This window comes from Oncorhynchus gorbuscha, linkage group LG21 (genome assembly GCF_021184085.1).
Source record: "Oncorhynchus gorbuscha isolate QuinsamMale2020 ecotype Even-year linkage group LG21, OgorEven_v1.0, whole genome shotgun sequence".
Classification (NCBI taxonomy): Eukaryota; Metazoa; Chordata; class Actinopteri; order Salmoniformes; family Salmonidae; genus Oncorhynchus; species Oncorhynchus gorbuscha.
Genome location: NC_060193.1, coordinates 26,518,584 through 26,628,799, shown reverse-complemented (window position 1 = coordinate 26,628,799; position 110,216 = coordinate 26,518,584). Strand labels below are relative to the sequence as shown.

Here is a 110,216-nt window from a genome sequence, read left to right as displayed (position 1 = left end):
CCCCCCCTAACTCCATAGGGATTGGAGCGGGAGGGCCAGGAGGTGGAACTAACAGGGCCCGTTCTGGACGCCTGTGGGCAGTCAGCAGGTTGCCCAGTCAGATCAACATGTCAATGAGTTCATCGAGGGGGAGGGTGGTGTCCCGACAAGCAAACTGCCTGCGGACATCCGCCCGGAGGCTACATCGATCGTGGTCCATCAGGGCCCTGTCGTTCCACCCCGCTCCAGCGGCCAAGGTCCGAAACTCCAGCGCGAAGTCCTGCGCACTCATAGTCTAAGGTGAAACAGCCGTTCACCCGCTTCTCGGCCCTCTGGTGGGTGGTCGAGCACGGCCCGGAACCGGCGGGTGAACGCTTGGTAGTGGTCCCTCGCAGAGTCTGGGCCATTCCACACTGCATTGGCCCACTCCAGGGCTCAACCCGTCAGACAGGAGACGAGGACGCTCACACTCTCCTCACCAGAGGGAGTCATACGAACGGTAACCAGGTACAGCTCAAGCTTTAGCAAGAACCACTGGCACCCAGCCGCCGTTCCATCGTACTCCCTGAGGAGCGCCAGACGAAGAGCACTGGTTCCGGACGCCGCCAGAGGAGTAGGTTGAGCAGGTGGAGGTGGAGCTGGGGGTGAGGTAGGGAGACCACTCCTCTCACATCTGTCCACTCTCTCCATCATTTGATCCATTGTTGACCCAATTCGGTGGAGAATGGTCGTATGATGGAGGACACGCATCCTCCATGGATGGGAGAGGGGGTGCAGCTGCTCCTGCTGAATCCATGGATATGGTGCGGGCTTCTGTCACACAGCCAGGAGTGGTGGGTGCGGAGTCAATCGCAGAGAGCAGAGGATAATGTGGAAACCGGAACGCAACCAACCTAGACTAACAGAGAACAGAAAAGGAGATCGGTGGCAGCTAGTAGACCTGTGACGATGACCGCAGAGCGCCGCCCGAACAGGCAGGGGAGCCACCGTCAGTGGAAGTCGTGACAATAACGTCAAAGTGGAATTATATTTTTAGACATTTTTGCAAATGAATTAAAAATGAAAAGCTGAAATGTCTTCAGTCAATAAGTATTGAACCCCTTTGTTATGGCAAGCCTAAATAAGTTCAGGAGTAACAATTTACTTAATAACAAGTCACAAATTGCATCGACACACTGTGTGCAATAATAGTGTTTAACATGATTTTTGAATGACCATCTCATCTCTGTACCCCACGCATTCAGAAAATTCTAAGGTCCCTCAGTTGCGCAGTGGATTTCAAACACAGATTCAACCATAACGATCAAGGAGGTTTTCCAATGCCTCACAAAGGGCACCTATTGGTAGATGGCTATAAATAAAAAAGCAGACATTTAATATCCCTTTGAGCATGGTGAAGTTATTAATTACACTTTGGATGGTGTATCAATACACCCACTCACGACAAAGATACAGTTGTCCTTCTTACTCAGAAGAGAAAGGAAAGCACTCAGGGATTTCACCATGAAGCCAATAGTGACTTTTAAACAGTTACAGAGTTTAATGGCTGTGATAGAAAACTGAGGATGGATCAACAGCATTGCAGTTACACCACAATACTAACCTAATTCCCTAGTGAAAAAAGGAAGCCTGTACAGAATACAAATATTCCAAAAGATGCATCCTGTTTGCAATAAGCCACTAAAGTAAAACTGCAAAAAAATGTGGGAAAGAAATGAACTTGAAGTCCTGAATACAAAGCAATATAACACATCACAGAGTACCACTCTTCATAATTTCAAGCATGGTAGTGGCTGCATCATGTTATGGGTATGCTTGTTATTTTTTAGGACAAAAATAAACAGAATAGAGCTAAGCAGAGGCAAAATCCTAGAGAAAAACCTGGTTCAGTCTGCTTTCCGACACTGGGAGACAAATTCACCTATCAGCACAAGGCCAAATATACACGGGAGTTGCTAAGCAAGACGACATTGAATGTTCCTGATTGGCCTAGTTACAGTTTTGATTTAAATAGACTTGAAAATCTATGGTAAGACTTGAAAATGTCAGTCTAGCAATGATCAACAACCAACTTCAGAGCTTGAAAGATTTTGAAGGATTGGACCCCTTTTTTCAATTTTCGCCTAAAATGACACACCCAAATCTAACTGCCTGTAGCTCAGGCCCTGAAGCATCTTCTTGGTACCATTTGAAAGGAAACACTTTGAAGTATGTGGAAATGTTAAAGGAATGTAGGAGAATATAACACATTAGATCTGGTAAAAATCTAATACAAAGAAAGAAAAAAAATGTTTTGCAAGAGCAAAGGCCATAATGTATTATTCCTCCACAATACTTATATCCACAATACTTATTCCTCCACAATTCTTATAGATCCAAGATGGCGTAGCAGTAAGACTTGTTTGTTTTTGCCCCTTGTAAATATTTTCTTGTTTTTTTGTATACATTTCAATATATTTCAATCTCTTTTTCCATTTTTTTATTAAATGTACCTTCCTGCAACCCGCCTCACCCAATGTGATACGGATTTGCTATTTTTTCGACCTTAGAACTGGAACCTCCATCAGAAGCTAGCCATCAGACGTTAGCCAGCTAATTAGCTACTAGCTATTTAGTCACTGTTAGCGGTCTTTACCTTTAGCTCAGACACCAGCCGCTTTAGCCCGGATAATACCTGCCAGTCTGCACAGCCCTGAGCATATCTGACTGCTTTTTTCAACTACATCACCAGATTCCTGCCGCAAGCTCTGTACCATTACACAGGATAATCACAGCTAGCTAGCTGCTACCGAGTGGCTATTGTGGCTAACGCCCTTATCCAGAAGCAAGCACCAGTTAGTGTCGAGCTAGCCTCGAGCTAGGCCCATCTCCCGGCTAGCAAACGAAGTACACCAACTACAATAACTCTTGCCAATTGGCCTGGACCTTTTATCGACACGGAGCCCCGCCAACCCATCTCGACTGGTCTGCTGACGTAATTCGGCCGATGTGCTCTCATCTGCTATCGCCGACCTGCTAGCTTTTCTGAATGCCGTGTCTCCCGCTCGCTTAGCATAGTAACGACTACCAAACGGCTGCCCATCTATTGCTGCTCATTGAACCCTATGATCACACGGCTACACAGCTGATGCCTGCTGGACTGTTCATTAACACAGTACTTCATTTTGTTTCTTGCGGCCCTAGCCTTGAACTCAGGCCCTATGTTCTGACCCTATCTGCCCATTCGTCGCCATTTACCCGTTGCTGTTGTATTAGCTGTTTACCCGTTGTTGCCTTACCTGTTGTTGTCTTAGTTCTCCCAATCAACACCTGTGATGGCTTTATGCCTCTCTCTAATGTCAATATGCCTTGTATACTGTTGTTTAGGGTAGCTCTCATTGTTTTATTTTACTGCGGAGCCCCTAGTCCCGCTCAACATGCCTCAGATAGTGCTTTTGTCCCACCCCCACACATGCAGAGACCGCACCTAGCTTAACTGGTGCCTCCAGAGATGCAACCTCTCTCATCATCACTCAATGCCTAGGTTTACCTCCACTGTACTCGCACCCTATCATACCCTTGTCTGTACATTATGCCCTGAATCTATCCTACCACGCCCAGACATTTGCTTCTTTTATTCTCTGTTCCCAACGCACGAGATGACCAGTTCTTATAGCCTTTAGCCGTACCCTCGTCCTACTCCTCCTCTGTTCCTCTGGAGTTGTAGAGGTTAACCCAGACCCTGTGTGTCCCCAGGCTCTCTCATTTGTTTACTTCACTGTAACCGTAAAAGCCTTGGGTTCATGCATGTTAACATTAGAAGCCTCCTCTAAGTTTGCTATATCCGCCAACCCTGAGGTCCTAGCCGTGTCTGAATCAAGGAATGGAAAGGCCACCATAAATTCTGAAATTTCTATCCCCAATTACAACATTTTCCGTCAAGATAAAACTGCTATAGGGGGCGGAGTTTCAATCTACTGTAGAGATAGCCTGCAGAGTTCTGTCATACTATCCAGGTCTATGCCCAAACAGTTTGAGCTTCTACTTCTAAGTCCTCACTGTTGCTGCTTGTTATAGACCCCCCTCAGCTCCCAGCTGTGCCCTGGACACCATATGTGAATTGATTGCCCCCCATCTATCGTCAGAGTTCGTACTGTTAGGTGACCTAAACTGGGATATGCTTAACACCCTGGCCATCCTACAATCTAAGCTAGATGCCCTCAATCTCACACAAATTATCAAGGAACCTACCAGGTACAACCCCAAATCCGTAAACATGGGCACCCTCATAGATATCATCCTGACCAACTTGCCCTCTAAATACACTTCTGCTGTTTTCAACCAGGATCTCAGCAATCACTGCCTCATTGCCTGCATCTGTTATGCCTTTCTAAATCGACCTGGCCCTGGTATCCTGAAAGGATATTGACCTCATCCCGTTAGTAGAAGATGCCTGGTTGTTCTTTAAAAGGGCTTTTCTCACCGTCTTAAATAAGCATGCCCCTTTCAAAACAATTTGAACTAAGAGCAGATGTAGCGCTTGGTTCGCTCCAGCCTTGACGGCCCTTGACCAGCACAAAAACATCCTGTGGCGTCCTGCACGAGCATCGAATAGTCAACGCGATATGCAACTTTTCAGTGAAGTCAGGAACCAATATACACAGTCAGTTAGGAAAGGTAAGGCTAGCTTTTTCAAACAGAAAGTTGCATCCTGCAGCACTAATTCCAAAACGTTTTGGGACACTGTAAAGTCCATGAAGAATAAAAGCACCTCCTCCCAGCTGCCCACTGCACTGAGGCTAGGAAACACTGTCACCAACGATAATCAAGAATTTCAATAAGCATTCCTCTATGGCTGGCCATGCTTTCCACTTGGCTACCAACTACGGCCAACAGCTCTGCACCCCCACAGCAACTGGCCCAAGACCCCCCTTCACCCCCTTCACCCTAATCCAGACAGCTGATGTTCTGAAAGAGCTGCAAAATCTGATCCCTACAAATCAGCTGGGCTAGACAATCTGGACCCTCTCTTCCTAAAATTATCTGCTGCCATTGTTGCAACCCCTATTACTAGTCTGTTCAACCTCTCTTTCGTATCGTCTGAGATTCCTAAAGATTGGAAAGCAGCTGCGGTCATCCCCCTCCTCAAAGGGGGAGACACTCTAGACCCAAACTGTTACAGACCTATATCCATTCTGCCCTGCCTTTCTAAAGTCTTCGAAAGCCAAGTGAACAAACTGATCACCGACCATTTTGAATCCCACCGTACCTTCTTCGCTATGCAATCCGGTTTCCGAGCTGGTCACGGGTACACCTCAGCCACGCTCAAGGTATCTATCATAACCACCATCGATAAGAGACAATACTGTGCAGCCATCTTCATCAACCTGGCCAAGGCTTTCGACTCTGTCAATCACAGTATTCTTATCGGCAGACTCAGCCTTGGTTCCTCTAATGACTGCCTCACCTGGTTCACTAACAGAATAATGTGCAAATATTGTGTAACGGGATTCTTCCTGGGAAGGAGAGGAGGACCAAAATGCAGCGTGGTTATGGTTGAACATCCTTAATAAAGATGATAACGTGAACAATATACATAAACAAAGCAAGAAAACGTGGAAAAACCGAAACAGTCCTAACTGGTTCAAAACACAGAGACAGGAAACAACCACCCACAAAATACCCCAAAGAATATGGCTGCCTAAATATGGTTCCCAATCAAAGACAACGATAAACACCTGCCTCTGATTGAGAACCACTCCAGGCAACCATAGACTTTCCTAGTCAACTCTACTAAACACAACCCCATAAATCTATTAAACCCCTAGACAAGACAAGACACATAAATCACCCATGTCACACCCTGGCCTAACCAAAATAATAAAGAAAACACAGAATACTAAGGCCAGGGCGTGACATATATCGTAAAATTAAATCAAATCAAATTGTATGTCACATGTGTCGAATACAACAGGTCTAGCTAGACCTTACAGTAAAATGCTTACTTACAAGCCCTAACCAACAATGCAGTTTAAAAAAATTACGAATAAGAAATAAAAGTAACAAATAATGAAAGAGAAGCAGTAAAATAACAATAGCGAGGCTATATACAGGTGGTACCGGTACAGAGTCAATGTGCGGGGGCACCGGTTAGTCGAGGTAATTGAGGTAATACTGTATGTACATGTAGGTAGACTATGCATAGATAATAACAGGAGTAGCAGAAGTGTAAAGGGGGGGGGGGGGCAATCCAAATAGTCTGAGTAGCATTTGATTAGATGTTCAGGAGTCTTATGGCTTGGGGGTAGAAGCTGTTTAGAAGCCTCTTGGACCGAGACTATTTTGTGTAGATTGTTGACAAAAATGACAAATAAATGCATTTTAATCCCACTTTGTAACACAACAAAGAGTGGAAAAAGTCAAGTGGTGTGAATTCATTCCTAAAACACGATCGAAGTGGTCTGGAATAAACATTCTCTCATTACAGTAGGCCTATTTGAGTTGAGAGGTATAATTTCTGTCTTGGCACTGTTCGTAACATGAGCCTGTGCTGGCTGGCTGTTCGTCAATGGGCCATGGCACCAGACTCTCCTAGACAGACCATTTCTCCCCAGGGCCAGTTTGAAACAGAACCAGCTGCACAGCTCACTAAGGCTAGCTGAGATCAGCCACAAGGCCCCCTAGTTTCTGCCAGATGGATGATAAGACTGATTCAGGGTCAGCTGTAGCCAGCTTTCAGGTGTGTCATTCAGACAGATGGAGAAGACAGTGAGATATAACGTGAGGCTAAAGGATCACTAGGTCCCTCAGGCAAGAATTCTGAATCCGTGTAAGCTAATTGTGTTTATTTTCTGGATATTACATTTTCATTTTGTTGTTAAGAAGTAGCTGCATTGGGGTGGATACTAAGCCTAACCTTGTGCCTATGTGGTCGATTGCACTTTAAAGTATAAAAGCTTTTCTAAATTCCAGATATGGGCGATGACATCACAAAGCCTAATACTATAAACCTGCACTTGATATGATAAATACAGTGAAAACAGGATATCCCAAACACGGGCAACGAGAAATGGGAGGAAGTCTAATTTTATGTATTTATGTATTGGTTCTTTGCTATGACTAGAAAGTGGAACAGGCTTGGGCTTATCCTCAACTGCCCTAGTATGGCAGATGACGTTAATGCAATGCATGGTAGTGGAACAACAGTTTAACTATATACTGTCGCCCTCTGGTGGACTACAGCATTAATTAGAAAGCAATTAGCAATACATGATTATCTGACCAGGCGCACAACCATCATTTGATTTTACACGGAAAGCAAAAACAATCATTAAAATAGATAACAGCTGATATCTTTTAGATATTAAAATGGTAAATGGTTGTTGGTTGTTATTTCACATCAGGTGGAGTGACCCTAGCAGACCAGTGTTTTGTTTTCAACATGAATTTACATTAACATTGTAGTCAGGGATTGAATTAGGATATCCTATAGGAACTGACCCCAGAACCACTAAGTCTGAGTGCCAGTCTGTTGATGCCATCAGGCCAACTCCCTGTCACACTCATTGTCATGCATACATGTTAGGCTTGACTGACAGCAATGGAGTAGGCACAAACAGATCTGGGACCAGGCTAAGAATCCCTAGCTTTTTCATCCTTAACTTAATTAGTTCATTAACCACTAACTCAAGGTGGAGGGGAACTCCGGTCCACTCCTCTAAGTAAACCCAAGGGAACATAGACCATAGGCTGCTGTGTCAGTTTGTCCTCTTTAAGGGTTCAAGGTTTTTAATTACACGACCATGATAACGTGACGGAAATGTTTTTCCTTTCAGATGTAGAGAGAGAGCGAGCAATAGTTTCTCTCTGCAGCAAAACAGTCAACTCATGCAAGTTGGACACGTTACCATGGTTCCCAAGGTGGAAGGGACAGGCTGATGCGCTTAGCAACCAGAACAGAAGAGCAGAGAGAAACTAACTGCGAGGCTTATACTAACCTCTCATATTGACTTGTGTACACATATCACAGTACATTTATCTGTTGACAGAGCTTTTAAGTAAAAGTCAGGGCTAGACGCGTTGTGTCCACCTGAGTGATGGCCTCTGTATACTTTGAAGTAATCCATCCTCGAAGCTGCAGGACTGGGTTCAAATAGAATTAGTTTTCTTTCAAATACTGTCAGCGATTGATTGAGCCTGCCTGGAGTGCTAAATGGACAGGGTTTGCACTTTGGGGACTATTCCATTGGTTCCATTGCACCAGACAAGCTCAATCAAGCGCAAGTAAAACAAAACAAAACAAATGCTGTTGGAGACGGTACTTAAAATAGTCCATGTTAAAAAAAATAGAATTCTAGCCATTTCTTAATTCCTTTGTTAGCTGTACAGATCTTCAAACAGCACAGCTGGATAAGGCTTCCTTTTAAATTGGGACATCAAAGTGTGTTGTTATTGCTCTAATATGGCTTTTGAGCACAGGTGAGAAAAGACTGCAATGAAATCACACAGCTAAACTGGTTGTCTTGTGACAACAATAAATAACTGTGGCGGATAATGTTGGTGATTATGATGGATGCCCTGCCCACCACAATCAACTGTTCATTCTGTTTTGACAGACTTACCCTCCCCAATAGAGATAGTGAATGACATACAGTTGACTCCAGATAAATGCAACAGCTTGGGACTGTTGTGGTAGAGTGTACTCAATCAAATTTGTAATTTAATTGAAAATTGTAAAACTGAACTTATCGGGAGTTAGTTGACTGCATTTGCAAACTTATCAGGCTCACCGTGACTATCAACCCGACTTACTACGTAGTGGAGAACTAGAAACTGACCAGTTGGTAAGGGGGTATGGACTAGGAAATCCATGTTCAGGACTGATACAGCTCTTCACTGCTCATAGAGAAAGAATTATGCATTAGCTGAGGTACATTAGTGAAAGCAATAAAAAGTCTAGTGTTGCAAAATTCCAGTAACATTCCCAAAATTCTCAGCTTTTCCAGAAATCCTGGTTGGAAGATTCCTGGAATCAGGAAGGAAGAAGCCAGAAAGCTGGGAGTCTTACAACTGGGAGTTCTGGAAAACCTAGGAATTATGGGAAAGTTACAGACATGATTCAATCCCTTAGAAAGACAGACTAAGACAAGAAAGTCAAAACAGGCAGAATTACACACAAACAGCACAAATGCTACCGAATGACCTCTCACACAGACACAACAATCAGAACTACACAAACAAGTCAGATTTACTGTGACACAGATGTCACAAGCTTCCCAGAAGCGCAGAGACAAAGCAGCTACCATGCAAGCACAGGTCGGGGAGGAGGTGGAAGACAAACTAAATGAAAGAGATGTATGTAGTGTTAGGGGAAGTTGGAGAAGAAGAGGCATGGAGTGGTAACTGAATTTGAGATCACAAACGTGTAAAAAGACAGATGATGTGATTCCAGGTCTAACATTTATTAGATCTAATCAAGCACAGATACAGAATTAATCGTCATGATCATCTACAACAAGCATCTACAGAGAGAGGATATTTCCAGACAGTGTGACACGCAATTCAACAATGATACCGTTAATTTCAAAAGGACCTCTATCATTACTGTTTTTTTCATCAAGGACTCTATAATTATCAACATATTGTGAAGAAATTGGTTCAGTTGTCCTTCTATGTATTACCAGGAAAAAATCTGAGCAAAATTGTTGAATTGCATTAGAGGATGGGATGAAAGTAAATACAGCTTTTCGGTTTAAAAAAGTACAGGCAGGTAAGAACAATCATGATCATCTTTAAAAAAAACAATAACGCTTTGCTTACGTTCTATCTTGTCTGTAGCTATGTACTGGGTTTAGGACCGTACTCCAATTATACATTCATAATGCCGGCATTGAGCATTTTATTGACATGAAAGGCTGTGACTCATTGAAATCTATTCCAGGTTCTCTATTTGAATCAATCAATCAAACAATTCACACTTGCATGGTAATTCTAGCTCACTACAATTGGTTGCTGTCAAATGATAGTATGTCTATTTTTCATGTATTGTAATGACAACTGTCATGTTGAGTATTACAGCATTACAATATGTAGGCATTATGAAACACGTTTTTATCCACCTGCATCCTCATATAACCTCTGTGGTACAACAATATGAAACATTCTAAGATTTACTTTCACCTCAAGTCTCAGTTAAGTTATAAAACCCATCAGTTCAGTGGTGTGTGAATATAAATGTCATTCATTTAAAATATATACATCACTATTTACAATTCAGCGGAACTTACTATTGAAAGTGACCACATAAACAACGCTATCTATGTTCATTCGAAAATATTCAAAGGGGTAAAAATGACTGGGGTACTACTGAGAGAGAATACATTTTCAGTTGTAAATAAAGTGCATTGAAGTCAGTATAAAAGGAGTTGTCGTTGGAGGTCAGGTCACCCTCAGACACACACACAATCACAAACTCTCACACACACACAAACACATACACGCACACACACACCAACACACTTATGCATAGTCACACTGGGGAAATACCTGAGCTTGACTGGCCATTCCCACCACCATCATGGAAGGAGTTGGCACATGGCGAAGGAGGGAGGAAGTTGCCCTCGTGGGACAGCAGCGCAGGGGCCAACAAGGTGCTGTTGGGGCTGGTGATGTCTCCCTCGCCCACCAGGGTCAGGTCAGCGTGGGTGTCTTCCTCCAGTGTCCTGAGGGCCGGGCCTCTAGACTCCGAGGGGCGGGGGATGGGTGAGAGGGCGGCGCTGAAGGGGGGGGACGGGGAGGCGGGGTGGGGGTAGAAGCGCCCGGCGCCCCGCAGCTGGATGGGGGTGTCCGTTTGTGCTGCTGAGGGAGGAGTCCAGGCTCTCAGAGCGCAGGCTGGCGTTGAGGGGGCCGCGGGCGGGGGCACCGCCAACCCCGTTCTCCCTGCCAGGCCCCTGGCCCTGTTTGATGGAGGTGGGTGTGGAGCAGGCCATGTCTAGGGAGGCAGTGGAGGGGGGGCCGGAGGTTAACCGCAGGAAGTCAGGTAACTCCAGGTCCTCTTTGTTCAGGAGGCCTCTCTGGTCATTTCTCCGGTTGCTCTGCGCCCGGCTCAGGAGCTCAAAGAATTCTAAAGAGAGAGAAAGCAGTAGAGTTACTTCATATTCCTTTAACTAGGGTTGTAGGCCGTGACGGGGAGAACCATGGGGCGGAGCACAATTGGCCCAGCGTCGTCCAGGTTAGGGGAGGGTTTGCCCGCCCGGGATATCCTTGTACCATTGCGCACTAGCGACTCCTGTGGCGGGCCGGGTGCAGTGCACGCTGACACGGTAGCCAGGTGTACGTGTTTTCTCCAACACATTGGTGCGGCTGGCTTCCGGGTTAAGTGGGCATTGTGTCAAGAAGCAGTGCGGCTTGGTTGGGTTGTGTTTCGGAGGAAGCACGGCTCTCGACCTTAGCCTCTCCCAATGGAGTTGCAGTGATGAGACACGACTGTAACTACCAATTGGACACCACAAAATTGGGGAGAAAAAAGGGGTATAAAAAAAGAGGGGAAAAAAATATATATATAATAATATGGTTGCAAAATTCAAGTAACTTTCCCCCCAAAAAAAATCCAGAAAGGAAAGTTACCATCATTTTGCAACCCTATCTAAAACCCTCACAAAGAACAAGAAAAAAGGTCAAATAAAAAGGGGATTAGATCATTTAACGTGCACAGTACACAGTCCCAAGCTACAGATAACCATGAAGGTTGAAGGATTCTTTTACAGCTGGTGTTAGTGACGCGGCGAAGCAAAGCTCAGAGAAGCAACAGAACGTTAGAAAAAGAGGGGGATTTACCTTCAGCTTCATCTATATTAATCTTTTTCGGCTTTCCCTTTTCCGCAGGGAGCGACGGATCTGGTCCGCTTGCCTTTCCTGACGACCTGTCATCTCCCTGCAGACGCAACAATAACAACGCACTCCATTAAGGGGGTGAGGGAGGAGGTTGTGCATGCCCTGTACTAACACCACTACAACACATCCTGGGCAGATTGACTTAAGTGTTCGCACCTGTGCCCTGTTATTAACTATAGGAAACACAAAAAACAACCATAAAACACGAGCGTGTGGTCTCTTTGATGCTTGTTGTTTCTTTTTACGCTTCTTTTATGCTTAGTAAATCCCTGAGACAAGGTCGGATCGCAACTACAAAGGTGACCTGGAGGCTGAACTATAAAGTGGGAGGTCAGCCAGGGTTCAAGTCAGCTACAGCCAGCATTTAAGGAAGAAACAACATGACAAAGAGCCAGGAACAAAGTAGAGTAGAGCACTTGAGCAATTATTATGTGACATTAAATTGTTAAGAAGCAGCATAGCAGGGGAGTTACAGCACATTTAGAAATTCAAGGATACTTGAGAAAGTGAAAACAGGAATAAAGGAGGAGGATGATGGTGGTCTCCTTACTGTTGCAGAAAGACTCTTGGTGGTCAATGATGGCGGATGTGCTTTCAAGGAACCTGACTTGGAGTCTATAGAGAAAAACAACAGTGAGGTAAATAGGAGCCAATGAATCATCCCACATGTCCTCCATCACTCTGATATCTTTGTTTATCACTGGAAGTCAGTGGGAACAAAACAGGACATTGATTACAAGAGCTGTTTGAATTCCTGGAAACAGACAGGCTGAAGCACCAGTCCAACATTGGAGGAATTGGATTGGATTTCTCAAGCCACTATCTTGGTGGCTGTTTGGGGGGGTTTGAGTGTTTGTGCTGTATAGCCAACTAATGTTTGTTCGTTTGTCATGCCAAATCAATGACCATAGGACTTGGCAAGACAAACACATCTGGGATCAGGCTAGGTCACTGTAGGCGTTATCTCTGAGATGGAATGTTGGCTTACTTCATTATCTGTCTATCATCTGCGTTTTAGTGCATGTTTTGGTGTTCGGTGTGATGGGCTGTCTTACCTTTCCCTGAGGCAACAGGGTCTGCTCTCTCCAATACCACACGCAGGCCGTCCAGACTGGATATGGGCGCCCCCAGGTCTAGGGGCTCCGTTTCTCCACTCTGTCAAAACACAACACAAAGTTTTAGCAGTCGTCATTCTCATAGGGGGCACATGGCCCCTCAGATTTGACCTGTTTATATACACGATATATACACAAAAGTATGTGGACACCTGTTCAAATGAGTAGATTCGGCTATTTCAGCCACACCCATTGCTGACAGGTATATAAAATCGAGTACACCGACATGCAATCTCCATAGATAAACATAGTCAGTAGAATGGCCTTACTGAAGAGCTCAGTGACTTTCAACTTGGCATCGTCATAGGGCACCACCTTTCCAACAAGTCAGTTCGTCAAATTTATGCCCTGCTAGAGCTGTCCTGGTCAACTGTACGGGCTGTTATTGGGAAGGAGCGACAACGGCTCAGTTGCGAAGTGGTGGCCACAAAACTTCACAGAACTGGACAGTCGAATGCTGAAGCGCGTAAAAATAATCTGTCCTCTATTGCAACACTCACTACCGAGTTCCAAACTGCCTCTGCAAGCAACGTCAGCACAATAACTGATCGTCAGGAGCTTCATGAAATGGGTTTCCATGGCCGACCAGCAGCAAACAAACCTAAGATCACCATGCGCAATGCCAAGCGTCAGCTGAAGTGGTGTAAATTTGGACTCTGGAGCAGTGGAAACGCGTTCTCTGAAGTGATGAATCACGCTTCACCATCTGACATTCCAACAGACTAATCTGGGTTTGGTGGATGCCAGGAGAATGATTACTTGCCCCAATGCATAGTGCCAACTTTAAAGTTGGAATAATGGTCTGGGGATGTTTTTCATGGTTTGGGCTAGGTCCCTTTGTTCCAGTGAAGGGAAATCTTAATGCTACAGCATACAATGAAGAATGACATTCTAGACAATTCTATGCTTTCAACTTTGTGGCAACAGTTTGTGGAATGCCCTTTCCTGTTTCAGCATGACAATGCCCCCATAACACAAAGCGAGGTCCATACAGAAATGGTTTGTCGAAATTGGTGTGGAAGAACGTGACTGGCCTGCACAGAGCCCTGACCTCAACCCCATCGGACACCTTTGGGATAAATTGGAATGGCCACTGCGAGCCAGGCCCAATCCCCCATATGCAGAGAAGCATATTTAGTTTCTTAAAAAAATAACCAACAGTCAGGATGATAGAGACAGCTGAAGAGGTATGCTTAGCTATGCAGAAAAATATACATATTTTTGACACAGAATTAAGCATAATGATTATGGCTCTAGATTGCAGCATAAATCTGACCATATCCGGACTACCCCCAGCCATCCTCACATACTAGGTGCACGATGTTCCTGTGTCACGTGACCATGATGCCTTATTGACATGTCAGACAAGCAAGTTGCCACTTTAGCGTATCGTCACAACTTCTGTGTACTATCATTAACTGTGTAAGATATGGACGCCTTCGCTCCATTTAGAATGTGGCTTTCAGCTTACTATGTAATCAGTAACAAATGTAGGTATAGGCGACATGGGCAGCCGCCCAGGGCGGCACGGGGCGCCCACAGAATTTCTTGGGGAATGATGACATTTGCGGTTTTCTATCGCTCATTTACACATCACGTCAATGATATCATGTCACCGTGTGGGACTGTGGGTCAATTAACCTTGTCGGAGTGGGCGCCCTGATTCTAGTTTGTGAGCTAGGCAGGTTACTGCCTGGGAAGGTCTCCCACTCAGAAGTACGAGATGGGGAGGGGGCAGGTTGACCTCAGGTCTCCCCACTGGAAGCCCGAGGTAGGGGAGCGGGGGAATCTATCAAATAGCACACCTCTAACGTTGTACAGTACTAATGCAATTAGTCAAATCCGTCACACTACGAAAAGCTACCAAATAAACCACAATTCCTTCATTAGACTGTGAATATAGTTTCACAGACATATTGTTGCATTTTTCTGGTTTGTGCAAAATCATTAAGAATAATATAAAACCAGTCTGCACACCACCAAGGTGAATTGGTTTAGTCTTGACTCTTAGTTGACAGTGTTGGGGGATGGGTAATGTAGTCTCGACTCTTGGTTAACAGTGTTGGGGGATGGGTAATGTATTGATGCTCGAGTGTCAAATCAACACAAATTTGTTTGTGTCTTTGTTACTTCTTTTTTATATTTATGAGTCTTATTTTTGTATATATATTTGTATATATTTTTATATTTATATAATTTGAAATGTTATGATTATTTGTGTATTTCCACAGTGCAGAATGGTGTTTTTTTGGGGGGGGGGGGCAAAGGGAGCCAAACAAGCTAGAACCGCCACTGTGTGTAATAGTAGGGTAATGCTTGGAAAACCACCTCAGGACAAAATAAACCACCTAACTGGCAAGGATTTGGAAGAGAAGGGAGTCCTTCTACTCCCCTTCACCCTGCATGTTTTAGGAGTGTCGTCATTCATAATTATAGACCTCTCTCTTTGTATCTTCAGAGGCCGTTTGAGTCAGAATGAGCCAACTACCCAGCAACATTTGAAGAGGATGCGGTTCCTTCCCTCTTCCAAGCCAATGAGACTCCACCCAGTGACATTGTCGTCTTTTACATGCTCTACAGAAGATTGGTTGGACACACAGCTGCAAACAGAAAATATTGAGGCGACCCAGCCAGTCACCGACATACTATTTTGGCCACCAGATCCTTGAGTTGGAGGCCGTATTTCGCCACGACGGGACGCAGGACTTCGGTGACGGGTTTGGTGGGTTTGGCCTTCAAACCTACGGAGCGATTAATGGGTACCAGGTCCAATCTAAAAATAGAGGGAAAATAAATATGCAGATACTTTCTGTAAAACGATCATGTGATTTTCTTCAGATTCTACTGGGAGGAATGCAGGTGCAAAGAGTTATTTTAAAGTTCACATTGTTGAATAAAAAGGGGGGAATGAGAGAGAGAAAGAGAGATGTGGAGACAAAGATGTAGAGGGGTAGATATGCATATTTTACCTGAATAGAGTGCGTTTTTCCATTCTGAGGTTCCGTGCACTGAGGGTCATGCAGTCTTGGTCCAGCACCAAAGGCTAAAAAGAATAAAAACAACATGAAAACCTACTTACAAAGCCATGAAGCGATGCCTTACTAAAACAATAATGTATGGCATTAAGCAGATGCTTTTATCCAAAGTGACTTACAATCATGTAAGTCACATGACGTATTAAGTGAAACTAACCACTTAATACATCAATGGATCTGCATTATTTCACTCTAAATCGGCTTTTCTTAAAGCATGGGTCGCGACCCACCTGTTAATGGTGGGTTGCGGTGTGTCAGAGAATGTATAATTATTTCATTAATTACTGGAATTGATTTGGCCAAGTGCATCTGCGCTCTCTGCTCAGTTTGGCAGCTGCGCAAGTTTACCGGTTTACCGGATATTTTTCTGCAGTTTCTTGAAGATCACTCAGTGACCCACAAGCTGCAGCGCTGTTGTTCAAGCCACTGACTTGATATTCCCACTCTCCATCATTCACCCCTGTCATGAAATGGACTCATGCTAGCCACAAGTTCTGACTCAGCACAATCGTCATGAAACGCATATACAGCTATGAGTTTCTCTGTCTTTCATACAAACTTATAACAAGGAGTCCCCACAATGTGTTTTGTGTGTGGAAGTACGTAGTAATGAGTCTCTCATAATGAACAAAATTAATAAAACGACACATCCTGACCAAACATCCATAGCAGGATGGTAAACCCAGGGAGTTCTTTCAGACCAGGGCTTAATGCTTCAGGAAACAGTGCTTCAATGTGGAAAAGTAAGTCAACTAGCAAGGCATTGTTGCCATTTTATAACCGGCAATGGTAAGCAGAAATAAGGGAGTACTCTCTCTCATGGTAGTAGATGTGAGTTTCTCTTTCAAACAATCCCCTGGCCTTGTAACGTTACACAGCTAATAGCTAACGTTAGCCAAAGCAAGCTAGCTACTGATAGTGCAACCCTAGTAACAATACAGATGAAGATGAAACATTATCAGGCCTACTGTACATTTTACTGTAGAAATGATTGTTGAAAACAAGTCTAGGCTGAAACTGTTGCTGTTAAAATACAATTAATCCTTTTTTATTCTGAACTGGAATAAACTGATTGAAGCAAGATGCCTTTTGAGGTAAACACTCACACATTTCTGGGTTGCTCATCAACAGCAGGAAGTGGTCAACTGCCTGACTGAGAAAGCAGTAGATGTTCTGGTCCAGTTTGGCACCACATACCTATGCGAGTCAGGTTTCTCAACTCTGACATACTTAAAAAACAAGTACAGAAAGAGTTTCAATGCTGAGCATGACCTCAGTGTTGTACTGTCAAAAACAGAGCCCAGAATAGACATGCTTGTTGAAAACTTCAACCAGCCACACACCTCTCATTAGGACTGTGTGCATGTGTGTGTTTTCTGGTCTACATCTGTGTGATGTGATCAATCAGTTTATTCCAGTTCAGATGAAAAAATATGTATTGTATTTTAACAGCAACAGTTCTAGCCTAGACTTTCTTTCAACAATAATTTCAACTGTAAGATGTACAGTAGGCCTGATCATTTTTCTTCGGTACTGTTACTTACGGCTGCACTATCAAAAAGCCTGTGTGTGTGTTCTGTTATTCATCTGTGTTATGTGATCAGTCAGTTTATTCCAGTTCAGAATTTAAATGATTTATTGTATTTTAACAGTAACAGTTTCAACCTAGAAAGATACGTAAGAGATTTTTTTAATGGGGGAAAATAAACATGAATATATTTTTAGATGGATATTTAATTTCATTGTTATTTGTTTTTGTCTATATTGCATTTGTTTTAGGCATAAGGGCAATGAAATGTACTGATATTTATATATAGTTGCATATTTTCCTAAGCTTGGGTCCCAAGAAAAACACAGAATTTCTCATTTGGGTCCCAGGCTGAAAAAGTTTCAGAACCCCTGCTCTACATCCACATTGAGATGCACAGTAAGGGAAACAGTAACTGTGCTGGGAACCATCGTGAGTTTGACTCACCTTCTCTCCTCCCACCAGGAAGAGGTCTACGGCAGCCATGTTGATGCGGAGGCTCTGACAGAGGTCCCGGAGAACCTCCCTGATGGTGGCCCCCGGCCGCAGGGTCACAGAGGAACACGAGCCGTCCGGCAGGGTCATGCTGCAGATCTTGGAGCACTCCCTTACCCTCTCCCACACCGGCACCGAGTGACGATTGTCCCCCTGCATGGGAATACCATGACAAACCATAGTCAGAGATGATAGAACTCAACGGAAGCAAGAGAAAATACCAAGAGCTAAAACTGCAACCGCAACAGTGTCTCTATGTTTTGTATGTAGTGTTTGATGTCCGACCAAATTTCCCTGTGGGATATTAAAAACAAAATTGAACGTCTGAACCTTGAAATGAAACCCCTTCAACTCATGTAACATACAGTATAACACCTGTAACCATCCAGACAAAAGTATACCCAAATCCCTTGTCAAGCAAAATTTCTGCAAACATGCCACAAAACTAACAGAGTCAGGACCTGTGTAACTGATGCTCCTACTACAGAACTATCTTGGTTCCGTGTTGCCATGGTGACCTGGCCTGGCCTTGCAGCAGGATCTTACCTCGGTTTTGCCCGTTGAACAGGAAGTGGCCAGTTCCAGACTAGCACCAGAGGACAAGGAACCCTGTGATTCCCTCCGACCGTTGCTGCCCCAGGAATCTATCCAACAGAAGAAGGACAGTGAGGCCACAGTTAGGATACAACTCATTCCACAATTAATATCCATGCATCATCACACCACAACTACACATAAAACTCACTGACTTCTAAACTTGAAATATTGTTCATCATCAGGTATCTGATGGAAGGGCCACAGGAGGAATGTATATGGTTGCGGTCACTGACAAGGGTGGAGAGCTTTAGATTAGTGAGGAATGGGGCCTGAGGTCGGGTCAGGTCACATTAAGGGAGAAGGAACAGTTTATTACCAACATCACTTAACTTCCTGCCTATCAATAACAAATGTAAAGCACACAATGCAGTGCTGTGTATTGCCCGACCAAAGACCTACCACCATAATGCATGACAGAAAGCTTTATGCCAATATTGAAATCCAACACAAGAAGTTTCCTCACGGGGGGGAAAGGTATTTGAATTGAATACATAGGATTAACTCCTTAAGACTTATTCTATGACTGAGAGTTGCTCACCAATGTTGATTTCTCCAATGTCCTTTTTCTTGGGTCCCTTCCCAAAGCTCCGGTTCCGGGACCAAGAGAAGAAGATGCCCCGTTTCTTATCATGCTCGTCTCCGGGTTCCTCAGTCAGTGACCTCCCTGACTTCTGATTCCTGGCCTCCTATTGTACAACAAAACAACCAGTTCAAACAACCTGTGTAACACCTGGGTTGATACATGAGTGCATACCGTAGAAAGCCATTTGCCATGGAAAATATCTAGCAGCAGAAAATGTTTTCCAATGGAAATAGAGTTTCTTATTGGACAAGTTCATGTAGTGCCTCCTTGTTTTGGTCCGTTTTCTCCCTTTTGGTACCTTGTGAATACGATCCTGATGTTTTGAAGACTACAAACTAACAAACACATATACTGGCTACAACACAAAATGTGCATCTCACAGGCGAGTTACACAATCACCTAAAGTGGTTACTAAGACAATACCAGATGCCCTTTTGGCTGTTATGGTTACTATGGTACAAGGCGGGTACCTTATTCGGTGTGGAGTGGCCGGAGCTGGCACTGTGCTTGGAGGGAGCGGGGCTACAGGGGATCTGGTAAGGGTCGGGTAATGGTCGTCCCTCCACCTCGGCCAGCATGCACTCCTGGTACAGGCCAGACTTGAGGAACCTGGAGTAGCTGTCAAACTTCATCAGGTTGAAGATCTACAGAAAACAATAGGGAGAGAAAATGATCTTGTCTTGTGAAGGGTCACAAATGTTTATGACAGGTGTTATGGCATATGTCATAACAGCTATGATTCGGTCACGTTTGTAACATTGTACAGACCTAAAACAACATTGTAAAGGCCTGAGAGTGTGTGTGGGGGGTGTATGCTAGTTTGTGTTTGGTCCTGAAGCACAATAGCCCTTTTGGAAACAGGCAGATGGTTGAAAAAAACGACACTGTGCAGAAAACATTTTGTACTGGAGTAAAGCAGTAAAAGAACATTCACACATAGCACTGAATCATAACAATGCTCAAGCAGCGCAGCCCTGCAGTTGACACTGTGCTGCTCCTAGCTGTGTGTGTGTTCTTGGTTTTACTATCTTTGTGGGGACCGTAAAACAAGGAAAATTCAGACAAGTGGGAACATTTTGCTGGCCCACTCAAGGAAATGGGCTATTTTAGGCTTGGGTTAGGGGTTAATGTTAGGGTATAACATATAGTAGGCAGTTGGTCCTCCCACCTGCAACTGCTGAGCCTTGAACATATTTGGACATGGGGAGGTGAGGACGTCATCAGCCAGTTGGGCCTGACTGTCGATGTTGACCGGCGTGGTAGCCTTACTGGACAGGAAGCTGTTGTAAATCTCCCCCGCCCTCTGGGATAACTGGGGAGAAGAGGAAGAGGTTTTATAAACACACACAACCATGACATAACCCAGTGATATAAAGGGGAATGGTTTTCAACTTTAAGCCATGATCAACCCTCACAACGGAGGGACTTTTCTATCCAGTCCATGACATCTAAAACCTATATGGACTTCTGAACTGGACTAGATAGGAAAGTATAGTTTGGTCTTGGTGTTGAGTAAGGGGAATAAGCTTACCTGCTTTTTGTCTGTTGCAGGTACCTGACTGAAGTATTCACAGGCCTGCCAGAACAAGATATTCTCCTCACTGAATTCCTTTTTGAGGAATTCCTGCGGGGACACAAGCCACAGCTTTATCACACTTGCAATAAGCCTGGAAAATGTTATGGTTGTGTTGATTGGCTATATAGTTAAATATTGCTTCTATTCCACAGAAGATAATGTTTTCATGTCTAATTAGCTTCGTATTGAGTTAATCCAACAGAATGGACAATCAGAGAGTTAACTGTAACATTTCATAACATGCAAACTAAAACTCAATTTCCCAGTTGTTGATTAGCTGTAAAGTGTACTGCTAATTCTATCCCACAGAACACGTTTAGATGCCTGAGGTAGACGAGTATTGATTTCAGCTAACAAATTGAGAATGAGAGAGATAATTAACTGTTAATTTCGTTAAATTTCAGATCACATAACTAAACTAAAACTCCCAGTGAACTAAAATGTGTTCTTTACTGTGCGTACTGAGAAGTAGCAGACGCCAATGGGGTCCTGGAGCAGGCGCTCGAAGCAGGCAGCCCAGCTGGCCACCCGGCGCTCTGACAGCCTCTTGTGGCTGCCGGCGCCGGGCAGACTGCTGTTGCTGTTCAGACTGCTCTGGCTGCAGCAGCCCTGGAGCTGCACACCACCACCATAGTCTGGAGTGTGAAAAGGGGTAGAAAAAATTGTTAGGATGTGTACCTAACTCACTAAAAGAGGCAATAATAAATCCTCTCCTGAAAAAGCCAAACCTTGACCCGGATCATTTAAAAACCTAAATCGGCCTAAATCAAATTTCCCATTCCTCTCGTAAAAAAAAAAGAAGCTGTTGCTCAGCAACTCACTGCCTTTCTGAAGACAAATTCCTCAAGGTTCTGTTTTAGGACCACTATTGTTTTCACTATATACACTACCTCTTGGTCATTCGGAAACACAATGTCAACTTCTATGCAGATGGCACACAGCCAGCTGTACATTTTAATGAAACACGGTGAAGCCCCGAAATTTCCTATCCTGGAAGCCTGTATCAGACATAAGGAAGTGGATAGCGGCAAATGTTTTGCTTTTAAACACGGACAAAACAGAGATGCTAGTTCTAGGTCCCAAGAAACAAAGAGACCTGCTGCTTTTGTCACTTTAAGAATAGACTACTGCAATGCTCTACTATCCGGCTATCCGGATATAGCACTAAATAAACTTCAGCTAGTGCTAAATACGGCTGCTAGAGTCTTGTCTAGAAGCAGAAAATTCAATCATATTACTACAGTGCTAGCCTCTGGCTTCCTGATTTCAAGGTTTTACTGCTAACCTACAAAGCATTACATGGACTTGCTACTGCCTATGTCTCTGATTTGGTCCTGCCGTACATATGCTACGGTCACAAGACATAGGCCTCCTTATTGTTCCTAGAATATTGAAGCAAACAGCTGGAGGAAGGGCCTTCTCCTATAGAGCTCCATTTTTAATGGAATGGTCTGTCAATCCATTTGAGTGATGCAATCTTTAGGTCTTTACTGCTAAGGTGAACGGCAAGGCACTGGAGTGACAAAACACACTTGCTGTCTCTGCCTGGCCCGACTCCTCTCTCTCTCTCTCCACCGGGATTCTCTGCCTCTGATTGTATTACAGGGGCTGAGTCATTGGCTTGCTAGTGCTCTCCCATGCCGTCCCTAGGAGGGGTGGCTCTCTCCGGGGATTTCGTCGGACGGGGCCACAGTACCCCCCCACCCCCCCCCCCCCAGCCACAATATCTATGCTGCAATAGTCTATGTGCGGGAGGGCTAGGGTCAGTTTGTCCTATCTGGTATAATTCTCCTGTCTTATCTGGTGTCCTGTGTGATCTTTAGTATGCTCCCTGTAATTCTCCTATCTCTCTCTTTCCCTTTCCGGAGGACCTGAGACCTAGGACCTGCCTGACGACTCTTGTATGTCCCCATCCCCAGTCCACCTGGTTGTGCTGCTGATCCAGTTTCTGCTGTTCAGCCTGCGACTATGGAACCCTGACCTGTTCAACAGACGTGCTACTTTCTCCCGGACCTGCTGTTTCGACCTTCTCCCTCCCTCTCACACCTGATGTCTCAACCTATGAATGCTCGGCTATGAAAAGCCAACTGACATTGACTCCTGAGGTGCTGACCTGTTGCACCCTCTATAACCACTGTGATAATTATTTGACCCTGCTGGTCATCTATGAACGTTTGAACAACTTGAAGAACAATCTGGACTTAATTGCTATTAACTCTTATAATCTCCCCCGGGCACAGCCAGAAGAGGACTGGCCACCCCTCTGAACCTGGCTCCTCTTTAGGTTTCCTCCTAGGTTCCTGCCTTTCTATGGAGTTATTCCTAGCCACCACGCTTCCACATCTGCATTGCTTGCTGTTTGGGGTTTTAGGCTGGGTTTCTGTATAAGCACTTTGTGACATCTGCTGATGTAAAAGAGCTTCATAAAAACATTTGATTGATTGATTGGTTAGGGGAAAAGGGGTTAGTGACAGTGACTGCTCTGATAACAACAGCCTTTATAGTGCTGCAACCCACCACCATTATATTGCACCCTGCCACCATCGTCTACAGCAGAGGTAATTCAGGGACACACACGGGGGGACATGATCACTATACTCTAAAAGACGGGAGACGAGGCTATTACTCTAGATCTTTACAAACACCCAAAAGAAGGGAATAGCTTCGGAGCTGTGGAATCTAGACAACTAGGCCGAGTACTTCTAAGGACTCACAGTTAGTACTTGGTATCATGGCACCAGATGGCAATTTCATGGCTGTAAGTCCCACCAATCAGAGAAAGCACAATAGCAAAAACACAAAAGGAAGACTGCAGGGTATGTTACCAAAATGCCTTTGAATGGTCAATGTCAGACAAGACAAGTGTTCACGATCTGCCAAGGCTAACAACATTGAGGAATTTGAATAGCCTCTGTTGGGAGTTCTCTGAAACAACAACACTGAGAATAATTGAAGATGAATCCATAGCCTCCAGCACCAAGGTATCTAAGCATGCAGAAGCACAGGAGGAATTACAAATAGATGTAGTTTCAATTGAGGTTTATCAAGCAACGTTTCTTAATGCTATTGCAAATATTACATTACATGTTGGACACCAAATTAGGACTGTTCGTGACTGACTACTTTACAATGCTGTGAGTAATGTCACGGCATGCAGTCTAACTATAGCATCTCATGCCTTTGTTAGCCAATTCACCCAGCTGAATCAGTACATGTGCCAACAGAGGCATAAAACAAGCTGATTTTGCAGATCATTACATCTAAAGACGCAAGAGTCGTATTCCATTTTCTATCGCGGCAATCAATTTGTCCCAGACACTTGTTTATATTTTTATTTCAACTCTGCCAATTGACCTCGGTGACATTATATTTGGTTTGGAGTTGACAAGATATTTTGTTTGGAGTTAGCTGTATTAGATTCGGGTGTTGGGAATATTGTGTTTGCCAGCAGAGAGAAAATATGGGGCCTGTGTTGCTTTGTTAATGAGATGGTTTTCAGGGTAAATAGCATAGGGTGTCTGAACCAAAACCTCCGAAAATACGGTAAGCAGCGGCAACGCCGAAGCTCCATTGACCGTGGCGTTCAGCAAACATTATTAAACGTCTGTGAAATGGGGAACAGACAGCAAACACCAAAGCCCAAAGCCCAAACCCTAAAACCCCTGCACAAGCGCCTTTTGTTAGTTGTAAATAAATAGGTTGACATCATATTCTGTGTGCCTGTTTTATTCAATAACTTCCGAATTCCGTGTGGTGGAAAGTGTAATAAAAAAGAAACCGGAAACCGAGAAAGTCGCATTCTAAACAAATGCACACAAAAGTGACCATTATTGTTCTACAAAAGGGTCTACACTCTTAGAAAAAAGGTGCTATCTAGAACCAAAATGGGTTCTTTGGCTGTCCTCAAAGGATAACCACTCTTAGTTCCAGGTAGAACCATTTTGGTCACAGGTAGAACCCTTTCCACATGGAACCCAAAAGAGTTCTACCTGGAACTAAGAGCCGCAGAACCCTTCTTGAAACCCTTTTTTGTAAGAGTGTATGGCGGGACAAAATGTCCCATTTGTTCCGGGGCTTGTTTAGGAACTCTTAGTTGAACTTAATTTAAAACTAATTTGGTCAGTTAGTTACAACTATTACATACAGCTGCAAGCAACAAATCTATTTGCTGTGTTTTGATATCACAGATAAAGTAGCTAAATGTCAGAATGGGTGTAATGAAAAGAAAAGATAAATGTACTCACCAGCATCTGAGGAAGCAGTCGACTGAAAGAGAACAGAGAGAGACATGAGTGAGAAGCTGCCCTCATGTCCTCCTCCTGCTCTGAGGCAAGGAACAACTGGAGCCTGAGAAACAGTGTCTCTCCAGACATCCCACCAGTGTGTGTGTGTGTGTGTGTGTGTGTGTGTGTGTGTGTGTGTGTGTGTGTGTGTGTGTGTGTGTGTGTGTGTGTGTGTGTGTGTGTGTGTGTGTGTGTGTGTGTGTGTGTGTGTGTGTGTGTGTGTGTGTGTGTGTGTGTGTGTGTGTGTTACTGCAAGGGGAGGGCCCCTGTTCTCTAATCAGGGGCCATTAATGTAGGGATGTGGGTGGACCAAGGGCCTCTGCACACACAGCTGTTCACACCCCAAGATCGTGGCCCGCCCCTCACCACACACATTCACCACCTACGACTCACAAGTCTTGAACACACGAGAACATACTCAGAGAAAGAACGAGAGACACACACAGACAAACACACACACACTCTATTTCACACACACAGACACAAAGACCAAGAAGTAGCACAATCCCTCTCGCTGGTGTCATGATCAGATCAGAAGTCATTATGAGGAGCCACAGAGGCCGTTGCTTGCAGTAATGGGCCACTTTTCTCATGCTAATTCAGGGGCTGAGTGGGCTATAAAGGTCTATACAAGGCTATAGGTCACAGAGTGAAGAGTCATTCCAACAAGCGTCTTCGGGAAAGACTCAACAATTGCATTTCACCAAAGTGTTGGTATTTGGCTGGCATATTTATTAGCGTGATGCTCTCACACAACCAATGCCTGACTTCATTTTATATATTCACATGGCAAACAGAATTAGAAGACATTGCTGGAAGGAGAATGTCAGAAAGCCAGCTATAGCTGTTAACATCAGTTTAGATAGAAAATAAAGATTTAGAGCAAAAAAATTACAATATTTTCACATGCCGCAAAGGAAATGAGTGGAGCATCATTCTTTCCAAGAACACTCTTTAAATCAGTGTGTTGGAGGATTCATTAAGAAAGAGAGACTGATGCCGGATGAGCATTCGAGAAGCCACTTCAAATTGTGAATGTGCTGGGATATATGTCTAGACAGGGCACTTCCAGCAAGGCAAATGCTTGAGATAATTCAAGCACTGATTTTGGATTTCAATGGATTTCAACAATATTGTGGAATATAAATAAGATCTAGAGACTTGAAAGTTGAAATTGAAGAGATTTGAAAGTTGTCATCAACATAACATAAGCATTTCGATACACTCGCAATAACATCTGCAAACCATGTGTATGTGACCAATGACATTTGATTTGAAATTAATTAAAAATATTTCTATGCATAGGCCTAATTAGCAATGTTTTAAGTTAAAGGAGTGCATAACAAGATATCCTTTCTTTGTGGATCTACTATTGGCCACAGCTGGGAGTCATTTATGCATCTAAAATAACATTAATCAATGACTTGAGGAATATGACCAGACATATTTTGTACCTGCCCATTCCCAGTCAGTCAGTGGCTGGCTAATGTTGTTTGACCATGTTGGGGTAAGGATCATCGTCATGTGCACCCATTGTGGTCCATTCCATTATGGGAGTGATGGTGACCACATGTAAATGTCGCATCAGTGTTTTCCCCCTCTCCCGGAGGTGAAGAGAGTGTAGTCCCAAGAACCACAACATCTAGTCTTCACTCAACAACCACAAGGCTGCTGAACCAACCCCATACTGTCACATGGAATGACACTGGAGAGACGAAGCAGGTACGGCGAGTCAAACATTTAATATAGAACGGACATGGAACAGGAACGGCGTCAGCAAACGAGTAATACATACAAAGAACAATCCATGCAGCAGCAGGGAACAGAGCAAGGGAACTGACAAATATAGGGGAGGAAATAAACAGGTGATGAAAGAGTCCAGGTAAGTGCAATATTGCGGATGCGCATGATGAGGGAAGGCAGGTGTGTGTAGTAGATGGCAGGAGTGCGTGATGCAGGGCAGCTTGGCGCCCTCAAACGCCGGGTGGGAGGGGAGGGAGCGGAAGCAGACGTGACACATACAGCCTGGGCCTCTTCTGTGGTGGCTAGACCACATATAGTCAGGAGTCAAAGAGAGAGAAGATGAAGAGGTCAATAGAAAATGGAGGACGAAAATGTAGAGAGCACCTGCTCAAAACGACTGTTGCTTCAGTAGTAGCAGCAGCTCTTGCACCTAAACCCCCACTCTAAATACACAGTAGTCTCCAGAAATCATGTTTCATTCTGAACTAGACCGCCATCATCTATGACATATGTCTTGGCATGTTTGAACTCATAAAAAGTCCCTACTGAAACCATGAAATTATACAGGGGAGTCACTAGAGTCACCTGTACAGACCTAGTAGTAGTTTGAGATTGGTGTTCAAAGAGTTGAGATGTCAGCCATATCCTGTTCTTGAGGATAATGAACTCCCTTCCCAAACAATCTTTCACTCATGACGACTCATAGGAGAGCATGTCACAGTAAATATCATCATGACACACTGCGGATGTTAGCCAACCTAATACATGCCCTTCTAAATTACTATGTGTCATATGAGAACTATTTCTGATGAATGAAAACATCAGGTCACGTGACAAGTCATGTCAGGTTGCCTTTAACATCATGAAGGCTAAAGTTTTCGCCACACCTATTAAAGTTGTTACAGCTCTGTTGATTAATGAAACGGTGTGTGTGTGTGTGTGTGTGTGTGTGTGTGTGTGTGTGTGTGTGTGTGTGTGTGTGTGTGTGTGTGTGTGTGTGTGTGTGTGTGTGTGTGTGTGTGTGTGTGTGTGTGTGTGTGTCTGTGAGTGTTTAGCAGCCTACAGGGGTTAATGAGACCACACATACACCTCGGTGTGTTTTCCAGCTCGCTATTGCTTCCACAGCAATACAGCCCTGTGAAGAGATCAAGTGAAGGCTGGCCACTTCTGATGTCTCAACTGCTCTGCTCTCTTCCTCTGTTCACACCTCCAGTGATGCCCCGCAGACAAGCTCTATCCATGGGTGGAACTAGGCAGGACAAGCCTTGAGCATAATATCATTAGGAGCCAACAAAGGTCTTACAAAATAGACAAAGCTATGTTTCTAGCTACAATCCAAGCTTTAGTGATCCAACCCCAGCGGGTCCTAATCCACTATTTGGAAAGACATGTTATGATGTTTTCATATAGCCTAGGTGCTGGTAGAGAGCTCCAGGGGGCATAGATTATACAGGGATTTCTCAAAAGTAATGTAGGCAATATCGGATAGTGCAATCCATTGAAGCATGACAAAGAAGATATAAAGACAAAGTGAAGAGCAAGACAGCCATGGGGGATGTAAAGAACATATCAGGTGCGACAACGTACAAGCCCAAACTACTTTTCCAATGTAAGTATTAACATACAGTATGGTGGGCACAAGCAATGCATACATTTCCAACACTGATGAGGCTTTGTCCTAAACACCACACATTCAAATCACATCACACTTCTTGACTTGTTTAGGCATGCTCGTGTCCCTAGAACCGTGTTAAGAGAGCTGAACTCTGTCGATCACACCAGTAGAGCCAGAGAGAGAAATGCCTTCACAGCCTTCACAGTTCCTCTCCCAAATCATAACTGTGGAAAGTAATGACTAAAGCAGCTGAGTCCTTCACCACCACCAGACAAAAGAGTGAAACTGTCCTATAAAGTTGTCAGAAGTTTACTTACAGTGTTGAAATACCAGGTTTTCTTGAAGGAGAGTCTCTTTTTGAGACTCATTATTCTCAGAGTCTGGTGTATGCTAACAGGCAGACAGATGTGTGTCTGAGCGCATACCTGAACACTCCCCACCCAAACGCTGCCACCATGTCTGTACAAGTCAGAGCGAGCCGGGGAAATGTGACGAGGTACCAGACAGGGGAAGCTCTGTTCCCCTATACTCCTGTGCTTTTTGTTACCGTGGCAATCCACACGAGCAATACAGTACAGCCTCTGCCACCATAGGGCGTTAGGGATTCAGATGAAATTACCCCCCCCCCCCCTTTGTTTCGAGACACAGTATTCTATATTCATTGCTTCGTGAAGGCTGGAGTCACTGCTAAATTGAAACCAGATGAAAGTTCAATCAGATTTAGTATTTATTAAAATCCTTACATTTCTGCTCCAGTTTATTTATCCTCATCAGGTTGCACCAGTCAGCTATAATTTGTCCCACCATAGCTATCAACTACAACTTCAAAATCAATGGACAATTGCTATAACCAAGAAAACAATGTATGATTTCATGAAAATAATCATGTCAACTATTTGACTGGTTCTACTAGAAGGAAAATACGTTTGCAAACCTTTGTCATTGGAGTCGGACTGAGTTGCATTTCTGCTGCTTTTTGGCAATCTCTGGGATCTGTCTGCAGATTGCTTTGGACCCACCTACTATCCTTAACATGGGTGGCCCATAGCTAATGGACAAGCCTGATTGCATTTAATTCCTCTCTAAACACCCGTTGCCTCATGACCTGAAAGTGCAGTGTAATCGTGCTTTCACATGCAGTACTTCTTAACATGCAAGATTTTAGGGTGGATTTTATCCTGTTCTAGTGCTTTCAAACATGATCTATTATGGTCTACGCATTTTACTTTTGTATTAGGATCCCCATTAGCTGCTGCAGCTACTCTTCCTGTGAGTCTATTCATGTTTATCTGTTTCAAAAGAGTGAGAGCGAGAGAAGAGGGAAGAGAGAGATGGTGTGTATAATAATAAATAACATCTGACAAGCTGTAATTAGAATCTGGTGAAAATAGACAAAATTAGTCAGACCCTGATGAATAATCAGAATAAAAACAGCCCTCCTGACCTCTTGACTCTTTCACATCTTGGGGTAGACAGTTCAGGGTTGGTGAGTTCATCTCAATTTAGCTCTGAGAATGTGTACAACTTCACACAACACAAACAGGCCAATCAATATGTTTTGGTTTCACGTAAAGCATCTCTTTAGATCTGCTCCTCATCCAACTGTCATGCTTACCAGTCTACCTTGCTGAATTAACTGGCTGTAAGAAGAAAGCCTTGCAGAAAATTGTCACACTTGATTACAGACATTTCCCAAAATGCCTTAGTCTGTCCCAACTATTGTCTTTTGGGTCCCAGGGCTTCTAATCATTAAACTGAAGGCATTTTATGATGAGACTCCAAAAGTGGACTTAATGACACTGAGCCAACATTCCCCACAACCAGAGCCAAATCAATTACTCAAATATTTCCTTTCCTCCCTATATCCTCCCTGTATTCCTATGCAAAAAACGAACACTCCAATGTCAACGAGACCCAGGCAGCACTGGTCGAGTTCTAAACAAAGCAATCTCAAATTGAAGAAGACAACTAATCTCTGCCTGCTATCTCATGGCAGACAACAAACTATGCCTCCAGAAAATAATTACAAGAGAAAGCCTTGGAAGCCACTTCCTTTTGAGGGAGGGCAAGGACGCAGCGACTGATAAGATGGAAGAGACATTTCTTCCCCAACCAAGTGAGGAGAAGAGAGAGAAGAGAGACTCCTCTGGCGATATGCAACCAACTGAAGAAACCCCCAGACAGAAAGACAGCCTTGTGTTGTGTTCTTTAGAGATTATGACTTATGTCCAAAAATGATATTGGCGCGACAAAGCCACTGTAGGTCTGATACACACTGTGTATCATCAGCTCAGATGTGATGATGAGCTCATGAACGATGGTTAAATGACTGGCACCACAATGGTGGAACCAGCTTTCCCGATGCTAGGACAGCAGAGTCCCTGCCCATCTTCCGAAAAACTTCTAAAACAACAACTCTTCAAAGAGTATCTTAAATAAGTCTGTCTTTAAAAAAAATACATAAAGAAAAAAATTGCAATTGTCCTTTCCTACTAGCACTGATTGTGATACGTGGTTGTCTCACCTAGCTATCTTAAGATGAATGCATGAAGGGCCTCTTACTGTCATTTAAGATCTTTCTAAATTCGCATGTAAACGGAAACCATTGTCCCCCTGAGCTGGTGTGTGTGTGTGTGTGTGTGTGTGTGTGTGTGTGTGTGTGTGTGTGTGTGTGTGTGTGTGTGTGTGTGTGTGTGTGTGTGTGTGTGTGTGTGTGTGTGTGTGTGTGTGTGTGTGTGTGTGTGTACAGTAGAGGGCGACAGATTAATTGGAATGGCCGATTAATTAGGGCCGATTTTAAGTTTTCATAACAATTGGAAATCGGTATTTTTGGACACCGATTTGGCCGTTTTTTTTTTTTACACCTTTATCTAACTAGGCAAGTCAGTTAAGAACACATTCCCATTTTCAATGATGGCCTAGGAACGGTGGGTTAACTGCCTTGTTCAGGGGCAGAACAACAGATTTTTACCTTGTCAGCTCGAGGATTCAATCTTGAAACCTTTACTAGGAATGCAGTAAGAAGCCAAGATAAGTTGCTAGCTAGCATTAAATGTATCTTATAAAAAACAATCAATCAATCATAATCACTAGTTAACTACACATGGTTGATGATATTACTAGTTTATCTAGCGTGTCCTGCGTTGCATATAATGCGGTGCGCATTCGCAAAAAAAGGACTATCGTTGCTCCAACGTGTACCTAACCATAAACGTCAATGCCTTTCTTAAAATCAGTACACAAGTATATATTTTTAAACCTGCATATTTAGTTAATATTGCCTGCTAACATGAATTTATTTTAACTAGGGAAAATGTGTCACTTCTCTTGCAACAGAGTCAGGGTATATGCAGCAGTTTGGGCCGCCTGGCTCGTTGCGAAATGTGTGAATACTATTTCTTCCTAACAAAGACAGCCAACTTCGCCAAACGGGGGATGATTTAACAAAAGCGCATTTGCGAAAAAAAACACAATCGTTGCACGACTGTACCTAACCATAAACATCAATGCCTTTCTTAAAATCAATACACAGAAGTATACATTTTTAAACCTGCATATTTAGCTAAAATAAATCCAGGTTAGCAGGCAATATTAACCAGGTGAAATTGTGTCAATTCTCTTGCATTCATTGCACGCAGAGTCAGGGTATATGCAACAGTTTGGGCCGCCTGGCTCGTTGTGAACTAATTTGCCAGAATTTTATGTAATTATGACATAACATTGAAGGTTGTGCAATGTAACAGAAATATTTAGACTTATGGATGTCACCCGTTAGATGAAATACGTATTTCATTTTTCACTGAAAGAATAAACGTTTTGTTTTCGAGATGATAGTTTCCAGATTCGACAATGATAGAGATTTGATTAATGACCTAAATGCTCGTATTTCTGTGTGTTATTATGTTATAATTAAGTCTATGATTTGATAGAGCAGTCTGACTGAACGATGGTAGGCACCAGCAGGCTCGTAAGCATTCATTCAAACAGCACTTTCGTGCGTTTTGCCAGCAGCTCTTCGCTGTTTATGACTTCAAGCCTATCAACTCCCGAGATTAGGCTGGTGTAACCAATGTGAAATGGCTAGCTAGTTAGCGGGGTGCGCACTAATAGCTTTTCAAATGTCACTCGCTCTGAGGCTTGGAGTAGTTGCTTCCCTTGCTCTGCAAGGGCCGTGGCTTTTGTGGAGTGATGGATAACGCTGCTTCGAGGGTGGCTGTTGTCGATGTGTTCCTGGTTCGAGCCCAGGTACTTTAACTTTCCTCTCCAAAACTTTGTTTAAACAAAATTGAATATGTTTCATTATTTATTTGAGGCTAAATTGATTTTATTGATGTGTTATATTAAGTTAAAATAAGTGTTCATTCAGTATTGTTGTAATTGTCATTATTACAAATAAAAAACATTTTTTAATCGGCTGATTAATCGGTATCGGATTTTTTGGGGCCTCCAATAATCAGTATCGGTATCGCCGTTAAAAAATCATAATCGGTCGACCTCTATATACAGTGCCTTCGGAAAGTATTCAGATCCCTTGACTTTTTTCATATTTTGTTATGTTACAGTCTTATTCTAAATAAAATAAAATAAATATCTCATCAATCTACACACAATGCCACAATGACTAAGCAAAAACTGAAATATCACATTTACATTTATTATCATACAGCCTTGAGTCTTCTTGTGTATGAGGCTACAAGCTTGGCACACCTGTATTTTGGGAGTTTCTCCCATTCTTCTCTGCAGATCCTCTCAAGCTCTGTCAGGTTGGATGGGGAGCGTTGCTGCACAGCTATTTTCAGATCTCTCCAAAGATGTTCGATTGGGTTCAAGTCCGGGCTCTGGAGCAGGTTTCAATCAAGGATCTCTCTGTACTTTTCTCTGTTCATCTTTCCCTCGATCCTGATAAGTCTCTCAGTCCCTGCCGCTAAAAAACATCCTCACAGCATGGATCTGCCACCACCACACTTCACCATAGGGATGGTGCCAGGTTTCTTCCAGGCATGACGCTTGGTATTCAGGCCAAAGAGCTCAATCTTGGTTTCATCAGACCAGCTATTTTTTTTTCTCATGGTCGGAGAGTCCTTTACGTGCCTTTTGGCAAACTCCAAGCACACTGTCATCTGCCTTTTACTGAGGAGTGGCGCCCACCTGGCCACTCTACCATAGAGGCCTGATTGGTGGAGTACTGCTGAGGTGGGTGTCCTTCTGGAAGATTCTCTCATCTCCACAGAGGAACTCTGGAGCGCCGCCTGAGTGACCATCCGGTTCTTGGTCAACCCCCTGACCAAGGCCCTTCTCCCCCGATTGCTCAGGTTGGCCAGGCGGCCAGCTCTAGGAAGAGTCTTGGTGGTTTCATTTAAGCATGCCACTGTGTTCTTGGGGAACTTAAATGCTGCGGAATTGTTTTGGTATTTTGGTACCCTTCCCCAGATCTGTGCCTCGACACAATCCTGTCTCGGAGCTCTACGGACAATTCCTTCAAACTCATGGCTTGGTTTTTTCTTTGACATGCGCTGACAACTGTGGGACCTTATATAGACAGGTGTGTGCCTTTCCAAATCAGGTCCAATCAATTGAATTTACCACAGGTGGACTCCAAGTTGTAGAAACATCTCAAGGATGATCAATGAAAACAGGATGCACCTGAGCTCAATTTCGAGTCTCATAGCAAAGGGTCTGAATACTTTTGTAAATAAGGTATTTTTTTATTTTGAATACATTTGCAAACATTTCTAAAAACGTGTTTTCGCTTTGTCATAATGGGGTATTGTGTGTAGACTGATGAGGAAAACTATATAAGGCTGTAACGTAACAAAATGTGGAAAAAGTCAAGGGGTATGAATACTTTCCGTATGCCCTGAAAAACTCCAAGCCCACAAATCACAAGGCTCGCTACAACAAAACCACCCAAATAAGATGACCCCAGATTTTCAAAACACTGCATGCAACCCTTCAAGATGTATCTCTCTGTAGTGGGACTATTTTGGTGGAGACTAAGGGGGAAGAATCTGGGATAATTACAAGTTTCAGGTTGGGAAACCCATTCATTTTGTAATTGTGTGGGAGTGAAAGGGGGGAGAAAGCTGGACGAGGGTGTGGTAGCATCTTATGTGGCAAACTCTTAACTCTGCACGCCCTCGAGGCTCATGGGAGGGGAGCCTCTCCTCCATCATAGTCAACTAGGATGCAAGGTCACCTGTGTCCTGTGTCTGAATATGTGTCTTGAATTGACCAGTTCAGTCTTCCTCAATGTTCCTCAACTGATTTAACCCAATGATTATGTTTGCAGCTTAACTTTGAACATCACACACTGTACAGTAGGCCTGTTATGAAAGTCTGAGATTCCAGCTATGTTATCCAATCTATTCTAAATTAAGTTACCCATTTTTGATGGTTCCACGACACTGACATATCTGCATTCAGAGTGACACTAGTAATTACTTAATGGAGCGAATGTTATGCCTCAGAAAAAAATAATGTGACTGTATATTTACGAAGGGTCAGGAAGGGTTCAATTGATATGGTCTCTAGAACAAGGAGGAAACACTCAGTTCTGACTGTTATGTAGCCTGGACTTGGTGTGTCTGACCCTGAGAAAAGTGGGGCATCGGGAATGAGTAAGGTAAACATCTCCAGCCAGAGGAATGTGAACACAGTAACTCCTTGCTAACATGGCATCACCATCACTGCTGCCCTAGTATGGCCTTGCTAACACTGATTATATATATATATATATATATATATTATTATTATTATTATTATTATATATATATATATATATATATATATATATATATATATATATATATATATATATATATATATTTCACACAGTATCAGTCAAACGTTTGGAGAACACCTACTCATTCCAGGGTTTTTCTTTATTTGTACTAATTTCTACAATTTAGAATAATAATGAAACATCAAAACTATGAAATAACACAAATGGAATCATATAGTAACCATAAAAGTGATAAACATTTTTTATATTTGAGATTCTTCAAAGTAGCCACCCTTTGCTTTGATGACAGCTTTGCACACTCTTGGCATTTTCTCAACCAGCTTCACCTGGAATGCTTTTCCAACAATCTTGAAGGAGTTCCCACATATGCTGAGAACTTGTTGGCTGCATTTCCTTCACTCTGCGGTCCAACTCATCCCAAACCATCTCAATTGGGTTGAGGTCTGGTGATTGTGGAGGCCAGGTCATCTTCTGCAGCACTATATCACTCTTCTTCTTGGTCAAATAGCCCTTACACAGCCTGGAGGTGTGTCGGGTCATTGTCCTGTTGAAAAACAAATTACACTTAAGCGCAAACCAGATGGGATGGCATATAGATGCAGAATGCTGTGGTAGCCATGCTGCTTAAGTGTTCCTTGAATTCGAAATAAATCATGACAGGGTCACCAGCAAAGCACCCCCACACCATCACACCTCCTCCTCAATGCTTCACGGTGGGAACTACACATGCAGAGATCCTCCGTTCACCTACTCTGCGTCTCACAAAGACACAGAGGTTGGAACCAAAAACCTCATATTTGGACTCATCAGATCAAATTACAGATTCCCACAGGTCTAATGTCCATCGTTTCTTAGCCCAAGCAATTCTCTTCTCCTTATTGGTGTCCTTTACTAGTGGTTTCTTTGCAGAAATTCGACCATGAAGACCTGATTTACGCAGTCTCGTCTGAACAGTTGATGTCGAGATGTGTCTGTTACTTAAACTCTGTGAAGCATTTATTTGCCCTGCAATTTCTGAGGCTGGTAACTCTTTTTTTATATGACTATTATTACATTTTTTTACCCATTTTTCTATTTCGTGGTATCCAATTGGTTGTTACAGTCCTGTCCCATCGCTGCAACTCCTGTACGGACTCGGGAGAGGCAAAGGTCGAGAGCCGTGCGTCCTCAGAAACACAACCCAGTCAAGTCGCGCTGCTTCTTGACACAACGTCCGCTTAACCCGGAAGCCAGCGGTACCAATGTGTCAGAGGAGGCACCATACACCTGGCGACCGTGTCAGTGTGCATTGCACCCGGCCCGATCCCTGCGTGATGGGACAGGAACAACCCTGCCGGTCAAACCCTCCCCTAACCCTGACGACGCTGGGTCAATTGTATGCCGCCCCATGGGTCTCCCGATCGTGAGCAGCTTTGACAGAGCCTAGACTCGAACCAGGATTTCTAGTGGCACATAGCCACTGCACAACTCGCGAGGCCTTGATGCTGGTAACTCTGATGAATTCATCCTCTGCGGCAGAGGTAACTCTGGGTCTTCCTTTCCTGTGGTGGTCCTCATGAGAGCCAGTTTCATTATATCGCTTGATGGTTTTTGCGACTGCACTTGAAGAAACATTTAACAAAGCAACCTGTTAATTGAAATACATTCCAGGTGACTACGTCATGAAGCTGGTTGAGAGAATGTCAAGTGTGCAAAGCTGTCATCAAGGCAAAGGGTGACTACTTTGAAGAATCTCAAATATAAAATATATTTTGATACTACATCATTCCATATGTGTTATTTCGTAGTTTTGATCTCTTCACTATTATTCTACAATGTAAACTTTTGACTGGTACTGTATCCTTCGGAAAGTATTCAGTTCCAATTTTGTTATGTTACAGCCTTAATCTAAAATTGATTAAATAAATAAAAAATACTCAGCAATCTACACACAATACACCATAATGACAAAGCGAAAACAGTTTTGTTAGAAATGTTTACAAATGTATTTCAAATTAAAAACAGAAATACCTTATTTACACAAGTATTCATAACCTTTGCTATGAGACTCAAAGTTGAGCTCAGGTGCATCCTGTTTCCATTGATCATCCCTGAGATGTTTCTACAACTTGATTGCAGTCCACCTGTGGTAAATTCAATTGATTGGACATGATTTGCAAAGGCACACGTCTATATAAGGTCCCACAGTTGAGAGCGCATGTCAGAGCAAAAACCAAACCATGAGGTCGAAGGAATTGTCTGTAGAGTTCCGAGACAAGTTTGTGTGGAGGCACAGATCTGGGTAAGGGTACCAAAAATGTCTGCAGCATTGAAGGTCTCCAAGAACAAAGTGGCCTCCATTCTTAAATGGAAGAAGTTTGGAACTACCAAGACTCTTCATAGAGCTGGCCGCCCGGCCAAACTGAGCAATCGGGGGAGTAGGGCCTTGGTCAGGGAGGTGATCAAGAACCCCATGGTCACTCTGACAGACCTCCTCTGTCGGGATGGGAGAACCTTCCAGAAGTACAACCATCTCTGCAGCACTCCACCAATCAGGCATTTATGGTAGACTGGACAGATGAAACCCACTCCTCAGTAAAAGGCACATAACAGTGCTCTTGGAGTTTGCCAAAAGGCACCTAAAGACTCACAGACCATAAGAAACAAGGTTCTCTGGTGTGATGAAACCAAGATTGAACTCTTTGGCATGAATGCCAAGCGTCACGCCTGGAGGAAAACTGGCACCATCCCTATAGTGAAGCATGACTGTGGCAGCATCATGCTGTGGGGATGTTTTTCAGCTAAATGGACTGAGAGACTAGTAAGGATCGAGGCAAAGAAGAACGGATTAAAGTACAGAGATCCTTGATGAAAACCTGCTCCAGAGCGCTCGGGACCTCAAACTGGGGCAAAGGTTCACCTTCCAACAAGACAATGACCCTAAGCACACAGCCAAGACGCAGGAGCAAGTCTCTGAATGTCAGAGTGGCCCACACAGAGCCCGGACTAGATCCATATCGAAAATCTCTGGAGAGACCTGAAAATAGCTGTGCAGCGACGCTCCCCATCCATACTGACAGAGCTTGAGAGGATCTGCAGAGAGGAATGAGAGAAACTCACAAAATACAGGTGTGCCAAGCTTGTCGCGTCATACCCAAGAAGACCATATTTAATCAATTTTAGAATGAGGCTGTACTGTAACAAAATGTGGAAAATGCACTGTAACAGGAATGGAGAAGCACTGGGCCTTGACATTGAGATAGTCCCATTCCCTGACTTCCTGACTTCCTGAGTGTAATATTCAATTTTCAATTCTGTGACCTTGTGATCTAGTGCACGGTTGGTTCTACTGGTCATACTGGGAACCTGAGCTGACTGGGGGACATTGGGAGAAGACAAGGGGGGACCGGAGTTCCGTTTAAGTCGGTCCCCTCAGGGGAAAGGCATGCAGTCTTCTAGTTTATCCTCATCTGTATTTGGCATGGGGACAAGTTCAGGGCAGCTCTGAGGGGCAAAAATAGACTTTTCTGAAGGGAACCAGAGACCGAGTGGAATAGAGGAGAGTTATGTGGATTGCTGTATAAAAATACACTGAAATATTACAATAAACTGGTGCCATCTAATCTACCTTAGATTCAGTAGTGTAAAGTACTACTTAAGTATTTTTTGTGGATATCTGTACTTCACTCTTTATTTTTTTGACAACTTTTACTGTCACGTGTGCTCCTTCTCCAGCCTCTAGGTCACCAGGCTGCTCGTTATGGCGCACACCTGTCACCATCGTTACGCACACATGCGCGTCGTCAGACTCACCTGGACTCCATCATTTCCTTGATTACCTGCCCTATATATGTCACTCCTTTGGTTCCTTACCCAGATGTCATTGTTTCTGTTTTATGTATGTATGGTCGAGGTTCTTGTTTTTGTTTTGTATTATGGTCTGTTAATTTTATTAAAACACTCACTCCCTGAACTTGCTTCCCGACTCTCAGCGCACATCGTTACATTTACTTCACTACATTCCTAAAGAAAATAATGTACTTTTTACTCTACATTTTCCCTGCCACACAAATGTACTTGTTATGTTTTGAATTATTAGCAGGACTGGAAAAAGTTCCAATTTATACACGTATCAAGAGAACATCCATGGTCATCCTACTGCCTCTGATCTGGCGGACTCAATAAACACATAGTTTGTTTGTAAGTTATGGCTGAGTGTTGGAGTATGCCTCTGGCTATCCATTTTTTTAAAACATGAAAATTGTGCCGTCTGGTTTGCTTAAAATTAACAATTTGAAATTATTTATATTTTTACTTCTGATACTTAAGTACATTTTTGCAATAACATGTACTTGTGATACTTAAGTATATTTAAAACCAAATACTTTTAGACTATTACTCAAGTAGTATTTTACTGAGGTGACTCACTTTTACTTGAGTAATTTTCTACTAAGGTATCTTTACTTTTACTCGTATGAATATTGGGTACTTTTTCCACCACTTCTTTTCCATCCACATGCAGAGCTATCCATCCTTTGAACCACCCACACATCTTCCTTCTAGAGAGTTGTGGCCCACTGTAAAAAAAAATGCAAAGAAATAAATCTAACATACTGGTGCTAAGTAATCCAAGCATTCATATTTATATACATCCTTTATCCACCCACATATCCTTACAATGTGTTCTGCTGTTGCCAGGTATAGAATGTTAGATCAGTGATGATCTCAGGCAGTTTTCGCTTAACCTCCTATGGGGTATAGGGAGAGTAAGCTGATCCCGTTTTAGGGGCAAAATTCACCTCCAGCACCTCTGGAAATACCATGACCACATTCCATGTGCTGCACGTTACAGCACAAACCACAGGTGTTGCTGCTTTGATCAACAGCAAGCGTGTAGCATGTTAAATTCTCCTGCCCTCGGTTGCAACACTCACTACCGAGTTCCAAACTGCCTCTGGAAACAACGTCAGCACAATAACTGTTTGTCAGGAGCTTCATGAAAACACAAGCCTAAGATCACCAAGCGCAATTCCAAGCGTCGGCTGCAGTGGTCGCCATTGGATGCTAGAGCAGTGGAAACATGTTCTCTGGAGTGAAGAATCCCACTTCACCATCTGGCAACCCGACTGAAGAATCTGGGTTTGGCGGATGCCAGGAGAACGCTACCTGTTCGAATGTATAATGCAAACTGTCAAGTTTGGTGGAGGAGGAATAATAGTGTGGGTCTGTTTTTTATGGTTTGGGCTAGGCCCCTTAGTTCCAATGAAGGGAAAACTTAACACTACAGCATACAATTACATTCTATACAATACTATGACTTCAACTTTGTGGATACAGTTTGGGGAAGGCCCTTTCCTGTTTTAGCATTACAATGCCCCTGTGCACAAAGCGAGGTCCATACTGAAATGGTTTGTCGGGATCGGTGTGGAAGAACTTGACTGGCCTGCACAGAGTCCTGACCTCAACCACATCGAACACCCTTGGAATTAATTGGAACACCGACTGCGAGTCAGGCCTAATCGCCCAACATCAGTGCCCGACCTCACTAATGCTCTTGTGGCTGAATGGAAGCAAGTCCCCGCAGCAATGTTCCAGCATCTAGTGGACAGCTTTCCTAGAAGAGTGGGCTGTGAGGGGACAAATTCCATTTTAATGCCCATGAGAGCACGGTGCTTGTAACAACAGGATCGTCGGTTTGAAGAAGTATGTATGCAGTACTGTAAGTCGCTTCAGCTAAAAGCATCTGCTAAAAGGCAAACATTATATACCCTACATACTAGATTTCAGTCCATTGATGTGGGTTGAAAAGTTTTTGAAATATCTCCCGAGAAGGAATGTTAGTGTTCAGCTTGCCAAAGCAAATCCATAGCAAATCTCTCACAATAGCATCGGAGAGAAACTGGTCTAACAACAATCTGTGTTAATTACATCCATGGTGTTAAGGAGACAGGACCTTGGCACCGTTTCTCAACGTTCTCTGCCAACACAAGGCCAAAGATACCAACAAACGCAGTAATTCCCTGCATTGTTGAACAACCACATTCTCTTTTCCCACACTACTTGAAACATGACACCACCTCTTACCCAATGTCAGGGATGTGCGGAAACATGCCCGTGCAATACAGTCACAGGTGTGAGTTTCATTTTGTATTTTATAAGAATAAAAGTGTACCAGTTTCTCTCTCGGGCATGTCTAAACTGTTTCCTTTGATGATAAACAGAGTTCTAGTTACATGGATTCCCTTCATTAAGTAACTTCCATATGCTTGGCAAGGGATGTACTGCAAACAAATCAGTATGAAGGAAAGTGTTAATAGTGAAAGGAAGCAAGGAAGGTAAATAGCGTAGATGACCTTAGAGCTGAATCACACTGCTTCACTCCCAGAGCCTTCCTGAATCCCTGATAGGAGATTGTCCAACACAGACAGATATATGGGACAACAGTGAGCTGACTGTCGCAAAGTAATTCAATAAATCTCAACAACAAACCTTGGTACTTGACAGCTAAGGGTTTCATCCCCTCTTCTATCACTCTTCTCGGTTTCCGGGTGAGGTTTTGGGTTGGGCAACAAGGGCAAGGGTGGGGTGCATTGTAGTTCACAGAAATAAAGATATATAGGATAGGATACAAACTCAATTTAGAGGAAATGTTTAAGGGAAGGGTTGGGGGATGGGGATGGGATACAGACCCGGTTTAGGGGAAGGCTTTTGGGTTGGGGGAGGGGATAAACAACTTTATTAAAATAGAAAGAAAAGGTATGGATCTGCTCTTCCAGATGCCGAGGGAGGGATTGCTTCGATACGTACTGAGACACTAGACACTGGGCCTGATTGGACAGAGCATCTGCTCTTTTTTGTCCATATAAACACATGGATGGGTGGGAGAAGCAAGGCAGACCAGGAGCAAGGAAGGAGGGTGTGGTCAAAGCAAGGCATCCACCCAGCCTAAATGGATTTAAAGGTTCTGTTGAGAAAACAATTGACTATATGTTCAACTATTGTTCTTTCCCAACATGATTTTATTTAAAACAAACTATATTAGGATAAAAGATAAAAGCACGTAACTACGAGGAGGGGGGGGGGTGTAGGATACGAACCCTTGTTAGGGTAAGGGATGGGGTTTGGGTGGGGGGTGGTAGAGGATATGCACCCGGATAAGGGTAAGGGTAGATGGAAGGGTTAGATATCAATAAATTGGATAGATTAAAAAAAAGGTAATAAATATTATTCATATTGTTTTTATTTTTTATAAAATAAAATATGGCAATGTATGATTGGAGTCAGTTGTGCATGGTTATGTCAGAGATAGAGGGATATGTTGGGTCAGTTTTCAGCCAGGCAGCATGTTGGACATGGGTGTGTCTGTGGTCCAGTCAGCCTCTTCCACAGCTTCCTTCAATGATGGGTTATTGATGGCTTTGTTAATTAGCTTCTGACCAATGACCAAATTATTGTCTTTGATTGTGTGTCCAGATATGCTGTGGGTGAAATTATTACTGGTTGGTAGTCTGTAGGCCATTTTTATAGCTATTTTTTTGGATTGTCTGTAGACAATTAATCTGCTGTGGTGAGGCTGTTATCCAGGCTGGTAGGGCATATTCAAAGAGAGATCGGATATAGCTGATATAAACTTTCAACATTGTCTGCGATGGGGCTCCATATTTTCTTCTGCACAGGGTTTAAGTGGTTGAGGCTTTTTCATCCCTCTCTCTCTATGTTCGCTCTATGTGTTGTCCAGTGCATGTTCTTCTGAAAAGTGATGCCATGGAATTTAGCCTCTTTTTCAACTTGTATTATTTTGCCATAGAGCTTGAGGTCTAAGAGGACACATTGGGTATTTTGTGGGTTCAACTTCACGCGTCACATGTTAAACCATGTCTCGATCTCTTCAATAGACTGCTGGAGCTGGACCAGTAGCAGAGGTCGTCGGCAAACTGTGACTTGACCTATGGTGGGTGGGGGGTTAATAGACTTGACCTATGGTGGGTGGGGGGTTAATAGATGTCTAACATGTATAAGAGGAAGAGTAGTGGGCTTAAGACTGCCCCCTGTGGGGCTAATTGCTTCATGGGTAAATGGTGGGTTATTGCTGTGGAGACCTTTAATTGTGTGGTTGTGGAGGAAGCTGGTGATTATGTTCCTGATGGAGGGTCATAGTTTAAGACTGGAGTCTGCAAGTTGAAATCACAGCCCATTATGCCACATAATGTCTTATGAAAGTCTTAGAATGTTATCTGTGGTTGATCTTGTTTTTCTGAAGCTAGCCTGATGGAATCCATGAAGGCCCATTTCCTCAGTGTGGCTGCTCAGTCTTTGGGTGAGTAATCTCTCAAACAGCTTTCCAACATGGTGATTTGTCTGTAGCTTGTGACGTTGTATGGGTCTTTACCAGGTTTGCGAATCATTATAACAACTGCAGATTTCCAAGGAAGGGGGAAATGGCCTTGGGTGAGACATGAGGGGAAGAGGTTGGAAAGGAGGGGCAGGTATTCATCGGGTGCTTGTTTGATGAGTGTGCTGTCAACGTTGTCTTCCCCAGATGCTTTGTTTTTCATTTTCTTCACATGGATTTTAGTTTCTTCAATAGTGAGGGACCGAGCCTCCCGGGTGGCGCAGTGGTCTAAGGCACTGAATCGCACTGCTAGCTGTGCCACCAGAGACTCTGGGTTCGAGCCCAGGCTCTATTGCAGCCGGCCGGGACCGGGAGGTCCATGGGGCGACGCACAATTGGCCTAGAGTTGTCCAGGTTAGGGAGGATTTGGCAGGTAAGGATATCCTTGTCTCATCGTGCACTAGCGACTCCTGTGGCGGGCCGGGCGCAGTGCACGCTGACCAGGTCGCCAGGTGCACAGTGTTTCCTCCGACACATTGATATGGCTGGCTTCCGGGTTGGATGCGTGATGTGTTAAGAAGCAGTGTGGCTTGGTTGGGTTGTTTTTCGGGGGACGCATGGCTTTCGACCTTCGTCTCTCCCGAGCCTGTACGGGAGTTGTAGCGATGAGACAAGATAGTAACTACTGACAATTGGATACCACGAAATTGGGTAGAAAAAGGGGGTAAAATTTTAAAATAAAAATAGTGAGGGATCGGGTGAGAGGAGGGTCTACTGGAGTCGGGAGAGAGGTTTGCTTTTCCATTCTTGGTCAAAGAGAGGGTCATCGAGGTAAGAGTGGACATGTTGTAGGTGGTTTCTGAATAGTATTGCTTTGTTAACTTCTATGAGTTGGTCTTGGGACTTCAACACAGGAATGATATTGTTGGTTTTGTTTCCGTTAATGCCTTAGATTTTTTTACCAGAAGGTCTGGGGTTTGGTGTCTGAATCTAGCTGGTGGTAAAAGGCAGTCCACTGTTTCTGTTTATGAAGGTTGAGTTGATGTACAATATGATTCTGTAGCCAGTTAACTTCTGTTTTCAAGTTTGGTGCTCTTGTTCTGATAAAATCACTCCAGACCTTTCTCTTCTGCTTGATAAGGCTGAGGATGTGTGGTGGGAGTTGTTGACTTGGTGGTAAGAGAAATAGTCTCTTTCGGGCCTGGATGAGGAATTTTTCCCATTTTGCATTCTTGTAGTTGTATCTTTGTTTTGCAGGTGCTTGTTGAAGTTGGAGGGAAAAGGAGGCAAGGACAGAAAGGGGGTCACTTCCCACGTCATGACTGACGGAGAAGCTGAGGAGTTTAGCAACCAGGTCAGGGGAGCAGAGGACAAGGTCAAGGATGTCTGCAGTAGAGGTGGAAGAGGAGTGGATGTGTGCGGGCTCATCAATGTTGAGCATGCTCAGGTTTGTGTTGTTGAGGATGTCCCTTAGTACTCTCCCGAGTGGTTTGTTGTGTTACAGTTATATTTGGTATGGCAGTTGTTGGCTGTGAAAGCAGTGACCAGATTTTGAGAGGGTGTTCTTGACATTGGACATTATATAGTGGCTATCAGGGGAGCTGTGTGTGCATTTAAAAATTACTTTTGCTGCAGTGTACACATTGTTGTTAAGTTCCTCTTTTGTGAGGTTAAAAACAGCTTCAGAGTACTCAATGCCTTCCTTTAAGAGTCATGGAGAGCATTTAAAAAAAACACAGCGACAGTCTTAACTCTTAAACACCTTTTATAGCCTAACTGGATTTCAAACCAGATAGCTACTCCAACAAATGTTTTACATGTTAACATCAGAAGCATAAGGAGAAACAAACAGGAGCTAATACAACTTCTTTCAGAAAAGCAAACCAGCATCGCCTCATCAACAAAACATTTTGAAGTACTAATACAAGATTCCTCATTCTTGGCTTTAACATTTTAATAAAGGATCAACCAGAGGGATGCAGAGGGGGTGTGGCACTGCTCTTAAGGATTACCTCCCCTTTTCCCATTTTCGCCTAAAATGACCTACCCAAATCTAACTGCATGTAGCTCAGGCCCTGAAGCAAGTATATGCATATTATTGGTACCATTTGAAAGGAAACACTTTGAAGTTTATGTAAATGTGAAAGGAATGTAGTAGAATATAACACAATAGATCTGGTAAAAGATTATACAAGGAAAAAAACAACTGTTCTTTTGTTTAAAAAAATATTTGAAATGCAAGAGAAAGGCCATAATGTATTATTCCAGCCCAGGTGCAATTTAGATTTTGGCCACTAGATGGCATCAGTGTATGTGCAACGTTTTAGACTGATCCAATGAACCATTGCATTTCTGTTCAAAATCAAGACTGCCCAAATGTGCCTAATTTGTTTATTAATAACTTTTCATGTTCAAAATGTTGAACTCTCGTCAAACAATAGCATGGTATTATTTTGCTGTAATAGCTACTGTAAATTGGACTGTGCAGTTAGATTAACAAGAATTTAAGCTTTCTGCCAATATCAGATATGTCTATGTCCCGGGAAATTTTCTTGTTATTTACAACCTCATGCTAATCACATTAGCCTACATTAGCTCAACCGTCCTGTGGAAGGGACACCGATCCCAAAGAAGTTTTAAACTATTTCTTCGTCTCTTCATTTCTTGGTGTCATGGGATGGCTGGTAGTGGCGGTGCTGGTGGGGTTGATGGTGTTAGCAGTGGCAGTAGTGGGCTTGGTCGTGGTGAGGGCTAGATAGGTATACATCTTTCCCACCAGGCAGTTAGCTAGATGTTGTTGACAAATTATATAATGGTTTTGGTATGACGGTGATGACATCATTAAGCTGTGAGCTGGATGTATAATAACAACCCAAACACTTGGTAAGTGTGGGAGTACACAGTACTGTATTTCTACCCTCGGTTGGTCAGATGTTACTTTCCTTCTATGGTCAGGAGGTGGTCGAACAGCGAAGCCAGCAACCACTTTCACATCTGGTTGTTTGGTCACTGAGTTTCCATCTTCTGAGTTCTGCAGCTATATTAATCCGGAGTTGTTGTCCATGTTAATGTAACAGTCCAAGGCAGCTAGCCATTTTTCAGGTCCGTGGGCAGAAAGGCGGCATATTTAATGCAATGAAACCTCTGCAGGAGGAGAAAAAAGTACACCACTGTGGAGAGATTTAGAAAATGTCAGGCCGTTTGCTCTTTACATCCCATAATACTGTGCCCGAGGACACATTTCGTTCCACCCACACTCCGACGCTGGTGCCCTGTGATGTCAGCGAGATAAAAGCGTGTCGTGCTTTTCATTCGACTGCTAAATCCCCCCAAGAACACACTATTTCTGCACCGCCTTTGAAGTCTCAACATCAGCATCATACACTGAAGAAAAATGGAACGAAACAATTTCAAAGATTTTACTGAGCTACAATTCATATAGGAAAATCAGTCAATTGAAAAAAAACATTTTTAGACCATAATCTATGGATTTCACATGACTGGGATTACAGAATACAGTATCTCTGTGCAATCAAATTTCCATGGATAAAATGCAATGGTGTTCATTGTCCATAGCTTATGCCTGCCCCTACCATAACCCTACCACCACCATGGGGCACTCTATTCACATCAGCAAACCGCTCGCCCACACAATGCCATCTGCCCAATACAGGTGAAATAGGGATTAATCCATGAAGATGAATCAGCGTGCCAGCGGCCATCGAAGGTGAGCATTTGCCCACTGAAAAAGTTGGTTACGACGCCAAACTGCAGTCAGGTCAAGACCCTGATGAGGACGACGAGCACGCAGATGAGCTTCCCTGAGATGGTTTCTGACAGTTGGTGTAGAAATTATTGGGTTGTGCTAACCGTTTCAACAGCTGTCCATGTGGCTGGTCTCCGACTATCCCGCAGATGAAGAAGTCAGATGTGGAGGTCCTGGGCTGGCATGGGTACACATGGTCTCCGGTTGTGAGGCCGGTTGGACGTACTGACCAATTTTCTAAAATGACGTTGAAGGCGGCTTATGGTAGAGAAATTAACATTTCATTCTCTGGCAAGAGCTCTGGTGGACATCCCTACAGTCAGCATGCCAGTTGCACTCTCCCTCAAAACTTGCGACATCTGTGGCATTGTGTTGTGTAACAAAACTACACATTTTATTGGCCTTTTATTGTCCCCCGCACAAGATGCACCTGAGTAATGATCATACTGTTCAATCAGCTTCTTGATATGTCACACCTGTCAGGTGGATGGATTATATTGGCAAACGAGAAATGCTCACCAACAGGGATGTAAACAAGCTAATAAGCTTTTTGTACGTATGGAACATTTCTGGGATCTTTTATTTCAGCTCATGAAACCAACACTTTAAATGTTCTGTTTATATTTTTGTTCAGTATGCCAAACCCAATCCAGTTGTATACTATACATACTAGGCATTTTCTATATATGGCTCGTATCCGATACATTTAGATTCGAATAGAACATCTAGCCCAACAACATAGCCTACATGTTCATAAAGGTTGCTTTAAAACAAAAATAGATCGAAGAGAACACGTGCCACCACTGGCAGTAGTACTAGTAACGTTAACAAAGGTTCCTTTAAGACAAAACGGACAGACTGTCTCAGAGCAGGGGGTGAATCACAGTAAAAATGTTATAGGAAACTGAGAGGGGCAGGGCAAAACCACATACAACCACATCAAGTTCAAACTCAACTCAAGTGGCTATAGGCAACCCTAAAAATTGTAATGTTCTCTACGTAGGTTGGGTCTGATTTCAGGTTGACAACGTCTACAAATCTAATTCCTCCACACCAAAACTCTGCTTTACTCCTCCAAACGACACTAATTCATTTGAAATGGGTCACTAGCCAAGGGACCCCAAACACAGCGCCGCTCAGTCAACAGTTCATAATGAACGCTTCATGAGAATCAACGACGAGAAAAATCGCTCATCACTTCACAAAACCCTTTTAGTTTGATGCCTGATTTAAATTCAGTTTGTGTCCCCGGTCCCAGGATTCAGGAAGCGGGACAGTATCTCTGTATACAACGAGACAGTGTGTCACATAGCCACACATGTGAGCTTCGTTGGAGGCTGGAGCTGATCAAAACATTCCTCTGAAGGAGCACACAAGCTAACCACTGTGAGCCACTTAAACACTCAAATATGAGAGAAAGAGCCCAAAGAAGGCATGAAAGCTGTCAGGGAGACACTGGAAGACACCACAGCACAGCACAGGCAGCATTCCTGTTCAATAAGCATGAGCTACTGTATGAAAGCAAAAGGATGAGAGAGAGAGCGATGGATAGAGAAGAGAGAGCGAACAATATATACACATGCTCAATGAGATAGAAGACTTACAGAGTTGAGAGTTAAAGTTTTCTCCATGTATGGGGCTGTGTGCAGCGTGTGTATTTGGCTTGTCTTCAGCGCTGCTGCAGCTCCACACGCCCGGTGTGTGTAAACAAGTCCATCCGCAGGCGCGCTCTGCGGTGTGTGTGTGTGTGTTTGCAGCCAGGGAGAGCTCAACTCAGGGGCAGTGCAGGAACGCCCAAGATCCTGACAGCTACTGAGAGTTCAAACGATCTCTCTCTCTGCTGCTGCTGTGGCTTGCTTCCTCTTTCCCTCCTTCCCTCTCTCTACCTCTCTATTTCTCTGTTACTCCCTCTCCCTCCTGTCTTCGTTCCTCCTCACCGTGCCTGCTACGCCCACAAAGTAGATGTCAGAACTACGCTATCCAGCCTATGATATGAGGGGAAACACAAAACCTTAGACTAACATATGGGAGCACCTTCAACTCTTTGCACACACATGTCATCGGTACACAAAATAGCATATACTGACAAGCATTCTTTCACACCATTAACAATGCATTCATACACAGACCACAGAAACTCACAGACACTACAAACAGAAACGCTCCATGTCATCTCAGAAGTTTGTGAACTGTGTTGTGCTTGCCTTCCATCGTCTACTTAGTGTGCAAAGTGTCTGATTTGAGTCAGAAATTAAAGCCTGCGATGAGGAAGGAATCGGCTCGGGTGCAAGGGGGGGTGTGCCGGCAGGTCTTTGACAAGTGTGCGGAAAAACAAATAGAAGAGATACAAAGCGCCACATTCTTTAACATGCCCAAACAAAAAGGGGGTTGGCAAAGCTCCAGTGTGCAGCGAGCCGCTCCTATCGCTCTAACCCCACACACACAAAATACAGTGCCTTCAGAAAGTATTCACACCCCTCGACTTTTTCCACATTTTGTTGCATTACAGCCTTAATTTAAAATTGATTAAATGTAGATGTTTGTGTCACTGGCCTACACACAATACAGCCCAAAATGTCAAAGTGGAATTATGTTTGTAGAAATGTTTACAAACTAATTTAAAATGAAAAGCTGAAATGTCTTGAGTCAATAAGTATTCAACTCGTTTGTTGTGGCAAGTATAAACACATTCAGGAGTAATTTGATTAACAAGTAACATAATAAGTTGCATGGACTCACTCTTTGTGGAATAATGGTGTTTAACATGATTTTTGAATGACTACCTCATCTCTGTACCCCATACATACAATTATGTGTAAAGTCCCTCAGTCATGAATTTAAAACACAGATTCAACCACAAAGACCAGAGGTTTTCCAATGCCTCACAAAGAAGAGCACCTACTGGTAGATGGGTAAAAATAAAATAAAAAGCAGACATTGAATATCCCTTTGAGCATATTAATTACACTTTTTATTTGGTTCATCGCTTTCTAGCAACCCCTTGTGGCGGGCCAGCCGTATGCAGATTGACTCAGTTGAACGGTGTTTCCTTCGACACATTTGTGCGGCTCGCTTCTCGGTTAAGCAGGCAGGTGTTAAGAAGTGCGGTTTGGTGGGTCATGTTCGGAGGACGCATGACACGACCTTCGCTTCTCCCGAGCCCGTTAGGGAGTTGAAGCGATGAGACAAGATCGTAAATGGATATCACGAAATTGGAGAGAAAAAGGGGGCAAAAAATAAAATAAACATAAATATTAAAATAAATAAACATTTAAAATTAAATCAATTGTCTTGAAAATCATTGTACCATCTAAACCGCTGTGAAATATATTTTCCAAAACCAAAACTATTGCTGTTTCTGCTGGTTTACAAAACCAAAAATAAACTTCTTAGTTTCTTAGACTTGCTTTCAAGTAAAATGATAGATCTATAACTCACATTTCTATGTGATTTTGATCAGGTCGCACAAAAAGTTCCATATTGCCCCTAAGAGAGCTTGGAGAATATTGTACAATTCAGGTGTGCAAAGCTCTTAAACCATGTTCACATTGGCAGTTTGAAGTGACTCAAATCCTATCTATTTGCATATCCGATTGAAAAATCTGTTATTTTTCCTGCAGTCTGAACAGCCACTGTTGAAGGTGGTTTGAAGTCAGATACAAATCTGTAGCTGGCTACATAACTAATACCTTAGCTCGCTACATTAGCACAAGCATCACCACCAAACTTTGCTAGGTATAGCTCCGCCTTATCTCAGCTCACTGGTCACCATAGCAATACCCAGCCGTAGCACGCACTCCAGCAGATATATTTCACTGGTCAACCCCAAAGCCAACACTTCCTTTCGCCGCCATTCCTTACAGTTCTCTGCTGCCAATGACTGGAACGAATTGCAAAAAAAATCACTGAAGTTGGAGACTTATATCGCCCTCACTAACTTTAAGCGTCAGCTGCCAGAGCAGCTCACCGATTGCTGCAGCTGTACACAGCCCATTTGTAAATAGCCCATCCAACCAACTACCTACCTCATCCCCATATTTGTTTTTGTTTTTCTGCTCTTTTACACACCAGTATTTCTACTTGCACATCCTCATCTGCACATATCACTCCAGTGTAAATTGCTAAATTGTAATTACTTCACCACTATGGCCTATTTATTGCCTTATCCCGTTACTTCATTTGCACACACAGTATATAGATTTTTCTATTGTGTTATCGACTGTACTTTTGTTTATCCCACGTGTAACTCTGTGTCGTTGTTTTTGTCGCACTGCTTTGCTTTATCTTGGCCAGGTTGCAGTTGTAAATGAGAACTTGTTCTCAACTGGCCTACCTGGTTAAATAAAGGTCAAATTAAATAATAAATCAGCCTACACCACCGCCCACACACCCGTCATTACTTTGACAACTAGTGTAGCCATGTCAGCAAATGACTGCTGTCTGAACACGCACAAATCCGATTTGGTCACTTGTAACTTGCTGTTTGGATTAGTCAGTAGTCCAAAATGTATTTCAAAAACTAAACTGACTTGAGCATTAAGGCTTGCAGCGTGAACAAGGCTTTAGAGACTTACCCAGAAAGACTCACAGCTGTTATCACTGCCTAATGTGATTCTAACATGTATTGACTCAGGGATGTGAATACCTACAGTGGGGCAAAAAAGTATTTAGTCAGTCACCAATTGTGCAATTTCTCCCACTTAAAAATATGAGAGAGGCCTGTAAATTCTCATCACATGTACACTTCAACTATGACAGACAAAATGAAAAAAAAAATCCAGAAAATCACATTGTAGGATTTTTCATGAATTTATTTGCAAATTATGGTGGAAAATAAGTATTTGGTCACCTACAAACAAGCAAGAATTCTGGCTCTCACAGACCTGTAACTTCTTCTTTAAGAGGCTCCTCTGTCCTCCACTTGTTATCTGTATTAATGGCACCTGTCCACAACCTCAAACAGTCACACTCCAAACTCGACTATGGCCAAGACCAAAGAGCTGTCAAGGACACCAGAAACAAAATTGTAGACCTGCACCAGGCTGGGAAGACTGAATCTGCAATAGGTAAGCAGCTTGGTTTGAATAAATCAACTGTGGGAGCAATTATTAGGAAATGGAAGACATACAAGACCACTGATAATCTCCCTCGATCTGGGGCTCCACGCAAGATCTCACCCCGTGGGGTCAAAATGATCACAAGAACGGTGAGCAACAATCCCAAAATCACACGGGGGGACCTAGTGAATGACCTGCAGAGAGCTGGGACCAAAGTAACATAGCCTACCATCAGTAACACACTACGCCGCCAAGGAGTATTGAGATAAACTTTCGTTATTGACCAAATACTTATTTTCTACCATAATTTGCAAATACATTCATTAAAAATCCCTACAATGTAATTTTCTGGATTTTTTTTCTAATTTTGTCTGTCATAGTTGAAGTGTACCTATGATGAAAATTACAGGCCTCTCTCAACTCTTTAAGTGGGAGAACTTGCACAATTGGTGGCAGACTAAATCATTTTTTGCCCCACTGTATGTAAATTAGATATTTCTGGACTTCTGTCATTTTGAATTCAGGCTGTAACACAACAAAATATGGAATACATCAAGGGTTATGAATACTTCAGAAAGGCTCTATACATCAACCACTGATCATCACAGTCCTCTGCTGAGACCAAACGGAAACCAGGAAAAACACCAGATTAGGCTAGCCGACAGGACAATCTGGGGTAGCTACGTGTCAGAGGCTCTGTGATGTGCGGAAAATATAACAGCGTTTACCGATTCCTGACTCCTATTGCCACTGCTCTGACGCACACTACTGACCACGGAAAAAGAAACAGGGCCCCGGCTTCCTGAGCATCAAACGGAGAGAGGTTATCCACAGGCAGGGGTCTCGCCACAACGCCGCTGGAAGGGTCTACCAGGGTCCCATGGTGTCCGCTCATGTCCAGATGTGTGCAGTGACCAATGGCGACTTATCACATTTTGGATTCGCACAGCGTGAGAAAAGGGCTCAACAACATCCTAAGGAGCTGAGGAAGGAACTTTAGGAGTCAGGAGGGTAGTCGTAGGAAAAGCTCCCCTCAAAAAACACCTTCCAATCCCTGTGTAATGGGATATTCCAATATGATGCAAACTACTTAATAAACATGTGTGTTCACCTTTGCTTCTGGAGAGGCTTAGATACGATGACACTTGCAATTTATACGGTGAGGACCAACTAACAACATAAGAAATCTTACAGTTTGGGTGCTTTGATGTAGCTTGTACTTCATGCCCCAGTTTGTCATTCCATATTTTTTCTTTACGGAATGCCTTTCCTTATCATAAAAGAGCAGATTACTTATCTATTGCTGTCATTTTTCATCTTCTCTTGCATTGAATACAGTAGCTGATCATGTTACGAGGCAGGATAATAGACATGGAGGTTCCATTACAGGGTGTGGTATTAGGGGGCTTATGACACTGAATCAATGGTTCACGGAATCCGACACAGTGTAAATACAGAGTAAAATAACTGTCTAACCTCTGCAAATAGATTACCTATTATCTCAGCATAGTTTATAATCATATCCCTTATGGCTGAGATCTGCTAGTGCAGAGCCTTTAGGAGTGACTCATTGATCTTTGACTGATAATCCTGTGAAGCTGCTATAGGCTGGTTAAACCAGACTGAATGGAACTATGGTGACTGCAGCATTCAGTCTAGTTTAGCCAGGCTGGTGACGCTGAGCCCTCGAGGAAATGAGCTCTTGACGTGGAAACCAGGGGTGGGTGATAGCCATAGATGAGGATCTAATCGTTTTTGGCCGCCATTAGAACAAAACCTCAAAAAGTAATTACCTGAAACTGACTTGCCTAGTTAAATAAAGGTTAAATAAAATAGATATTTTTTTAATTTATACCATCAGCATTGGTCAATTTCACTCATTGCACTTATTTCATCATGGTTCCAGGGTGGCTGAAACAGTGACTACACAAGGAAAATCCCAGAGGACCAGCAACTCCTAAGAAACCCTTAAGTTTGAACTCCACAGTTTCATAACATGTAAATGTACATCTTGGGGAAAACGCTATACTGTAAAGGCGAGGCTCTCTTGGCCGAACTGTGTTCAAATTCACTTAGCCCCACTTAGGTAAGTGGGCAGCCGGCCACTGACCAAAATGCAATTTAGCTCATTGAATACACACAAGTCTTAGTGTTCCAGGAAACACTTCAGGGAATTGTACTACTCTTACTTACTGTTCCCCATTTGAACTGGGGATTCCCATTCAGTCTGTGGCCACCCAAATAGAGCCTTTTTTGCTTCACAAGTAGCTAGGCCAAAGATATTTCTGATGTATGTACATTTTTTTTTACAGTTTGCGTCATATAGAGGATCAAATAGCAGGATTAGCCACTACCCTGAAAGTGTCACGTCCTGACCGTAGTTCCTTTTTTAAGTCTCTGTTTTAGTTTGGTCAGGGCGTGAGTTGGGGTGGGCATTCTATGTTTTGTGTTCTGTTTTATATCTCTATGTGTTTGGCCTGGTATGGTTACCAATCAGCGGCAGCTGGCAATCGTTGTCTCTGATTGAGAACCGTACTTAGGTAGCCTGTTTTCCTATTTTGAGTTGTGGGTGATTGTTTTCTGTTGTGTGTCTGCACCAGACAGAACTGTTTCGGTTTTGTTCATTCACGTTGTTATTTCTGTGTTCATTAAATAAATATGGACACATACCATGCTGCACCTTGGTCCTCTCCTTCCAACAGTCGTTACAGAAAGCCCAATTAAAAAAGGGATGTCAAAATGAGCCAGGCCTAGTTATTATTTAATTCAATACATGCTTACTTGGAAAACCTAGTCATATATGTCAAATGAAATTCTCTTGATGACAAAGTATTCCTAGTATTGCAATATTTTATTTATATCTATAAATGTCATTTGTGTGAAGCCCAAGGCAAATGTCCTCGTCGTGCAGACAACACCATGTTGTATCCATTTTATTATATTGTATTAGAGCTATAAGTGTAGGTAGCAGACTTTTAATGTAGGCCTATAACAGATCCTTTTCTATAGGTTCCTATTATAGTTGTATAATTAAGCAATAAGACACGAGGGGGTGTGGTATACTGCCAATATCCCACATCCAATTACTGTTCATATGCACGACACAATGCGGAGTGCCTGGATACAGCCCTTAGCCGTGGTACATTGGCCATATACCACAAACCTCAGAAGTGCCTTATTGCCATTATAAACTTGTTACCAATGTCATTAGTGTAGTAAAAATGTTGTCATATCCGTGGTATACGGTCTGATATACCACGGCTGTCAGCCAATTAGCATTTAGGGATCGAATCACCCAGTTTAGAATTATGTGTATCATACAGTTGCTTACATGCCAGCATGTACAGTTAGCATGTGAGGGTGGGCTCTGTAGACAGAGATCATAGCTAATGCTAACATATGAAAGTCTGTGTGTTCTCTTTATTGATGTCACGGACAGTTTCAACACTTAAAACACCCTGTCTTTCTCTCTAGCCGTCACAGTAGCTGTTGACCCTGAAGAGGCTGCAAGGTCCAAGTGTACTTTGCTCCTCGCAACCGGAAGAATTCCAGATTGTCTACACCAATGACATCATCGCTGTAGCATAAGCAAATAGTGAACTGGAGCAAATCTTTATATAGTTCCCAGTCCAGGGTTCACACACTGACTGACAATACCATTATCTTCTCTTCACTCCTCTGCAGCGCCAGTGACTCAGAAATCCCTCAGACAGAATGAGCAGAAACCGTTAGTCATGACATCTTAATGCTGTGTAGTAAAAAATGTGCAGCCGCGTTGAGATAAGAAAGTGAATCATGCGTTGTGCTGACAGACGGCTTTGAATCCGAGTCGTTCGATGACAAAAACGTGAGGAAAACTAATTGTCAAAACCTGTTAGGTTAGACATAAGAAATGTGCTTTATATTGTGTGATGCTGTTCGGAACAGGATTATCTTCCAGAGAGGCTTGTTGAAAACCCTATGGAACTTAAACAGAGAACAAGAGGCCGCAAGTTTCTGACACTACTGTTTAGTGTGGGGGTGAGTGACAGGGTGTGTGTTTATGCAGTGTGTGTGTATGTATGCAGTGTGTGTGCACGTGTATGCAGTAGGGTATGTGTGAAAGCAGGAGCTAGTAGAATCCCAAAGCAGCGCTAATAGGGGAGAAATGTGGGCACGTCATTCAGTCATTCAGCAGCGCTGCTCATTAGCAAGGCCAAACCAACAGGGCCCATGCTTCGGGCCCACACAAAGGCCACTTTGTGAGCCACCCTCACCACAAGTGTGGCACCAAACACGAGAATGAAACAGAAATGAAAGGTTAAGAAAGAGCTGAAACTGGAGCAGAACGGAAGGGGGAGGGACGTTCGGCTGAATGTCCAAATTAGACCATCTCCTCTGCATAGAGGTGAACGGCATGATGGAAAAATACCGTTCCCATAAAAGATGGGTACACAGCGTAACAGGGCCATTGTTCAATGCTGTAATATAAAGGCATTGGTACGATAAGCCGGAACAGAGTTGTATTGAATTAAGTCCATTGAATTGCACCAGATATTTTACTCTCATTCAAGTAATTATAATTCCAAAAACTCCAATGGGTTAATACCAGAGTAGGAGGAGCTAGGTTTAAATGTATATGACTGCAGTTTTAAATACTGTACTGGAACTGTATTGGGTCTACCTCCAGGTCATCCAGTGATCGTGCCAGGCTGAGCTTCTTGGGGTGTCCAAATGAGCGACGGCCCGAGAAGCGACGGCCCGAGGAGCGTCCCGCACCAATGCCCCAGAACTTGGAGCCCTGTCAAGGGCAGAAGAGAAATCATAAGAATGAATGGCTGTCTGCCAAAACATCACACTATTACATGGACACAATTGATCTTATTGTGGTTTTTGTCATACTTAGCTATGGATTATGAGCCTACATAACACCATCATAAACATGACAAAAACATGACATAACACCTTATTAGGTAAGCATTAGGGATTAGTAAATTTATCAATGATCAGTTTAACATGATCATTCTTCTGTCTGGAATACACTTCCGTGCATAATAGACAAGGCTTAAACAAGCTTGCAGTGTTGGGAGAAAATTAGAGAGGGTGATAAGGAACTATCCACCTGGGCAATTTAGATGATGTAAACCAAGATGATGTAAAGCAACCAAGATTACAAATGTTCTTCCTGCCTTGACCTTAAGGCCATATGTTGTGTCCTTATCTAACATGGGTCATGACACACAACTTTAGGGGTGGCAGGTAGCCTAGTGGTTAGAGTGTTGGGCCAGTAACTGAAAGGTTGCTAGATTGAATCCCCGAACTGAGAAGGTAAACATCTGTTGTTCTGCCCCTGAACAAGGAAGTTAACCCACTGTTCCTAGGCTGTCATTGTAAATAAGAATTAGTTCTTAACTGACTTGCCTGGTTAAATAACATTTTTTTTAAACTCCCTTCTGCCAGACAACATAACTCATCATGGCAAATGTGATTGGCTCACAGATGTTATAAAAATAACAGACTGGCCACCCAAGACTTACAGCGAGCCCCATGTGAAACAAGGTCAAGCCCATTAGTCTCAGTTTGGCACAATGCTGACGATTTCACAGACACCAGTTGGGCTGAGGAAGTGAAGAAATTGATTTTCAATTTATTTCAAAAGCCTCCATCAAATTCAACTCCTCCACTACTCATCTGTACCTTAATCTCACAGTTTAACTGCTATATGCTAAATGAGCATGAAAAACGCATTTTGCCAGCAGCCCTGCTATTATAATGATGGGTGAAAGCACAGCCTGTTTGAGCTGGAATAAAGAACTGCCGGTAATTACCATGGTATCACATGGGCTCTACCCTGTAATTTTCTTTTGCTTCCTGTGCAAAATTGTCTTCTTTTTCAGAACAGAGACAGACACGCGATTCATCCCGGAGTATGCACACAGAACAATAACTTTCACTTGGATAAACAACGAGAGACAAACACAATGATAAACAGTGCACACATTTTCCACTATCATCAAACTCTGGGAATCTGCTCTCTGCAATGGAAAGAAGAGCAGAAACAAAAACACATTAGAGGGTGGAGGAGGATTCTCTCCATTTCTTACCAGCTTCTGCTTAAATATGCCACTCTGTCAAAGCAAAGTTTCTGTTTTGACAAAGGCCTGCATTTCCATGGAACACGTCCATCTTTATCTACACTCATACCATCCAATAGTGCAGCCACAGGAGAAGAATATTATAAAAGGTCAACTTTCTGTATTGGCTATTACATTTTTTTTGTGGAGGGGGGGGGGGGGGGTCCAGAATATCACAAGTTTGGAATGCACATTTCCTTGTGTCAACAAAAAACATAAATAAGTAGCAAAGTACTTCTTCCATGGGGAAAAGCACTCCCACCCCAGCTAGATAGTGAAACAGGGACATCGTGTGGATAATGAGGAAAACAACAAAAAAGCCTGTTTGGAACTAAATCCTGGATGTGGATTTATGACAATGACATCATTGTGGTATAGATCAACAGGTGGCATTTTTTGCTCAATTCCCAGCCAAATGAGCGGTGAAATGGTGTATTATATTAGGTGTGAAAGTGAATGGACTGTTCACCCTATCAGTGCCTGGCAACTCGACTCCTGCAAACCATTTATTACTTCCGGTGGAATAAAGCTGAACAAAAAGCTAATAGAAACACAAAACCAGATGTTCACACTACACACACATGATTGCTGAATACTGCACAATTCCCCACAATATTGGACTATAAATTGTGACTTCCTGTATTATACTTACACTAAAATGTTTATTCTACTGAACAATTTACTTTATGTTCATATTCTCATCTACTGTTGTTGCATTGTCAAGAAGGAACCTGCAAGAAATAATTTTGCTGGACGGTGTATACCATGTGTATCCCATACATACAACTAATAAAACTTGAAACTCCCTGTAGAATAAAGTTGAACATAAAGCAAAAACAAACACAAAACTGGATGTTAAACAGAAGGGACATGCAAAGGTATTTTTGTTCAGCCTTTGCACAATCTCCTTTATTAACTTTGTGTAAGGGAAAACACAAACTCTGGCCTATACATTAAGTTAACACACACACGCACGCACACACATAGACACACCACAGAATCATCAACACAACAACAAATCTCTATCAACACAACAACATTCTCTCTTCTAATCTCACCTTGGTAATAGTATCTCTCCTGGGCTTTCGATTTAGCAGCTCTCCAGATTCTGCTCTCCAGAGTCGTTTTGCCCACTCCTCCCTGGCCTCTGCTGCCTGGTACCGGTCTGGTGGGATCTGGCTCCTGGGGGGTGGCAGGGCATTGGTGCAACCCACCGTGGCTGGTCCTGACCAGCTGTTAGTGGCCGGTGTTGCCTGGGGATCAGGCTCTCCACTGTGACCCCTAGGCCACCTCTGCTTGACGCTCATAGAGAACCAGCGTTGACTGCTTCTGAAGGGGCCTCCTCCTTCTGTTAGGTTCTGGATCTTACCCACAGGGTAAGGCGGTGGCGGGGGCTTGAACTGAAACTCCAACTTGGGAGGAGGGCCTCCGGATGGGCCGGTTAACGACGCTGGGCCCGGTAGAGATTCAGAAAGGGAATGGGTGCTTCCCGGATTAGGATGACCGTTTAAGTTTAGGCGGCCATTTTGGTGAGCTACTATTTGGGTGAGGTTTGCTTCAGCCTGGGGGTAATCCTCCCATGGACAGCTGGGGAGGTTGCTCCCGGCGTTGGTTCCGTGGGCAACTGGGAAATCCCTGTCCGGTCTCTCCTCAGGGGGGGAAGCGTTTCCGATCCCGCTGTCTCTGTTGCTGCTGGCACTGCCGTTCTTGCAGGCTCTGCTGCTGTTCTGTCGAGTGTGGAGGTGGTGGGCCGACTCTCTGTCCAGCCTGGTTCTAAGCCTCTCCACCGCCTCCCCCATGTCACAGTATAAGACAGACACAAACTGGAGGACAGAGGGTGGTGTGAGGGGGAACTCCTGGCAGCCCTGGGTGTCTGGGGTGCAGTCAAAGCCAAACCGCCCGGCGATGCCCAGGTGGTCACTGTGGTGGCACAGCTCGGGGTCGATGAAAAAGACATGGCAGGAGGATCTCAGGGGACCGTTCTTCCCCACATGGCCACCAGAGACGTGTGCAGTGGTGACCAGGCAAAAGAAGCGCCTGTCCTCGGAACACACAACTCCCACGACAAGGTTCTCAGAAGGGAAGGCCGCCAGGACAGCTCCAGCGTCATCACAGAGGCGGACACAGTCGAACATGACCTTTATCATCACCAGCGTGTGGGTCTCCTGCTCAATGCCCATACGTCTAATACACTTGCGGATCACCTGTAGGCAGTCATCCTCTGAGCTGGGGCTGGACAAGGCCAAGATCAGTTCAGTAGAGCCCAGGTAGCCCACCACCATGGCTGTGTTTAGCAAACTCCAGTCTGGATTCACATCGTTCTCTTGGTCATTGAAAACAGAGTTGATGTCTGCCACTTTGGCGGTTTCTTCCTCAGACAGGAAGCCAGGTTGGAATTTGGAGTTCCACAGTTGGGTCCAGTGGGACATGTCAGGTTCTGACAAAGGTCTCGGCTTAAATGGAGTGGCGTTTACTGAGTTACATGACGAGTTGCCACAGTGGTCCAAAACTGTTCGAAAAACTTGCCCCTTTTGAAAAAGCCCCATTCCCTCTGTTCTAGAAAGCCCTAACTCCTCTTTGCTGGAGGAAGGGTCCACCGTGGGCCCGGTCCCAACAAGCACCACCAACCGCAAGGGTCCTTTACAGGTGCCAATCAACTGCACCACAGCCTCGTGGGAAGCATTTGCGACATCGATTCCGTTTACACTCACTATACAATCCCCCTGCTTTAGTCCCAGCAGGTCTGCAGGGCTCCCCTCCAATATACCACTCAAGAGGCACGGGCCTTGTCCTGATAAGGTGAACCCGTATCCTACACGTCCTCGAACAACCTCGACCCCTCTGGCTTCCTGAGGGGCGGTCAAATTCAGACGCCTTCGTGCCCTGTCGTTCTGTCCCGGCATCCTCATCCTGAATGTGGACATTTTTCAAATGGAGAGCGTGGGACCTTTGAGTCACAATGGAATGTTATCTTTTAGTGCCAACACTGAAGTGTTTTAGTCATCCTGCATAAAGACTAAAAGTAGACAAGAGAGAGACAAAGAGAGACAGAGAGAGGACAAAGATAAGTGAGATACAGTGTATCAAATATTGATTAAGCATAGGCCTCCAGAATCAATATTCTTAACAAACAGCAACTGTAACACCTATCCTGTGATAATATTATGTTACAAAGTATTTGTTACACAATGTTACAAAAGAATAATGATTGCATCAAATGATTTTCCCCTTCAATTAAAAAATATGTTATTCCACTTCAATAGGCTAATGCTGCATATAATAACAATCTCCATATTTTGGGACAAAAATATATTGAGTTATTATAGTTTAACCATACAAGTGTGGGCGGTGCGCGTGAAAATAAACCGTCTGCAAGAGCAAACAGCGCCAGCTGGCCCCCTTCTCAAGAACAGTTCAATCAAAGCAAGAGCTTTCAAACCAGACAAACCTGTTCGAGAGCCTTGAATTGGTTTCGTTGGACATCACATCATTTTCTATTCTACCTCCCTTGGTTATTACATTTTTGCCCTGTCTGTCCAAACACAGCAACACCCAAAATATTTTCGAAAACATTTGCTAGAGTTATACATTTAAAGTAGCCCGGCCTATGCCGATGAAGTTTAGGCGCAGATACAATGTTGCCAGTGCCACTGAAATTAACGTTACCGTTTCAAAACTTTATGAAGTCAGTTCAAATATTGCATAATCCCAAACGTCCAAAAAAAGTGTTAGAAATCTACACGTACGTAGTTTCCGAAACGTAATAATTTATGTTTTCAAAAATTCCCTCGTATTCCGTATTCCATATGGCGGTGACAAACACTCATGTTGGGGACAAAGCGTCTTTCATAGTAACCATGACACTCTAACGTTTTCGGAGCACGTGATGTATTTAATTCGCCAATGAGGTGATTCGATTCATCTCGCCCGTGTAGGCGTGTTTTGCATCGGCTGAATATTGATTGCATTCGATTTGGAACCGGGCTGACTCCCGGGCTCGAGCCAGGTGCCCTGTTCCAACCCCACTGCGAAGTCGGCTCCAAACAAAAGTGACGCAAGTAAGCACTTGCATAAGGATTCTGTGTTATCCCATGTAAAAGTGATTGCATTTGATAAAAACGCTTTATCTGCCTTACCAATGATTTGTTTTTGAAAATTCAAATATTTATTGTATGTAAAGGAGATTTCTGGACGATGCACCATGTTGCCTTGTCAAAATGACCGAGCGGCACATATTTCTATTCGATATGAGAATGCCGCTCCTCCCTCCCCGTTTTTGCCCGCTGGCGTGGTAGCCTTTGTCGGTGGCCCAACATAATCGAATCCGCCCAATCTCTCGTGTTGAATATTCAAATATGTGCGGTATGATCCTATTGTTTCTGATCATCAAAATTGATAAGCTAAATATAAACATTGTTACCGATATTTAAGCTACAATTCACACATAGCATTACCTAAATTCAATTTTAAGCATTTCACATAGGCTAACTATGCGCGTTTAAATCAAAGCTATAATATGATAATGTGATGCAACATCCACTGCACAATTAAAAATGGATTTATTACAAGATAATTAACATAACATCGTAATTACCTTACATTAAATCTTAACTGGATGTATTAACCACACAGCTCGAGAAGTAATACTTTGTTGCATCCTGCACTCGCTACTTGTAAACAAACTGCATTGTGGTCAAAGTTCTGCAACGGTTGCAAGGGAGAGTCACGTGGTCCTATTACACATGTACTGTACACACCACAGTCTCTAGACAAATATACACTCAGCAGTGAGTCAATCAATGTAAACATAGAGCAAGCCCAAAAGCAGATGTTTACTCATGTTTAGGCCTACTAAAACCCTGGACATTTTTCTTAGGCCTAGTAGGCCAGTGAAGTGAAAGACAGTCATTTAATGAGAATAAGCAGACTATTATTATCTTTTTGCAGTAGGACCCACTTTCAGTATATTGATTAATTAAATTTTAAAAAGTGCTAAATGCTAAACCTACACCTGGCAAAGCTACATTCAACTCCCTTCTATTTAATCCCAAGGTTTCCCCTAATCCTCTCAGACAACAGTTAATTATTCAAGACAATGCTGTTTAAAGTGAGTTACTGTAACTGTCCTCTCACATTACCCACAACACTGAGAGTAAACCCCTTCCTGGATTTGCCTGTCTAGCACTTTCAATCGTTTAATGTGTTGATATCCTTTCTCTCTAAACCAGTCCAACCACTACCATGCAAGAGAAGCAGATACTGTGTTATTGTTACACATTATATCATTGCTGTCATATAATATTATGTGTTTTATTGTATAAAGATACTATTACATTACATACACACTAAGTGTGAATGCTAACATTATGTATGCATTTACACAGGCATCCCAATTCTGATAATTTTTCCACCTTTTCACATCAGATCTTTTTCAGAGCTATTCTGATTTGTAAAAAAAAATCTAATTAGTTAAAAAAAGATCAGAATTGTGCTATCTGTGTAAACACAGCATATGTAGGCTACATTGTAGCAATATCTATAATGAAAGGGAGACGTGATGGTACCAGGAATAGTTGAAAGACAAACCAAAAATGATAACAGAACATATGTTTTTATTTCAGTCATACATTTCAAACAAGTAGGCTATGCTAGTTGGGATATGCAAAAACCATAGCAGGACAGACATTAAAACATAATTGATACAACATCAAATGCCCATGCCTTTTGTCATCAAGATGTAGAATTTGTGGACATACATTGTCTTTTGTCGATCTGAAAACGTATTTTCCTAGCTTGTAGATATCTTTCAAATCTGAATGGTGGAACATGTCTAAGAACTAGCCTCAGCCGTACACCTCGGAACCCTCACCCCTGACCTCTCACTCTCTCACAGAAACTACAAGATGGTCATTCTAGAAAGGACGAAACCATCTATATTCTCTCAGTACTGTTGAGCAAGTTGATAAGCTTTTCCCTCTCTCTGGGGGTTAAGTGTCCAGGTTAGGGATAAGGGTGAGATTGAGATTGACAATTACAGTCAGTATTCACTATCAATCAGTTGTTACAAAGTGCCATATAACAGGTCCTTTCTAGCATAGCCATAGCGATCACCAAGCATAGCCTTATAGCATTTTGTCATGTATAGAATTTATTTTCTAGAATAGCCATATATTGACCACCCCACCCCCCTTGATCCCTCACCCTTGACCCTTCACCCCTGCCCTGGCTCTTTGACCCCTGGCTGGGCAGCAGAACCCCAGGTGGGTATGGGGGCAGCGGGTGGCTGAATCATCTTCTCCAGCAGGTTCATCATGCGCTCCTGGAGCTGTAGGCTCTGCACCTGGAGGAAGTTTTGCTGGTGCATGACGCGGCGCACCTCGCGGCACGTCTCCTCCACCGCCCGGCTCACCTTCCGCTGCTCCTGCAGCATTGCCTCCATCACCTTCAGCTTCCACCGCTTCAGGGTGAGGTGCTGGTGTACTTTTTTCCTCTTGGCCGGTGCCGGATGGGAACTGGACAGAAACTTTGTTAGTCAAAGTAATGGTAATGACACAGTATATAGAGAGTTTTATGCAAGTACTCAAGAGATTTCATGGATATGTTTTTCATTCCATATGTAGGAACCATTTTCAATCAAACGGTTTCTGGGATAAGCCAGGAACTAAAGAAGAGGTTGAAATTAAAGTAAACTCAAAGTACTCTCATGTGAACTAACTATCATCACAATTCATTGTTCATCTTTGTCACTTAGAGAGCCTTGTGGAGACTCTTTATCACACCCTACCAATGACAATGGAGGACCCCTCTTGGCAAGGGTGGGCAGTTTAGCTCAATAACACAGCTTGATACCACTCTCTTTCTCTCTCGCTCTCTGTCTGTTCCCTCATTTGAAGACCAATATGTAAACATGGCCTTACTCAGTACAGGGAAGCCCGGAATGCAGACTGCCAGAGCTCTCCGATCCACCCAGGTCCTCCCTAATTTCCATCTCATCAGAGGAGCCTGTGTACTCCGGAAGGACGCCCATGGGGAGGCCCTCCGCATGGGAGATCGAGGCCTCCGTGGAGGTGGAGGGGCCTGAAGACTGGAGCTCAAATGGGTTCATAGTCCCATTATCGGCAGTCTTGGTGAGGATCTTCTCTATGGCTTGGTAGTACGGCCAGTCGGGGGTACCTCCACTCCCTTTGGTCGTGCACTTAATTTTCCTGTCAAAGAAGGACAGAAGTTAAGGATATTGGTTTGGGTCCAGTAGTGGGCATCAGACGTATGGGTTTATAGGTATCATAGCAACCTGTATTGAGTTCTAGGTATGCAGGTTGCTCTTTTTTTATTTTACTAGGCAAGTCAGTTAAGAACAAATTCCTATTTTCAATGACGGCCTAGAACAGTGGGTTAACTGCCTGTTCAGGGGCAGAATGACAGATTTGTACCTTGTCAGCTCGGGGGTTTGAACTTGCAACCTTCCGGTTACTAGTCCAACGCTCTAACCACTAGGCTACCCTGCCACCTGTGGGGTTAAATTCCCAAGAAATAGCCCACGTTTGTCTACTCTCTCTGCGGATATTTAAGTAAGTTCATACAATATAATATTTTAATGGATTTATGTTGCCACCTCTTTCCATCCAAACAAATAAATTATGTATTTCTTACACTTGCCTGTACTGGAAAGACATATTGGTGATTTTCATCTTGATCTCCTCCCGGTGGCGCTGTTCTCCCGTGAGCTCGAAGAACCTCTGGGCCATTTTCTCATAGATCTTGGTATTCCTCTTGCATTTCTTCAGCTCGGCGACGTTCTGTTCCCAGACGTACAGGAGCCCCTTCATCTCCGCATCAGTCCAGTTTCGGGCCCTTCTGTGCTTCTCGCTGTGGTCCAAGAAGAGGTAACTGAAACTGTCCTCGGTGGCCATTTTGAAAGCCCACTCGAAAGTGCTCTATTCCTGTTTTGGTTTGGTAAACAAAATAGGCCCCCAAAACGGCTTAGTTTGAAAGCCCTTTTCTGCTCTAAGGTGTTTTTAGCAGTCTAGCAGTTGTCAGTGGAATGTGGTTGCAAACAGCCACACACCGCTCTGCTTTGCCTGTGCTTTCCCCCCCGAGTTTAGCTGAAAGAGGACTCAAAATGGGGCCTAGGGCAGGAGAGGGATCCGGTTAAAAGCTTTTAAATGGAGGAAATCGTCACTGTGATGTCAAGTTGCCCTGGCAACTAGGAGGACCCTCTTTCTTCCTCCCCCAGCTCTCTTAACCATTCCCTGTCTCTCATGTCCTCTCTGGCTCTCTGGCTCCAATGCCACAACAAAAAGCTTTTAGCTGAAACGCAACGAGTTAGGCCAGAGATTACAGGGAAAACAGATTTGAAATGTGAGCCTCGAGGGAGGGAGTAGAATGAGAGAGCGGGTTTCATTTGTTTCCTTGGCAACAAGGCTGCCAAGACATTGCTGCATTTAAAAGCTTTTAATAACATACAGTTGGGAGTGCAGGGACTGCAGGGACTGTGTGGATACTATTCTCAATGCAAGATGAAATGATATGCGAAGGGGAAAGACATTGGGGGGGGGGGGTCAGTGTATATTAAACCAAGACAATAGGAGTCCTGTCAGTAGGTCAGCTTGCGTGTGGACACTTGAACCCCTCCCCCACTCCTTACCATGATATGGCCCTTGGCGTGCAAGGGTGGGCTTAGCATGTTATCTCTCTCTCTTGCTCTCCACTAGCAACAGGTACAGGTTCACACAAGACAGAGTGCAACGATGGATACGAGCCATTATAGTCCATGTTAGATTTCAATACTAGAGGACATAAAGCACTCAGGAGACAACGTGAACATAACACTGTCTGTGTAAACTCCCCCAGCCAATCCCCAGATTTCCAAGAAGGGGCCACATTGAAGTCGGAAGAAATTATAATGCCAGTGCCACTAATAGCCAGACCCATCTGTGATTTACCATCACTTTGTCTTTATTAGTGACCCTTTGCTGTCACAGTCTTAACACAGTTTTGTCCTTATTAAATCTCGAGGTCCATCTGCTCCATAGAAACTGACAGACGTTCCACCATGCCATAACACTGGCTTTTTCTTTGCAACTCTGCCTAGAAGGCCAGCATCGCCTCTTCACTGCTGACGTTAAGACTGGTATTTTGCGGGTACTATTTAACGAAGCTGCCAGTTGAGGACTTGTGATGCGTCTGTTTCGCCAACTAGACACTAATGTACTTGTCCTCTTACTCAGTTGTGCACCGGTGCCTCCCACTCTTTCTATTCTGGTGAGGGCCAGTTTGCTCTGTTCTGTGAAGGGAGTTGTATGAGATCTTCAGTTTCTTGGCAATTTCTCACATGGAATAGCCTTCATTGAGGAGTTTCCGAAGAAAGTTATGTTTCTGGACATTTTGAGTCTGTAATCGAACCCACAAATGCTGATTTAATTTTTTTTTTTTACCTTTATTTAACCAGGCATGTCAGTTAAGAACACATTCTTATTTTCAATGACGGCCTGGGAACAGTGGGTTAACTGCCTGTTCAGTGGGGTGGGGTGGTCAACTCGGGGGGTTTGAACTCGCAACCTTCTGGTTCCTAGTCCAACCACTAGGCTACGCTGATGCTCCAGATACTCAACTAGTCTAAAGAAGGCCAGTTTTATTGCTTCTTTAATCAGTACAACAGTTTTCAGCTGTGCTAACATACTTACAAAAGGGTTTTCTAATGATCAATTAGCCTTTTACAATGATAAACATGGATTAGCTAACACAACGTGCTAGCTAACACAGGAGTGAGTGTTGCTGATAATGGGCCTCTGCGCGCCAATGTAGATATTCCATAAAAAAATCTGCCGTTTCCAGCTACAATAGTCATTTACAACATTAACAATGTGTACACTGTATTTCTGATCAATTTGATATTATTTTAATGGGCAAAAAAACGAAGGACATTTTTAAGTGACCCCAAACTTAATGTTAGTGTACCTCCTCCATTGAAGTGGACAGAGGTCTATAGGTTTATGTTAAGCCACAAATGGTTTTGGTTAAAGTTTCTAGTAAATTGAGTGCATACTTTTTTTGTAAGTGATCCCTGCAGGAATTGAACCCATGACCACAAAACACCACATATTGTTTTTAAATATCTGTCCTGAAGTGGCAGAAGATAGTGAAAGAGCAAACCTTGCAGTTCTATATAATTACATAAAATACATAGCACATATGTTAGTCTATTTATACATCTTGACCGTCTGCATGTCGGCAACTGTTTTCAAGCAGCTCGAGCCTGTCAAATAGATCAAAACCTATTGAGAAATTTGACTTAATTGGCCAGAACTGGCACTTTGAGGCACATAAGCCCCCTCATAACCACACACAGTGATATAGAAACTGGCTGGTAGTCTAGAGACTGCCCGATGCCAGTTAGTGTGTTGGCTACTGTGCTACACATTAGCCTAGTAACTAGAAGAAGAGCAGCAATTAAAGTCATTGTTTAATCTTATAGGCCATTCTTAAATAGTTATCTTACTACCTTTTCTCATTTGTTAAAGTGGACATAATCCAGACTACTAATCCAGAGCTCAGACTAATCTAGAGATAAACTGTCCTTCGTAGTTTCGCATGGTTAGACTGACCCTGTCATGTCCATAGAGTGAATGATCTGGGGACAAACCTTGGAATTACTGTATTTCCGAAAGGCACTTGCAAATCAAGTGTACATTTATGGTCACTTGCCCATATATATTTACATGCAGAAATGCCATAAATTGGCCGTATTTCACTTAAACGATGGGGAGGAACCAGAATGTTTAGGGTTAGGCTACTGGAATTCTTGCAGTTTGGTTGTTTGAGTAAGGAAAACTGCCCACCTTGCCCAACTGTTCAGTTTACTTGCCCCCGGCCAATAGGGTAACCCTTCATGTCAATCCCTGTATAATAGGTATATACATAAATACATACACTCACACGAAAAGACACCAACACCGTAATCATCATACTGCTATTTTAATTGTCCCACTGTTACTTTAAATGCAAGTCTTTTGTAGTTTTATACGTTACTACTTTCTCTGCCATCATAGTTCTCAACGTCATTCGTTCTCTCCATTACAACTTTTACAAAGGTTTTATTAACAGTTTTTTTTTTACAAAGTGGCCATGAGCCTTCAACCGTTGTTTTATTCCCATTGACGGACATGTAGTCAAACTGTGCCTGGGAAAGAAAATGACATGTGCCAAACTGAGCAGTGCAAGAACTGAATAGACATAAAACATGACTACATCAAGTCCTGCATAAGACATCCAAACCAGCTGCTGGTATCATTGGGGAGAGGGGGGATACAGGGTCACATAACATGTGCCAAATGCAGTACCCTTTCCCAGAAAGTACAATACAGCAGTCGTGTGATGGATATGTAGACATCATGTCGTCACACAGCTGTAAAATGTGGCTAAACAATACAAAGTAAAAAATAAATAAAAATGTGGTTTTGATATGCCACTTACAAAAAAAAAATATTTGATAAAAATTATAAAAAATAGAGCACAATAAATAAAATTCATTAAGTATAGAGTTGCGTTATAACCGTACCTTTACAAAATGTTTAATGTAAAGTTGTATACATAAACACACACATACATACAGAAAAAATATAAACTATAAATGTTGGCCTAACATTTGCATGTTAACACATACTCAAACATATTGTCAATAGTACCGCTTTATAAGCAGGTCCGTCATGGACCTAACACAAACCGACTGGACCGTTTGACCACAGGTTAGATCGACGACAGAGCAAATCTTTGTCCCTCCTTACAGCAAAAACAGCAAAAGGTTCGCTTGAAGCTGGTGTCTAAAAGAAAGAAAATGAAACCCAAAGTAGTTTTAACGGTTAGATATAACTTTTTAAGGTCATGCCTAACTTTCCATGTTTCCTTTTGACTAAAGGAATAAAGAAAGACGATGCTCTGTGCAGTGCAAATCTGACCTCACGTGGCAGGTCCAATCATAGCTTTATATCTGATTTAATTCCTTCTGGGGTGCATCTCAATAGTCTAGTGCCCTCCCCACCCCCCCATCCCTGTTCAATCATCTGCAATGACGTGAAAGAATTGGAGAGGAAGCTATGTAAGACTATTGAGATGCACACATGGTTAGAAAAGGACTCTCATTTTGTGCTTTTAGGCTCACCCACCCCACCGAGAGGGTTCCCAAAACACTAACACTGAAAGGGCCTGGCAACGGACGAGTCTTAAATCGTCCGAGGTAAAAACTCAGATATTAACACACAGACACCCACAGAGGCTTGTAATATTTAGGAGCCCTCTCGAGGAAGAGTCAAGCCTGACCCATGTCCTTACAATGTCACATATAGAAAACAATGCTGTAGCAATCAAACAGACAACATACAGCGGTTAAACCAGGTGAAAAGAAAATGGAATGTAAAAATGAAATGAAACTCAAACCGAGCCAATATATAACAACTATTTAAAATGTACAACAACGCATTTTCAAAAATGATACAGCAATTAATAAAACACAGAAGAAAACCTAGAGGCCAAGGGAATGTATTTTTCGACAAGTACCACTAGAGGGCATTACACATTCATGCTCACACATCCAGTCATAACATTAAATATTTTGAACGTTCTCGTTAACGGTTTCTGTAAATGAGAGACTTGTTACTCTGCTGCCGGTGGTCTAATACTTTTTTGCCCTCTACCATTCATTAGCCCATCTATCATAACCCCACTAATACCCATTTTTAGCGTTCATCCTACTACTTACAGCAGCTCTGGTGACTTGGTTCACCATTGAATTCAATTGGACCCATACAGATTCCGTACATTCTTGTCAAACTCTCACAGTGTAAACAACAGCTTCTGTCCAACACTGAATTGTATGTGCACTGTTGCCTCAAACGTCTCACTGAATGACATTTTGTGACGCCACCATTAATGTAGCAGAAATAAACTAAAACATTCCATCATACACCCGACCTATGCAGCTAAGCCACTGCCCACCTGTTCAGAGGGTGTATGATGTTGTACCTCAGTCAGTGTCGCTAGAAACTACAGTCAGACAGTCGATTTGTCTGTTTCTCTATTTGTTTAATGTGCCGTTGGTTCTTTTTCTTGGCTCATCTATTCACCCGTTCAGTCATTTCTTCTCGTATGCAGTCTTTCAGGCATTCGGTTTCTGTTGCTGTCACATTTGCGCTGTCTGTGTTAATTTCTGTATTTCTCTTTTTATTTATTTTTTACATATTCATTTGTCTATTTCTGCTCATCTCTGTTCCGTTGTGTCGCTCTGAGTCTGTATGTTCATTGTTTAAGCTCTGTCTCAAGTCTCCAGTGTCAGAACAAGTCTCTGTGTTGCTGTTTCCCCATTGGCCCGTCTTTAGCTCAGTCTCTGGGTAGGCACTCCTCCTCCGTGATCCCCTGGGCCTTAAGCTCCTCCAGAACGTTGTCCAGGTGGCCTGGGTCGGGGTAGCCATGGCCTGTTAGGTTGGAGCCAAACTCAGTCTTGTGGTGCACTTCGTTCCAGATGACCGTGTCCGACTCGCCCGTGGTGCTGGACGTGCCCACCGAGAAGATGAGCCGGCGGTCCCACGCCACCAGCAGCAGCTTCAGTACCTAGGGGGAAAAAAAGAATGAAAGTTAGCTACACAACCCAGTCATTTCATCTACAGCAAACCAGTACAAACTAGTAAACAGGAAGTTAGCTGGTGTTGACCTTGCGTCCCTTCTCGCTATCAGGGAGGTAGCAGTGTCGGGGGAATCCCCGGGCAGTGAATGGCTTGCCCGGGTTCGGGTGCTCAGGCCCCTGGGAAAAGGTGCAAGGGATTAGAATATAAATAATTGTGCACAGTCAATGGGTGAATTCACGAGAACGCCCATCATCTTGTATTTACAGTACATCAGATGCGTGTAGTATGTGGATGGGCAGTAAGGCTGTTACCTGGATGCCGGGGGGGATGTTGTAGATGATGCGGATGGTCTTGCAGTCAGGGTGGCCGGGCAGCGAGTGGGGGATGACGTGGTACTCCATCTTGCCGGGTGGCTGGTTCCCCGTCTTCACGCCGTAGATGGTCTTGCAGGTAGGGCACTGTAGGCTGCCGTCCTTGTTGCCGTTGTTGTACATGGCCACCAAGCACTGCAGGTGGTACTGGTGCCCACACTGAGCCAGGCGACCAACCGACTCTGCCCGCTGGATTCCCCCAACTCCGGGGCCCTTGTATCCCGAGGGCCCAGCCAGGGCCTCCATGCAGATAGTGCAGTCCTCCTCTGGGGGGTTGCGGACCTTCTGAAGGTACCTCTTCACTACTTCCTCAGGGGTCTTGCCTGAGAGAAAGGGATGAAAGAGACATTGTTAGTGAATTAATCACTGTGACCCACATTTCCTATGTTGGGGTGTGTGTGTGTGTTTGTGAGCGCTACACCCACCTTTGCGGGCCTGCTTCTTGGTGGTCTTGCGGCAGCAGTGGCCGAGGCCGGGGACGGGCTTTATGTCACTCTTGCTAACGGGCGGGGGGTGGAGCACCAGTTTGGGAGGGCGGGTCAGACAGACAGGAAGTCCTGCGGCGCTCATCAGGATCCCTGTAATACCTAGAGACAACCAGCAGTGGGAGCAATGAGACTCCTCCACCACTGTCTATTGAGCTTAACCCAGGTAGACACTGGTCCATCATAAGCTACACTCATTCTCTATTTATGGGTCACATTAACAAATTAAGCCGGATTCTCTGTAACACTGTCTATCATTATTAGGGAAAGTGACGTTGACCGCTAAATGACCAAAATAGGCAGAGGAAATGAAGACGGAAAATGGCTTTAGACACTGGTACAAAGTTCCCCAATAGCCTGACTAGGAAACATAGCTTCCCAGGCAGCTTCAAGCTTCCTGTTTTGATATTAAGACTTAATGGTTGTTCTTACCTGCCAATGCAGGGTGGACAGGGCTAGATCCATTGAGGTTCTTCACAGGAACCGTTGGGACACTGAAACATAAAACACACTTCAGAACACACACACCTAGCAGACACAAAGCATTTCCCTGTTGTATTCGGCGCATGTGACAAATAAAATTTAATTTGATTTTGAAACAATCACATCAGATGTGTGTCATAGGTAAACTTCAGGTGACCAATGACCACAGTTTCTGGTGTTTTCTGTGTCAAGGGTCATACCATGTCAGCAGGTCAAAGAGCTTTTGCTGAGCCACGTTGTTGACACGTTGACACGTCGCTACGCCATCCAGGACTCCCCTAGTTGTCTGCTCCATCACTGAAAACAACAACCCTCACCTGAGCCAACACTGACAAGAACAACCCTCACCTGAGCCAACACTGAAAACAACAACCCTCACCTGAGCAAACACTGAAAACAACAACCCTCACCTGAGCCAACACTGAAAACAATAACCCTCACCTGAGCCAACACTGAAAACAACAACCCTCACCTGAGCCAACACCAAAAACAACAGCCCTCACCTGAGCCAACACTGAAAACAACAGCCCTCACCTGAGCCAACACCGAAAACAACAGCCCTCACCTGAGCCAACACTGAAAACAACAACCCTCACCTGAACCAACACCGAAAACAACAGCCCTCACCTGAGCCAACACTGAAAACAACAGCCCTCACCTGAGCCAACACTGAAAACAACAACCCTCACCTGAGCCAACACCGAAAACAACAACCCTCACCTGAGCCAACACTGAAAACAACAACCCTCACCTGAGCCAACACTGCTTTGAGAAAACCATGAGTGCATAGATTGTTAAACTTCAGAATGTTTGTTGGCCAGTCGGTCAATTTCATCTTAACTCCGATCAACTCAGGAATGGAATACCACTCCTATAGAAAAATTCCATGCCCAATATAAATGACAGGAGTTGAAACAGAATCCAACAGCCAGGATTGAAATAACCCATCATTCCCTACAGCCTTCTCAACACTAGTTATTCACATCCAACATAGTCCCACTGTCAGACAACTGAAAGAAAGATTGCTGTATCATTGTAAGCATTTGTCATGAGCCTCCACATTCTTCACAATATGATCCATACAGAAACCGTACTGACTAGGTGTTCAATTTGATTATTGTCATCTTGACTCTGATTGTGGGTTTTATTTCCCAGCTGAAATCTGCAAACCCCTCAGGTACCAATTAAAATCGTATCCCAAAGACGATTTTCACTATCGCTTCTCCAAACTTGAATCTTTCTCAATCCTCTCTTCTGTCTCCTTTCCAAATCTCAATAATAAATCCTCCCCGGGTATGTATATCCTCAGATACGCTGCATCTCCCTGCTCCAGTCTCCCTCTCCTCTCTCAGTAGGTGTATGAATGTCTCATATTCCTCTGGCTTTTACAGTGTAGGGATTTTCCATCTGTTTACGTCACCACACTGAGATTACCTGCCAATTAGCATGTCACAGTGCACGGCTGCCAAACGGCAGACAGACACCAGCGCATACTGGAGTAACGGCATTAGCTGAGGTCACCCCCTCTAGCCTTACACGCTGTGAGGGAATGCTGTGCGTTTTCACTGAGGGATAGTCCTTGACATAAAAGCAGAGGCGTGGATTGGTAATGAGTGATTAACTGAAAGTACTTTAGGTAGAGAATATTACTTGTGACGTTTACCCCCCCCCCCCCTCCCCCGCACACATAAAACCTAAACGTGGGAATGTTATAAAGGCTACATTTAGTCCAATGATTCAGCCACATTGTCTGAAATAGGTACTGAAAAATACTGTTCGCCCATCACCAACTTGTGATGTTTCTACTGTTGAAGACAACACAGCACTGAACAACTGTGGCTCATTCGTTGTATGATCTCCAAGGTCTATTCCCCAACAGAGGTATTCCTCATCTGCACATTTCAAACCAGGTTACACTCTCACCAGTCCCTCTTTGAACATTTTGGTAACACTTTATTCGGAAAGCCCCTCACCCCGACAGATGATCTAGCGTAGATGTTCAGCAAGCACAATTGGTTTCGTTTATCGAGTGCGTCTGCTGCAACATATTACAACAAATTTGAACGCCTGAGTGGCTGAGGATAGTAAACCAACGATTACGTGTCAACAGTAGTAGTTCAATTCGAATTCATCCAATGACAATAGTTGTTTGATCATCTGAGCACCTGTCTGGCCACTATCCAAATAAAGCAGGACCGACGTGGTCTTTCAACCGGACACTTTCCAGACCCTCAGTTCAACTGTAGGCCATGTCCCAAGTCCCGCCGCACGACGTGGCTGGTGGCTGGTGGCATCCCCAACTTGGCTTACAGTTCGAGAAACACAGCGCAGTTCATTGGGTCACCGGCCTTTTGTGTGGTAAACGAGTGACTGTAGGGGTGCTCTTGCCCAGTGTTCTCTCACAAATACGAAGATGTGGGCGAATGAAAAGCACCTTGTGAACTGGAGCAGACGGCATAAACACATTGGAGAACACTCTCGTGCCAGGGAGCGGACGTGCAAGGTGTGAGATACGGAAGGAGGGAGGGTGGAGGAGAAGGGAAAGAGGGAGGAAAATAGTGAAGGAGAGAGGGAGAGCAAAAGGGAGAGCAAAAATGTGGAGAGGACTTGGAGTTAAAACTGTGCTTTAGTTTGATCTCTAGCTAATCTAAAACGTTAGTGCACTTTCTGGCTGATCCATTCAAGAGAACTGCTATGGTGTACAGGACACGAATAGTCACACACGGCCATAGGAAACATACAAAATCTACAAGCTCCAAAATCACATGTCGTGGGTCAGAACCTAAAACAACTGTCTGGTTCACAGATTCCTGGCAATACAAAGGTACCAGGACCACTGTGCCTGGACCACTGACGAGCACGTGACAGGGGAGAAGGGGGTTGACCCTGTAACGTCATTGGTTAATCTCTTGACGTGGTTGACCATGCCCAGGAAAATCAAATGAACTTGTTAACCATCGGTCATCGTCCCACCTACTCACTTTCAGGTCTTCCAAGGACAACTTTCCAAACAGACACGAACAGAGTTTACAACTATGTTACGATGTGCTGAGTGAGGCTGACATAACTAAATCAATTCAACGTGTTGGGCCGGTTGTCCTGGACAGAGAGGTTTCTCAACTCTATTTGTGAGGAAAGCCACAGCTGGTTTTACAAGTGAATCTTTTGGTCCATGGGGTGTTCAACGTTTTACAGGTGTTACACGGGTGTTTGTTTTTCCCCTTCACACGCCTGTTCTACCTCCCTTTTATCCCCCTCCGTGTGTCAGTGAACCTGGCATGGTAACCGTTACCGTGTGTGTGTGGGTCAGTGTACCAGTCTAACGTTGTTTGTCTGCTGTGCATTACTAGAAATGATTGGGTTTTGTTACTCTGGGTACGTTCGTCTGCAAAATGATTTATAACATGAATAGATTAAATTAAATGTGTATAAAATGTAAAATAACTCTAAACAATAACATGAATACTCAAATAATGTGGAAGAGAATGGCCCCGTGTTTTGAGGAGTATACACTGGCAATATACTAATTTAAACGGAACTGATGAGGCTTTTAGTTCTCCTCTGGGAAGCTAATACTAGGCAACTAAATACCAAATATGCACTTTAAAACCATCTCGTTTGGTTAACAACGGTTTAGGTAAGTGCAATATTTAATCAATTCAGATTTTTGGTGAACCATCCCCTTTATCTCCCAACAGTGGAGGTATAGTGTTTCACATTGACCTCTTATTCAACTGACAGGGAAGTTGATTCAATTTTCCTCCTCTCCAAAAGTCCTGGCCCTGGGAGTACATCTACAAGGTGTCTACCTACCTAGGAAGTTTTCCTTTCCACCGTCACCACGTCTTGCAATTTTACGGGTTAAGACTTTTTTGTTGAGCATTTTTGCCCAAATCCTAATGTAAGATCCCATGTAGTCTAGTTTTCATGTAAATCTTCCATTGAGGTTTCATGTATATCTTCTATTGACATCAATGCATGACTGGGTTAGAGCTTAGCACATGTAACTCAAGTTAGCATTCGGCCCTAAGTAATGAATGCGGGCTACTAGAAAAAAAAACATCTCAGCCTCCCGAGTGGTGCAGTGGTCTAAGGCACTGCATCTCAGTGCTAGCTGTGCCACTAGAGATTCTGGGTTCGCGACCGGAAGACCCATGGAGCGGCGCACAATTGGCCCAGCGTCTTCCGGGTTAGAGGAGGGTTTGGCCCGGCAGGGATGTCCTTGTCCCATTGACCACTAGCGACTCCTGTGGCGGACACGGTCACCAGGTGTACGGTGTTGTTTCCTCTGACACGTTGGTGAGGCTGGCTTCCGGATTAAGTGGGCATTGTGTCAAGAAGCAGTGCGGCTTGGTTGGGTTGTGTTTTGGGGGAAGCACGGCTCTCGACCTTCGCCTCTCCCAAGTCTGTACGGGAGTTGCAGCGATGAGACAAGACAGTTCCCACGAAATAGGGGAGAAAAGGGGTACTTTTTTTTTTTTTATACAAAAAAAAAAAAAAAAAGATCTTATTAAAACTTGATTTAACTTCTGAGACAAACGACACCGAGAAACAATTGAAGATAATTTCATCAAGTGAATTCTTCTGGAAGCCACAAAAAAAGACCTAAAAGCTGCCCTGTCATAAAACTGTATCAATTGACAAAAATTATCATTGAAAAGTAATAAAGAATTTATAAGCAAGTTATCAACAATTCCTGACAAACTTTCAAAACGCTGCTTTACCCACTCGTGTCCTGACTCTGGCCCAACCCATCGGTTTCTGGGACCAATCAGACGGTCTAGAATGTATTTCCATTCTAGAAATCACCGGGGAGGTACTCTGATTCATTGCGGAGAGGAAACTAACGTCCGTGGGCGTGGCTCTTGGCCGGAGCAAGGCGTTTGGGTAGCCAGGCAACAAGTTCTCAGCTTTTCACAGTGAGTTGGTAACGTGGCGAACAATGCCCTCTAGTGTTAAGAGGAGATCATTGCTTGACTCCCTCACTACTCTCACAATAACACATTATTCACACAGAGCCAGTAACTGTGTCAATATTGATACTCGCCCTGCAAGCATATGCTCAGGTGGCAACTCATCTATATGCATGTGTGGATTACCGAAGTAACTGCTAACTCGCTTTAAAAAAAACTCTATCTACCTCTGTTGTCCTTTGCCAGGACCCCATTCCACACAGTCTCTTGCTCCCAATCCCCCTATGCACAGATTTGAAAACCTTAGACAGGAGATATGGTGCTATTATCACATTGCTTAAATCTCTCTCTCCTATCCTTTTCCGATCTACACAAGTGCTCGCTTGGGTAGTGGCTCAGTATGGCATCACCCCAAGACCCTAACCCTAGACCCTTTTCATTGGCCCCTCTGAAAATATAGGGTTGGTGAAAGCAATATGGTAGTTGTCGAAACCAAGTCCCCCAGGCACTGGGCACACAAACTGAGACGCTGCCTTGTGTCTCCAAGACTGGAGCAGTCTGCCCCCAACAACCCCCCCCCCCCCCTTCCCAATCCCTCCTCAACCAAACTTCCCCTGTTAACAGGTCTCGTGTCTCCAAATCACCCCCCACTCCCACCCCTATATATCAACGTCACATTCATTCTCAGGGCCAACTCCCCAACAAATAGTCCCATAGGACATAGTGAAGCAGCTTTGCCTTCTCAGGGTAGCAATTGGGACAGCAGTCACTACAGATTTGAGTTCCCCTCGTACCCCCAGCCCTGAGAGTCCCCTGCCTCTGTCCGTGCCCCAGCATTGTTTTGGAAATAGGAACCAGGCCTCGGCTGTGCCCACAATGGTTGCCACGGAGACCGAACACATACACACCAGGGGGGGGGGGCAGGGGGCCTGTAGGATTGAGAATAGGCCTGGGAACTGGGTGTGTAGGGATGATGTCAGTATTACAACAGTAGCACTAAGCATGTCATGAGAGGACTGGAGAGGTTGTGTGTGGGTGTGTGTATGGGGTCAATCTATGCATGTTATCAAAAAACTATGCTTACCCCAAGCCTCCCCCCCCTCTCAAATTCTAACTGGGTGAATCAAATCTGAGTGACACAACGCGGCGTATTTGATATGAATGCGTTATGGAATTTCACATAGAAATGAACCAGCTAACAGAATGCGTCATAGGGATTAAAGGTTTATTAATGCTAATGGGGTGTTAATGTCAGATATGGGCAGTGATTGTGGAGGCATGTCTACGCCAGTGGAAACGCCTTGGATCAAAATGTTGAAATTCCTCGTCTATCCTCGTCTTTCATCCCTTGTGTTGTGTTTATCTGCGAGAGACAAGTCTACGTCGGGCTTAGTCCACCGTGTTTTCGGATTGGGGTTAACAATTGTATCGGCTACATAACATCACTAAGTCTCTTTCTCAACACTGAAATTCCCTTGTCTTCAGAAAGAATACTTTCTTTATGCTGTTTGGGCCGATATCCAGTACACAGATTGAGCCCAGTTCTGATATCGGTTCAAATGGAGACATAACTATGTATTAACAACAGGTTCTTGTCCATCTTGCAGGTTATGTTGATCAATGTTTGGGTCACAACTGACTTGTTTTGGGTTATGGCAAGAGACTGGACTGTCAAAGTAGACAGACAATTGTAGTCACTCGCAGCACAAAAACGTTTCAAAACCACTAGACGTGCGTGATATCGAGTGTTGCGTGATATTGAGTGTGCGTGATATTGAGTGTGCGTGATATTGAGTGTGCCTGATATTAAGTGTGCGTGATATTGAGTGTGCCTGATATTAAGTGTGCGTGATATTGAGTGTGCCTGATATTAAGTGTGCGTGATATTGAGTGTGCTTGCTTGTGGCATTAGATAGCACATCATATCAGATAGACAAGTGTAGAGAACTACGTCATAAAGGAGGTACACGGGTGGAGTATTTTTGTGAACTGTAGTGACATAACAGCTGGAGCAGTGACTCACCCGGAGGCGATGAGGGCTCTGGACTGGGCCATGGCGATGCGCTGCAGGGCGGGTCGGCTGAGCCCGGCAAGGCTGGCACGAGGTGGCAGGGGGGCTGCACAGGCCGCTGCTGCTGAAGACACGGGCCCCAGGACACGGGCGGAGGGTGAGGGGGTGCAGGAGGAGGTTGCCGTGGAGATGAGAAGAGGAGCCGGCGCGGGCATTGACGGAGGGCCGGAGGACGCCATGGAGAAGGAAGAGGAGGGAGGAAGAATGACACTGGACGCGATGGAGGAGGGCGGAGGCGGTGGAGGAGGCGGAAGGGGGGGTAGCGGCGGGGGAGGGGGCCGGGTAGAGGTGAGGGAGAGTGCGGCGGTGGCTGAACCCAGGAGGGAGAGCGAGTGGGCGAAGCCGCCGCCAACCCCTACACCACCGCTAGCCCCGCCTGCGGACGTCCTGTGTGGGGACAAGGACCTGGCCATGGAGGAGGGGGGGCGGGGGAGAGTCAACGAGTAAGACCCCCCCATGGCCGAGTAACCACCACCTAGTTTGGGGCTGGGCGGCTTGTTCTGAGGTGGCCTCCTGCCCAGGGTGTGAGCCGTCGCCATGGCGCCTGCCTTGACGCTCAAGACCAGCATGCATTGCTGACAGGCGCAGGGCTGGCCCAGCGATGTGATGGCAGAGGCCGGCAGGGCGCCGCTTGGGTAGGCGCTACCGTTCCCGTTCCCCATGCCCACTCCGGAAACCCCCACCCCCGGCAGTCCTGCAGGGCTGGGTCCCCAGGCGTGGTGTGTCTTGGGAAGGGGCCCCGACACCAGAGGGTAGGCCAAGTCCGAGCGGCGTTGGATGCGGCGGCAGCGCTGCGTCTGCCCATTGATCTGGGTCATGCTCTGAAAGTCGATGAGGTAGCAGAAGCCCAGTGGCGCCAAGTCCAGCCAGGGCTGCTGACGGTCGCGTGCTGCCTGGATGGCGATGCCCACCTCTGTGTCGTAGGCTGTCCACGAGCCTGTGTCGTTCTCCCACTCCCACAACCAGCCCTGGCCCGGCGCCGAAGTGGGGTCGTAGAAGCTGCGACGCACCGGTCGGAGGGTACCTGGGGTAACGGTAGAGAGACGAGGGTCACGCCACAGAACTACAGAGAGGGGAACACAAGAAGGACCTGTTCCAGAAGACCTTTCAACTAACCACATTCAGTCATAACACAACACCGATGACATTTGTAGCACAGTGCAGTAATAGACATACATTGACACAAAAGACTATTGATATGACCTGTTCAAGTGAAAGAAAAGCATGAATAAAACATTTATTTTTTAATTAGGCTTGATTGACTGCACCTTTTTTGTTGGTCTATCTAGACCCAAAAAGGGTTATTTTTTACCTGGAACCAAAAAGGGTTCTGTTATGGAGCCAGCCGCAGAACCCTTTTGGAACCCTTTTTTCTAAGAGTGCAGATGAGCTAAATGTTCTGTAGGCCTTGCAGTAATAATTGTTGTAGACAAGCAAATTACACTACCACCAAATTTGATCAATTGGTGTGTGCTCCCTAAGAATTTGGGCAAACAGGCTAACAGGTTGCCCCTGGTAACAGCACACCATGTTCTGGATTGTGATTGGTTGCTGGCCTTGGTTGGGCTCAGAGTTGCTCAGAGCTGGTCATGTTTGCTTTCCCAGTCCAGAGACTTAACTCCACGAATGTTGAAAAAACGTTCAGTCCATATCAACTGTCGTCCTATTACCTGGGATTCAAAGAACTCCTAATCCTGGGTTTAACTCATTTATACTCCCAAAGAGTCTTATTAAAGTGAGCATGACTGGCAGACAATGAATGACGGTTGCTTTTTTTTAACGAAGAACACGTTTTGAGAGAATAAATCCAGAGTGCTTGAGATGCCAAGCTGCAATAGAAAACTACATCTTCAAATAACAAGACATAAACCAATATAAATGTATCTATAAACCGTTTGCCGTTCAAAACAATAGGGTTTGAATGTAACGTATACATGAACATACTTATTGAATTATGTAATAGACATATAACAATGCCTGGAATGCAACAGAGTACATTTTTCATCGTATCTGAACTCAACCCAACTACCCCCTTTTCTCTCAATGACCTCAGACTTCTGCAATTCATCTCACCTCCCCCCTCCTTTCCCTCCCTCTGGTTTTGGGACTGGGGCACCCTACCCCCTCTCTCCCCACAGCTATCCCCGCCTGGGAAGCAGGAAAACCGCACAAAAGTGTTTGTCAGCCCCAGGTCGCTAGGTGCACAGCGTTTCCTCCGACACATTGGTGCGGTTGGATTCCGGGTTGGATGCGCGCTGTGTTAAGAAGCAGTGCGGCTTGGTTGGGTTGTGTATCGGAGGACACATGGCTCTCGACCTTAGTCTCTCCCGAGCCCATACGGGAGTTGCAGCGATGAGACAAGACAGTAACTACTAACAATTGGATACCACGAAATTGGGGAGAAAAAAGGGGTGTTTGTCAGCCAAAGTGTTGAGAAGGGCGGCAGAGTCGAAGTTAGACGTCTGACAATTCTTCCCTTTGTGTTTGTCGCCCACTTTCCTCACTTCATTGTGTGAAGACGTCTCTCTGTCTGGAGGGCTAGATACAATCAGCAATAACATTAACAGCCTTAATAAGAGGCACATAAGGGAGAGTTTTGGGGTGAAGTTCAGATAGCCAGTCATAGGTGAGAGTAAATAGAGTAGTTTTTACTTTGGATATTTGCTGCTCACGAGAAAGCATGCGAGACTTGCAGTTGCACTGTGAATGTGAACCCAATCCAGGATTGGAGGCATTTGTACACATGGTTTGGGAATGTGTCATGAAAGAGTGTGAGGAAAGTAGTGTGTAGGATACACACTCTTGATTTCAAGAACAATGTTCTTGAGATCAAAAGGGGAACAAGCTAAAAATGTATGCCAATTTTCCCTCCACATTCTCATCTTTATTCATGATCATGTTTTGAATAATAACGAGAACAGCTCATCCATAACTGTGCCCTACATATACTGTAGATGTCCACTCACGCACAACAACCACCCAGCCAGCACATTTGGTTCCTTGGGAGTTGGGAGCACATATATTTTTGGTTTCACATTGGTTGTGGGAACAAAGCCAGACGTTTCCTGACAGGAAAATGTAGAACCCTCTGTGGAAAGGGTTTCACATGGGACCAAAAAGGGTTCTACCTGGAACCAAAAAAGGTTCTCCTATGGGGACAGCCGAATAACTCTTTTGGAACACTTTTTTCTAAGATTGTGACATGACATCATGCACTACATTGGAGCATGCTGTTATCTAAAAATAAATAGATGGAAATATGTGTAAAGCAACTAAATTGTGCCTGGAAAACTGCACTTAAGTGTGCTCAAACAGTTGTCACTTATCAGGGGCCATATGTATCAAGCATCTCAGAGTACGAGTGCTGATCTAGGATCAGGTCCCCTTTGTCCAATCTTTTTTTATTGTGATCTAAAAGAACCGATCTTAAATCAGCACTCTTATACTGATACACTTGATACATACTGCCTCTGTAGTCTACCGTACGTACAGTAAGACTGGAACGTCTTCTGCGCTCACTACCTCAAGGACTGTGAGCGTACAGTGTGTCACTGCCCAGCTAGCACATAACGTTCTGAGAACCATATGTTTCTTAGTGTTTGGTGGTTGTCCTATGGTTATTTTGCATACAACTTTCCCGGAATGGTGGAGGATAGTTGCTTGGCCTTGGAACATTCTAAGCTCATTTAAGGAACTTGACAAAACAATTATTTTTCTTGGTACTTTTAGGTTCTAGATAGACAGACTGAGAAAAAAAAGGTGCCATCTATCTATCTATCTATCTATCTATCTATCTATCTATCTATCTATCTATCTATCTATCTAGGCTACTCTTCTGCCCCTACCCATGCTATGCAGATCCAAAATCAAAAAATGACAACAATGAGATGCTGAAAGACTCTTGTGAAAGAATGTTCAGTGAAATGCAAAACACATGATCATGAAAAAAACATAACATAACCTCTGTGTTTGGCATAATGGAGGCAGTTAACAAACAAGGCCTTGAAAAATAAATGTGAACTATACACACAACTATACATGCACACATAGGCTAGTCTGCATAAGATGCGGTTGCCTATCAAACAAGAACATAAAGGCTGTTATTAAACCATATTATTTTGTTTCTACGGGCTAACTGGATAGTGTAGGCTATTGCACTGATATGTTGTAGGCCTATGCTACATTATCGGTTTCACTGCGGTAATAACACTGTAATAGCATAGCGCCTATATTCACATTCCCTCAATACACAGTTCGTCAGTCACATTAGTCTTACCTGTATCTTGTCGGAACTGGTGCATGGAATGCAAGTCGATGATGTAGGGCGAGAGGCGAGAGTCCACCTGGCCTAAGACAACACTACCACCCCGTGGGTCGTTGCGGATGACTGCCTCGATGTGGTGAGAGACGGCCGGGCTGTAAGGCCGCCAGCGCCCGTGCTCGTTCAGCCATTCCCATACCACCACGGCCGACGCTAGTAACATCCTACGCCTGCGAAATAGAATAGCACAAAAGCATTTTTAGGTGGTTTTCTTTTGAATATATCCCATTTTAGGTACATATCCGTGCGCAGCTGCATCCATCTTGAGCCATTTGCAAGCTAGGATAGGCTATCGAGATATATTTAGCCTATAATAACAGCGTAACTATAGCTCTGTCAACCTGTAAGTGGCGCCTACCTTCCATGTTGATATTCTGTACAGGTGCAACAATATTTCGTTTCTTTGTTCAAGCGAATCAATAAATCATTAAAATCGTTGTTCATAGGCAGGGGGGTGGGGACAAGCAGGTTCCTTGCATTTTAGCCTGTATTCAGAAAAATGGCGTGTAAATAATTTCTGTGGCATAATCAGTTTTGGTGTGTGAAGATGCTGTGGTGGTGTGCTGAAGTGATGGGATGGATAGGCTACATCATACATCGACAAAAAGCGATTTACTGTAACAGGTGGTTTCATTTTGCGACAATGTAGCCTATATGATTTTCTCATGGTATTATTGTAATACAATGTAACAGATACGCAGTGAGCTTCAACTGGTCACTGTAAATACAAAAAATCCATTAACTATCAAGAGTTCCACGGCTTTATTCCACTGTATATCCTTCACATTTTAGGAATAATTATTTATTTGTAGGTAGGATATAGCCTTAAGTAAATCAATATAGACATATTTACCAATGCCGGATACGTTTAGTTCGCCTTCCGTAGGCTAACGTTACCTACCTCCAATCAAAGCCAGTCCAGTGTAGGCTAGGCTATTCTTGGTTTAGCTACTATCCATCTCGTTATGTTCGAAAGTATTGCCTATAGTAGTGCAAATCCAAGGCTGTTGTTGCGAGAAAATGTGTTTAGGCTATTTGTTTTGGATCTCCACGAAAGCCTGCATAGCCATGTCGTGCAGTTGGTCCATGATGTGTCTTGGTTTTATGAGTGGGGTTGCATTTAAACGCGAGGAACAACTAGAAATAATTCCGTGGGCCATCACCGGTCAAAAATGTATTTTTTACAAAATGTTGCCATGAGTGCGTGGACAAACATTTCACCCAGTGATTTCAACCAGTCCTATCTATCAGCAAGAGGTAATGTAGCCAATCAAATTCCAGAAACATGCCCAATACTCCGCCCATGACTGAGCGGACAAGGAGGGTCGTTTTGCAAGCAGCAGTAGATCTAATTTAAACATTATAAATAAATTACATTATTAAATGTTTTTATGTGGTAGGATGAGTTTAGCTCCGAATTATCACTTGGTGTTGTGATCAATAATTCATTGTAAAGACAATAGGCGTAAGGTTACATTTTCAGTTAAAAAAAAGAAAAGAGTGGAGATGCCGGGGATTGAACCCGGGGCCTCATACATGCGAAGCATGCGCTCTACCACTGAGCTACATCCCCATTTCCTGTAAAAACGATATTCAAAATTGAATATAAAAATGTCTTCGTTGTTTGAAATTGTATTTATGATTTAAAATGTGAAAGTATTATACACGAATTATTGTGTGATTAAAAAACTCAAGTAATAATTCGAATTAGGCCCTTTATTTCAATACAAACAGCTATTCCTAAAATATACAAAACACACATTTAATTTTTCGAAATTTTATTTAACCTTTAACCTAGGCAAATCTGTTAAGAACAAAATTCTTATTTACAATGAGGGCCTACAACGGATGACGTTAGGCCAATTGTGCGCCACCATATAGCACTTCTAATCACAGCTGGTTGTGTTACAGCAGGGGTGTCAAACATACGGCCCGCGGGCCGGAACCGGCCCCCAAGGAGGTTCGATCAGGCCCGCAGGATAATTTGAAAGTGGAAAAAATGCATAAAAGACATGGAATTAATATTTTTAATTCGCTGCAATTCATGGATTATCCGCTAAGGGGCGCACTCTTTCCATCAGAGTAGAAGACAAGCCGCATCACTGAGACAGACTGAAAACAGCAGACGGTATCAATGCGCCATCTGCTGCTTGTTACGACGTTGTTAATACCTTGGTCTCTACCTCTCCGCTACACCTTCATTAGCCAAAATGTCGTTATCCAAACGGAGAAAAGTAGATAAGGAGTGTAGAATTTTCAAAGAAAAATGGACCACGTCCTATTTATTTACAGAGATGCACGGAAAACCTTTGTGCTTGGTGTGTTTGCAACAAGTTTCGGTATTGAAGGAATATAATATTTGACTCCACTACGAGACTCATCACAGCGAAAAATATGACGGCTTGCAAGGACAACTGAGAAGAGATAAGATTAACGAATTGCTGGCGGGTCTGAGGAAACAGCAGTCAACTTTCATCCAGAGCCGAGAAGTCAGTGAAGCAGCGGTAAAAGCCAGCTACCTAATTGCTAGCGAAATAGCATTAGCATCGAAGCCGTATTCCGACGGTGACTTTGTTAAACGATGCATGATGAAGGCGGCTGAACTTGTATGTCCCGAGAAGCGACAAGCTTTTGCCAATATTAGCCTGACGAGGAATACTATAGCAGAGAGGATTTCGGAACTATCGGCAGATTTAGACAGTCAATTGAAACAGAGAGTCAAGTCATTTATTGCATTTTCCGTGGCAATTGACGAGAGCACTGACATCACAGACGTGGCCCAACTGGCCATATTTATTCGAGGAGTTGATGAGACATTGACTGTTACTGAAGAGTTTCTTGAGTTGGTGCCAATGATGGACACCACAACAGCCGAGGACATTTTCGGCTCTGTCGTTGCTGCATTGGACAGAGTTGGAGTGGACTGGTCCCGCGCTGTCAGCCTGGCTACAGACGGCGCGCCATCCATGGTCGGAAAGAAAGCAGGTGTCGCGACAAAGTTCAAAGACAAAGTACAAGCCCTTAATGGAGGAGATCGTTTCTGGACATTTCACTGTATTTTGCACCAGGAGGCATTGTGTTGCAAGTCGCTGAAAATGGACCACGTCATGGAGGTGGTTGTTCGCACTGTAAATTTCATCCGGTCCAGAGGTCTGAACCATCGTCAGTTTGACAAACTTCTCAGCGACAGCAACATTACCCACAGCCTGCCATACCACACTGAAGTGAGATGGTTAAGCCGAGGCGCTGTGCTGAGGCATTTCTTTGATCTACGAGAGGAAATCGGACAGTTCATGGAGAAAAAAGGAAAACCGGTGTTGGAATTACAATCTCAGGAATGGCTACGGGACCTTGCATTCTTGGTTGATATTACTGAACACTTGAACAATCTGAACAAAATGTTGCAAGGCTGCAAAAAAGTTGTCACACAGTTTTCTGACAACATACATGCATTTAAGTTGAAGCTGACTTTGTGGGAGATGCAACTGGCAAATGGCAACCCTGCTCATTTCCCCTGTCTGAGAGAGATGTGTGTGTGACCAGACCTGATGCGGACATGAAACGGTACAAAGACAAAATTGCAGGACTACTGCGGGAGTTTGAGAAACGTTTTCAGGTATTTGGTGAACTTGAGACAGAATTTTCAGTTTTTCGCTCACCTTTCACAGTTAAAGCTTCTGATCTGCCGGTCGAAATTCAGCTAGAGATAATTGATTTGCAGTGTGATGCAGATTTGAAGGGCAAATTTGCCTCTGTAGGTCTGGACAGATTTTATCAGTATCTACTACCAGGGTACCCCAAATTAACAGCCCTGGCTGCTAAAATTTTGTGCATGTTTGGGACAACCTACCTTTGTGACCAAATTTTCTCAGTGATGAATATCAATAAAACAAAAATGCGTTCAAGGCTCACAAACAAGCACTTAAATGACATTCTGAAAGTGACAGCTAGTCAGGACATGACACCTGGTGTTGATGCACTTGTACAGGCCAAAAGATGCCAAGTTTCAGGTACAAATACAAGTCCAGACTAGACTAACACCTTTAAAATGCTGCCTTAGATACTGTTTGCATTGAAAGAATACAGCTCTGTGAAGATGAATCCTTACTGTGGTGATTTAAAAAATGTGCACTTTAATGTTAGTCAGCAGCTTCAAAACAAAAGTTGTGTGATGGAATTCTACTGTTCATACAACTCCATAAATTTTCAGTATGTATTGTATGTGTATGTATGTTTCATGTATGAAGTTTACAGATTTACAGGACAGGCAACACTTTCTTCATTACACATTTAAAATCACTCTCCTTAGTTTGTAAGGTGTACGCAGGGATTTACATTTAGATTTTATATGCGTATGTGTAAGTGGTTTAAAAATTCCTTTCTTTAAAAGTCTCATTTAATCTTAAAGTGCATTACTATATTTTTCAGTACCAATTAAAGTTTTGTGCCTTTGTACAATCAGTGGGATCAGTTGCAATGCATATTTGTGAATGATAAAAGTAAATTGCACATTTGTCTAAGGAAATATGAGGTGTTTCATGAAATGTTTTGTAAAAGGATAGTTCATTAAATTTCAATATTTTCCTAATGTTCTTGTGCTTCTTTACACCAAAACAAAGGAAAGACATGATATTTTGGTTATTTATAGCAGAGTATGGTATAATTTTAATGGTCCGGCCCACTTGACATCTCCCTAGGCCGTATGTGGCCCACGATGCGAAATGAGTTTGACACCCCTGTGTTACAGCCTAGATTCGAAACAGAGAGTCTGTAATAAGGACTCTATCGCTGATATGCAGTGCTTTAGACCACAGCGCCACAAATGTTACAATAGTAATAAGACTAATGCAGAAAACAGTGCCACTCAAAACCTGAGCTTCATCATATGAAACTTTTAAAAAAGCTTTTAATATCTAAAAAATATTGTTTAATGTATTCATTCTGCAATTGTTGCTCTTGTCAGTCCCTTTATTAACTTTGATTTATTATTTCACACACTTTTGTCTCTGTTGCTCTTTGCTCGGATTGTTGTAATCTGGTTGTAACACTGGTTTGTCAGGTTTACAATTTACAATTATGATGATAATGACGACAAAACCTACAGTCAAGCGCTATTGCTGTACAAAGGTAAAATTAAAATTAAAAAAGATGAAATATGGAACTATTTTCCCTCGCTGATCCTTCCTTCACAATGCAGTCACATCATCCTTGTCTCTGCCCCCATCACTCCTATCTTCAGACCAGATGGCACTACCAGAGAACTGATGCAGGTCTATCAGCAAACCTCCTCCTCCACTTTTTTCTCCTCCCACTGCTCCCTCATCACTCTCTCCATCCTCTTTGCTTTCCCACTTTTCCTCCATATTCTCCTCTCTCTCCTCCTCACGCTCTCTTATCTCTTCCTTCTCACCCGTGAGCTTTGCTCTCTCCCTCAGGTCACAGCCCTCCATGCTGGAGTAGTCATCCGACGAGTCATCCCCTCTGTCTTCCCTCTCCTCGCCCTCCTCCTCCCCCTCATTTTCCCTTCCCTCGCTCCCTCTCTCCACATCCCTCTCTTCATTTTTGTGTTCCTCCTCTCTTATGGCCTCCTCATCCGCGCCAAGGGGCCACAGCCGGCGCCCAAGCCGCACTTCCAGGACTCTGACCCCAGCCATGATCCGGTCCCTGGCCCCATCCTGCCCATAGACCAGTTGGCGGACTGTGTACTGGCCATTAGTCTTGCGGTTCAGCCACATGTACAGGAAGACCAGGAGGCAAACAAGGAAGACCAGGAGGAAGAAGGCGATCAATACTTTTCTGGTGGATGTCGTTTTGTCATATACGTTGTTCATGCCTAGAAGTGAAGAGTAAAAATTGGAATGACTGTTTAGACTGACATTTGAAAGGGACATTTGGTTGGGATCTGAACGCCAACTGAATCTGGATCTAAGGGGTTTTACACTGTCTGTATGATTCAGATCCTGAAGTGTTTGTTTGGCCTGATCTGCACTGTAAACAATTATATTTCAATTGTCAAACCAAATTTAAATGGAATTGACCCCACCTTGATGGTCACAAAATACAAGTCTCTTAATCTAAAGCTGTTCAAGTCCAGTCATGCTTGGCCTTTTATTAGAACAAAATAAATCCTCTCAGAATATCAAAACCATAAACCCACCCTTATTGGGATGAACGGGTTCAGATTGATTTGATTTCGCAATGTACCTCTTCAAATAGTTCTCCGAAAAGTTGAAGAAATCCAAGGCCAAACTCTGCCGTGAAGGAGATCTAGTTTACTGGAAATTGAGGGTGCTCTTTTCTTTCAACTGCAGCTGATCCATACATAGATGTATTACTGGATCTGTAAATAAAGTATATGGACCATTAGTTACCTACTGCCCAAAACATGTCAATATCCATGCAGCAAAATCTTTACAGATAATTACACCTTAAAGAAATATATGTGGCAGAAACGTAGATTTTCCCACACTTTTTTCTAAAGGATAAAGTGAGGCTTGTTCTGAATGCAGCCTGAAACCTGCCTATGAATAATAATACAATGAATGTGTCACGACACCACCGAGGTGTATAGGCAGGTGTCACGGTGACTGATTATGAATGGTTCTGACAGGTGTCATTTCATGGTAGTTGACTTGCCGTGTCATTGTTGTATTGTTCTGTACAGTGTACTGTCACTATATATGCAGCATCCCACCCATTTAGACACAGGAAGTGTCTGTGAAGCCATGATTCTGCCTGAGTGACTCACTAACAGGAAGCCAGCGTACTCTCTCTCTCTCTCTCTCTCTCTCTCTCTCTCTCTCTCTCTCTCTCTCTCTCTCTCTCTCTCTCTCTCTCTCTCTCTCTCTCTCTCTCTCTCCCCTCTCTCTGTCTTGCTCACTTTTTTTTACAGAGAATCTACATTTCCGCCCCACATATTTCCATCTACCATAGCATCCTACGCTTTATTGCAGGTGACAGTTTTAATATGCATCACTGTATTCTGTATCAAAAGGTTGGCTGGTCCTCATTAAAGTCCCGTAGATCATTTAATTCCTCCCTTTTCATTTACAAAGCTCTACTACCCAAGCTTCTAACCTACCTCACTTCACTGTTAAAATGTTAAAATATGAGACACCAAACCCGTTCACAGGGATGGTTACCTCTCGAGGTTCCACTAGTACATAACGATCTAGGTAAATCCGCCTTCAGTTTTAGTGCCTCCCATTTTTGGAATAGCCTGCAGAACTCCCAACATCTAGACTCTGGTAACTCTATGGCAGTTTAGGACTTTAATGTTGAATGAATTTAATGTGGATTGCAACTGTTTGGATTCAATGTAAATAATTGTATTTGTGATGTTTTGAAGTTGTAGTGTTGATTCTGCAATTTGTAGTTAATTTTATTTTTATTTATCATTTTGAATTTGTTGTATTGTAAATGAGACCCTGGTCTCAATAAATAAAAGTTTAATTTTTTGTTGTTGTTTCAACTATTATATACATAGATATGGATGTCGACAAGTTATTTAAAAACGTATGTTTTGCAATAAGTGTACCTGTTCTCCCTCCCTGGCCTGTGTGGATAGCTGACACATTGAACACTAATTGAATATAATAAAGAAGACTAATAAATATTTCTAGTTCGTACATGAATGCAATGGGATTCATGTATGTGGACTTGTTGTTTCATATGATGTACAAATGTGACATTCTGCTCATCAGATGAAAGTTATTAACGAAGCACAGCTAATCTCAACTAGATTACCAATTAGACTATGCAAAAAAAAATAAAAAATTATTTAACCTTTATTTAACTGGGCAAGTCAGTTAAGAACTAATTCTTATTTATAATGATGGCCTACCGGGGAACAGTGGGTTAACTGCCTTGTTCAGGGGCAGAACAACAGATTATTACCTTGTCAGCTCGGGGATTCGATCCACCGAACCTTTCGGCTGGCTACCTGCCGCCCCAAAATATGATAGTCAATCTTTTCTCTCTCTTTCTACAATGCCTTTACATTTCTGCATATGACTTTACATGTTTTCACATGTAGTAGGCAGCCATGGTACAGTATTGGTGCGGAGCATAGATTAATAAAGATCCCACGGTGCAATGTGCTATTAACATACTCCATCTGTTTATATGTCTATTACATATGCACCATCATTTAGTACAGATAATCTAAATGTTTCAATCAAAAGCCCACTTGATATGGAAGTATTAACTACACTCTTTAGACCCGAATACAGATTCTTACATTTCTGAAAGTAAATAAAACAGGGACACAGACAAAGAGTTGGTGTGACAGAGAAAATCAAGACAACGTGGAAGGAGAGAAACAGTGGTGGTAGGGAAGTGAGGAGGAGATGTGGAAAGAGATTGGGAGGAGAGTGTGAAGCTGAAGGATGGACATGGAGAGAGTGGAAAGATGATACAATAAATGTCAAATAGAAAACGAGAAATTTGAATTATGGTCAGTAGATTTTTAAAAATCTATAAAACTCACCAATGTCTTGCTCTAAATGAACATGCTTTAGGATGGTTTTGAAAAAGATTAACAGACACCCAGAGAGGAAGCAAGAACTCACAGGCGTGTCAGTGGTGGAACTTTTTTTTACTAGATAAGGGGATGCATAAATTTAAAGAAGGGCATGTAAGAATTAGAGCAGGAGGGGGATATAATGTGGGTGGAGAGAGACAGAGAGAGAGAGAGAGAGAGAGACAGAGAGAGAGAGAGAGAGACACAGAGAGAGAGAGAGAGAGAGACAGAGAGAGAGAGCGAGAGAGAGAGACACACAGAGAGAGAGAGAGAGAGAGAGAGAGAGAGAGACAGAGAGTACAGCGCAGAGATTAGCAAATCCACACCCAAATATAGAAAGAGGAAGGTGTAGTGTGCTTTCATGTATGACAGAAGGTGTGACAGTTGGTGTACAGGGTAAGGTTGTGGTTTGGTTCCTTTCAAGTAAGTCTGATCTAATATGTCTCCAATATGCTATGGAATTTATTTGTACAGCCATAGGAAGTTAACAGCTGCAAAGGAACCCACCTACAGTATGAACATACTGCACCTGCAAAGTCCAAATATGCATAAAGTGGATTAACATAACTGGACCTACTGATTCTGCTAATAAACACCAACTCTCATCAATGCAGCCTAAGCAAGTGAGATGTATTTGAGTTGCACCAGGTCCCATTTTGTTCTATCCAGACTTGCACAAATAATATTTATACATATTTTATTATTTGTTTTAAACAGTCAATGCATGGTTAGAGTTGAGTTTGTTCGCTGAAGTGCAGAACTACTCAGCTGACACTGCAGAGCCCAGAAGCAGGAAGTGAATGATGGAGCACGGGCAGGTTCAAAAGAAATGCACAGAGCTGATGTGCTTTCAGCCTTGAACCACATCCTGTTATGTGCTCCACTGGCTAGTACAAACACAACACCAGAAACTACTGGGGAACCATAAAGATTCCGTATGTTTGAAGCCTACTAACAAATGCACTGTATGATCTCTTAATGGGGTTTTATTCAATTTCAGCAATAACGTTGTGGGAGGACTACACTTGATGGTCCATTTGTAATGCAGAATTTCATTGAGTTCTTTCCAAAGACTCTAATTTTCTTATTTCCAAAGAAGCCCCCTTCTCTGAGGAACCAATCAGAACAGCCTTAGTAACATGCTTGCTTTACCCTGTGTTATTGACTTGTTAATTGTTTACTCCATGTGTAACTCTGTGTTGTCTGTTCACACTGCTATGCTTTATCTTGGCCAGGTCGCAGTTGCAAATGAGAACTTGTTCTCAACTAGCCTACCTGGTTAAATAAAGGTGAAATAAAACATTTAAAAATTATAACACAAGATAACCACTGTGTTACACAGTGTATCATAAACATTCATGATCTGTGTTTAATATGAAACTAAATAATTGTACTACTGGTTGTAAACACTGAGTGTACAAAACATTAGGGTCACCTTCCTAATATTGAGTTGCACCCCTTTTGCCCTCAGAACAACCTCAATTCACTGGGACATGGACTCTACAAGGTGTCAAAAGCGTTCCACAGAGATGCTGGCCCATGTTGCCTCCAGTGCTTCCCACAGTTGTGTCAAGTTGGCTGGATGTCCTTTGGGTGATGGACCATTCTTGACACACAGGAAACTGTTGATAGTGAAAAACCCAGCAGCGTTGCAGTTCTTGACACAGTCGACCGGTGAGCCTGGCACTTCGTACCATACCCCATTCAAAGGGACTTATATCTTTTGTCTTGCCCATTCACCTTTTGAATTTCACACGTTCACAATCCATGTCTCAAGTCTTAAAAATCCTTCTTTAATCGGTCTCCTCCCCTTCATCTAAACTGATTGACGTGACAAGGAATCATAGTGTTCTCCTGGATTCACCTAATCAGTCTATGTAACGGAAAGAGCAGGTGTTCCTAATGTTTTGTGTACTCACTTTTCTATTTTTGGTGGGTCAATACACTGCCTTATGAAGTAATTTCAATGAGAGCTAAGACTTCCTGTCATGTGACCTGAGAGGGTTAATAAGGGGCCATTCTACAACCGCAAAAGAGGAAGGACTGTTTATTGGAAGAGTCGCACAGTGGAGTGTCATTTTCATCCCCTATTGGTTCACAACCATACAAAACATGTGTAGTATGACAGTGAATGAATAAATATTAATCTAGTAAATAAATTAATCATGTGATGAGCTTGATGTGAGCTAGCCTGGTCCCAGACCCATTTGTACCGTCTCGCCAACTCCTGTGGTCGTTGTCGACAATACAGCCAAAAGCAGATCTGGGATAAGGCTAGATATGAACTGTACCCGAGGGCTGCAAAACGGTGAAGTATAAACTGCTTACAAATGCAAAAAAATCTAAACGTAACACAGTGAATATTCTTTTTCAGTTCCGTCGAACAGTTGAGCATTGTATGCCCTTTCTTTCCTGTCTTCAAATACAAACCACAGCTGCTGCTATATTTGTCTAAGACAGTGGTATTCAAAATCAGTGTCAAATCAGTGTTCATTATTTGCCACATTTTTGGGGGTAAGAATATAGATTATTGTATGGGACAATATACAAACCTTTTTGAGAAAGATCATTTGAAAAATACAATTTTATTGGGTAAATGTATTGTGGATGGTTGTGCACGTAAACATCATAATGTACAGATTTTAAGGTTGTTATTAGTTTTCGGGGGAGGGTCGTGAGAAATACTTGCGGAAAAAATGGAGTCCCAGCTAAAAAAAGTTTGAATACCACTGGTCTAAAATGATTATACTTAGTTCTACTGACTTGGAAAACATCATTCACACAGTAAAAAAAAAAACTCCTCCTCAAATTGAATTGCAACTTTCTTTAGTTCTGTGCCTCATGACAGTCATAGAACTGCTATGATTTAAATTGTATGATATTAAGTTTGTTCTACTGAGAACACATTTTCTGAGGTAACACTTTACTTGAACTCTCTGTTATAAACTGTCATTGGAGTTTACAACACCTTGTGACAAATTATACTGCATGTTGCTAGTCAATCTGCTTTTGGCTTCACCAAAGGGGGGATCATTCACCTAAGACAACTTAAGTTGGAGAGCACAAATTTAGTGTTACCTTCTCTTCGAAGGCAAAAAAATTGAAATACAAATCACACAAGAGATTAACGACATACATGATAGCAATCATTTAAGGTACCTCCAACTCAAGTCCTTCACATCATTTGTAAGAAAAATCCCCATATCAAAATCAACAATATTTGCAAATTGACCAATGTTTTTTCTTTGTATGTCGACATAGGCGCCATACAACATAGTCTAATACAATTTAACCCAATCGCAATTAACCTGTGCAGTTTTGTAAACAGTATACATCCATTTTAGCATATAGATTTATAATGTTAATACCAATGGTCGGACTTCATCTCTTCAGCTAATCTAGGGTAAAAGATTCCTATGATGGAATGGAAAAACAATGTATAGATGCATACTTGTACAAACGTATAAGTAGGAATAATAAACTGGAGTATGACGTTTGATATGCATCTCGGTTAGCAGCTCTAACTACCCGATTAAACAATCCCTAACGGATTCACAATGTGAGTGCTTCAATGAGAGCAGCGACTGGAAATTACCTGCCTATCTACTTGACAACACTTGTTGAGGGTGTATTCATATTATACAAAATAATGTAGACAGATGTGCCATTTTCTAAATGTGCCAAATTAACATAGACCTTTGTGCCAGTTGTCATACTGTATGGCATAAGGATTCGTGAGTAGGCTACAATTGAATCCTCATGTCTTCAGTTTTGTAGTGATACACAATATTGGATACTTAAATGTATACACCTTCAAATAGTGTCACCATTAACACTCCTTAATAAAAACTGGTAACATGTCTTACTGCAGTATGGAAGTCCTATGCAGATTATCCCCCTTCATCCTATATCACCCACTATCCAACTGAATCAGCATCTAAAGAGTTGTAGGGTGCATCTAAATGGTGTTTCCTTCTTTTCTCGTGTCCTTCTCTCTACTCGCCTCCTCCTCAAAATGCATTGGAGAAGGTCCGAGGGTAGGAACCTCTGACCTTTTCCTCCAACGCGTTTTGAGGAGGCGAGGAGAGAGGAGGACACGAGGAAATACAATTGAGATTCACCCGCAGAACCCAATTGGTCTCTGTACACCTTCACTATAATAGTTCACCTTATTCTCGACCCCTCTGTGATTCCCACAGTTTAGTAACTCAGCTACACTTCACTACATCCTCCCACTCACACAGAGCTTAAGGTACTGTTGTTGATTCTAGTAAGGCTATGGTCTATGGAGTTTTAGTAAGAACGCCCTTTGGGTGTTGTGGTGACGCCCCTCTGCCAATCAGACGTCCCCGTCCTCGATGCGGGCCAGCTGCCTCTCCAGCAGCTCGATCCTTTGGCCCTGGGCCAAGACCACCGAACGTAGGGCCTTCACCTCCGCTAGCACCTCGCTCAGCACTTCCTCCTGGAGTGGGGAAGAGGGGTGGATGGATAGGGCGAGATGGAGGTTAAGAGGGAGAATGTAGTCACATACAGTAGCAGTCAAAAGTTTGGACAGACCTACTCATTCAAGGGTTTTTCATTATTTGTACTATTTTCTACATTTTAGAATAAAAGTAAAGACATCAAACTATGAAATCATGTAGTAATCAAAAAAAGTGTTAAACAAATCCATTTAAAAAAAAATATTATTCTAAGTAGCCACCATTTGCACACTCTTGCCATTCTCTAAATCAGCTTCATGAGGTAGTCACCTGGAACGCATTTCAATTAACACGTGTGCCTAGTTAAAAGTTAATGCGTTTGAGACAATCAGTTGTGTTGTGACCAGGTAGGTGTGGTATACAGAAGATAGCCCTATTTGGTAAAAGTCCATATTATGGCAAGAACAGCTCAAATAAGAAAAGAGAAACAACAGTCCATCATTACTTTAAGACATGAAGGTCAGTCAATCTGGAGAACTTTGAAAGTTTCTTCAAGTGCAGTCGCAAAAACCATGAAACGCTATGATGAAACTCGCTCTCATGAGGACCGCCACAGGAAAGTAAAACCCAGAGTTACCTCTGCTGCAGAGGATAAATTCATTTGAGTTAACTGCACCTCGATTGCAGCCCAAATAAATGCTTCACAGAGTTCAAGTAACATTCATCAACATTAACTGTTCAGAAGAGACTGTGTGAATCAGGCCTTCATGGTCGAATTGTTGCAAAGAAAACACTACTAAAGGACACCAATAAGAAGAGACTTGCTTGGGCCAAGAAACACAGGCAATGGACATCAGACCGGTGGAAATCTGTCCGTTGGTCTGATGAGTCCTAATTTGAGATTTTTGGTTCCAACCACCGTGTCTTTGTGAGATGCAGAGTAGGTGAACGGATGATCTCCGCATGTGTGGTTCCCACCGTGAAGCATGGAGGAGGTGGTGTGATGGTGCTTTGCTGGTGACACTGTCAGTGATTTATTTAGAATTCAAGGCACACTTAAGCAGCATGGCTACTACAGCATTCTGCGGCGATGTGCCATCCCATCTGGTTTGCGCTTAGTGGGACTATCATTTGTTTTTCAACAGGACAATGACCCAACACACGTACAAGCGGTGTAAGGGATATTTGACCAAGAAGGAGAGTGATGGAGTGCTGCAACAGATGACCTGGCCTCCACAATCACCTGACCTCAATCCAATGGAGATGGTTTGGGATGAGTTGGACCACAGAGTGAAGGAAAAGCAGCCAACAAGTGCTAAGCATATGTGGGAACTCCTTTAAGAATGTTGGAAAAGCACTCCTCATAAAGCTGGTTGAGAGAATGCCAAGAGTGTGCAAAGCTGTCATCAAGGCAAAGGGTGGCTACTTTGAAGAATATATAATATATTTGTTTAACACTTTTTGGTTACTACATGATTCCATATGTGTTATTTCATAGTTTTGATGTCTTCACTATAATTCTACAATGTAGAAAATAGAACTAATAAAGAAAAACACTTGAATGAGTAGGTGTGTCCAAACCTTTGACTGGTATTGAGCATGATAACATCCTAAATCCACAAGGCACTACACAAGTCTACTCAACACTTTTCTGGCACTTCTATGCCGTACTCATTCCTACATCTCTAACCTACATCTCTAACTTCTTCTTCCAAATCGGAAGACAACAGACCAAAACAGGGAGGGACTGCCTGAACTTGACCAAGAAACTCTTGCTTTTGTTGCAAAACGTTGTCGGTTACAAAACGCTTTGCTACAGTTTGCACTAGTGAATACACCCCTGCTATACCCACCTACACCCAAACTCCATTCTCACCTCTCTTTTCACCCTATCGGATGTGCCTTCTCCTTGAGTGACCCTCTGCTGCACCACCCCCACCCCCTCGCACTCCGGCTCCCTGGTTGTTGCGGTGGGCATGGCGGCCTGCTGGGGGACTGGGGGAGAGTCTGTCCCGGAGCCCTGTGACGACAGCTTGGGCTTGTTGCGGAGGGTGTCCCTGTTCTTGGAGGGGGCGCCCACGTAGCCACCGCTCAGAGAGACCAGTAGGGGCGGCACATCCTGCCCGGCAATCCAGTCCTCGGCCAGAAGGGAGGGCTCCACGCTGGCTGTGTCCGGGTATAGATCCCCCTGGAACAGGTCTGACTGAGGGGGGAAGAGAGGGAGGGGGTCAGAGGGAGAGCGTTTAAGGTCATTTTCAGTCGCTTGACTGGTTCCAATATCCACATTAGCATGCCACTTAGTGTAAAGCAATGTTTTGGGCATGCTAGTAATTGGGGTTCTAGTATGGCTATTTGAACATAGCCTTAGTCATAAATGAAGAAGGCCTTCTGTTTCAAATTGTGTGCATGGCAGCTTACCTTCCGTGGTACCGTCATAGAAATGGGCTCTACTTTCCTTTCGTGCAGTTTGTAGAACCTGCAATGAGAGAGAGAGAGAGAGAGAGAGAGAGAGAGAGAGAGAGAGAGAGAGAGAGAGAGAGAGAGAGAGAGAGAGAGACAGAGAGAGACAGAGAGAGACAGAGAGAGACAGAGAGAGACAGAGAGAGACAGAGAGAGACAGAGAGAGACAGAGAGACAGAGAGACAGGGAGACAGGGAGACAGAGAGAATGAAAGAAAGAATGAAAGAATGAGAGTGAGTGAATGAATGAATAAAATAAATTTACAATGGGAGGGCATGAAACTAATACAGTGGTACAGTGGGAGGAACATATGAGGTGGAAATGAGGTGTGAAAAAGAGTGCAAAATACACTGAGAAACAATTCAAGTAAAAACCATAAAGACATGCTGAAAAACCTGTTCACCTGGCAATCTCACACTTGTTGACATCCACGCCCCTCTTGCTGAGAAAGCCTGCTCCTCGCTGGGGCTCTTTACTGCTGTACAGGCTGAGGAAGTGGACATAGGGCGATTCGTCCGTCACCTCAAAGTACCGGATGGTGCAGTCCCCCTGAGAGTGATCAACAGATAAACAGAGCTAAACCAAACATCCGGTGGGGAGATCTGATCATATGACACCAGTTGAATTTGTTATTGAAAATGTGGTCGGAAACAGGTGTACTGTACCTTTCCACACAGGTAGACCATGTTGGTGTCAGGGTCATAGTAGGGGAGGAGAACGCCATTACTGGTGTCCATCTCCTGCACTGCCATTGGCTCAGACATATCGCTCTGCAACACACAGATACAATCATTAGAAGATCTGGTGTGTAGCGAACTCCTCAGTGCTGTGTGAGTTGAGTCAACTGAAAATAAACAGAGTTGACCTGACCTGTACTGGCATGATACCTTAGCTCAACCCTCTCCTCTACCATACAGTCAGAGCATCGTTTCTGAGGCGTCAACGTCCCATACACTCCCATAGGACTCTGCAAAGACCTGTTTACAACATGTGTCCATCTAGCCACCGTACCGTATCCCACAAGGCTAGCTGCCTCTCGCTCATACGGCTGAATCCGGTGGTCAGGATCTTCCCGTCGGAGAGGAACACGGCCCTCATGGGCCTGGTGCCGTCATGGACCTTCTCTTTCACCTGAGACACAGACAACATCACAGGTGTTATAAGGGAGGGTAAAGTCAATGTCAACAAGTCATTCTATGTACAGCCAGTAGACTGTAGTTAATGTAGATTATACATTGCATTCGGAAAGTATTCAGACCCCTTGACTTTTTCCACATTGTTACATTACAGCCTTATTCTAAAATGGATTCCATTTTTAAAAATCCTCAGCAATCTAAACACAATACCCAATAACGACATAGTGAAAACATGTTATAATTTTTTTTCTAATTAATAAAAAATTAAAAACAAATACTTATTTACATAAGTATTCAGACCCTTTGTTATGAGACTCCAAATTGAGCTCAGGTGCATCCTGATTCCATTGATCAGATGTTTCTACAACTTGTTTGGAGTCCACCTGTGGTAAAAATCAATTGATTGGACATGATTTGGAAAGGCACACACTTGTCTATATATATGGTCCCACAGTTGACCGTGCATGTCAGAGCAAAAACCAAGCCATGAGGTCGAAGGAAATGTCCGTAGACCTCCAAGACAGGATTGTGTTGAGGCACAGATCTGGGAAAGGGTACCAAAAATGTGTTTGCAGCATTGAAGGTCCCCAAGAACACAGTGGCCTCCATCAACCACCAAGACTCTTCCTAGAGCTGGCCGCCAGGCCAAACTGAGCAATCGAGGGAGAAGGGCCTTGGTCAGGGAGGTAACCAAGAACCCCATGGTCACTCTGACAGAGCTCAAGAGTTCCTCTGTGGTGATGGGAGAACCGTCCAGAAGGACAACCATCTCTGCAGCACTCCACCAATCAGGCCTTTATGGTAGAGTGGCCAGACGGAAGCCACTCCTCAGTAAAAGGCACATGACAGCCTGCTTGGAGTTTCCCAAAAGGCACCTAAAGACTCTCAGACCATGAGAAACAAAATTCTCTGGTCTGATGAAAGCAATATTTAGTTATTTGGCCTGAATGTCAAGCATTATGTCTGGAGGAAACCTGGCACCATCCCTACGGTGAAGCATGGTGGTGGCAGCATCATGCTGTGGGGGTGTTTTTCAGCGGCAGGGACAGGGAGACTCGTCAGGATTGAGGGAAAGATGAATGGAGCAAAGTACAAAGAGATACTTGATGAAAACCTGCTCCAGAGCTCTCAGGACCTCAGACTGGGACGAAGGTTCACCTTCCAACAGGACAATGACCCTAAGCTTTGGGACAAGTTTCTGAATGTCGTTGAGTGGCCCAGCCAGAGCCAGAGTCAGAGCCCAAACCCAATTTAATATCTCTGGAGAGCCTTGAAAATATCTGTGCAGCAACGCTCTCCATCCAACCTGACAGTGTTTGAGAGGATCTGCAGAGAAGAATGGGAGAAACTCCCCAAATATAGGTGTTCAAAGCTTGAAGCGTCATACCCAAGAAGACCCAAGCCTGTAATTGCTGCCAAAGGTGCTTCAACAAAGTACTGCGTAAAGGGTCTGAATACCTATGTAAATGTGATATTTCTGTTTTTGCTTTGTCATCATGGGGTATTGTGTTTAGATTGATGAGAAGAAAAAAAACATTTGAATCCATTTTAGAATAAGGCTGTAATACTTTCTGAAGGCACTGTATCAAGTATGCTGTATTTACAAGTGCTGATTAGTTGCAGCCAATTTAGCATGGCAAAGGTCACTTTCTTTCAAAGGAAGGACATTATGTGAACAAGGTGGTGCTTATTTGCTTTGGTCTCCTGTGTGTCATTGAATTTCTCCTTGAAGGATAATAAGGGAAGTTGTATGGTATTTGGTGCTATTAATTTGACTTATTTAAATTAATTTGCATGTGTGTCATTCGTGGGCTAGACAGGAAGCACCTTGAGGACAGTCCCCCGTCGCGGGTCGATGACACGCAGCGCCTTGTCCTTGCATACGGTGCAGATGGCACTGCCCTCCCGGTTCCAGCTCACACTGTAGATCAGGTCTGGGTGGGCATCGGCTATCTGGTACACCAGCTCCCCCGTGCCCACGTCCCACACGCACACCAGATTGTCACAGCCTGAGAATGAGTGAGTTGCATCAGTCAAAAACAGTTGTGAACACAGAATCTGGGACAGCACAGACAAAACTAGGTTCACAGAAGAGGGTTAAAACGAACACTACCAAGCTTATTTTAACAAAACGTTGATCTCAATAAAAGTGGTAAAATCGTGTGTTTTTTAAGAGTTCTCACAATAAATATGTACATGCAAAACATTCAAATAATCAAAAGGATACACAGAGACGTAACATCTAAAAATGCAGAGATAAACATACAATTACTGGCACAGACTAAACGTATAGACATACTGTTCTAAGTAACACAGACACGTACATAGACATATCAATTGCTTTTAACTTTTGAAACCTTCCGATGCCCTCTTGAAGGATACTCAGTTTCCCGTTGACCTCAACAACATTCTCCTTTAAACATGCAGCACATGCTGTTAATTGCAAGGCAGGGATACTCAATTCCTGGCTTGCATAATGCATTGGGAATTGAACGGTCTGTCATGGAACACCTCTCCAGTACGTTTAAAGCTGTCCTTCAACTCTCACTCTTTACCCTGACTGACTACTACATCTTCCCTTTCTCTGGGGGTCCAATGTTTAACACATGGGCGACAAGTACCACACGCTACCATGACTCGTGGCCAAGCTATGTCCCCACATTATCAGCATGTCTATTTGCAGTTGTGACTACATTCAAAACAAAAAATAATTTCCTCTATCTCAGACTACGGACCTATTATCCATAAAAATCAAAGTCCTAGCATTAGCGGTCTCACATTATCATGACTGGTGGTGACCGACGTGTGTCACAATACTATCAATATGTCTAGTCAACATTTCCTTGCAGCTTAAAGCACACACATTCACTGACATGGGAGGCGTTGCTTGTGAATAGTGACATGGATAGTCCAATCTGGCTGGCAGACATACACTGCTTGAGGTGAAGACATTGTCCTCTGCCATGTGTTGCCATGAACCATCAGTGCAGACGAAGTCGCTCTATCTGACGTACGACAATGAGGTGCAGATAGATTAAGTTACCTGCAGTTAGGAGGATATTGAAAGCTGTCGGGTGCCAGGCTAGGATTCCCACTCGTTTACTGTGGCCCTCCAGTGTCACCACGGGCTCTGTCATTGGTCCAGTTAGCCCTCCGTCAGGGATTTGCCACACCTTTAATAGACAACGCAACCAATAACAAGGCTTTGTTACAGGGGTAGAGCATACAGATGACCCTCCCTCCCATTGGCACACATCTGCTGATCTGCAGCATTTTCAACACAGATATGCCCTCTTTTGGAAATTTGGAAATTAACTGATAATCTATGGTAACTTTAGTAATTTATGTCCATGGGTTTCTAGTGGATAGACCATATGCTTCAAGAGAAAATAGCCTAATTAATGAAAAAAGTACCTAATTAACAATGGCATTATTTTCAATGAACTCTGCAACTCTTCCAACTAATGTATACATATATTTTTTTACAACTGCCACCAGTTTGGCACCAAAACATTTACAACAAAGACATAGTCAAATAAATAAAAGTATGTAATATAATATATTTATATAAAGGACGTGAAACACTCATATTTTTCGTGATAATTAAAGACACCAGAGAATCTGAAGTATTCAAAAAGGCCACTAGATATCACCTGATACAATTCCCCAAAACAATTTAAAGTTAACAAACATTCTGGTAGTTTACTAGTAAACTTCAAATGTTTCCAGTAATATACCTTCCCTTTGCAACCCTAGAACTGTTTATGTTTCCTTTTTAGAGGGCAGCGACCTTCATATCACCACCTACCTTTACAGTGCAGTCCTCCGAGGCACTGGCGATGACGTTGTCGTCATGGGGACACCACTGGACATCCAGCACTGGAGCTGCGTGTCCACACACTGTGGGTGTGGCCTGGTCAATTCTGCCACTCTGTGGAAAAGAAGCAGGTGGGCATGGTCATCATCATCTGATTAGCACAAAACCCCAGGTCAGTGGTTTTCAACTGGTGGTCTGTTATTTGAAACAAATATCAGTTGGGAGTATCAATGGTGATATAAGGAATTTTATGTTACTTTTCACAATGCAAATTGTTCATTATAATAATGGGCCTTTCATCTGTAACATTTGTCATAAAATTGCCAGGAATAGGTGGGCACTTTTAGGGTATTAATCCTTATCTTCCATTTGAGAGATTTGATGCCATGGTGTACTGGAGGGTATCTGCAGGCATATGCCAATTATATTTATTTAACTAGGCAAGTCAGTTAAGAACAAATTCTTATTTACAATGGCGGTCTACCCCGGCCAAACCCAGACGATGCAGGGCCAATTGTGCGTCGGCCTATGGGACTCCCAATCACGGCCAGATGCAATTCAGCCTGGATTCGAACCAGGGTCTGTAGTGTCGCCTCTTGCACTGAGATGCAGTGCCTTAGACCGCTGCGTCACTCGGAGCCCATATACCCACTTATTTTCAGTGGGCATTGCATATACTCACTTCTTAATCCCCACAATGTGTATCAAAATAGTGTAGTAGAGGTATACGCTGTATGAATTAAAAAGGCTTATGGAACAAATCAGAATGTTTTGCTTAAAATGTTTATAAACAATAATTTCTTCGCATTTTAGGAGCAACAATGTGCATAGGGCTATAGGCCTACACGCGAATGTTCCAAAATGTAATGTGCGGGATAACACAGTTCATGTTTCGCAGATGCGAGCGATTTCATGGACATAGATGGAAACATCCGTTAGAAATTAAAGTGGGGAGATCTAAAGATGCAATAACTATCATGGGTTGCCTATGTGACCAGGATGCTGCCTTTGGCTACTACACAATGAAAGAAAGTTTAAAGAAAACCAGTTAGTAGAGCATGTAGCTCAGTTAGTAGAGCATGGCGCTTGTAACGCCAGGGTAGTGGGTTCGATTCCCGGGACCACCCATACGTAGAATGTATGCACACATGACTGTAAGTCGCTCTGGATAAAAGCGTCTGCTAAATGGCATATATTATTATTATTATTATTATAACGCATATGAGGAAGTGCCGCCATGTTTCTATGATGGGATTTTGGCTATAGGCTCCTTTGAAGCAAAGTAATACATGGCTCATAGCCTATGTCTACCTGGCAGAATGATATGATTTTTTGCATCAATCAAGTGACCATTTGTTTTGAAAACTCTATCTCATGTGCTACAGAAATACTGCAAAACAAGCAACAGTGCTAGGTCCCTGTGCACTTGAATTAAAGGGTAACTACAATCAAAAATCAAAATTGTGTAGATTTTTCCCAGACATCGAAAGTGGTCTCCTGATGTGGTTAAAGCATTTTTATAGACTTCGGACCACCAATTTTGCTGTTTTTCTATTACAACAGTGTGAGAGCAAAACATCTCATCTGAAACCTGACTTTGTTGATGAATCTAAACATAATTTATTGGTTTCAATAGTAGGCCTACTATTAGCCTACTCCCACAGTACAGCATAGGTTGGCCTGACTGAAAGACCAACATGGGATTTATCATTTTAGGTAATTCAAAGTACATGAAACTGTATCTCAAATGATTTCTCATGCAGGGAACCTTTCCTTTGGCTGGGCGGACTGTTTGAAAAATTTGGGGCAAAATTTGAGTGTACCCACTTCTCCAGGAACCCCTGGGTGGATGCTTAAGTGGGCTAGCACAAACCTTGTTGAGTGGCAGAACTAGGAAGGCCCCTCCTCCACCTGATTCGATGACGACTGCAGTGAATTTGGGGTTCACAGCGCAGAGAGGCCCGTCCCATGTGACACGGGACACTCGGACGTCATCGATGCAGTGCTCTGCCTTCCAAGCCTGGGCGAAGACGTGCCTGAACTTGCTCTGTCTGACCACACCTCTTCGGAACGACATGACTGTGGAGAGAGAGATATTGGGAGCGTTCGAGCGGATCACTTTTGTCAATTTGGTGACCATTGTTGGTCACTGCCTTTCAAAGTGTCTTGCATTATGGGGATATAAATTGTCTGACTTGAACATATATTATCGACTGTATGAACTTTACAAAATGAATGCAATCAAAGGTCATGAACGTGACCAAAGACTGACTGGAACAAACTTTGCCCACAATTCATGCATACAGTGGATATGTATAAATGAACGTGATACCGTCTCCCTCTCTCTTACCAATTGATTGTACAATGTAAACATATTTTCAGTTTGGAGACATGTTTATTTCTATATTATAAAATATTAGTTACCCATAACGCAACGTAAGCAATAACATGACAAATATTTTATCCTCTACTAACTATGCAGCCCCACTTCACTGGAGATATCTACCACATGAAATGAACACTGACTATAGAAAACATTAGGAAGACCTGGACTTTCCATGACAGACTGACCAGGAGAATGCTATGATCGCTTATTGATGTCACTTGTTAAATCCACTACAATCAGTGTAGATGAAGGGGAGACAGGTTAAAGGATGTTTAAGCCTTGAGATATGGATTGTATGTGTGTCATTCAAAGGGAGAATGAAAAAGACAAAAGATGTGCTTTTGATCATGGTAGTAGGTGCCAAGCGCACCGGTTTGATTGTGTCAAGAACTGCAAAACTGCCTGGTTTCGCACACTCAACAGTTTCCCATGTGTATCAAGAATGGTCCACCACCCAGAGGACATCCAGCCAACTTGATAAGTGTGGGAAGCATTTGAGTCAACATGGACTAGGATCCCTGTGGAATGCTTGACACCTTGTAGAGTCCATGCCCCGACAAATTGAGGCTGTTCTGAGAGCAAGGGGGATGCAACTCAATATTAGGAAAGTGTTCACAATGTTTGGTATACTCCTTGTATACTGAAATAGTCACACACAAGTGGTGGTTAAAAAGCATTTGAATTATGGTGGGGCTAGTTTTGCAAGTCAGTACAAGGCCAATGAGTTCCTAAAGTGAACCATGTTCTTTCTTTTTTTTTAAACCCTATCAGGTCAAAGTACAGGATATGGAACTGACCAACACAAACTTGTTTATTCAGTTAATCAGTAACATTTAATGAATGTTAATACTGGGGAGAAGGAAGCAAGTAAACAGCCAAATTCCCCCATACAATGAGTCAGTCAGTTCTAAAAAGAAGAGTCAAGGCTGACTGGACAAGAGGGCATGATCCGCCTGCAGTCAAAACACAAGGGGGGACGGGGTAATTCTATAGGCCTATGCAGGGTGATACCCAATTCTTTACAGTTGACGCTACAATAGAATCGAATAAAAGGGTGTTTACATGTTACATTCCAAAGTAACACATTGATTGTAAATTATAATAACATGAGGAAACGTTGGCTTGCATCCAAATCATTTGAATGTAGGAATGCCTGTGGGAGTGGCAGGTGTAGTTTCCAAATAGAGTATCTGCACAAGGCACATTATAATCAGCATCAACAAGAATTTAAAAGATGGGACGGAAAATATCCATATAAGGACACAAAATACAACTAAAAGGGAGTGAATGTCACAGACGACAAATAACCTAACGTTAAGTAGCCTAGATGATCGAGAAGAGGGTCGACAATATGTGGTTCTAAGAGATTATGCAAGGTAAATACAATAGCAAGGTGTTTTACAAAGAGAAGGACATTTTTTTCAATTACTATACCTCGATTTCAGACAACCTCTTAATTGGAAAAGATAAAAAGGCTGAAGCTACACCGTGACAAGAGGAAGCCAATAAAATAATCCGCCACCAGCAGTAACTTAATCCTTTGCTATGTTGGAGAGGCGGCTACACAGCCGACCTACTGCGATGGCAGGAAATAATTGTTGTAGATTATTAAACACAGCCAGGTGATTGATGATTAGAGCTCAAGAAAAATAAACACGCGTAGCGCACAATCCCGATGCAAAATTATTGCCCACCCAGTTGGTTAAAAATTGCGTATCTGTGATGTAATATTTAACCTGAGCAAGCATGTCAAAAGATTCGTAAATGTAGACGAAGACAAGGGAATGGTAAACGCGAATGATGGGCGTGCGACCGAAAAGATGCTGACACTACGCACTCCGTTTTGGAATGATTACTGTTTGGAACAGAAATCCAGACTTCCGCCCTTGGCAGGATATAGTGGAGGTAGCCAGAGAGAAAGAGGCGAAGCGAGAGGGTTTGCTCCGCTCAAAAGTTGTCCACGAAAATAATTTTTTTCAATGGAGGTTAATGAGAGAATGTCGAATTTGGTCAACAAACACATGTATTGCTAATTTCCTACCGTGAGGCTTATTTAATGGAATACAAGTTTCGTAATGTTCAGGTTGTTACGAAAGCACTGATAGGATTGGACGCACGTGACATTTCGGCAACAAAAGTACAATAAAATAAACTATATCAGTGGTTTCAGCGTATCTGCCATCTCATTGGCTAGAAGGTTCCCACCTGATCCCGTCTCCTCCCGCATTGCGTTCCATCTTTGAGGTTATGCATTTCCATTGTTAGAGCGGTCACTCGAGTATCTTGTCAATATAATAGAAACTCTTTGATGTATCGTTGAATCCAAAGCATTACCCAACGATTGGACTGCTGCACTTACACAAAGCCCTACTGTACTAACTCAAATGCATATCAAATGGTGGACACAACGGGTTTGTAAGTGACGTATTCTGTCAACATTTGCATGGAATTACATTATGTCAGCAAAAAAAGCTGTTAAACCGTATGAAGCACTGGATGTCATAAGGTGAATGCACCAATTTGTAAGTCGCTCTGGATAAGAGCGTCTGCTAAATGACTTAAATGTAAATGTAATGTAAATGAAGCATACCAGGCCATATATGCACAGTTCTGCTTGTCCCTTGTTGTTTTTCAGGTACGACCCACCCACCACCAGAAGGTGTCTGAAATGCATGACAAGTGAAATGATTATGGGTGTGTGACACATTCTGTCTATATTTGCACATATTTGACAACAGCAAACAAAAGCTGTGTAATTGACCACGTCAAAGCTGGACATGTATGGGTATACTTGCAGGGTTGGGTA

The 110,216-nt window shown here is 43.4% G+C and overlaps 5 protein-coding genes and 1 non-coding gene across 15 annotated transcripts; all 6 read right to left on the bottom strand.

Moving 5' to 3' along the window:
- Positions 1-9,398: 9,398 nt before the first annotated feature.
- On the bottom strand, positions 9,399-63,136 carry LOC124007747 (regulator of G-protein signaling 12-like). 5 transcript variants are annotated; one of them, XM_046318483.1, is made up of 17 exons: positions 63,009-63,136; positions 59,468-61,425; positions 56,960-57,076; positions 25,024-25,045; positions 21,242-21,414; positions 20,735-20,827; positions 20,372-20,515; positions 19,674-19,847; positions 19,159-19,306; positions 18,570-18,667; positions 17,976-18,176; positions 15,935-16,008; positions 15,612-15,738; positions 12,906-13,005; positions 12,401-12,465; positions 11,794-11,890; positions 9,399-11,080 (listed from the first exon to the last, which is right to left on the bottom strand). In XM_046318483.1, exons 2-17 carry the CDS (start codon positions 61,331-61,333, stop codon positions 10,695-10,697), a joined length of 3,885 nt encoding a protein of 1,294 aa, XP_046174439.1. In that variant the 5' UTR covers positions 61,334-61,425; positions 63,009-63,136; the 3' UTR covers positions 9,399-10,694. The 5 variants fall into 5 exon arrangements, with proteins under 5 accessions (XP_046174439.1, XP_046174438.1, XP_046174437.1 ...); XM_046318482.1 differs by having other exon boundaries at positions 63,004-63,118; XM_046318481.1 differs by lacking the exon at positions 63,009-63,136 and adding an exon at positions 62,076-62,268.
- An 878-nt stretch (positions 63,137-64,014) lies between these two features.
- On the bottom strand, positions 64,015-66,672 carry LOC124008733 (myb/SANT-like DNA-binding domain-containing protein 1). 2 transcript variants are annotated; one of them, XM_046320254.1, is made up of 3 exons: positions 66,060-66,672; positions 65,327-65,614; positions 64,015-64,921 (listed from the first exon to the last, which is right to left on the bottom strand). In XM_046320254.1, exons 1-3 carry the CDS (start codon positions 66,317-66,319, stop codon positions 64,621-64,623), a joined length of 849 nt encoding a protein of 282 aa, XP_046176210.1. In that variant the 5' UTR covers positions 66,320-66,672; the 3' UTR covers positions 64,015-64,620. The 2 variants fall into 2 exon arrangements, with proteins under 2 accessions (XP_046176210.1, XP_046176211.1); XM_046320255.1 differs by having other exon boundaries at positions 66,066-66,672.
- Positions 66,673-69,367: 2,695 nt separating this feature from the next.
- LOC124008491 (E3 ubiquitin-protein ligase DTX1-like) lies at positions 69,368-85,898 on the bottom strand. Of its 4 annotated transcripts, none has more exons than XM_046319796.1 (9): positions 85,571-85,898; positions 85,028-85,154; positions 84,625-84,839; positions 80,301-81,411; positions 73,314-73,375; positions 72,822-72,983; positions 72,337-72,719; positions 72,112-72,201; positions 69,368-72,011 (listed from the first exon to the last, which is right to left on the bottom strand). In XM_046319796.1, exons 2-9 carry the CDS (start codon positions 85,111-85,113, stop codon positions 71,781-71,783), a joined length of 2,340 nt encoding a protein of 779 aa, XP_046175752.1. In that variant the 5' UTR covers positions 85,114-85,154; positions 85,571-85,898; the 3' UTR covers positions 69,368-71,780. The 4 variants fall into 4 exon arrangements, with proteins under 4 accessions (XP_046175752.1, XP_046175753.1, XP_046175756.1 ...); XM_046319797.1 differs by having other exon boundaries at positions 80,301-81,372; XM_046319800.1 differs by lacking the exon at positions 85,028-85,154 and having other exon boundaries at positions 85,523-85,898.
- A 272-nt stretch (positions 85,899-86,170) lies between these two features.
- trnaa-cgc lies at positions 86,171-86,242 on the bottom strand. The gene has a single exon. It is a non-coding gene; the product is annotated as a tRNA-Ala (tRNA).
- Positions 86,243-89,541: 3,299 nt separating this feature from the next.
- Positions 89,542-93,311, bottom strand: si:ch211-119e14.1 (spore wall protein 2). Of its 2 annotated transcripts, XM_046319656.1 has the most exons (3): positions 93,158-93,311; positions 90,874-91,009; positions 89,542-90,502 (listed from the first exon to the last, which is right to left on the bottom strand). In XM_046319656.1, exon 3 carries the CDS (start codon positions 90,498-90,500, stop codon positions 89,856-89,858), a length of 645 nt encoding a protein of 214 aa, XP_046175612.1. In that variant the 5' UTR covers positions 90,501-90,502; positions 90,874-91,009; positions 93,158-93,311; the 3' UTR covers positions 89,542-89,855. The 2 variants fall into 2 exon arrangements, with proteins under 2 accessions (XP_046175612.1, XP_046175613.1); XM_046319657.1 differs by lacking the exon at positions 90,874-91,009 and having other exon boundaries at positions 93,158-93,292.
- Positions 93,312-95,221: 1,910 nt separating this feature from the next.
- Positions 95,222-109,299, bottom strand: LOC124008285 (coronin-1B-like). The gene is made up of 11 exons (XM_046319443.1): positions 108,845-109,299; positions 106,898-107,103; positions 105,016-105,138; positions 104,251-104,380; positions 103,035-103,216; positions 101,083-101,202; positions 100,737-100,841; positions 100,475-100,620; positions 100,030-100,087; positions 99,488-99,814; positions 95,222-97,652 (listed from the first exon to the last, which is right to left on the bottom strand). Exons 2-11 carry the CDS (start codon positions 107,099-107,101, stop codon positions 97,530-97,532), a joined length of 1,518 nt encoding a protein of 505 aa, XP_046175399.1. The 5' UTR covers positions 107,102-107,103; positions 108,845-109,299; the 3' UTR covers positions 95,222-97,529.
- Positions 109,300-110,216: the final 917 nt, after the last annotated feature.

Coding starts and splice junctions, on each gene's coding strand:
- LOC124007747 (XM_046318483.1), bottom strand. CDS start 61,333: ATGTCCACATTCAGGATGAGGATGCCGGGACAGAACGACAGGGCACGA. Junction 20,828..21,241: donor TTGGCGTCTGCTACTTCTCA/GTACGCACAGTA, acceptor GTGTCCCCGCAG/GAATTCCTCAAAAAGGAATT. Junction 15,739..15,934: donor GAAAAACGCACTCTATTCAG/GTAAAATATGCA, acceptor CTCTATTTTTAG/ATTGGACCTGGTACCCATTA.
- LOC124008733 (XM_046320254.1), bottom strand. CDS start 66,319: ATGGCCACCGAGGACAGTTTCAGTTACCTCTTCTTGGACCACAGCGAG. Junction 65,615..66,059: donor TCTTTCCAGTACAGGCAAGT/GTAAGAAATACA, acceptor CTTCTTTGACAG/GAAAATTAAGTGCACGACCA. Junction 64,922..65,326: donor TCCGGGCTTCCCTGTACTGA/GTAAGGCCATGT, acceptor GTTTCTGTCCAG/TTCCCATCCGGCACCGGCCA.
- LOC124008491 (XM_046319796.1), bottom strand. CDS start 85,113: ATGAACAACGATTTTAATGATTTATTGATTCGCTTGAACAAAGAAACG. Junction 72,720..72,821: donor CAAGAAGCAGGCCCGCAAAG/GTGGGTGTAGCG, acceptor CCTTTCTCTCAG/GCAAGACCCCTGAGGAAGTA. Junction 72,012..72,111: donor ATAGCGAGAAGGGACGCAAG/GTCAACACCAGC, acceptor TTTTCCCCCTAG/GTACTGAAGCTGCTGCTGGT.
- si:ch211-119e14.1 (XM_046319656.1), bottom strand. CDS start 90,500: ATGAACAACGTATATGACAAAACGACATCCACCAGAAAAGTATTGATC.
- LOC124008285 (XM_046319443.1), bottom strand. CDS start 107,101: ATGTCGTTCCGAAGAGGTGTGGTCAGACAGAGCAAGTTCAGGCACGTC. Junction 101,203..103,034: donor GACGGGGGACTGTCCTCAAG/GTGCTTCCTGTC, acceptor TCTGTGTCTCAG/GTGAAAGAGAAGGTCCATGA. Junction 100,842..101,082: donor AGCTAGCCTTGTGGGATACG/GTACGGTGGCTA, acceptor TGTGTGTTGCAG/AGCGATATGTCTGAGCCAAT.